At 41.4% G+C, this 128998-nt stretch overlaps 5 protein-coding genes and 3 long non-coding RNA genes across 9 annotated transcripts; 3 read left to right on the top strand and 5 right to left on the bottom strand.

The window, feature by feature from the left end:
* Positions 1–13152: 13152 nt before the first annotated feature.
* Positions 13153–16931, bottom strand: tmem18 (transmembrane protein 18). The gene is made up of 5 exons (XM_080745343.1): positions 16791–16931; positions 15909–16026; positions 14567–14621; positions 14298–14391; positions 13153–13705 (listed from the first exon to the last, which is right to left on the bottom strand). Exons 1-5 carry the CDS (start codon positions 16881–16883, stop codon positions 13607–13609), a joined length of 459 nt encoding a protein of 152 aa, XP_080601469.1. The 5' UTR covers positions 16884–16931; the 3' UTR covers positions 13153–13606.
* Positions 16932–18523: 1592 nt separating this feature from the next.
* Positions 18524–23305, bottom strand: LOC308300711 (uncharacterized protein). The gene is made up of 2 exons (XM_080744598.1): positions 23011–23305; positions 18524–20383 (listed from the first exon to the last, which is right to left on the bottom strand). The coding sequence occupies exons 1-2, from the start codon at positions 23296–23298 to the stop codon at positions 20246–20248; spliced, it is 426 nt and encodes a 141-aa protein (XP_080600724.1). The 5' UTR covers positions 23299–23305; the 3' UTR covers positions 18524–20245.
* Positions 23306–24429: 1124 nt separating this feature from the next.
* On the bottom strand, positions 24430–44216 carry LOC308300934 (structural maintenance of chromosomes protein 6-like; the record flags this gene model as incomplete). Its single annotated transcript, XM_080744831.1, has 26 exons — positions 24430–24532; positions 25218–25315; positions 25854–26006; positions 29050–29155; positions 29541–29666; positions 30075–30220; positions 30370–30507; positions 31842–32012; positions 32518–32598; positions 32718–32853; positions 33452–33612; positions 33732–33846; positions 35166–35367; positions 36509–36687; positions 37273–37437; positions 37719–37807; positions 37894–38040; positions 39175–39273; positions 39364–39483; positions 39911–40012; positions 40895–40975; positions 41431–41492; positions 41626–41762; positions 42204–42309; positions 42418–42532; positions 44088–44216. The coding sequence occupies 26 exons, from the start codon at positions 44214–44216 to the stop codon at positions 24430–24432; spliced, it is 3267 nt and encodes a 1088-aa protein (XP_080600957.1).
* Positions 44217–58725: 14509 nt separating this feature from the next.
* LOC308300173 lies at positions 58726–62454 on the top strand. The gene is made up of 3 exons (XR_013962810.1): positions 58726–58773; positions 60185–60394; positions 61799–62454. It is a non-coding gene; the product is annotated as an uncharacterized lncRNA (long non-coding RNA).
* Positions 62455–72830: 10376 nt separating this feature from the next.
* On the top strand, positions 72831–76559 carry LOC308300235. The gene is made up of 3 exons (XR_013962816.1): positions 72831–72878; positions 74290–74499; positions 75904–76559. It is a non-coding gene; the product is annotated as an uncharacterized lncRNA (long non-coding RNA).
* A 10378-nt stretch (positions 76560–86937) lies between these two features.
* Positions 86938–90190, top strand: LOC308300456. The gene is made up of 3 exons (XR_013962826.1): positions 86938–86985; positions 88381–88590; positions 89995–90190. It is a non-coding gene; the product is annotated as an uncharacterized lncRNA (long non-coding RNA).
* Positions 90191–92023: 1833 nt separating this feature from the next.
* Positions 92024–113604, bottom strand: LOC308301343 (structural maintenance of chromosomes protein 6-like). 2 transcript variants are annotated; one of them, XM_080745297.1, is made up of 27 exons: positions 113542–113604; positions 111977–112164; positions 110068–110182; positions 109854–109959; positions 109065–109201; positions 108057–108118; positions 107437–107517; positions 107204–107305; positions 106617–106736; positions 106431–106529; positions 105220–105366; positions 104959–105047; positions 104025–104189; positions 102879–103057; positions 101803–102004; positions 101319–101433; positions 100519–100679; positions 99721–99856; positions 99080–99160; positions 98163–98333; positions 97245–97382; positions 96498–96643; positions 96163–96288; positions 94520–94625; positions 93740–93892; positions 93481–93578; positions 92024–92336 (listed from the first exon to the last, which is right to left on the bottom strand). In XM_080745297.1, the coding sequence occupies exons 2-27, from the start codon at positions 112151–112153 to the stop codon at positions 92234–92236; spliced, it is 3315 nt and encodes a 1104-aa protein (XP_080601423.1). In that variant the 5' UTR covers positions 112154–112164; positions 113542–113604; the 3' UTR covers positions 92024–92233. The 2 variants fall into 2 exon arrangements, with proteins under 2 accessions (XP_080601423.1, XP_080601422.1); XM_080745296.1 differs by having other exon boundaries at positions 113511–113578.
* Positions 113605–115750: 2146 nt separating this feature from the next.
* uap1l1 (UDP-N-acetylglucosamine pyrophosphorylase 1 like 1) lies at positions 115751–125480 on the bottom strand. The gene is made up of 9 exons (XM_080744620.1): positions 125061–125480; positions 124736–124940; positions 124216–124391; positions 121118–121290; positions 120075–120268; positions 118266–118406; positions 117862–118047; positions 117381–117447; positions 115751–116202 (listed from the first exon to the last, which is right to left on the bottom strand). Exons 1-9 carry the CDS (start codon positions 125338–125340, stop codon positions 116098–116100), a joined length of 1527 nt encoding a protein of 508 aa, XP_080600746.1. The 5' UTR covers positions 125341–125480; the 3' UTR covers positions 115751–116097.
* Between the last annotated feature and the right edge of the window lie 3518 nt (positions 125481–128998).

The following is a 128998-nucleotide window of genomic DNA, read 5'->3' as shown; positions in this document are numbered from 1 at the left end:
GTAGTGGAGTAGAAGTAAGAGTATTGGAAACAAAACCGTTTATTCCTGAAGACCCCCCTTCCCTTTCTTCTGGCAACTTTAGTCAGAAAAAAATCCTATATGCCCCACATACTGGCAATAAAGTAAATGGTGAGAAGGAGTCCCGCACACTGTCTTCACGTCAGCAATGTTTCGGTCTCTTCAGACCTTCAACGTTGCTGAATAAAGTTATAAGTGAAGACAGTGTGCGGGACTCCTTCTCTCCTCTCAGTATCTATTACACTGTTCCAACGCACCTGTCCTAGTAGGTGTGCAATAGGACCTCTCTTCTAAATAAAGTAAATGGTAAAATGGTAAATGGCCCTTTATCAAAAGCGTTTTACATTCACCCATTCACCCATTCACACACACGGCACCAAACTGCTCATCGGAAATCGAAATTAGGGGTTCAGCGTCTTGCTTAAGGACACTTCGACACTAATTTTGGGGGAGCCCGGTATCGAACTGGGAACCTCGCGGTTCCCATCCGGACGCTCTAACCCTGAGCCACCGCCGCCCCAAAAAAGGTAGAACACCTCCCTGACAGGGCTGAACCATGATGATGATGATGATGATGTGCAGCTCTTGCTCCCCGCTGTACAGAGGTAACTACAGGCATACAGAAACATGAGGCACCTCACCCCAAGTGACAGGGTTCTATAATTCATTACAGTGGTGCGGTATGATTCATGCATTTCAGACACCGGCACCAAATTGGCATAAGTGACAATGGAGACACTGTCCCCGGAGTATACGCGTCGTCCAGACAGGAGATGTGTTAGAATGGACATTAACAAGCTGATTGCATTCAGTGGATCTATCCTGGCCCGTTTTCATGATTTCTGGCATTACACTCTTCTCCTCGTTTATTTTTTATAATCGAAGCAGGACCGGAACTTACGCTAACTCTGGCCTCTGAAGCGCTATCATGATTCTCCTGCAAATGAATGGGAGTTTTAACAAGTTGCTTCCATAAGATTCTGTATAGTTCATACTTCATGGTTTGAAATTGTGCGTGCCTGTGTGTGTGTGTGTGTGTGTGTGTGTGTGTGTGTGTGTGTGTGTGTGTGTGTGTGTGTGTGTGTGTGTGTGTGTGTGTGTGTGAGTGTGTGTGTGTGTGTGTGTGTGTGTGTGTGTGTGTGTGTGTGTGTGTGTGTGTGTGTGTGTGTCCATCCTTGGATTTATGGCCTTACATTGGAAATCTAATACATTAAAAAAAAAAAAAAATGCAGCAATACAGCAATCTGCATGATAGATTGAAGGGACTGAATGCGTTATGTGGTTCAACGAAAAGATTGGCCTTAAAGGAGTAGTTCACCCCCAAAATGACTTTTTGGAGCGGTGAAAGCGCTCCCAATAGACAGGTATGTCTGTGGGTGGGTGGGTGGCTATGTGGGTGGCTGGCTATGTCTGTAGCCTGGCAATACCTTGAGTGGCCACACACAACACACAAGTTAAAGGAGGGGCGCTGTTGTGCAGGCACACACACACACAGCTTCTATGGCACTATTGTGCAGACTAGACACACACACACACACACACACACACACACACACACACACACACACACACGGTATAGCTGCTCAGATTCACCGCTCCACTTCGAACCGAGGTTTGATTTTTTTCTATTGATTACCAACGCCATAGAGACTTGAGTTCAATAATACTTTTTTGTATTTGTCGCATTCCTAAGACAATAACTTGATTACAATAAATGTACCCCCATTGATTACGGATCAATGAGGGTAAATGTACTACTAGTAAGATGCCTCAGGGAAACAAGCGAGGTCACACCATGTCTTGGCCGTCTGGCCAGTGATGTAAATCGGACCAGTTACCCATGGAGACTCCTGGTACCCATATATGGAGATCCATGTACTGCATATGGAGATATGCTGTGAGACCCCAAACATGCTTATTCAGTTATTCGTTATGTGAAAGTCTATCACATCTGCCATCATACATACAATCCCTTTTATGCCCATACATGGAGATCCCTGTCTGAACCAGCAACACAGATATGAGCTGTCTTCCTCCATATAGGGGCATTCCCATATGAAGTCCTGTTAGATATTGGCTTAATATTGATGACATCAGGGATCTCCATTTATGGGAATAAAAGGGATCTGTTAGAGTGGTTCCCATGACATCACAACATATAATCCCTTTCATGCCCAAACATGGAGATCCCTGTCTGAACCACTTGTTTATGCCTGTATATGCATGGAGATCCCTGCTCTGAATATCTGACATCACTGTGATGTCACCTGTGATGTCACAGTGATGGGGAACCACAGTGTCAGGCATTATCCCTGCTCTGAGTATCTGACATCACCTGTGATGTCACATGTTACCTGTCCGGTCGGATACGGTCAAGATGTGACGGTTCTGACAGTAAACTGTGACTTACGGTCGCAATAATAAAAAGTTGTCTTAGGAATGTGACAAATACAACAAAATATTATTGAACTCAAGTCTCCATGGCGTAAGTAATCAATAGAAAAAAAGTCATTTTGGGGATGAACTACTCCTTTAGGTCATCTATTTTAACATCTTAAAATATTCTCCTTTTACCATGGCTTCTGGATCTCCCACCCACAAGCACCTTGGAGTTGGACTGTCCAGTGGAGTCATTTCATCACCACTTGTTTGAAGACATCTTCAGATCATCTTCAAACACACCCTTGCACTTACTCCCCAGCCCACCCATCAGAGCATGTTTATATCTCTGTTCGGCTCATGTTTCTGGCTCTTTTTCTGTGCTTTCCCTTTTTTATAGTTGCCTTTCTCTCTTCATCACATCACCCCTATATCTCCCATTTATCCCTCTTTCCCCCGCTGTTTTGGCTGAGTCATGCCTCCTTCTTTAGCACCTCTTTTGTGGAGGTCAATTGGCGAGGGATAGTTTGGGTTTGGAATAGTTGGTCCACCCATGAAACGAGCAGTTGTCCAGATAAAGCATTAGATAAATCTTTTGGCTGAAGAAAGTGAAATCTGGTTCCTGAAATTATAGATACTGTATTACAACCATGTGTTGACCAAAGGAAATGTAGGGTAAATATGTTGTACATTGGTGGTCAGTTATACTACTGTAGTTGTGTAACTTCTATTCATGTAACAGATGTGGGCTTACAATACTGTATTTCTGTTGTTGGCGTCAAATTTGGGAAACATTATTTCGAAAGAAAAACATAGCATTTGTTTGGGGTACAAGAAAAGGACAATTACATTAAACCATAATTATATGTCAATTCTTTTGGTAAAAGCTCATAACACTTTCCTGTGACTGTCTGTAGCGCTGTCACTCATCGTGATGTTATTATTTTATGTGCAAAAGACCTGAGGGAAACTCACTATATCCAAGTACTGCATATACATGCTGGGACACAGAAGCCCATTCTTTTATGCGCTGAAAAGAATTTGATGCCAACCTTTTTTCTAATGCCCTGATTTTGTCAATGCCCCGTTTTTTAAAGCCCTGAAAGTTAATGCCCCTCTTCCAATCTGAGAGTTTCTGAGCCAATATTTAACAGTCTATTCATAGACTTGGAGCATCAATCATTATAGTTTACCAGTGCGTTCTGGTGTGAAGTACATTCCCTGTAGGAGTCAGTAGTGCAGCAACAGAGTTGGACCTCGCCTGCCAGCTTCCCACCCTCGAACACGGCCAATTGTGATCACAAATGGTGCATTTATATAGCGCCTTTATCCAAAGCACTTTACAGTCACCCATTCACACACACATCACACTGGTCACACACTGACAGCGAAGGCAACCATGCAAGGCACCAACCTGCTCACTGGGAGCAGTTAGGGTTTCACAGTGTCTTGCTCAAGGACACTTCGACCATAAGACGGAGATTGAACTGGGAACCTTGAGATTCCCAAGAGGATGCTCTACCTCCTGAACCACTAGCACCGTGTCAGAGTGCCCAGCCAAGCTGGATGCAAGAGATAATTCAAACATCTATTCTACATGGATGTCTTTCCCCTGTGCCACCTGGACACCACCCTAGCCTCAACTTTACAAAATCTAAAAGACACTTTTTTTCTGGAGAAAACATTGATGAAACCTCTTAACAGGAAAAAGGTAAATTGTATCCCTGTGTATTGAGGTCCCTGGTGTCATCAATATGATGTCATTATGATATGACACCGTTATATTATTGACAGGCCTTCAAGTTATATGTATACAGGTCACTAGTAGGCAAATATGCCATATTGTATGAAATACAGAAATTGCAATAGAACAAGGGAACATTTGATAATTCTAACTGCAACCACTCAATCCTTTCACACTACTACAGTATGGCGTGTTGGCTTAAACAAGGTTGTTACATTAAGTTTCCCAAACAGATGAGTTATGAAATGGACAGAACACACGAGCAGGCTGGCGGGGGGGATTGAAACTGATACAGATTGAAAGATGAGTCACTGTAAATGATAAAACAGACTGACTCACCGGCTTATAAGACTTCTGCTGTGTCTTGTCAGTATGGATATTGTCTGGTGGACACTAATACGAAGTACTTTAAGTTCAACTAAAGTATTTGTATTTTTGGATACTTATGACTTTCACTCCACTACATTTCAAAGACAAAACATTTACCTTTGACTTCACTCCATTTCTAATAAGAGAAAAAAAAACCTACATACAGTAATCCCTACAGTAGGCCTACTTCAAATAGATCCTATAATACGTCTGTTGTTCACTTATCTTGAGAACCGTCCGTCCGTCCGTCCGTCCATCCAACCAACCGACTTCAAACTCTGATTATTCCTCTCTGGATTATTTCCCTGGAAAATGCCTACATTTCAATACAGCTTTTATTCAACATAGCATTCACCTAATAAATCTCATGTACACTGAGTTGTACTTTAGAATAGGCTACTTTAAGTATTTTTTAAAAACATGTGCACCAGTACTTTAGCTAAGTACAGAGCAACCAGGAGTATCTATACTTTGACTCACTCAAGTATGTTGTCCACCCAGGATATTGTACATTTAATGTTGCCTATATTACAGTAGTTCGCACATAATGTGATACAGCGATATCAGTGACGTCAGTCATCTCCAAATTTGGGCACTGTTTCAGCATGCGGCTGTTACCATGGCGGACACATGCGCAGTACAGGCGACAGTATCAGTGATGTCAGATATCCCCAAATGTGGGCACTGTTTAGTATCAGTGATGTCAGCAATAATGTATCGGACAGACATCGGACAGACAGACATTCAGTCATGTATTATGTAGGATAAGAAAATCTGTGTTTTCGACTGTTCTTACTGTTGCCAGATGGATTGATGGTAATAGATGAAATTGTTTTTATTGTGTTCTATGAAATGATCTAATACATTGATGCAATTTGGGATCAATTTTGTGCTGTGGGGTGGGGGCATAGAGACAACTACTGACCCAGACACAGTATGACTCAGCCAGGGGTGAGATGATGTTGCTGTTGTCATCTGACCTCACCCATAAGGTCATGGTGGACATTATGACAGGTGACGCCAAGGCCTGTCACTGTGTGCGACTTTCAGTGATTAAGTGCTTAAGTTAAATATACATTATATCAACATTAATCTGACAGTGTATACCAGTGGTTACCAAACTTTTCAGGTCGAAACCCATAAGAGAGATTAAAAATTTGCCCGGGACCCTAATCTACTTAATTATTATTATTATTTATATCACATTTTTGGACAGTACTTCTTCAGATTGAATCCACAAATCACGCAAATCAGTACACACTCAGCATCTCTATAGTCATGTGATCAAGGCGGATCTGTCCGATATTTCATATTTAATCCTAATTGGCTAACAGTGGCTCCCAAAGTTTGCAGGATTGGTCCGTCTTGAAACAAAATGCCTCAGATCATGAATGCAGCTTGTGATTGCCATGCAAGGCTGAAGAAGACATGGGACCCTTTTCACATTGGCCTATTACAGCACCACAATAACCTCTACCTGACCTGGCAGAGACATGTGCTCGAAGTGCACTGCTTCTAGTTTATACTGTACCTATAGCCTTATTTATTCACAGACATGAGGATTGCTTTATTTATTGCTTAAATAAATGAACACTAATACAACCATGGATTTCTTACACATTGAACAATATAATAAGAACATGAATCAACATAGTTTATCCTTAATCCTCAACTTCATTCTGTCAAAATCTGCAGTGCTGCTTAACCACTCACACTCATACTTAGTTGACTGGATTATTATATACAGTATATATAGTCTGGAACATATATTAAATGCTGAGTGCATGTTAGTTTTGGATCCAAGTGAAGTTATATCTCCTCTGTTTACAAAAGCATTATATTTCTTTGTGTCCAAGGTTTATGTTTACACAGTGACTCAGAGTGGTAGCGCTCATGGAGAGTTGGAGACGCACTCCTAAGTGTCATGTTTCTAAATATAAAAATGGTGTGGGATCACCAGTGAGGTCACATTACTACATCAACACAGACAGTGAGGTAATAATCACTGTTTGTTGACAGCTATATTCTATTACATGTTCTGATATTCCTTTTCAATGTCTCTCGATAAAGTATTGCATCGGATGAGCTACACGTGTTGGCTACTTTTACTGTATATTCTTTACTACAGTACAATTCAGTTAGCCCCACTAAAAAGGATATAGCACTCCTATAGTACTTGTTTACAACACATAAACCAATAGTTGATTCTACTTGCAGACACACCACACACAATCAAACATCCTCCATCAACAAAATGCGACGGTTAATCTTTCATTCGGTCTGGTTTTTGGGAGGATTTTAAAACAAAATTTGGCTTTCAATTCTTGTTACTTGTTCTTTCAAGGGAGATAGGCCAGGGTTTGTGAGCTGTGGGGATGGTTTGCAGATGCAGGACTGAAATCCATCGTGCAGCTTGGGTAATGTTTGGGAACAGTTCTAACAACTTCCTTGGCTCATGTTCTTTCCAGGCCATGTTCGACTAATACGGCTCTGTCTACAAAGTAATGTTTGGATCATTCATAAGGCTGTGTGGGATCTATGGGCCACAATGAGCTTACAGTATTTGGTAACTGTAATAGTGCTATAAGCCACAAGGTGGAGCAGTAGATGGAGCTGAAGAAAATAGCCAGGGCTCTCCCAGGTGATCTCCAGAAAAGAGAATCATATACATGTATGCCTCCTCATAAATTATACTGTTGCTGGAGGATTGGGATCCAGTCTTCTATAGGGAAAGTTGTTTATTGATGGACTAACTGAATCAATGGCAGGGTGGTCTAACTGGACAAGTCGTTATTTATCAAATTGCTCTGTGTACATGTGTGCGTAAACCAAGCTTCCAGTAATCTGTTCTACTGAGTGAAATTTATCAACTACACGTAAGTCAGAATGGGCATGTGTACAGCATTTGAGCTCAGCTCACTCAAGTTCACTATCAGCCCATTTTATTTTCTCTTTTTCATACCATACAGTGCATACACACAATAAATTGTGAAATGTATCAGCTACATGTCAGTCAGAATGGGCATGTGTACAGCATTTGAGTTAAGCTCACGGTTCACAATCAGACCATTTTGTCCAAACTCCTAGTCATTATTTAGGCAGTGGCTATTTCCATTTCTTTTCTCTGTTTTGCATACACACAATAACTGGTTCACCAAAAGGTCTCACAAAGCTGAGGGCTGCTGACTCTTACCTCACTGGAAACACTCTTCACGCCAACCGGAGTTTCTCACCTGCAGATGTGTGCCAGTGAGGTTGATTGGCTGATTGCTGAAAGCTGTAGTCGTTGCATAGGGAGGGATGTACAGTACTGTCCCTCACACTGTTCCCAGGAGCCTCCTGTTTGTCCCTGGGAAGTGAATATAACAGACCAACAGTGGTGGAAAAAGTACTCAAGGTCAGGAATACAGCTCTCCTCTGATCTCAAATGGGATGCACCAAGTTCAGTTCATGCTTAGTTTTTCAGAAAACTCTTAGGACGTTTTAGAATCAGCCTCCGGTTTAAATGGGTTAATAAGGCTCCACCAAGGGGTCCACTATTCTAAACGTCACCAAAATGAGCACGTACGGCTCCCCTCTGACCCTGATATAGCGTACGTGTGACCTACACCTACCTGTTTGGGCCGGCCTCCCCAAACACTTGGTCCAAGATTCTGGGAGTCTGTGGAGGAGGTGCTGCCAGGTCATTGGCACAATCCCCTTTGATTCCTTCCCTACCCTGGAGGCACGGAGAGAGGAGGCTACTCTAAGAGATTTTGATGGACTAGTGAGAGTAGGAGCCAAAACCTTTTTGTTTTTACCCACAAAAGTCCCTACAATCTGAGAAATGGAAGTTGACCCACTCTGCCTTGATGTGTAATGCAATGTTTTCTAATATATTTTAATACACATTCAAAACAATCCCAGTTTGGGCCTTTATAAGCCTGACATGAAAATATGCACCACATTCAGACGTGACAAACCTGTCTCTGTGAAGCTACCGTAGAAAAGGAGGCAATGTTTGTTTGAAAACTGATAGTTACAGCAACAAAAATGGAAGATTGATTTCTGTCTGATTTGGAGATTAAATATATTTCTTACCAAAAGAAAACATCTCTGTAGAAGTCCCCCCAGCTGGCATTTTGCTTGAACAACTGATTTCAAACATATACATACATGCATATATATGTATTTGTTTAAGAGCTTGAACATGCATGTAAATCTGGGCAGGTAATTACATCCAGCTGCTCCATCATCTATCCACCATACTGTACTTCCCGCTGTCTCCTATTTTTAACTTGCCCAAAATCCGTCCTCACCTTCTAGGTTTCACACTGTAGTGTATACCATAACGTATTGATTATGATTAGGCCTTTCACAATGCACGTCGATAGATGTAGATATGCGTCTCCATTTGGTCCACACACACATCCCATCTACTATACTTCTGCATTCCGCCTTACAGAAGTTTGATTTCACGTGTCTTCCTACTGCCAAGCCTTAGCCCATAGCCATACACTGTAGCCTGTATTCCAGGGGGTATGTAACACGGCACATGCAATGGGTGTCCACCAGGTACGTGCAGAGAATGTTAGAGAGGGAGGGGCTGACATTTCTTAAAAGGCCTTTTTTGTGAAAATAACGAAAATAGACTACCTCCAAGCTCACAACGCGCCGCGTTGCGACGCGGTGTGAGCTTGGAGGTCGGCTATTTTCCGTGCTTGATACTACACTGAACTAAGCATAATCAAGTCAATACTGGATTATGTGGTGTATGGCATGGATTTCTAGACATGGGGGGCAATTCTTTCAACATAAGATACTGCAAGTTCAGGAGAGTTTTCTCTTCTATGCTGCATTCAGGTATGGAAAGGAGGCATTTGCATTTCTTTCACCATAGTAAAAACTGCATTCATGGTCTGGAGAGTGCACTATTTACTGATGGATAAAAGGGCAGGGGCTCAAGCCCCCTTTTGTTGTCTATGTGTGCACATGCCTGGTGTCCACTCCAGTCATGTGAGCACCTGCCCATGGCCAGCATTGTTGGCCATGACGAGATCAGATTCGGGGCTTTTTCCTTTGGCAGTGGAATCACTTCACAACGTGGCCTTGCCAAAGTGCCCCACCCTCACATGCACACCTCGTACAGCACCCATCAACACCGCAACACCCCTCCTGTCCTCCTCAGATAACAAATGACATTCCATATTATTATTGCAACCGGCTGACCCGATCACTCATTGTCCGATGCTGGAACGTGACAGATCCGGACAGGAACAGCATACCGACACACATCAGATGCATCTGGTTAAACAAAAGTTATATAAATAAACATAAAACAGCAACACAGCGCAGAGGAGTCCTGTCCATCTCAACAGCGATAAAATAAGTGAGACATTGAGTGAGTGCAGCAAGCTTTAAGCTTTTATAATTGGCTGCTCTTTTAAAGGAGCTTTGGTACATCAAACAATTTTTTTCCGGTCAAAATAACTGCTGTGACTTTGACTAACATTTACTAATCAGCCTGGTGTGCAGATATTAGACTCCTTAGAATCAGTCTCTGCAAATCCATAGTATCTGCTATAGGCCTACAGTACTGCCTAATCTAAAGTACTGTAGTACCACCTGGTATGGATGCTTGTCTGCAGCCCTTAAGTCACAACTGCTGCAACAACTGAACATTTGTTCAAAGATAGTTTGACAACCACTTCAGAGGCTATATACAACTACGTATGATAACAGCATTCTAAGGTTGGCAAGAAATATTACCTCTAATAGTAGCCATGTGTTGCATAGAGAATATAGGTTGCTGCCTTCAGGAAGGAGATACGGTGTTCCAGCATACAATAAGGTCAGACTAAAAAGGTCCTTTGTCCATCCGTCGACATTAAGGCTTAATCAGGAGTTTGGCCATAGGTAGGCTTAGCGGTGGACACTGCTCTTGTCTATATTATCCTTATGTATGTAAACCTGTCTTGTTTTTGTTCCCTGTGTCAAATGTTTGTATATATGTTTCGCATACATGGCTGCTGTGTCGCAAGACAAATTTCAGTGTGAACTGACAATAAAGTACTATATCACTATATCAATCTCTTCTCTACCATCCAGTTCCATCAAGTCTCCAATATATAATGAGAACTTGTGCATGCAGGTGTAGAAACCCATACACAGTGACGACACTATGTACACCAGTAAGTAACTATAGTGGATGATGATGGTAACAAAGTATACTAACACATCACTTTAAAAAACAACTGATAACACATTAGTCTTCACCCATCCATCGGCTTATCTGGGAGTCAGGTTGGGGAGGCAGCAGTTTCAGCAGAGTATCCTCTCCATCTCTTTCCCTGGCCACATAAGCCAGTTCTTGAGACAGACACGTTGTTGGCTCCCACAATTTTCAAATGCTTCCAGCTATCAATCTGTGATTCAGACCTTCTGAAAATGTGTAGAAAATAAAGCGGATTTCCCACCTAGCGATGGGGCGATAATCGGTATCGTGAAAAAAATCAAACCTCGGTTCGAAGTGAAGCGGTGAATTTGAAGGAGCATAATAATATAAGGAGCAGCCAATAGAGGACTATTGTCTGGAGAGCCAAATTGTCATGTGAAGCTTGACCAATCCTCAATTCTTCATTCTGGACGGGACAGACAAACCCATACCTTGGAAGCGCTTTCACAGCTTCAAAAAACACTCACAATATTCGTATCGTGTAGGTTTAAATCTATCGTGAAATTATCCTTCATCATGCACTGGGATCAATTAACCTTTTATTAGCCAAACTGCATATTTGGTACCCTCTATAATTGGTAAAACATGCCTGGAAATAACGTACTTGATACAGTCTTTTTTCACACTCTACCATGCCACTTCTCGCTACCAATTCTCTTTGCCCAAAAATAGCATATCGGCTATTTTTTGGCAAATGTTCCGCCCCAGGATAATGGATGTTGGGGATATTTCGATTATCGCAATATCGTAAATCACAATTTCTTTGGTCACAATAATCGGGACATGAAATTTTCATATCGTCCCATCCCTAATCCCACCTCCGTTTTGCATGCACAGTTGTGTAAATAACTCCTACTTATATAGACCAGGATAGGCCATAGACTGAATTTGTTTTGATCTGCTCTGCAGCGGATTTGAACCGGAAACACACAACACATTGATGAGCCAATCACATGAAGCTATGAGAAACTGACCAAAGAGTCTCCTTTGTGTCTCCATCATAGGGTCTCCATAGGGAACTGCTGTCGGCCATCAAATTACTAGTTTAGGAATGCGCCTAAAACCAAAAAAGATCCATGAATTCAAGTCTCCGTGGAGTTAGTAATCGATAGAAAATAAGTCATTTTGGGAGTTAACTATCCTTTTAAAACTGTATTTTAATTATGTTATCAGACCACAACGATCCATCTAAAAATTAGAATATTGTGTAAAAGTTCATTTTCTTCTGTAATATAATTGCATTTAAACTTTCAGATATTCATTGTGCATCCAGTGAAATATTCTTTTTTGTTTTTATGCCATACAGCTCATGAAAATCCAAAATATTAGAATAGTTCACCAAAAGAAGATTTTAATACAGAAATATCAAAAAAAAAATGAAAGGTTATACTTTTTAACAAATGTCTTCATCAATGGGGTGTGGCATGAAGGTGGTCAGCCTGTGGTACTGCTGAGGTGTTATGGAAGCCCAGATTTGCTTTGATTAAGCTCATCTGTGGTTGAGTATGGTGTCTTTCATCTTCTGTGGGCAGGTGCCAAGTGCTTCTGGCTAAAGGAAATCTCTATAAAGCTTGTCAACCTATGGATGCACAAAGTTCTCTAAAATCTCCGGGTAGATGGCTGTGTTGCCTTTGAACACAGTATGCCATATATAAAAAATAAAAAAGGTTTTGAATATTTCACTGCATGCACAATGAATCTAGAATATAAGTTTATCATTTTTTATTATATTACCGAAAAAAATTAACTTCTTACACAATATTCTATTTTTTTAGATGGATCTAATCCAATAGTTATCTGACAGATTGAGAAATAGTCAAGATTCTACCTTGTCTGTCATAACACAATTTGCTGAAGCAATTTTTTTGTACGTTTTTCCTAACATTTTTTGGACAGTTTAGGAGAAATGGGACTTAAAATGTCATCTGAATTTCATACCTTTTGGCCACCTAAAATTCATTGAACAGCATTAGCATGAAAGAATCTTATTAGTTTCATCTGGCTAAAACTTAACACACTGACGGACAAGCATGTTTTCTCCCACACATCAGAAATATTCAATTACACTATACCATCAAAGTGCCAAACCCTCAAATGTTGGGCAACAGGGGATCACTAGCGTACCCACTACCATAGTCATCCTGTAAGGAGCACTACTGCCTTCAAGCTCTCTCAAATAGTTCCTTGTTTCTGTCACAGCCACGCCATACATACATCATTCTCACTGAATGAGCAGCTGCTCATTTGGGGCATACTGCCCTCTTATGGAAGAGAAGGAGAACTAAAGTGTTAGAGTACTAGGCTTTAAAAGATTGCAGCCATAATGACATCTATCATTAAATAACGTAATAATCACATAGGCCTAAATACTTTATTAACCATAAAATGTACATTATTGCAACATAAGACTTTAAAACATGTTCCCTAATATACACGATGTTAAAGTGTCCTTTGGTCCTCATAATTGTGTATGTTCATCCACCAGTAGCTACCATGAACAAGAAGCAGAAATACAAACAAGCTCACTGTTCCTCCTCGAGTCCTCGTTCCTGATAATACCATGACCTCATATCTGTTACAGTAACATGAGCTTGGGGATATCCAATTCAGATAAAAGATCACCTATCAACAGTGTTGGAAGAAAGCAAAGGACAGCCCAGAGCACACACATCACAGCTGCATAATAAAAAAAGTGTTAAGTCTGCCTCTGATCCATGAAGTCCTTGAGTATACTGTAGACATCCAGTGCCTACTGCGTACTGGCGTCCCTAGATGAGAGGCGAGGAGTGAATTCGAGGCGGGTTATTGTGAGATGAGAGACTTGCTGCAGTCTTAATGGCTTGCAAAGGATCCAGTTTAAAGCAGGAGGAGGAGAAGGATCATCAGTCGGCCTTGTTTCTGGTCTCTCTGCGGGCCCTTCTCTTCAGCTGGAGGGTCTTCAGCTCAGTCATGGTGGAAAAGGTCCTGTACACCCACACTGCCTGGGAAAGCACACATACATGCATGTACACCAGTGTTGATTTCGTTGACTAAAACTATGGCAATAAATGTGCGTCGACTATGTTTTTTCGCGGACAAAAACTAATTTAAAACTAAGCTATGACGACTAGTATAAGTATAATGACAATTTTGTCAACAAATAAAAACTTGACTACAATCTTAGGGGGGTACTAGTGGAGAAGAGATCCAGTAGAACTCAAAGATGAGTAATTTTATGTTTGGTTGCATTCTGAAAATAACAGATCTACAAGCGTTGCGATGCGTAGTGAGCTTGTAGACCAGCTATTCTCAGCATGCAACAAAGTGTGAAATCAGGCATTTCGACACAATCAAGGCCTGGCAAAATACATTTATGTCTACAAAATCATCTGTATATTTAGTCGACTAAAATCCTATGATATTTAGTCGACTAAAACTAAGACATTTCAGATGTCTAAAACATGACTAAAACTAAATTAAATGTTATTCAAAAGACTAAAAATAAACAGAATGTGCCGTCAAAATTAACACTGATGTACACACAAGCCCAGAAGAACAACATTTATGACTCAGTACTTGAACAGTAACACTTACCACGATGATAATTGTGTTGAAAAGAAGGGGAATGGAAAAGACCATGGATATGAACATGCCCTTGGAGTCAAAGTACTGGAACTTAGAAAACAACCTGTAACATATTATTACGTTAATTTAATCATGGCTCAGAATTGTAAACAGAGGTTTTATGAAAAATTGTATAACCTATTAGCCTAGACACCTGTCCAAACAAACACTTCAAAAGCACACTTTTCTACAAACATTGCCCATGTAACAAGTATTCATAAGTTGATGGATAGACTTACATCCAGTTACTTGCAGCCAGCTCATTAAGATATTCAGCACTATACACCATGCCAACTGAAAAATAGAGAACAAACTACAATGAGCAATGACAAACAGTCTTTCTTTTGTGAACGCACTCTGTGCAAGTGTGTTCACATGCACACCAATATTTTTCAATTATTGCATTTGTGTTGCCAAGCACAGGGACAACTGGGCACCTAAACAGAGTGGGAACAGGGGCTCGGAAGAGTGGGGACTAGGGGAAATCCAGGTACCAAAACGGTAGTAAAGTATGGCATCATGCTGTATTACTGAAATACACTTTTCCCCCATAGAAACTATTTTCAGACACATTTGTTTGAGGTTAAGGTTTAGGCAAAGTTCTGTGAGTATAAGGTTAGGTTTAGTTTAGGCATAGTTTTACTGAGGTTAGGGTTATGATTAAAGTTTGGGTTAGGCATAGTTGTAATTCCATGCCAAATGCCGATTTAACTAAATACAATATTTGTGTTGTTACCAGTGGTCCACAACAAGTGGTCCGGGGACCACCAGTGGTTGGTAAGTGGTAACTAAATGGACCCTTATTAGATCTTTAACTCTCAATAAATAATGGACCTTGATATGAAAAGGGTTGAAAACCACTGCTTGACACACTACTGCAGGTATTGGTCATGTAGGCCAGTGGTTCTCAACCTGTGGGTCGGGACCCCCAGGGGGGTCCCCAAATTATTCTGGGGGGTCCCCAGATGATTAACTTAACGTGCAACATTGTTTTCTCACTCAACAGCAAACAAACCAACATAAAAGTTTAAGTGTATAGAGGGTATCTGCACATTTCTAAAGTGACAATTTAAGGACCTTTTAATACCTCTAAAATAAAAAATTGAACATTGGCCAAATTGTCAAATATTAAAGGCAGAAATTGTGAAAATAGCCGACCTACATGCTCACAACGCCTCGCAAGTGAGCGTGTAGATCTGCTATTTTCACAATAGAACCGTGTTATACAAAATGTATAATGCCTCAACTCTTAGTGCTCGTCAGGGTGGGGGGGTCCCCAGTTAAAACGGGAGAGTGTTTTCTGCTGGTGTTTCAGCCCGAGTGTATCAAAGGGTGCGTTCGGAAATGCGCACCGGGTGTGTGCTCAGTGTAGTGAGTGCCTAAACCCAACCCTAATCCTAACCCTAACCTCAGTAAAACTATGCCTAAACCCAACCCTAACCCTAACCTCAGTAAAACTATGCCTAAAACTAACCATAACCCTAACCAGACCCGGTGCGCATTTCCGAACACACCCTTTGATACACTCGGACTGAAACACCAGCAGAAAACACTCTCCCCAGTTAAAACAGTACTACTCACCCATGAGCAGGAACTGACAGATCTGTACTCTGTAGAACCGACACGTCAGAAGAGTCAGGCAGAAACACAGAGCGTGGAACGCCAGGAGCCAAAGAAGCCACGGCTCCGACCACTGGATCTGAAGACACCACGAGACAAAACACAACCAAACACACCACCAGTGGTGTAGTAAGTAAAGTGTATCTGAAGACACCATGAGACAAAACACAACCAAACACACCACCAGTGGTGTAGTAAGTAAAGTGTACATTTACTCAAGTACTGTACGTAAGTACCATTTTGAGGTACTTTTACTTTACTTGAGCATTCCCAATTGTCAATAATTTTACTTCTACTCCACTACATCTCAGAGGCAAACCACTACAATTATTTGAAAACTGTAGTTACTAGTTGCTTTGTAGATTTTGATTATCATCACAAAACACTTCAGCCCTACATACATTTCTGTCGTTTCAGCCATTTCAAATTAGCAGATCTACAAGCTCACAAGTTTTTTTAATACATTTTTGAACATGTGAAATGGGACATTCTGCACTAAGAGTAATTTTACTTTTAGAACTTTAAGTATATTTTGATGATACTTAAGTAATTTTACTCAAGTCTATGTTTTATATGGGACTACTTGTAATTTGAGTATTTCTATATAGCAGTATTGACAATTATAAGTGTCAATACCTATAAGTTCAAGATGTGAGCCCTTTTTCCACCACTGAAAGACCCACATTAAAGGCTATTCATTTTACTGAATAGAATCTAAGGTGAATATGCGTTTAGGGGTTGTTGTCGTCATCAAAGTAGTTCAAGCCCTGAAAAGCTAATAGCTAACTGCTAAGCTATATACCAGCAGCTTCTTTCAAATCAAGAATAAAAACGCAAACTTACAGACATGAGAAATGTCCATATCGACGTGATTCTTAAATTACTGAAGCCATCGATGGGAATGGAAGTGGTGTTTTGAGCTTTCTGTTCTGTCATCTTTTTACCAGAGCTACATTTACTGTACGTTAGGTGTTATAATGTTCACCTCCTCCACATGTAAACAATAAACAAGGAAGCTAGGAAGGAAGGAAGCGTTCATTCTTCTTCTTTTGGCCCGTCGGCGTATTGCTGCCTCCCACTGTTTGTGTTAGGTACTGCACATATACTGCCAGTGTCCAAATGAAAATCTACACACCATCTAGGGAAGTGGTTCTTTGACATTTGAAGGTCTCCCCTTAACTTTGACTGTCAAAGTTACAGACTAGTAAGGGTCAATTTAGACCCCCATAAAGGAACATAGAGGGTCCCTGAAATCCACTTTGAGAAACACTGATCTTATCTAGATCAGTGGTTCCAAAGACCTTTTAGTTCAAGACCCAAAAGAGAAATCTAAGACGTTTGCCCTGGACCCAAACGAGTAAAAATAGCTCACAGACAAGCTCACAGCGTGTCGCTTGTAGATCAGCTATTTACTTCTTAAATTTGTTTTCTAATCTATGGAATTTCTTAGATTTTTATTTTATTATTGGAATTAATAATTAAAAACAAAATATGAGAAACCAAAAAACATTAAGGGACCCATACAAATGTGTCTGTGACCCACAAATGGTCCTGACCCAGTATTTGGGAACCAGTGACCCATAGGGATCCTAGACCACCCTATGAAGAACCATGGTGTAGCGCGTTTGGGGCTGTTAAGTATGACATCATTTTGTAGGCAGAGGAGAATTTCTGCCCCCAGTTTCCGTGAATCTTTTTACTATTTACACATTTTTCTTTTCTTTGTTGTTGAAAGGAAAGTGTTAGAATTATACTTTAGTCGTTATTTTTGTCTCGGGTCTGTTGAAATAGCGAGGGACAGAAAATGCTCTGGGGGCAGAGTTCTCCCCTGCCTACAAAATGATGTCACGGCTTAAAAGCCCCAATAATGGGTTGAGGGTAAACACAGGTAGCCCACACATTACAGCTTGTGTTCAACATCATGTTGGCTCACTGGAAGGCCCTGCTACACTAAACATAACAGAACCTTTATTAGCAGTAACCTGCAGGGGTGTCACAACGGGGGGAAAGTGGGACAGAGTTACTAGGGTCCAAGGTGGAGGGTCCATAATTATTTTATACTTTAGCTATTGAAAAATAGCAGATCTACAAGCTCACAGTGCAGCACTGAGTGCCACACTGTGGGCTTATAGATATGCTATTTTTAAAAACTCATGAAAATGTGTGCAAATATTTGAATATATGTATCTTTTAAGTGAACATTTGTAACTCAAATTTTGCTTCTGGGGGGTCCCTGGAAATAAATATTTTGAGATGGGAAACAGGTTTTTCAAAAAACCTGCTTTTTCAAAAATAGCAGATCTACAAGCTCGCAGCGCAGCACTTGGAGCCGTGCTGTAAGCTTGTATGTCTGCTATTTTTCAATAGTTAAAGCACAACATAATGCACAATAATGCGTTCCCATTCCCAATCAATGAATGTTGTACCCAGAGCCCAAGATTTGGTGCCCAGAATTTGGTGCGACACCCCTGGTAACCTGGTTGTCCCATTTCAGCATCAATACAATATGAGAGCCCTTTGGGACTTGGAACTCTAACAGACAAAGAAAACAATTGTTAATTTTGTGCTCAGTTTATTACCATATATTCAGTGCGCCTATAAATGTTACATGATGCAGATACCCTTTTCACAGAAAACAATTTGACTGGAAAACAGTATGACTTAAGATTAGCCCAGATTGCCCCTGCACTATTATGCTCGAGCCTCACCTACAGTACATAAATAGATGTGAGGCTGAACTGCACCTACTGTACATAAATATATATATACTGTGAAGTTTTTAAATAAACCAACCTGTTGGAGATAGAGCACACTGTGAAGTTGTTTACAAAAAGTAGCTACTACGGGGAAACAAATGCCATTGGTGTATACAATATACCAAACTTTATGCACACAACTGAGGATGCTTTTTCATTCTCTTTGCTCTTTTGCACTCTCTTTCTATCCTACTTTCCTATCCTTTCTATGTATTGTCTGAAGGAAGCCGAACAAAAATAATTTGTACTCTTATGTAATTGTACAAAAAACATAACAAAGTACAACCTTGAACCCTTGAGATGTTCTATGATGTGTCATGCTTTTATTGTTTTATCAAACTTGATTTACACCACTTTCCTGTTATGAATTGCTGATTGCTGCCTTTCCTGCCATAAATCCACTCAATCTGCCACTATACCGACTCCCCATCAAAAATATTACAATCTGCAATAGGTTAACACCTCACCCCTCACTCAGGCCCCTCTTCCACTGGGGTTGAACCGGTTCTGTTCTTTTTTCTTTTCTTTTTTAAAGTTTGAGAAACACTGTTCTACAGGTTGGTAGATGCAGACGTGATATATATAGCCTAATATAAACAATCATCATTAAAAAAAGAAACTGTAATTGAGGTTGCCATTGATGATTGACTTTCCCCTAGCTGTGAAATGGACACATTTCACCTGCTCCCCAGGTGGGCTCTCTAGTCTCCTAACCATTCAGCTAAGCCGCCCCAAATACAATGTTACTGCTTGAAAATGGTGGAAGCCGGTTCTTGAAAGCACCAAGAATCTAGAACAGAACCAGTTCTAGAACCAAAGTTATTTTGGTGGATAAGGGTTCCCGAGTGTTTCCTGTTAAGAGAGGGATCCTGGTTACTCAGTTTGAGAACCGTTGTGTAGTTGGAATCAAACCCGTCTTATCTTGTCTTCAATGTCTCACCCCTCTCACTCTACCTTTTAGTTACCCATCTCTCTACACAGTCACAGACCAATCTAAAGTAAAGCATACAAATGGCAAAAAAATACATCATAGGAGAAAAACATGTTTCCTGTTAGAAAACACTTGCAAACTGGTACTATCTGCAATACGTTAACACCTTGCCCCTCAGTGTTTATGATAATTCACAAAAGGGTAAAAGGCACACTGTTTTCATGAGGGCACAAGTTTAAGACATACTGTTTACTGTAGGGCTGAGTAGTACATTCAGAGTGCAAGCCAGGTTTATGAATTCGGCAGGTACTATTTCTGTCCCTAAAAAGTATACATTTACATAGCACCAGCAATTGCGCATCATGATTTAAAAAGTCATTATCAAAATAATGCATTTCACAAAGGCAAATTTTACTGTATTGCATCAATATATATATTTTTTTGCAATACTAAAGATAGAAAGATAGAGTTTCTGGTTTCGGTTGTTCAGGTTACAGCATACATTACCGTTTAGAAAAGACTAGAAAATATCTACAATAGCTGTTCTTTGGTCAGAAGGCCATGGATTGTTTTTGTTGATATATTAGAGGAGATGATTTATTATATTTTATTCAGTCCCTGGCTCCGTCTTGATGAAATAATGTGGACCAAGTGGTAACAGTAGCTGCTGGGGCAGAGTATCCCAGGGAAAAGCTGTACAGACCGAGCAGCAGACATTTCCAGCTGGAGTGAAATGCCTTGCCAACGTTCTGAAAGACAGAAACACACGCACCGCACACATCAATCATCCTGCAAAAGAATACTGTGGCTGTGTCCGAAATCCACCCTATTCACTAATGTAGTGTACTAAAATGGGGCTCCGCCATTTTGAACTAGTGTCCGAATGTATAGTGAGCATTTTTGTACCCTAATATAGTGTACTGAAGTATCCCACAATGCATTTGGATTTGTAGTGAGGATTCGATGGTCACTATTCAAGCGCTATTCAAGCCCTGCCGCCCCACAATGCACTGCGCTACGGCCGCTGTCTCGCGCTTTGAGCACGCACATGCGGTGTGCACGCGCACACGCACACTGCAGGTTCGTCTCTGCGTCTCTGCATGGCAGGAGGCGTAGCCACCTGTTGCTGAGCAAACGCAACAGAACCGCTCGTAGCAGAACCACCGGCTAAAGAAAACAACTGTCCACAGCATTGTCACCAGAGAACAAAATTTGCTTTTCATCATTTAATGATGATAACAGCTCTAAAGTTGTTTATGAAGAGAACATACGAGAATAGACGCTGGAGGCTTTTGTTTTTCGATCTTTTCTTCCCAACCTTCCACAGCTGATAATAATCATGATAAAATAATGTTATTTAAATTAGCAAGAATAACCTATTTTATCACAAACATGGGTGTATGTCTGCATGTGAGACAAATGAATGTGGCATAAACATTATTCATTCATTGATTCACCAATGAATGAATACAATTTAAAAAATATATATAGGCCTATACATTTTTTAACATTATTTTATTGAATTGTGATGAATAAAAACATAATTATATTTGGCCTATTTCTCATAATAACAACGCAACATGTTGGTATGTTATTTCCAATCCACATTGGGGAGTTGATGTACAAGCTCACAACGTGTCGCTTCGCCCCCTGTTGAGAGCTTGTAGATCGGCTATTAGGTGGGTTTAGGAATCACGCATTATTTATTGCTCCAAAAGCCAGCGCTAGAGTGTTTTAACTGTGCGACAGCGATGACGCAACCAGATGGCGACGGGGTAGTGTCCGAAATGCGCTGATTTGTTCACTACTGTAGTACACTACATCTGGATCCCTCATTTAGGGTTAGGGAGTAGGGAACGTGTTCCGCATTTCGGACACAGCCAGTGATTACAGTAATGTTTAGTTAAATGTCAATGTCCACCTATTTGGTAAATGTTCTTACTTCCTTTAGACCAACGGTTCTCAACCTTTGGGTCGGGACCCCCAGAGGGGTCCCCAAATTATTTTGGGGGGTCCCCAGATGTTTAGCTAAATGAGAATGAGAACATTGTTTTCTCACTCAACAGTAAACAGACCAACATACAGTATATAAGTGTATACGGCACATTTCTAAAATGACAATTTAAGGACTTTAAAGACCTTTTTAGTACCTCTGGTCAAACATTGGTCAAATTGTCAAATATTAGAGGCAGAAATTGTGAAAATAGCAGATCTACATGCTCAGAACGCCTCGCGTTGCAAGGCGTTGTGAGCATGTAGATCGGCTATTTTCACAATGGAATGGATCGAGTCAAACTAAATGTAATGCCAACTCCTACAATTCCTAGTTCTTGTGCAGGGTGGGGGGTCCCCAGTTAAAATATTATTATTTTGGGGGTCGCGGCCTGAAAAGGTTGAGGACCACTGCTTTAGACAGTGGGGAGGTACATGGTAAATGTTCTTACTTCCTTTAGACAGTGGGGAGGTACATGGTAGCCTAGGTTGGGCTCACACAGTTGAACTTGCAGACATTGGAACCGCCATCTGTTCAAGGTCAAAAATGTGCCAGGCTCAGAGTAATGAGTAAAACCCTCTATCAAACCTACTGTACGCTCAAATAGTTTTAGCTCCACACACAGACTTTACACAGGTATAAAATAGAAATACTTTTGAGCTCTGTCAACAAAGTTTCTGACAGACGTTAAAAGTCAAGGTAAAGGGATTCAAAACTCAAAACAGGACATGGGGTAGAAGCCATAAAAAAGAAAAGACAATAGCTTTTTAACAGCAGGAGGGAGTCAGTCACTCATGGTCTATTTTCCTTCATCTAGCTTAAATAATGAGGTCAGTTCAAACAATAGCTTTCCATGTTCCTTGAACAGGAAAGGACAGGCAAGCTGAAGCGGATACAGGAAGCCTGACATTCATAAGAATAGAGATAAAAATATTACACAAAAAACAAACTCCAGTCAACACCTTTGTCAGATAACTTTCTTATTTACTTGGAGTCAAGCCAATTAGGCCATTAGACCTCATTTTATGTTTAAAAAAGAGTGGAACTGCCATAATTGCAGTCATTTATTTGCTTCTTTTAAGTGCTAGGCATCCTGCATCAGATAATCCTATCCTTTGATATTTTTTTTTACTTGCAATATAATTGAGCCATAACCCATAGCATGATCTCTAGTATATCAGTGGTTAGTAAACCAAGCAGTCCAAGCTGGCCCAATGTTCTTAGAATCATAGCCCAATTCCTGATTCATTGCCCCTTTTTGCCATTATTTTAGTTTTAGCACTCATTTGTACTTTTTCTGTAAAGCAAACAAATAGAAATGTAGTAGGCCTGCACATTTTGGAATTAATTGAAGCAGAACGTGAATTTGTATTGAAAACCAACCTTCTTCATTTTGTTGTATTTTTCCTTCTTTTTCTTCTTCTTCTCTTCTCTGGCTAAAGACTCATCCTCCATCAAAGGCTTGTACTTCTCTGGCAGAAATGCGAAGTGAATTTCTCTGTGGCATTTCTCTTTTTGTGCGGCGTTCTGCTGTTGCTCACTGCCGTGGCATGTGGACTGTTGATCCGTGCAATCTACCTGCCGTTCATACTTAGTCCATAAGCCTGGTGTCTGTCCCGTTGCACCTGCATTTCTGTCAAACAACCTCGAGGCGAGAGCTTTGGGCTTCATGTCTGGGTTGGAGGAGTCTCAGGAATGGAATAAAAACACCACTCTGTAAGGGGTGGTCGAGGATGTTGTTCTCATACATTATGTGCATGAATGGGCGTGCATTCCATTGGACAGGCTCAAGTGGCTAATTGGCAAAGAGCCCTTAAAGGTGCAACTCTTAATCAATCAAATCCTGTTAATAATATTAAGGTAGACTCCCATATGAGTTTTTATCAGTATACTGTATGTTTATGGCTTAACTGGAGAAAACAGAAAATACACTTTAAATGTCCAGTGCAACTACTGTATTTATTTCTTCTTTTCGAAAGTACACAATCTTGAGGACTTTGCCACTTTTCAACTTATCTTCATATCTTCCGTAAGTACACAATCTTAAGGAGGACTTTGCCACTTTTCAGCCTATCTCCATTTCTTACGAAAGTACACAATCTTAAGGAGGACTTTGCCACTTTTCAGCCTATCTTCATATAATAGGTCCTCACTAATGTTCATAATAAAATTGCAAAAAAAGAAATATCTACTCTTAGGAGAGCTGTGGGAAGTTCAGAAATCCATAGTCTTGTGACATCGTTTGACAGATTTCTTTTTTAAACAAATCTTTGAAAAAAATATTTTTGAGAACAATAGCTTCCACTTTAACATTGCAACTTTTCAGGAATAGAAAGCCTGCATTTTCTATTGGCTTGGATTCCCCATTGATGATGTCACAAGACTAACTTCCCACACCTCTCCTAAGAGACTTGGACCGAGTGTTTTTTTTTTTTTTTGCAATTTTATTATGAACATTTAGCTTTTGACATTCTGAAACAAAAATCCCTCCATAGAGGACCCATTATATGAAGATAGGTTGAAAAGTGGTGAAATAATCCTTTAAGAAAACACAAACAAAAGCCTCTTCGGCTATTAATTAACATAAAAAAAGAAGAAAATTAAAAGAGCCTCCTAACCAATTATGTTTTTTTTTTCTCTTTGGTTTATATAAACAAAAACTGTCTTTTACCTAAACAAAAATAAATAAAAAAAGAGGCTTCACATTATCACTTTAAATTAACTTTAAATAAACTAAAATGGTATTGTTTTAAGACCTTGTAAAAAGCAAACAAAAAAATATATAAACAACAGGGTGGCACTCTAATCCATCTCCTCTTCGTCTCTCTCTCTGAGAGCCTGCAGTCCACGTCGGTCAGGGTCACGGAGCCGGAGGATACGGATTAGGTCACTAGTGGGCAGAGAGCTGAGAAAAAATAAAAAAAAATCACAATATTAACAGCAATTTAATGGATTACTGGACTGGTTGCTTTGGCATAAGTTATGTGACTGCTTGGCCAACACAATGCAACATTGACTACTCAGCCAACACATTTCCTTTAATATCAAACTATTGTTATTTGTTTCTCATAATAAACACATTTGAGATGGTATTGATTATACATCATCTGCATTTAATCCCATCATTCTGAGTGCGACACTTCCCTTGTCATTGTTTGTTAGGGTGGCAATGACATAAATCAAGTTGCGCTCATACAGGGATGTGATACATGTGATACATGGCAAGTCTTGCAAAGCCAGACAACTATTCCACCTTCTCCGAATGCTATATAGAGAAGCGCACTAGCACAGACAGTCATTCGCGCAGCATATTCTTGTTATGCGTGTATACTGTATTTTAAGAAAACATCTGAAAACATCATGGAAGTAAAACCAACAACACCAGAGAAACACCCCCAAAAATATTGAAACAAGTCCTAACGCTTTCAGTAGGACTTGTTATCACTACTGCACCAAGGGAGCGGGTGCGTCACATCCGCTTTATGGTATACTTATCATTAGAACTTCCGTCTTCCAGACTGTATGACGGGAGCATTTAGCAAATTGTGGGAGTCAACAGTCTGGCCACGTGAGACGACATGGTGGCTAACCTCATGCTCTGTGGGGTGAGGAAGATGAACTGCCTTTTCCGCTGGCTTTCAGCAACCTTCAGCATCATGTCCATGGCAATCCTCCTGTTGACCATGTCCTGATAGACAAGACACACAGGCTGTATTATAGTCTGAGAAATTAACCAACAGTTTGAGTAAAACAATATATATATATATATATATATATATATATATATATATATATACACACACAGTACATACCCTTGTCTAATAGCCAACATTACTTAGTGTGAAAGCCACCATAACCTGTCTGTCACTCAAAAAACCTCATTAATGTGTCACTCAAAATCTGTCATTAATTTGTCACTCTTCTGACTCCCCTGTAGAGAGCGCTGCCGCCATTGCCGTGATCTTAACAGCAGCCAGTTTGAGTAGAAGTAAAATGATTGAAAATGGGAAATACTCAAAATTTTACTTAGTTACTTTACACAACTGTTTACACTGCGGCAATGGCGGCGACACAGGAATTCCGTCTATAGGAGTCGCATCAGTAAGATAGGCTAAGTGTAGAGCTACTTCTTGCATCTGAGCTCAAGGAGTATTAAGGGTGTCTTACTGTAAGAAAAAAATACAACAATCGTAACTGTAAAATGGCTTTATGCTAAACAGTATTACCATGTAGACATCAAATTCGTCAAGGCAGCGGAATGGGGCCTCTGTGACTGCCCACAGAGACAGCACAAAGCAGACCGTGGAGAAAGAACGCTCTCCCCCCGACAACCCTGACATGTTGCTCAGATTAGCCTTGTCACCCTGACCGGGCTGGACCTGGGAGACATCAAGATGAGAAGAGAGAGAAGGACAATAGACAAAAGGTAGATTGAATGTAGTAGGGAAGGAAAAGCAGAGCAGAGAAGATGGTAAGGGCCAAGGGTTAGAGAAAACAGAGAGATGGGGAAATGGATAGAGATTAATTAGTTAAGTGTTGGTTGATAGATGGCAGAGTTGCCGTGGTCTTGGGTCGCGCGCCCCAGACGACCCATATCTTTTCTGAGCCGGGGTCTCGCACACCCCTTAGTTCACACCTCGACAACTGTTTTAACAAAGAAACGAGCCTATATGCATACCAATAGACCTGTATAGTAGGTGTTGAGCGACGTTCGCGACCCCCCAAACATTGAATCACCACTGCACCACTGATAGATGGTGCATGATTATTCAATACTGTATAATGCAGTGTAAATGTAAAAAACTAAAAAACTAAAAAAAAAGAGTGAGAAGACAGTGTACACATTTTTATACACTTTAGAGTGCACACCCCATGACATAAATGGACACTTTCCAGTAAATTGGTAAAAACTGTTTGAATACCTCTCCCATTCCTCCATTTTTGTGCCTCAAAATACATGCTACAATCTCATGCCCATTAGCAACCTGGCTTCAGGGTTCCCACACATTTTTACCAATTCATTTCCAAAACATTTCCAAAACTTTTCCAGAATATTTAACCCGATTTCCAGGACTATATAACAATAATTCAGCTCAATAACAGGTCGCTTACTCCTATGTGCAATGCCCAAAGACAGGTAGTATATGCCAGTGATTCTCAACCTTTTCAGGCTGTGACCCCCGAAATAATCATATTTTAACTGGGGAGTTAAAAAGAGTTGAGGAATTTTGTATAACACGTTTCTTTGTATAACGCGTTGCGAGGCGTTGTGAGCATGTAGATCAGCTATTTTCACAATTTCTGCCTCTAATATTTGACAATTTGGCCAATGTTTAATGTGTCATTTCAATATTAAACCAAAGACAATGCATAGATATTTTTTCCAGGACCTTCCAGGACCCTTGATAAATTCCAAAACTTTTCCAGTACTGGAAAAATATTTTTCTAATTTCAAAATATTTCCAGGAATTTCATGACTGTGGGAACCCTGTGGCTTCCACATGCTAAAGGACTTTGTATGGGTTGATATATCAGCTGAGCAGAGACTGGTTTTATGCATGAAGATGCATTAATGGCACCACACATTTTTTGTAACTATGGTCCAAGGTGTGTAGGGCAGGCCGTTTGGCTGGATAAGGGTATAGCGATGTAAAGAAGCACAACAAAGACATTTGTTTCACATTTTAAAATAATTGTGTTTGTAGTATTTAGCAAAATAATGTTATTGTACAGCCCCAACAGCTACACGATTCATCCAGCATTATAAGATATAAATTGGGTCACAAAGAGTTGTATTGCAAACAGTGTTGGGAAGTGTACTTGTAACGGCGTTACGTAACAAAACTACTTTTCTCGGTAACTAATAACGTAACTCGTTACCTTTCCCATTCAATAACGCCGTTCTAGTTACTGTGGTGTAAAGTGGCTAGTAACTTTCAGTGGTCCAAATGAACTGTTTCTCTCGGAGCCTCCCTGTCTGCTCCCAGCCCTGTCATAAACTGCCTCTGCCTGTGTCTGTGGTAACTCTCAGTCAAGTGAAAGACGTGCCTGGAGCAATGATTGGTTGACCTAGCTTAAAGCTTCAGGCTAAGCCAATCAGAGACGGCCTTGGGCGGGTCTTAAAAAATACACACAAACTGAAGCCAACGCACACACATTGTCACATAAACGGTGAAGAGAGTCGGAGCGGAGAGTCCTCGTGTCTCCAAATGCTGGCGAGATCTCGAGACAACAGCAGCTTTGCAACTTGGAAACATTATTTTAACTTTGTGGAGATAAATGGCGCTAAAATCTACTCCACCAAAATCGCCACAGCATGTCACCCAGAGTGAACCAAACAGATTGATTGCCAAGCCACGTAATGCAAGTGCTAGCTAGATTTGAAACATGCTTGATCAATTATGCTTTCCATCGCAACCTTTAAGTCTGTTACCTTCAGAGAACTAGTCAGTGTTGCACAGCACAACGATAAGTTCACAACTTGGTTTGAAAAAGGCTACAATGAATATATGCCTGTCAACATTTCTAAACATATCTTTAGCTTTATTGTTCCACTGCATTTCTATGCATAATAATTGCTACAATGACAGGGAGTTCTTTATAAGGTCATTATTGAAGCCCCCTAAAAAGAAAAAAAGAATGCTTCGTTTTGATTATATATATTTTTTAAAGTAAAGTAAGGTAACTAGTAACTAGTTACTTTTATAATTTAGTAACTAGTAACGTAACACGTTACTTTATCAGAGCAGTAACTAGTTAAGTAATAAGTTACTTTTTAACTCATCCAGAGCCCAGGACATTAACGGATTAGGGGGTCCAGAGTGCCCCCTCCCGGCCCCATTAACGGCCATTGTCTTATTTTGAAGGCCAGAAGTCTAGACCGGAAGTACTTCCGGTCTGACGTCATCGGATAGTGCGACGGAAACGATCATTGTTTACGTGGTGCCATGCTGGATTGCATAGGAGCGTTTATACATGTGTTTTATAAGCGAGCATCTGCCTCCATCTTCGCTTCTAAAGTGTTGTTTTGAGATAATGGACATTAAAGATGAGATCGGCCGTCCACCTCAATGTTATGGGATGACTATTGTGTGCTCGTGGAGCCGTGATGATGACAAATCAGCGCGGATTTCGTCTCCGGAGCGTCGGCCATTGTACTAGGTATTTTTACTCGCCGTTACAGTAATATATTACTTTTCGCGCGACATCACGCATTCGGCACTATACGTACTCTAGTACTTATCGCGTGACATCACGCGAAAGGCACTAGATGAGTTAAAAGTAACTTGCCCAACACCGATTGCAAATATAACAATTTACATAGTTCATGCAATTTTTTGTGAGGATATTGCAATAATTGTTTTCAATAATATGCGGCCATACAAAGAATAGCTTGGAGCATTACAGATAAAGAATTCTTACTGAGACTGTGAGAGTTTCGTTCCTGTGATCAAACACCATAGACCCGGAGTAGCCTCTCTGGTGCAGCATACTATTGAAATAGTACTGAGAACGAATCGCCAGCGTACTAGGAGGGAGGGAGGGGAGGGGGGGGGGGGGGGGGAGAGAGAGAGATGGAAGAGGGAGGCAAGGGAAAGGAGGAAGATGCAAAAGGTTTAGTAGGTCAAACACAAAATATATTTCATTAGTTAATTTAACTAATCAAATATATGTTTTATCCAATCAGCTATACCAAAACCAAACCAAGGTAAATACAATGCAACATGCAATGGTTTCAAATTAAAGTTAGAAAATGTGGCATTTGTGCCCCCTATTGATGAATCATGATACAGCAGTAAACGTTCCTTGAATGAACACTTGGTCAAGTTGAAACAGAGACAGTTGCTCTCTAAATAAAGATATCTAAGGTCTCACCTTTTAACTGATAATGACAGGTATTAGTTCCAACTAACCTCTTGAGCTCGTCATAAGCCTGAAGTCTCTGCGTGACAATTTGATCCATCTTTTGGACGAATTGGGTGAGGTTCTTCACTTGATCTCTCATGGTCTTATAGTTCTGATAGGCCTCATGGTACTGCCTGGGGAGACACACATGCACAGGTGAAATGAGAAGATATTTAGAGTGGGATGCAAGTAGAGATGCACTAGTTGAGACAACAGACGTTATGTAAATGTTTTAGGCGAATCATATGCTTATTTAACTTTAATCCAATTGTGTCCCTTGCCGAAAATAGACGATCAACAAGCTCACAACTGTTGGGATTCACTCGTGGGGAGGGTATTTCCCCAGTGTCAGACAGTGACAATTTGAAGGTGACAATTTGTGTCTAATGCGTCTTGAACTGTGGATTGCGAATTGTGCGTTTGAATATTAACCGAGAACTGTTGCATCCCTACCTAGAAGAGACAAAGCTTTACACAAGCAATGTCTACATTTATGCAATAATTTAACGCATGAGGTGGGAAGAAGTGGCATGGTGACCTACCTAACGATCTCCTCACGGTTGCCATGCTGGTCCTGATTGGAGGTGATCTTAACCCTGAGACGGTTTATCTCTGTGCACAGGCTCTGTAGAGTCCGATTCACCTCCAGTCTCTCAGGACACATCTCTGTGGCCTTGGCTACAGCTTCCTGCATCCAGGGGTTAAAGCAAAATAAAATCCCAAGACTGAAAATGTGTTTGTCCCAATATGACAAATGAATATGATAATTCATTTGTTGGTCTATATATGAACTGCTGCTACTAACATAACACTTCATCTTGTCCCCATCAAGAGTACCTGGAGCTCCTGCTCCTTGACCTTCAGGGACGCTTCGAGGTCCTGGATGCTTTCGATGTGGCCCTTGCGTTTATCCTCGTAATGCTTCAGGTGGTGCCTACACTTCCCCACCTCCTGGTCTCTCATACTTAGCTCCTCCTACATGGGGACACAGGCGAAAAAGAGGACAAACATGGCAATGTATAATTTGTGCCTTAGCACAGCAGAAAGACAAGACGATTTGATCTGAACATGCCAGAATACCTTTTATCAATGTTGATAAACTGAACACACCGGACGTGACATAGACATGACATGAATGACGAAGCAAAAAGTGATAGTTTATGTTTGGGGAAAATATTACTTCAAGATTAAGGGCCCTATTATGATCCAGGTCTTATGCCTTAACTTCTTTGCCTTTTTTTACTATAGTTTTTTAAATATTTCAAATAGCTGATCTGCAAGTTCACAACGTGCAGATGTAGATCAGCATTTGAAGTATTTAAAAATGTTTTTCAAAATAGTAAAAAAAAAGGTAAAGAAGTTAAGGCATAAGGCATAAGACCTGGATCATAATAGGGCCCCTAAGTGTCATATTCTGTGTAATGAGAGCACAACGCATTATTCGCGACTGTGAGACCATTTTATTGCATCCATTGTGAATGCACCTTGAAGACATTGACCCACATTCAAGCTGTATTCCATAAGTTCATAACACAGTCCATGAACCTGACAGGGAATGGATTTTGACAAAGGATTGTGCATATTTTATTTGATTCAGTTCAAATTCAGTACCTGTAGGATATCCCCACACACATTCAGTGACCAGATTTGGCTAAAAAAAGAAAAGAAAAGGTCAAATTCGTTCTCCTGCTATGCCGCAGAAATGTGGAAGGCCCTACCAAAGGCTTTAAAGGAGTGTAAATCCCTACCTTTAAAACAGCACTGAAAAGCCGTCTGCTACTCGAAACTGGTAAAAGACAAAAAGCCTATCCTAACCTCCCCCTGACCTTTCCATTGTAAATACTTTATTTTGTGTTTTATGACCGTTTTTAACAAGCCCAAAAGGTTTTTTGAGGTATCCTTTTAGTTGACCTTGTACCAGTGAACTGTATCATCAGGAAACTGTACCTTTTCCAAACTTCTTATAAAGTCTTCAATCAACAGTCAAATATATAACAAATAAATGGGACAGATGACTGTGTGCACTGCAGGTTCTCTAAAGGCTGACCTCAATCCTCTTGACCTTCACTTAGCGCCTCACTTGAAATAGTTCAACCAACCGATCCAAATCGACACACTGAGCTTGTAGATCGGCTATGCAAAAGATTTACACAATGACCCGCACACCATCTACACTTGCAAAATGAAATTATGCAACGTTTTAGTCACATAGACCTTCCTCAGGTATCACAATATAATAATGTAAAAATTGAATATTTGACAGATATTTTAGGACATGCCTAGTATCCACTTATGTGTAGTGTGCGTACCTTGATGTTTTCGACTTCCTCTGACACGCCATTGATCTGTTCCTTGAGCTGATTGTACTCCTGTTCTGCCTCCTCATACGAGGTCTTGAGCTGGGCCATCTGAGCCAGAGCTGCCTTCAACTCGCCATGAGTAGAGGATATTTTACCCTTAATCTCCTCCAGGTCTTCCTCCTGTGGGAGAGCGGTGGATGACATGAGGTGGTGTCCAAGATATGTTCAGCGTACCCTGAATGTGCATCGGATGTTGAGCTCCTCCTACATCTGTGGCAGGGTTCCCTCATTCCATGTACTAAAAGTCCCCTTAACCCCCCTGCACGACTAACTACAGTACACTCAGTAGGTGACTCCACTTAATGTCAGCTACTGAGTCTAGCAACTAAACTAGAGTAGGTGAAATTAGTACTTGAATAGTCCTGATTTGTATTTGAAGAGCAGGGGTTGCGTCTGTCATTTTAGTTGTTGCAATATCGCTGTTGTCAGGCAAAAAACTTTTATTTCCACGTCCTAGGTATGGTAAATATCGTTCTGTTGACCAAAATTGTGCACGAAACAGTGCTGTGGCATCACAGAAATTCTGTCCGAAACAATTATACAGGGAGGAAAGATTATAGAATAAAATAACAAAAAAACTTGGGTTGTTATTCCCGGAAACTAAAAGCAGTGTTGGCATACACACCAGGGGCTTGAGGTCTTCTGATTGTGGCTCCTCTACATTCTGCAGGTCATTCAGCTCAAACTGCACTCTCCTTGCTCTTTCCTGGAAAAAAGAAAATAGAATATGAATTCGACATACATAGTTCATAGAAAAACGTCAAGACAGAAAGGCGAGAATGTCAAGCAAAAAGGCAAGGTCAAAGGTGAAAAACAGATACGTACTTTAGTGTTTTTCTGCTCCTTTTGGGCTTGCCTCAGCAGAGTGTCGTTCTGCTTCAGATCTCCTTCTACCTTCGCCATCTGATTCTGGAAACGAGCAGCCTGGCCATTCTGGTTCTCTAGCTCTGACCTCAAGCGTCTGGGAAGGGACAAAACCGAGAGATAACAAAGGAAGACAGGCAAAGATAGATATGCATGAAAGGGAGCCGTGATTGATTGAACACTAAAGATTATTACAGTGCAGAATACAAATGCTCTATATGTATGTATGTATGGACAGTGTGTGTGTGTGTGTGTGTGTGTGTGTGTGTGTGTGTGTGTGTGTGTGTGTCTGTACACACACACACACACACACACACACACACACTTTTTACTCTTAGTAAATCACGCGGTAGAAAGTGCACGCAACTTTTTTTTCCCTTTCTTTTCAAGAAACATCCACATGATTTTATGAGAGCAGATGTAGTAAGTGTGTGTATGGATGTTACAGACCTGCCAACCCTTGAGGAAATGTTTAGCCTTGTGGCACGCCACTTTGCTTGAACATTTCTAGCTTCCATATTGTGCTTTTTATTCAGCATCATGCAGCTCTAGTGCACATCTATCCATATCGCAAACTCAATAGGTCAAAAGGTGTGCCTGGTACAGGTTGGCAGGTCTGATGTTAGAAAATGAAAACAAGGAAACCAAAATCAACGGGCGAGTGACTGCTTTCTTGAAATCATTTCCATGCTGACCTGATCTCCTCCTCCACGTCTCCACTGAGGTAATTGGCTCTGTTCTGATCAGCTGTGTAGGCGCGGTTATAGTAGATCTGGTCTCCCTCCTTACTGATGGCCATGGAACAATTCTGTGGTGACTGGCGGCCCTGCATCACTCGACGAGCCTCTGTTTTGTCCTTCCACAGGGAAATAAGCAGAGCCAAATATTAGGTCAATTGCTGTAACGAATATCTACTGCAACAATGTTAGATTAACTGAGGTAATTCCCTAAACACAGTGAGCTATTGCTTGTCACCTTGATGAGCAGGACACTCTCTATTCCCCTCTGGTCAATCAGACAGTTGGCCACAACCGGGTCTTCGATTTCAAGAGATTGCAGCACTGAGGGATAGTCACGATGGTTGACAGCCCTGGCAAATATATGCATTCAAGAACAAACAATCAGACAACCATTTAAATGTACACGTTTTACAATGGCAAAAGAAAAACAGATAAAGTATGACCAAACATATGAAGGTGGGACACCGACACGGAACAGCAAATGTTCATGACCCCTTCTGGATAAAGGAGCTAGAGTCATGCACAGTCTATTGCAGTGGTTCCCAAACCTTTCAGGTCGAGACCCAAAAGAGACAATAGATGTTTGCCCGGGACCCAAACTAGTGAAAACCGCAGATCTACAAGCTCAAAACACGGCGCGAGCTTGTAGATCGGCTATTTTCACTACTTCTTTAACTCTTTTAGTGCCACCCGTTCACCACTAGAGGGTGCCCCAGGTGCCATAGAAAATCCCATAGAGATATGCTGGTATATGCAGAAGCCCTGCAGCCATGACTTGCCTGAACACTTTCCTTTGTGCATGTACAGGAAGAGGATGAAGTTAGCTTGAAGTTAGCTATTGGCTACCAAGCATTTTAGAAGCCTTATTTTCGTCAACTTAGCCATGATTAAACCTTGCACACCTCATGCATGGGAAAAAAACAGAGAAGAATGAGCTCTAAAAAATCCAATGCAATCGAGTGGATTTGTGCAGTTTGTTCACAGCTTTCAAACAAAAAAAATCCGATTGGAAATCCGTTCAGGCATTCTTGAGATAATCGCCATTATGTTTTACATGTTATGTAAACAAACATGGCTGCCCTGTATGTTAGATGGGGTTGTATGGGGGTGGAACATGCAAAATCGCGATTGAAATCATGTTCACTAGATTTGATGGGGTCCAAAAAAAAAATTTTTTTTTTTTAAATCTTCAAAAAAAAAAAAGATTTTTTTTTTTTTTCAAAAACCGAATTTATTCGGTTTTGGCATTTCTTAATACGTTTTAAAAAACCGAACTTTTTCGGTTTTGGCACTGGATGAGTTAACATTTGTTTTTCTAATTTATTAATTAAATGATTTCGAAAAATCTTTGGATTTCTTTTATTTATAACGTACGATGATTTCAGTGCATTTAAAAGTTTCAATTCTTCTGATCATTGATATATTCCTGGTGCAATTCACTCAACTCTTTGAAGTGCTGACCAACGGTAAAGGAGGAAAACCAATGTTGAGTGAACAAGTTTGCAAACATGATTCTCAAGCTTTAGTCTGAATAAGATACCTAGATTTTTTACAACAGAATTTAAATGGTTGGATAAAGAATCACGGGATGAATGTATTTTTGGCACTTATTCTGACAGGACTAATTAAGACAATCCTCTTCAAATTGCTCCGTTATACCAGGCCTTACCTCCTTCTGGTGTCATGGACTTGCTGGATGAAGGGGCTTGTGATGATGGTAGGCCTGCGGCCACCAGGGAATACTCTGCCCATGAGGCCTTTCAGCACCTTCTCATCGTCATAGTTGTCACAGGCAAAGGCTTGCAGCTGTCCTTTCAGACAGATCTCCACAGCCAGGGCCATCTCTGGGTCCTTTAGGCCAATACAGTAACCTAAGGAAGGGAGAGAAAAAAGAGAAATAGGTCAAGAAATGGGGACAATAAGTCTCTGGGAGTGAGAAACAACTTTTTTTTAAAGAAGTGATACAGGTTGGGGAAAGGTATTTAAAGTACAGACTTAATTCAATTCTAATGAAGTATAGTGAAAGCAGAAACATCTTCTGATCGATGATGAAAACCACAAGATTATATCTTTAAACAATCCATTTGATCGCATTTGCAAGATCTTGACAGCTACCTGTACAGCCTAGTGCTGCTTATCCAGCACAGTGTATAGGAATCCCCCCCGACCAGGCAGTGTTCATTTTCACAAAGACTAACAAGTCTACGGTTTTTGATATTTAGTCCTAAGAATAAGACTTAATGCATTTGCCGTACTAAGATTAAAACTTAATATGTGTTATTCAAAGGACTAAATCAGAACTTGCTGTCAAAATTAACGTGACCAGGTGTGACGTCATCCCATGGACCAATGGTTCTCAAACTTGTTTGGTTGAAGTACCCCTTATACTGATTTCTGAAGCCAAGTACCCCCTTCATCTGAGTACAGCATTTTGCTTATAAAATTGACATGAAAAGTCCAGTTCCAACGCCAATATGTTTAAAATAAAACAGCATAATGGCACATAATCATTGCTTTCTATTCAATAATAGTTGTACTAGTCAAGGTATTGATGTAATTTAAACCATTTACAGATGAGCAGGTTCACACAAAGACTATCAATGTTTTGTCATTACCCTTACAGTAAAATAGAAATATCCCCATTTTCTCCTGTACCCCCTGCAGTACCCCTACGTACCCCATTTGAAAAACACTGCCATGGACAAGTTAAAAAAGGAGTTCAAAGGAGTTTGCAATTTATTTCTATGTGGACCCCAGCAAAAGTACCTGCTGCTATGCAGCTAAAATAAATATCAAAGGGAAAAGGACCGGCTTCCTGTGCGTAAACAAACCAACATAAGTGTATACAGGGTATCTGCACATCAATAAAGTGACAATTTAAGGATTTTCGGTGCAACGTAGGTGTCAGAACTCCAGATGTGGAACCTCTAGTATTCAAAATGTATGCTCATTAGTTATAGTTATGCACTTCAATAGTCGTTGCCCCTCTCCGACTAATAGAGAAAGTTTTACCCAGAGGTCCACGGGGTTTCTGTTGCAACTGGCCGTTTTTGTAGGCCTCCTCGATGACATTGAGGAACGCTGGCATGTGATCTCCAAAGCGCCGCAGGCGGTTGGACCGGCTGCCCTCCAGTGTCTGTAGATTCCTCCTGTTCATGTCCATGGCTCTGTGGAGGCTGTCCTGCTCTCGCCTGATGACAGGGAGGAGAAGAGACAAAAACAGTCAGACGATGGCAAAGCAGTATTCAAAGAAATTGTGGCTCCGGAACATGTAGGACGATTAAATATAACATTTCCCCATCAAAAGATCTAGTCTAGTCTGTGTATGTACCATACTAGAACCAAGCATTTATAGAATACAGTATTGCCATAGCCAGAGCAGAGGGAATAGGATATTTGGGGAATGGGAACGTTGCCAGTCTGATCCCCAGCTTGCCCAGTCCAAGTATCCCTGAACAATAAATTTGCCCCCTGAACTGCACCACAGGCGCCTGATTAATGGCTGCTGACCATGGCATCCACTGTAAGAATTCTTTTCCATTTTCTGTGATTCAGTCCTCAACAGATAATTAATTATTTTAATGTATGCCGACAATCGTATACCTGCGCCCAATTGCTTAACAATTCAGCCATCCCACTAGATCCTGTGTTGGGTAATAAGTGTCTTACTTACAGTCAGATACCGTCCGTCCGTCCGTCCGTCCGTCCGTCCGTCCGTCCCTCCCTCCCTCCTTCCAACCAGTCAGTTCTCCAATTTCCTACTACCCAGTACCCACCTCATCTTGCAGAGCTCCTCCTTAGTGAGGGTGATGACCTGTTGGTACTGGTTTATCTGTTGGTCCAGTGTGGAGTCCTTGTGTCTCAAACTCTCCCGCTGAGCCTCAAGCTGCTCTTTGTGTGTTGCCCTCGCCTGACTCTCCGCCCCATTGCTGTCACTGATGCTAGAGGCATGGAAAGATATATTTTTTTAAACATTCAGGCACCGACATAAAAAAATCACTGGCGTAATTGATCGAGAAGCAGATATTTACCAAACAATGACCAATGCTGCTCAGTAGGGGTGTAATAATATGCTTAACAGCGATACGATACATGGACGATATTTGTTCATTTACTGTATGCCGATATGGATTATATCTACAATGGCTCTATTACTTACTCTATTGTACTCTAATCAGTCTATCATATAGAGGATGGATGAAGAAGAGTGAGTGGTCGGTACCTCAACTTGAGCTCCTCTATCCTCTTAGAGAGCTGGGCCTTGTCCTTCTCCAGAGCGTTCATGGTGGTCCTGTATCTGTGCACAGTGACCTGAAAGAGACATTGTTCATGGCGTTAAACTGCTTCTTCTGCCTCAAATGCCTCAAAAAAGTTATGGTTTTGTTCTTAAGTCTGACCTCGCCAGATTTGAGTTCGTTATTTTTTTGCTGGGCTTTGGCCTTCAGCTCCACACATTGTGGCTGGAGATCCTTGTAGCCCTGTGTGATGCCATCCACCTGATCCTGGATCTGCTTGAACTTCTGCTCAGCCTCTGTCACCTTGTTCTGTACAGGGGGTAGACAGTAGGGAAATAGTATGTTTAAAACGTTACCATTCCCTAAATGACTTATGCCTATTAAAACGTACACAGCAGGGGCGTTTCAGCTCACTATGCCGATCTTTCTTGGTGAGAAAAAAAAAAAAGAAATCTAATTGTCAAAGCCTTTTGAGAAGAGCTGGACTGTGACATCAGTGGATAGAAAGGCTAGTATTTAAGTCTATGGAGTCTAAGAGTCTATGGTGGCTTTCACACCATGATATTTTACTGCGATTGCGATTAAAACGAATCCTGGAGCGTATTGTCGGAAAGTGCGATTCATTTGGGCTGGTGTGAATTCTGGTGCGGATCAAACAAATTATTTCTAATCCACAGAGTGCAGTTCACTGTTGGTGTGAATGCAATCCTCGTCAAATGCAGGAAATGAACCAAAACATGTGGCATTGTGAGTTGAAGAATTTGTAAACACATGGGGAGAAGCGCACAGTTGTTTCTCACGGATCTGAGCAGAGGAGGAGTGGAGGGGTCTCAACGTTAAACATTAGCCTAGCAATCTCTGCTCCTCGGGATAGTCCTAATCAGCGCACATTTAATTTATCTGCCTGTTTGCTAAGAACAGACGACAGCAGTAGTTCGTTAGGCAAAAAAACTATACCACGTCGGAGGTCGCGCTTGAACACTACTGTAGTCTGTTCTTTCCAAACGGGTAAAAAGTGTGATAAGTGGAAATCAATCCGGAGGTACTGGGATTGCTGGGCCGATGTTACATTAACATTAGTCTTGGAGGATTCGCCTCAAAACGTGGGCTGCAGAGGCGTTGCCACTGTGATTTTTTATTTATTTATTTAGATATAGGTAACCTCCGACAGCATCTTTGCCTTCAGTTACCCATACTCAGATTCTGTGCTGGGCTGACTTCCTGCCCAGAGATATAATGGTTTCTTCCCAGAAGTTCTTCTCGCCCCCCCTAGAGGCAAAAAATAAGAACTTCTGGGAACTCAGATTACATTAACACCATGGTGCCATCTGAAATATGAGGGGAATCTGTGGAGTTACTTACAGCGGTCCGCTCACATCCCCCCCCCTTAACTGGCCAATGGTACAAATATTTTAATCTTTTAGTGTATAAAGGGCAACTCACCTTCCATTCTTGAATCTTCTGATCATATTTGATGGAACAACTTTGATCGACCATTAGCTTGTCTCGCAGCGGCTGCATCTCCTGATCCAATTCGTTCACCTGCCATGTTTAACCCAGTCAGTGTTATCCTGACAATGCTGCAGAACATTGATTCTACATCTTAAAAGTACACAGATGTGCTGATCTCACCATAGCCCAGGCCATCATTTTCGACAGCTCATTCAGCTTATTGTTCATCTCATCCAGTGATTCCAAGCTCTTATATTGCTCCTGTTTTTCACGATACTTGTACTTCAGGTCCGCCAAGCACTGCAGTCACAGATACATATTAGCCATAGTCATCATCCAACAGCATGAATGAACAAGCTTTGATTTTGGACAGACTGGACAGTTAACACTGAGCCCATGGAGGAAAATCCAATCTAAATTTGACATTTTGTATCAGTCTTATTTACAATCCAGCATCAATATAGTTTAGGTGAGTGACATGATCTCTCTAAGGAGTTAAATGTGGTCCTGTAGAGCCCTTTGAGACTGTAACAGTGATTATCCCCCAGGGGTATATACTCAAGCCCTTGCTTTTGTCCGTATACACTAAATATCTTGAAAGATATGATCTACAAGCGCATACATCGTTGGAATGTGCAGACTGGCCATTTTCACTGAATGTTTGCCCCAGAATAGGGAACCCAGAACACAAATAAATATTCAATTGAATGAGCAGATGAGTTCTTACTTCAGCGTGTTGCTCTATTTTAGCCATAGTGAAGTCCTTGGTTTGTTTGATGTAACTGAAGTCCTCTTTCATCTGTTGCAGTTGGGTGGCCTTCAGAAAAAACTGCATGGGGGAGGGGGAGACATCGACTTCCATTTAACTGTGGATGGTGTAGAGCAGTAACCTGACTTTCGCCAGATGGTTTGCAGCATTGCGTATGCCTGCATAACGCTCTGCTTTACCATCTGGGCTCGTTCCAGCACAACCGATGTAAGGGGCGGGCCATTTTTTCAAATTCTAAAGCAGGTGATTGGATATGGCCGCCAACTCCAACCACTCATATTGGCCTGTCTGCATGACGTTGCACCCAGAATCCGCCTCCTGGGTTTCCACGTGGTCTGCAATCAGACTCTATTGGCTCAGAGCCGCTCAGAGCCCGCCCATAGCTGCCGCTGATTGGTCCGGCCCGGGACTTTACGAGTGTTATCAACTGTGCTGGAGCGAGCCCAGATGGTAAAGCAATGCATAAGCAATGCTGCCACCATCTGGCGAAAGTCAGGTTAGTAGAGCAGGGTTCCCCAATAATTTTCCCCCAAGGGCCGAATCATGTCTAGGGTACCAAGCCGAGGGCCACAACATTGCAGGGGGCGACGGTGGTGTTCCCGCTACTCCAGCGACAGTCCAGATATCTTCGTTATCGGGTGAAAATCTTGTATGTCCAAAACCGATTTAAACTAGTGAAAACAGCCGATCTACAAGCACACAATGCCTCGCGGGCTTGTAGATCTGCTGTTTTCACTACTTTTGTGCGACGGCCTTGTATGATTTGCGAAAGAACGTATCCACACGACAACAACGATATACTTGTGTTGTTGCTGCTCTTATACCACCATTATTACTGGGGTTGGTGTGGGCCACACAGTAGGCCTGCAGGCCGCCTATTGGGGAACCCTGGTGTAGAGTTACCTTTAAACAGTAAAGCTAAAACAATAAGGATAACCTCACCTTGTATTTATCACCCTCTCCTTTGGAATGAAGGAAGTGCTTGCTCATCTCTTGGGTCAAAATAGAAATAGGGTTGTCCACCTTTTGAATGAAATAAAATAAAAGATAAATACTGTACTTGAGTTGTTTATAGTTGTTTGAGTAACTCAAATTGAGAAGTCAACTGAATGTTTTATCAAGTACCAAAGGTTGTTCTAAAAGGAGGAAATATAGGAAACCCGGTGCTTTTCTGCTTTGCATTCCTATGGTGAACACAAGATGCCAGTGCAGTTGCTAGTGTTTGATACAGTGTGTTCAAAGCTGCTGACAATTTTATAATTTAAGAAAACTTGTCTGTCTTCAAGATGGAGAAATATTTTGTATAATGTATTTTTGTATATTTCAAAGTTATATTAAATCAAGCCAAGTAAAAACCATCACAGAGTTAGGTGACAAGATGTTAAACAAGATGTTGCTATTAAGTAGATCAAGATGGACTGTACATGTATAAAATAGCTGGAAAAGGAGTGCATGCACATATGGAGCAGAGATTATACCTGAATATTGAAGTTGTCCAGAACTGCCAGGAGCTCGTCTTTTTTGGATGAGATGTTGCGACCTATGAGACAGGAGATAACTTGTTAATAGAAAGATAAATAGACAAACACAGAGCTGAATGGATAAAGAATAAAGAGTGGAGTTCATGCTAGACTCCACCAAGTGAATGGGTATTTAATCTTAGAGGACTTCACCACATTGGCTTTTCAGTCTGTAGGTTCTTGCCCCCTCGCGCGTTATCTTCACTTCCACTTTGATGGACGAACCATAGTCTTCTGGCCTGTAGGCATCCTTCCCTCTGTTGCGCAAGGTGACTGCAACATCAGCTGAACTGTGAGAAGAGGAATGAAGAATGATAGATATACTGTATATATTCAATGATTTGCACACATTTTCAAGATTTATTAAATAGCAGATCTATAAGCGGCATGAAGTGACAAGCTATGAGTTTGCATATCTGCTATTTTTGAATAGCTTAAGTATAAAATAATGCTTTATAGCTTAAATCTAAAATGACAGATGCTTTCCCTGTTTAAATGGGTTAATGTGCTCTATGCAGCACTTTTGTTCAACCTTGGTTGTTGGAAATGTGCTATATAAATCATCATTCGAGTGCCCTCAAGATCTGCTACACAAAGCTGCTTCCACTGGGCTGTTGCTCATTGCCACACCAAGGTCATTCACAGTCAGTCCGGTGTTCCTATTCAGGTGAGAGGGATGCCTCCATAAATCTGAGCTACATAAATATGTACAGCAAATGTACAACCTTTACCTTTCTCCTTCTTTCACAAATCCCTTGAGGGAGGACCCTCTGTTTGTGGCCTGTGCATTCCCCCCTAGGGCCACTATGAGAGCAGTCAGAATAGCACTCTTCCCACCTGTAACATTGTGACACGGAGCACAGAAAGAAAGCACAGATCTAAGTGTACATACCGAGATAAACAGAAACAGGTTAAAAGGATGAAAAGAATAAACATCAAACTCACTTCCATTGTTGCCAATAACAAAGTTGACATTGGAACCAAAGTTGAAAGGTCCCAACAGTGAGTGACACATGAAATTCCTCAAGGTGATGCTCTCCACGATGCCCATGTCATCACTCTGCAGATGAACACACATCGGTGTTATTACACTTCAAAATACACACCATAATACCTCATATCAACCATCTGTGCATTCTCACAGCTCTTCTGCACTGACAACGAGAGGGCGTTCCGACGGCGATGTCGCGTGACCAATACATTAAAAACCAAATAAATTAAAAATAAAAAGTGGTTGGGGGCGGGACATGGACGCTAAACCACACTCAAATTAGTCTGGGATCACTTCACTTTTCGGGTTTGTAACCGGTCTGGAGCGGAAACCACAAAACGTCATGTTGTAGTACTAAAAGGACTACAATTTGCCGGAAAGATCAAACCGGATTCAGTTTTAACCTAAAATATTCCCCTGCGCTCAAGGACACACTTTTAGGACCTACCTAATAAACTCCTTGATGCGGAGTAGTTTTGCTTTTGAAAAATTCGTTTGGTATATGCATCTTTTAGTCCAACTTTTAGCGACTGGCAAGACTACATGAGGCTACTCGAGCATTTTAATAGGGATTGTGGAAACAAACGGAGGGAACCAAATCAAAGCGACGCCGCTTCTTCTAGTGGTTTCCGCGCTCTAGGCGGAAACCAAACGGCCTGTTGTGAACGAACACCAGGCTTTCTCTCAGAAAGCCTGGTAGGCGAGGTTACACTCAAATAGACTCTGCAAGCGAATAAAGGAGGGGTAGACGATGTCGCTGCACGATACGTTGTTGCTCGCGGTACATCAGGAGGACTCATTGAAACAATGTATTTTAATGAGATTTCATCGCTCGCGTTGCTGGCAGTGCGGATGAGCGATCATGTGTACACACTGCATCAACATATGCCTTCCAGTAGACCTCAAGGAGAGTTAGAATTTAGGCATTTAGCAGTCTCTTTATCCAGAGCGACTTAACAGTAAAATGTAAACACATACAGTACAACAAATGCAGAGACAGTGTAGTGCCTCATAATCTAGGACAATATAGGTAAGCCAAGAAACTAGCCTGAAAATTGTAACCAAGCAATTTAGTAGCCTACATATATTGAGTGAAGTGGATGTTTTTGAAAAGAATGTGTCTCTCTCTCTCACACACACACACACACACACACACACACACACTTTGGTGGAGAAGTGTCTGCCGGTTGGTGTAAATCCAGACCTTTTTACTGGCCTAGACCAAAGACAAATAATCTGGTTCAGAAACCAATTGCATATCGCCAGATTCACCACTGTAGGGCAGAGAAAGGCTGCGCACCCTCTCGTCTGTAGTAAAAATAAAAAAATACAGTTTAGTGAAACATTTGACTTGATGGCCGAAAAGTGTATTTTAGAGACGTGAAGTGGGGGGTTCCGAGTGTTCTCAGTTCCACTAAGGAAAGTAAGCTTTCAACATCCCAAACACGTCTTTGTTTTGGAGAGTAGCAAAAGTGTATTTTTTTTATTTTTTACTACAGACGAGGCTGAGCACTGAGCAGTCTGAGCTACCGCGGCTGTGAGCACATCGGTATCAAGGAGAACTCCTAACGCTACGGACCGGTATGGACCAGAGCTAAGTGTCAAGCAAAGTAAAGTATGATACCTCCTGTGATGAAGCCTCCTTTCTCAGAGGGAGGCTCGACTGACTGGGACCAGGAGCATCCTCTACTTCCATGTCTTCTTCCACAGGTGGGAGGTCTCCTGGCTCGTCCTCAGGTCGGCGTCTCGACATATTGACGATCGCTCACTAATTCCAAGTAAAATAAAATTGACCAATTAAGACCCGAGGCCGATTCTACAAATGCCTTCTCTACAAGTTCTCTTCTCACACTGTCAAGATCAAGCTCGCAGCACGGCACGAAGTGATGCGTTTGTTAGCTTATATATCTATGTTTTAATAGCCGTGGTAAAAATCTAAAACGACGGATTCTTTCCCAGTTTTAACGGGATAATGAAATACTATCATTTATTGCAGGGGTCTTCAACAGGGGGTCCTCAGAGTTACTACAGGGGGGCCGCCAATTCTTTGTGTGATATGATCATTTTTTAACATTAACCACTTGAACCCTAACATTGCTATTCTAAGTGGAACATTAGCCAAAAATAGCAGATCTACAAGCTCACGCCTCAAGCTGCAAGGCGTTGTGAACTTGTAGATCTGCTATTGCTGGCAAAGGGTTTGGTGTAGAGGAAAAAGAAGAGCAGATCAACAACTATTGATAGTTCAAGTGGTAAATGTCTGAAAATACACATTAATCCAACATACACTGATGACAGTACTGTCAAACAAGTCTACACTGACTAAGAAATCTATTAACATTTTTAATCTGCAACACAATTGTATACATTATAGGCTATAGTGGGGGTCCCTGCTTCATCTCTCTCTCTCAGCAAAGGGGTCCTTGGCCTGAAAACGTTGAAGATCCCTGATTTATTGGGACAGTGGTTCTCAAACATTTCATGTATTTTAGCCTCAGATCCTATTAGGCCTACAGGAGTTGTGTTCAAATATTCAAGATGTAACATGTTGTGAGCTTGCAACTTCCAATAGCTAATGTACCATAGGCCAAAGAAGTCCCCCCTCATACACACAGACATACTCCGGGCCCTGGGGGTCCCCAGACCCCACTTTGAGAACCACAGCATTAGTAGGCTATATCTGTCAAGAGATGCATGGACATGATGATCATATATAGCCCATGTCCCAGGGGTGCTTGTGGGGATGTGTAGTATCTGTCAATTACGTCAGTGGTTTTCAAACAGTGTGGCCGGGGACCACCAGTGTTCCTTGAGGGGTGGTCCCCTGCTAAATGATGGAGCCGTTAACCGAATGGACCCTTATTAGATCTTTAACCCTCGAGTGTAAAATTAACCCAAATGGACCCGTATAATGGGTCCATTTGGTTTCATTTTACACTCGCAAGAGTTAAATTATTGTTAAACATCTGCATTCAGTGCATTGCTTAATTTACCATGACGAGTTACACAATTAGAAAATGAGCAATTGTTATTTTTGATCAACGTTATGGCAGAACTAGGCCTGAACCACGGCGGTCTTCAGGCAGGGCTAAGGAGGACCCATTTTGTTATCATTTGAATTAAATGAAATCACTTAACATACCTTTAATAATGTTGACAATCTTATCGACCAAATATCTTAGGTTTTGGGTATGAGAGGTTTAATCTTTTCAAATGGTGGTCCGTGGCTGTGGCGCAGGAGCTGCGGCTGGGGCTCGAACCAGGCTTGAAAAATCACTGATTACGTTGATGCGCAACAGGTGTGTAGTGTTTGGCCAACCGGCTAAAACCGGACAAACACCACTAATTAGTGGTGGAAAAAGTACTCTACTCACATATTTTACTTAATACTTCAATATAGATAAGCCGGAATTAAAAATATACTTGAGTAAAAGTACTTAAGTATAGTATTTAGCATCAAAATGTAGTCTACTTAAAGTACTGAGAGTAAAAGTAGGCCTACTGGAAATTGGAAATACTCAAGGAAAGTAAACCATAGCCTACAAATTCCTCAAAAGAGTAACAGTATAGCCTACTTGGGTAAAATAACTTTACACCACTGCCGTGCCCACCAATACTATTCTATAAATAGGTACCCACTGAGCACGCCGTCTAAAAGTGGTCTAATAGACGTATAGATTTGGAAATGTATTAGTGGTCTAAACTTAGACTAGACGACTAATAGACTTCTAATAGTCGTCTAAATGTAGACCGTCTACATTTAGACGACTATTAGAAGTCTATTAGTGTCTAGTCTAAGTTTAGACCACTAATACATTTCCAAATCTATACGTCTATTAGACCACTTTTAGACGGCGTGCTCAGTGGGTATCTAAATGTTTAATCGAACAACTTGCATGCTGTCTGGACTCTACTGGCCTGGGTCTACTTACTACAAACACACGACCCCCGAAGTGTTTTAAAGTGAAATATACGGCATTTAAGCCGACTCTTAACAAATCCTACACAATATATCACCAATACTTACCGAGCAGTCAATATTATTTATGCAGTCAATAATATTAAGATGGCAGATGACAGCAGAAGTCAATACCAACGTCCAGACTCAGTGCACACACACGTGTATGGCAATGACAAGGGTGTGGCTAAACTCATACATGGGCAACTGGTGGCCCGGGGGCCACTTGCGACCCCCACCTTCACTTAATGCGGCCCAGAGGTTAATATCCGAATACTGATTGATATATTATTGATATCAGTTATTACAATTTCCAAAGATGCAAACATGACCCTTAAGGCCCATTCCCACTGGGCCAGATAAAACAGATACAAAAATACCTTTTTCCATTCCAGTGGATGCTAAGATACAGATAAAAAAATATCGGTCACAGATCTCTTTTTTATCAGTATCTTACCATCCACTTGAATATAGCCTATTACAATTTTATTGTCTTATGTTTATTGTCTTTATGTGGTAACATGTCCCCTTTAGGTATGTGTTTAAGTTCATAAAGTTAACATAAGTATAAATAAATGCATTTGAAATTAAATTAAAAAAATATATATACTTTTCTGGATTTTAATTGAAAAATAAAATTATTCAGGATTCCAGTTCGAACGTAGCAAAAATAGCAGATCTACAAGCGCAAAACGTGTCGCAGTGCAATGTGTTTTGAGCTTGTATATCTGCTATTTTGGGAAACAGAATGACGAAGTAGCGCATTCATTTATGAAAAAAGTTAAATTACAGAGATAAGAGTAAACAAAAACGAATGGCTTCCCAGTACATGCAATGTGGCCCTCTGGAGTGAATGTAAAAATATAGTGGCCCTCTCCATCAAAGTTGCCCACCCCCAACTTGATAAAACACAGTGGACCAACACCAGTTCAGAGTCAACAAAGCCATCTACTCTGGGATTTTAGAGCACTTTGTGCTTCCGTAGGTTGACAAGCTTTAATGAGATGATTTCCTTTAGCCAGAAGCATTTGGCACCTGCCCACAGAGCCAAAACTACTAGTAACTGGTGTACTAATCATGGTATTAGTGGGTTTAACTGACCAGCAAACTGGCCTGACCTGAACCCCATAGAGAATCTGTGTTGTGTTGTCAAGAGGAAGATGAGACACCAGACTCAACCACACAGATGAGCTTAAAGCCCTGTCCATACTTTGACCAAAACCGAAGATTTTGTCAAAAGGTCCTTTTCGACCATAAAATGATGTCCCTCGCACAGGGGTTAAAGCAAAAAGAAATCCCAGGACTGAAAATATGTCAGACCTGGGATAAGACATTTTGAAAGGGGAAATCCGAAACTCCAAAGCTTGCAATGGTCTTGCCCTGGCCCCTGTCCTAGACAAAGTCAGTGTAAGAGAAATATAGATAACATTGTGCGCCCAGCACACACCAATTAATGGGGTGATATGCTCTCAACTGCCTTCATTGTGAATGTCTACACTTCGTGCTTCATTTTAACAAAAACACCTGCTGAAATTGTAGTCTATTGCTAGTCTGGTCTATTTCAAATCTTAAAATGACTGTAGGACTTTAAAGCCAAAGTGCATTAGCAGCATGTAAAACGTAGTAGTCATTTGAACCAGTATGCACCTTGCATTAGGGGAGAGGAAAGGTTGCAAGTGAGAACACAAGTCAATTACAAAAGACATTTAAAACCCATTGGTTGGCAGCTCAAAAAAGATTAGCACCTTTAGTGGAGAACATTTGACCTTTTACTTTATGTTTAGGGTTCCCATTATGAATACTGTGCATTTAAAAATAAAAAATAAACAATGTCAAGAATTCAACAAGCTGTTTTATTCAGATTCTGTGAAACAAATACTATTCGTCTTTTCTTTTTTTTGCAACAAAAGCAAAAGCCTGAAGCTTGGCTACACCAGACAGTCTTTTCAGTGCTTTCCCCTCTGTCCGTGAGTGGGCTGGCATTGCTTGTAGGAGGCTTTGGCTGCAGGAGCTGGGCTTCTGACTGCAGAGGAGGAGGCTGCTTTGTTGGCTGCAGGAGCTGGGCTTCTGACTGCAGAGGAGGAGGCTGCTTTGTTGGCTGCAGGAGCTGGGGTTCTGACTGCAGAGGAGGAGGAGGAGGCTGCTTTGATGGCTGCAGGAGCTGGGGTTCTGACTGCAGAGGAGGAGGAGGAGGCTGCTTTGATGGCTGCAGGAGCTGGGGTTCTGACTGCAGAGGAGGAGGAGGAGGCTGCTTTGATGGCTGCAGGAGCTGGGCTTCTGACTGCAGAGGAGGAGGAGGCTGCTTTGTTGGCTGCAGGTGCTGTGCATGCATTGGTAGAAGAGGAGGTAGTGTTTGAAGAGATTGAGGTTTTCTTTGCTTGTTGTGTTATTTACCCACTCTGGGGCCCTGCAGCACAGTGTGTGTGTGTGTGTGTCTGTGTCTCCACTATTATTCATTGCCCTGGTTTACTTTTTTTCTCCCAATTACAAGACAGCCATGTGATTATGTTAAGACCATTTTGTATTTACAACTGGTCACATGGACCAATCCAGCTGCCAGCAAAAAAAAAAATAAATTAACATTGAAAACCTTGTGGCAGCTAAGGGATAAATGCATCTTTTAATAAAGTAGCAGTGTTAGTGTTAATGTTTGTAGTGCTAAAAAGTACTAACCATTTTTTAACCTTTAACAGAAAATTGAGGCCTGCCACCTGTCAGATTACCTCTGAATCTAAAGGTGATGAGAAGTCACTTTACCAGTAAGACTCCCTAAATCAGGAGATAACTTTAGAAGGCAATGGTAGCCAATCAGGAGGGAATATGGGAAATGGGACAGATCCATGTTGATGACATGACTTTAGAGAGTGTGTACCGCTTTGCGTGAAACAGCACTTGAGTAAATGTACTTAGTAACTTTAGACAACTGAGAGATCAAATGTAGGGTCATGCTTCTCAGTGCCACTATGTATGCAGTACTTATGCTAATAATAATAATATATCATAAAGTCTAATGAACAATCAAATTCAGAACAGTAGCTAAGCATTAAATGAAAAGGAAACTTTATATGCCTATACAAAATTACATTGACCCATGGACTGTCAGATTATAGAACCTTCAAAAGATCCAACCTGCCCTTTGAACCAAAAAAGAAAATAAATGTAAGACTGAACAGTCTTAATTCTCAGTCTTAAAAAAAAAAGGAGAATAGAATAACCCAAGTTGTCCATGTGTGCAGTGGGAGCAATGGTGAGTTCTAAGGCCGCACTCAGACTGGAACGTTCTGTGTTCAGTGCGAGTCTGTTCCGTTTGGAAAGTCTGTTCCAAAAAAGAATACATTTCCCACAATGCTTTGCGGACGTGGGCCGTCCAGCGAGAGGCGGAAGTGTAAGTGGATTTCGAGCGTGTAGTCTTTTTGGAGTTGGCGTCGGTGGACAGTACTGCTGCTGCTTGGTGACACCTGTTGGGCAAAATGTTGTTTAGAGGACGCAAAAGGGCGCTTGTATTGGCGGTGTTGGTGGCGAGGAGAAGGAGAAGGAGGGAGAAGCGGCTTGAAATGGCCAGGAGAACGAGGGAAGAGGAGAGACAGCGCGATGATCACTGCAGACCGAAGGCTCAACGCACTGTAGTGTAGTGGACTACAAGTGTGCTCTGCCCAGTTTCGCCGCAGAACGGTGGTTCTCTCCTATTGGTTGGCAGCTGAACCCTGCCTTCTGTCTCATCAAGTGCAGCTTGTCTGCTCCCCAGTGCTCGCCTACAACTGTCTCTGTGCGAGTCGTGAGCAAGTTGGACGCAACCACACAACACCACACGACTCGCACTCGACTTCAAACCACTCGACTTCCATCCGGAATGCATTGTGCTGTGCCTGCCCCCCGCCTCCCCCACACGACACGCACTCGTTTTTATGCCTTTAGGTCTGTAGCCGGCCTAAGGAAACAGAGGCAGGTTAAGCAGTGGGTTCTCCAGTCACGATGAGCAGTCCTCTTTCCTCACAGTGTCCACTTTAAACAGAAGAGACACACAGAAAAGTGATGTTAGATGAATGAATGCAGGACAACATGTCTCTCACAGAAAGGCAAAAACCATCTGAACCCATTTAGTCTTCTTTTACATCAATCACTTCATAAAAGAATAAGGGTGCCCGCTGGCCTACTGGTCCGGGTGCATACCACTTAGGCATTGCCAAAAAGGCATGGATGCCTGGTGGCGTCGCCGGTTCGATTCCTGATCCGGACGACCTCATGTCACTCTCCGTCTGTCTCTCCCCCCATTTCCTGTCAGTCTACTGTCCTATCAATAAGGGCATAAAAGCCCCAAAACAAATCTTTCAACAGATAAAAAATAAGAATAAAACAATATCTTGTGAAGCAGCACATTAAAAACAGCATAGACTGTTTGTTTATGTTTTGACCACAGAGGTACTGTGTACAACCATACTGGCAAAAGATTAATGATGACATTAATTTGGTTGTACAACATTACCATAAAGCAGATTAACAGATTACCATAGGACATACTGTTACACCTCACGTTCAGTGCACACATAGCAATGAAGTGTCACACAGAAAAGTGATTTGAGATGAATGAATGACACCATAGAACGACTATCAAACGGCCATAAATCACTACACATTGAATGAGACACACTTATTTAACAACTGGCTAATACTGAGTTACACGTGAGGGATGCATGCTGACCCCAAGTCTGTCACGATAATGACATTTTACATGACGATTAATTGCCACTCAAATAATTGCGATTAACGGACAGTTACATTTCTGTTTGGCTTTTAGACTTTAAACTGAAGTTGCACATGGTAGACATGACACATAACCTAAATAGACATTACTGACATATTTGACAACTTTATACTTAAAAATGAACATTGATAGTGGAAATAGCCGACCTACAAGCTCACAACGCGTCAATCGTCTATTTCCGATATATTTATTTATGTAATAATCGTGACAGCCCTAGCTGACCCCTGTCTGCTAGTAGGACTTCACAGAATGTACCCAGAGTGTGATGATGATGATGGTTGATGATCTCTGTCTGGTAGGTGTAAGCGTGGGATCTCTTCATCCAGATGAGATCTTAGCACTGCTCTTTCAGCCATCGCCTTGAGAGAACTGAGAGGATCTGGAGCACAACAGACAGAGAGGAAGGAAAGAATATGGTTAAGTGGATAGATGGATGGGGAGGCGAGGACATGAGTGAGTGAAAGGGGAGGGGGGGCTGAAAGGCAAAGGGTAAAAGCAATGCAACACAATCTAACAACACAAGATGAGGGTCATTTGACTCTACATCAGGGGTTCCCAAACCTTTTTGTCTCAGGGCACCCCATAAATATTGTTTTAATCCGAGGCACCCCTACATTATCATTTTCACTCCCATCACCTTATATTTATAGCATATCGTCGTTGTCGGGTGGAAACCTTTTGTATTTATAATCTATAGAATGCACAAAACTAGTAAAAACAGCCGATCTACAAGCACATAACGCCTCGCATGTAGATCGGCTGTTTTCACTAGTTTTGTGCGACAGTCTTGTATGATGAAGCAGGGCTTTGATTTACCAAAAGACATGCACATTTGAAACTTGAAGATACAAGGTTTCTGCCCGACAGTGACAATATTTTAGTCATTATGTTGCGAGGAAAACGTTGAGATAATTTTTGTTAGGACTGAAAATAACTTTGTACTTGTTTAAAATGATACCAAATATTAGTGTCAAATAAATTCCAAATGTTATCAAATTATCTTGCGGCACCCCTGGCCGTCACGGCACCCCAGGGTGACCCCTCACCCACTTTGAAGACCCCTGCTCTACATACTGTGTAGCCGCATGCTCAGTATGTTGAGCAAGGCACCAACAATGCCAGGCTTATGGGATGCATTACCAAGGGACTCCTATTGCAAGAAGGAAAAAAAACATGCATTTACCGTTGAGGTTGGATGAAAGCTTGAGAGATATGTTCAGGTCTCAGCTCCTCCATGGTTCAGACTGGTTGAAAGGGTTCATGTCTCTGTTCAGACCCTCAATCGTCTCCTTCATCTGACTCTTCCTCCCTCAGTGCAGTGATTCCTCCTTTCGTTGAGCATAGTAGGAGTGTCTGTGTGTATTGAAACATTTTGCCGCAGTCGGGTGGAAACCTTGTATGTCCAAAATGTAATATCTTAAACATTTTATCGACATCATACAATATTACAAGAGTGTCGCACAGACAAACGTACAAAATGTGATTATAGTAAATTTACCCCCATTGATTCCGGATGGATCCGGAGAGGATACATGTATTGTACAGTACATACATCAATGTGTTGTCTTAGGAATGCGACAAAAAACTAAAAATATTATTGAACTCAAGTCTCCACGTGTGAGTAATCAATAGGGGGTGAACTACTCCTTTAAGTGAGCATAGGGAGGCCAGGAAGGAGGGAGTTACATCAGTTTTGAGATGACGGAGGCCTGGATAAGCTAGTAAACTAGCCTCCTGCCTTCTCTGGCCGACTATTCTGCTGCTAGAGAAAAACACATCGATTGTCTTACTGCAAACTAAATAAAATCAGCTAAAATGCACTCTGATGTTCAATCCACAGAAACAAAAATATGAAGAAATCCATCATCTGAAAAGAAAGAATCACCCCTTTCTTCCTGCCCAGCTTAGCGTGGAGTCCTGACACATCACTGGTCCTGGCTATATTCAGCAGCTGGAGGGAACAAACAAACAACATCACATTAAGGTGGTGGAGTGTGGGTGTTCAGCTTCCTCACAGAGCAAAATGCATTATTTACAGCACAATAATGAATGAGTTATTGCTAATAAATCTACTTTGTGATTGATTGCACACCCACTCCTGTATGGTGCATTGACAGAAAAGTGTTGACTGGGATATCTTACTCGTTGCTGCGGTGTTGACGCACACAAAGTCAGAAACATGTATATCAGACAGTGTTTCTCCAATTTTTTAATTTCAAGGTCTCCCCTTAACTCTGACAGTGTACAAAAGGAACAACATGGACCCGTTTGGTCCATTTGGTTTTAGACCCCCCTAAAGGAACCCACAGAGTCCCTAGAATCCACTTTGATAATAAAGGTATCCATCTATCTACTTTGAGAACCACTGATGTATACAACTGCATCCTTTCACTTTCAACATGTCACAGTAGTAAACAAACAGTTTTCTTTATAGCGATTGAGATGGTTCTTATCAAGAGAAAAGAAAAGTTTGTATAAAGAAATCTGCTTTAATGGGCCTGCTGTTCCATTCCAAGACAGACAGAATCGCCAGAGTTCATAACATACTCCAACGCCTACTAATCTTTAGGATCATTTTACACTTGACTGCCCCTTTCTTCTCTGCAACCCAGTCAGTTAAATCTACAGTGCTAAAAGCCATAGGCGGCTGCCCACTCTCACCTGGTCTGCAGTGCGGTTGTAGGCTACAGCTTTTGCTGGGTGGAGGTCAGCTCAGTGAGACGTTTTCTTTTTGTCTCCTCCAGTTGGTCTCCTCTAGCCTGTGGTGTGAACAGAAAACCAGGACATTTACTCATTTTAGTTACCAATGAAAGTCTGAGCCTGATCTACATTTTGGACTGTAAGGTAGTGCAGACAATAAAGTGGTTTTCAAAGTGTTCTCCGGGGACCCCCAGGAATCCTTGAAAGGGCTCCCCAGCTACATTAGTTGATATTAGCATCACAAACAGTTTAAATAGCTTTAACCCTAAATACATTGGCTGTTTGAAAATAACCGATCTACAAGCTCACACCACAACGTATTGTGAGCATAGATCTGCCGTTTTGAGAAAAGGTTATTTTTTTTAATAAATAAGTAAGTAAATGTATGGGGGTCCTTGGCAGAAATCTTTTCAGATGAGAGTTCGCAGCCAAATGCATACCAATTTGGAGGTCCTTGAAATGAAAAATACAATGTGCTGTTCCACTAAGCTTATACGTTGTTATGCATAATTGTAAACATTTATAACCAGTTATTTAAATGAGTGCATTATAGACCTTTAAGTAAAGTGTTACCTCAGTTTCCTTCACAGCAGAGCCCTGGTGGTCTGCACACCATCAACAATACTAAGGGAATATTGGTATAATGAGTCATATAACAGTTTATATAATAGTCCTTACATACCAGGCTCCATCTCTAATGGATTCTTTTGGAGGGGATACAACCTTGCACAACAGTTGTTGTGGCTGGCATCTCCTTGGACGTCTGCTGGAGTGCTTTGGTTTCTTGTGGTGATTTCTGTAACATGTTAGTTTTATCAATGGATTGCTCTTGGTCTGATCCCTAATACCCTTTGAGCTGTCCGGCATGATGGTAGCACCTGCCAGAAGCTTGGGTCATTGGGTCATTAGCTTCTCCGCCACTACACGGCGGCAATCCATCGGAGAAGTCCCAATTTAGTCGTTGTCAATTCCCAACTGTCCCCAAGTGTCCTTTCAGTCCTTGTTGCTGCACTAACACCTCCACAGCTGGGGATGTATAAACTACTGTGTGCATCCTCCCATATACACTTGCCAGTAGCTTCTGCAGTGCAGCAAAAAGAACGGTCACTTGATCCAGCCAGCTTTCCACCCCAATTTTAAGTTGCTCTGGGTTAAGAGCGTCTGCTAAATGCTCAATTGTAAATTGTCTAAACACGGCCAATTGTGTTTAGATTGATGGTGCGCCAGGCCAAGCTGGAGGCATCGCAGTTACTGCTGCGGTGGTGGGAAGAGTGCTTTTATCTCTACCACACCCAGGTGCTCCATAGACAGACAGACAGGCTCAGGTGCAAGACGCTACCTAAAGCCTGGCCCCGCAAGACGCCAAGGCCAGTCACCATCACAGGGTTGAAGGGCGGCTCGAGCAAGCCCGCCAGGCCAACAGAGTGGTGATGACACATACTGCACGCAGGACAGACTCCCCAAAGGGAGAGGATGAAGCCACGTCAGTAGAAACCTGTGAAAATACATTAGATAGACAGACACTTTCTTTTGGTTAGTTTTAGTTTTGTGTTTTTTTAGTTTTAGTTTTGTACAACAACAACTAGTATACATATATTTCTAATACCTACAATTATTACTTGGAAGTTAAAAATCTAAACCCTATAAAGTGGTGAAATTCAGTGCTATAAAAATGATAATGAGATCTTAAACAATTATTTCTAATACCAAGTAGGCCTAGTCAGCCAACACAAAACATATTGTTAATATGACCATTACTACTTCATGTAAAACAAAACTATATAAGGTAACAGAAAACAGTAAATGTTCTTACCTCAGCTCAGGTTACACAAATAGCCTAGTGTTTTCTTGCAGCCACAGTACAGCCCATCTATGCCAACAGTCGTTCCCTTTCTGGATGCAAGTCCACACGCACCAGGAGCGATCAGGAGGGAGGCTCGACTGACCAACTTCAACTGGGGGGGACCTCCACCTCAAGTCCAGGGAAACTCCAGCACAGTCCACAACAAACAGACAGATTTTTGTTGATTTTTTCCCCTTATCTTCACAAAAACTATTTCTAATATATATGACAATTACTACTTCATGTTAAACTTTAAAAACCATATAAGGTAACATAAAAAAGTAAATGTTCTTACCTCAGCTAAGGTTACACAAATAGCCTGTGTTAGTCGTTCCCCTTCCTGGAAGCGCGTCCACACGCAACAGTAGCGATCAGGAGATAGGCTCGACTGACCAACTTTGACTGGGGGGACCCGACCTCCAGTCCGGGGAACCTCCTGTGTGGTACACGACTGACAAGACAGACAGATGCATTTATGTATGTGGTTTCTTACCCGTTCGCCACACACCGACCTCTGACCCTACATGGACATCAAGGAGGAAACTCCAGCAAGCCTCAACTCCACTAACCCGGTCTCAGCAGCTCCCGCTATCCAGACTCGGCTCCCCGCCGAGTCCTACACTCTTCAAAGACTTTGTATTTAAGCTCTGCCTTCACCCACATCCTGAGGGATCTTTCCCACAAACTAGCTGCATATTAAGAAATAGGATCTCCCTGGCGAGCCCAGAGCTGTCACCGGCTGGGTCTGCGTACGCAGCTGGTCAGCCATTTCCACTGCATTGGACGTGGACCTGGACGGCTGGACTGCAGCGAGGCCTGAGGCTGCAGGTGAAGAGGCTCCTTCAGGGGTGTCATTCTCTCCTGGATGTTCTTAACCCACTCCTGTTTGGCCTTCAAGCTGGATGCCGTAAGTACAGTATGGTTGTGAGAGGCGGGGGTCCTTCCTGCCCACAGAGCAAACTTACAGGGGTCCCCTCGAATGTGCTCTGTCACCCCCAACTCGGATGTCAGTACTTTATTCACATACCTGTACTTAGTTCTGCCAGCTGAGTCCCTGATCTCCTTGCTGAAGACCAGCGAGTTCTGGAACAGGAACACGTGGTGGTTGCGAACCTTCCGGATTAGAGTCTTGGGGTTCCACACCTGGAAACTGCCATGAACAATCAAGTCCCCCTGGACATCCATGTTGTCATCAAAACCGTCCAACATGGCGATGTTCATGGCATCATTCGCCTTCTTAGGCACACTCAGCATCAACTCAAGAGCATCCGCAAGCTCTCCTCCCTCTCCATCCTCACAGCAAGACAGCAAGTCCTTGAGCAGTAGCTGGTACTTGGTGATTCTCTGCACAGGCTTGATGAGGTAGGAGTCGATGGAACTAGCGAAGCCCAGGCCATGTTTCTGCCGGATGTCATCAAAGAAGGTTCCAGCGTGTTCCAGTAAGAGTTGACTGGAGTCAACTTTGTTCTTACAGTAGTTCACATACATGTGGAACCCATCAGCCCAGGTAGCAAAGCAGTGTCCCACATCCTCTGGTAGCTCACAGTTGGTCAACTCACTCAGGAAAATATTGCTATGAAAGTCATATATCTCCTGGATGTTACCAAAGATGATGTGTTGCTTGTTGCGGATGCCTGCAGGTACCTCCTCCTCAAGCCCACTGGCCATCTCCCACCAGTATGTCTCCAGACCACGCAGATCTCTCACGTAGGCCTTCTCTGACTGCAACAACTCGGCCATGATGAACTTCATCTTCCGGGCTGCCTTCCCCTTCCTCTCGTTGACCTCCATGTTGCAGTTGCGGTTGCGCAGCTCGACTTTCTGGTCGTCTGTCAGAAGAGGCTGGCATGGATGTTGTTCATGGAGCCTTGAGTAGGCGGCGACTGCGTCCTGTGGCTGGGTGTTCTTCATTGTCAAGTACTTCTTCAAAGTGCTTCTTCAAACCACAACAGTGTACTCAAACCAAAATATGGTTGAAAATGACCCACAACTGTTGCAAACAGGCCTCTGTGTAAATTAACGACAAACAAGCCCCTGTGTGTGTGTGTGTGTGTGTGTGTGTGTGTGTGTGTGTGTGTGTGTGTGTGTGTGTGTGTGTGTGTGTGTGTGTGTCGTTAACAAGAGCAAACTTACTTACCTGAGTTCAGTTGGTCAAGCTGAAGACTAGGGATCCAAAAAGAAGTGTTATCAAATGTTTGAAAATATCAAATTAAAAGTTGAAATGACCGGTGAAACAACAGCAACAGATGGACGACAGGCGTCGATGTAAACAAGCAGTCAGCAGTAGTAGTTCGTCAGTAACGTCTCTGGTGGAGCCGCTAAGATGCACGTCTGTTCTCAATGAAGTCCAGATGAGCACTGACGTTCTAACGTTATCATCCGAAGAACACCTGTTTGAAACAGGAAGGATGCTCGAGCGCTGTCCCTATTGGTCCGCTGCCGAGCGCAGCGGACCAATAGGAACGCTGCGCGACGCTGAGGCATTTTCATTTGTAAACAACTCATCCTCGCGAGAAAGCCTGGTATCGCGAGGTTATATCCAAACGTGCAAGAGCGTACTTATTATTATTGTTATTATTTGTTCACAAAATGTCCTAGTAGATCTATACTATTTTCCAAAAACGTAACAATTATAATTAATAATTAATAATATATTTTTGTAGGATTCTGCGCCAATCATTTGCTTCTTCCAGAGTAGTGACCACCGGTCAACAGTAGAGGGCGCTAGAAGCTTGAATGGTGAATGCTTTGTATAAGGTATTTTCCCCCCTTCATAACAACAGGTAGGTCGCGAATAACTTTTGGCGGATAAGTTTGATAATATATAGGAATGGTCCTAGAATATTGGGCTTCTAGTCAGAAATGCATAAAAATGCATTATGTTGAGATGGTTATGTTAGTTTTATTAGGGTTAAGAGAGGATTTGTTTAAGCCAGGTCTTGTGTACTATGGGAAAAGAGCACCTTATGTCCACAGAACAGTCAGTCAGCCTCTGTGACTGGACTCGCAATGGACATAAGGTTGCCTACTGGAAAATAACCATGAATGTAAGCAATCTATGACTTTCTGAAGAAACTTTCAGTGAATTAATTGAGTTTGGAAGTCGTTTTTGCGTGCCATGCACATATTACACACAATCACCACCATCAAGAACAGGGACGTGTGTGTTTAGTAGCCTAGTGTTTGTGTCGCATCATGTTTCCATCATGTGTAGGCTACATCACCTGACAACATTTTTAGGTAAAAACACGTAGGACTGCAATGTTTTTTTATGCACGTGTATTTATCACTGTGCGAGGAAGTTGAATTTATTGTTATTTGTTCACCTCTCTCTCTCATCTGCAGTGCTGCAGAGTATTTTAGATGTATACTAGACATCTGTTGGATCAAACAAGATCAACAGCAGTAAGCTGGTCTTCAAAAGGAGGTAGACTATTATTTACTGTATAGTGTAGCCTATAGAAACCCTTTTACTGTTTTCCTTGGAGTAGCCTAATTCTAATTTAAGGATTTCTCCTACACATTTGGAAGCAGGACAAGCAGAACAAAAAATTACATCACATTTCAAATGGCTATAGTGGATTCACAACACAGCATATATGCAGCCATCATTCACATTCTTATATAGAGGCGACACAGGCTGATCTGATGACCTCTCTCTTTTGTACACACATACCCTCTCTAATTCTTGTTCTCAGGCAGAAACCTTGTATTCAACGTGCTATGTTTTCATAAATGAATGCCCTACTTCAGTGGTTCTCAATCTTTTTTGGCTGGAGTAATCCCTTATACTGATTTCTGAAGCCATGTACCCCCTTCCCCTGACTACTGCAAAATTGACATCAAAAGTCCAGTTCCGATGCCAATATGTTCAAAATAAAACAGCATAATGGCAAATAAATGGCAAATAAATACTGCTTTCTATTAAATAACTGTTACTACTAGTAAAGGTATTGATGTTATTTGGTTTAGAAATGTACAGATGAGCAGGTTCACACAAACTCTGTCAATGTTTTATCATTAACCATAATAGTAAAGTACTAATTCCCATTTTCTAGTTTTTCTGACGTACTCCCTGCGGGGGTCCAACCTATGTTCCCCAGGTTCTATGTTCCCCAGGTTCTATGTTCCCCACCTAACAGCATTAGTTTAGTGAGGTTAGGGTTAGGTGGTAAGAAAGTGGGGAACATAGAACCTGGGGAACATAGAACCTGGGGAACATAGGTACGGTCCCGCCCTGCGTACCCCTAGGGGTACACGTACCCCCATTTGAGAAACACTGCCCTACTTCATCATACAAGTGTTGCACAAAAGTAGTGAAAATAGCCTATCTACAAACTCACAATAAGGCACATTGTGAGCTTGTAGATAGGCTACTTTCTCTGTATTTTATATATATTTTTAAAGGTAATCAACAGACTGATTGCTCACTGCATTGTTCCCTGTCTCCCCCCACAGCCTTCCAGGGATGCACAGCGGCTGATGACAAGACTGCAGCAGTGGAGGGTTTTCTGCACTACCTGTATGGTGCCATGGTCCGTGATGCCATCTGGCAGTATACTAGCAAGGACCAGTTGCAAGATGTCCAGATGCCTATCGAACGCAGCATTATGAACCACATCTTCAAACTGGCCTTTTACCCCAACCAGGATGGGGATATTCTCAGAGGTAAGTCTAGACCAGCAGTGCCATGCTGATTCAGTCTGTCTCAATTAACAGTGATTCAGTTCCCTCTGCAACTCTTCCTGGCAGAAATGTGTAAAGGTAGCCACTTAAACCCACTAGACCAGGGGTAGGCAACCTTAGGCACAACAATGGCACAGGGGAGGGTGATCACTGGCACACTGGCAGAAGTGTGAGAGAGAGGGTTTTTATTTTAAAATCACATGTTTTTTTTTATGTGGTCAATTAAATTAAGTCACATAATTTGCACAAATTACATCCTGCACATAATTCTACATTCACTAAAACCCTGAACTCTCGAGATAGATGGGTTATTGCTTGAGTCTATAATGATCATTATAACAATTTCCTGACACTCAAAATGTGTCTGAATTTTTGATGGCGTGTCATTAAACATGTTGACATGGCACACTGACTATCTAGAAAATAAAAACATGGCACTTCATTTCAAAAAGATTGCTGACCCCTGCTCTAGACTTCCCTACATGGGCCGCTTTCTTCCATCTACACCAACTTTCTTTGCCTAAAATAGCACATATAAGTTCTCAACTTGTTGCATTGCAGCTCACTGTGAGCTTGTAGATCTGCCATTTTTAGTAATGTTCCCCCCAGAATAGGTGTGTTCAAGTGGTTTAGGCCATGGCTACACAGAGCTGGATATTTCTGAAGCTAGACATTTTTTGTGCTGTTGGGGCTGCAGCCACATTAAGCTGGATATTTCGGCCGCAAAGCTGGATATTCTCTGGATCTGTGTAGACACGGTACCCGGATATCTCTTAAGACTTAACTGTGTGTGTGCTTGTCCCCCAGTGGAGGTCTGGGGACTCAGATTATTTTAGACCTAGATATCTTTCTCGTGTGGACCTAGATATTTTTCTATCTGGATATCTGAAAAACCGGGATATATGAAAAATCCAGCTCCGTATAGCCATGGCCTAAATAGCAGGAGCTGTGTCCTGCATTATGTGCGAGAAAAAAAAATATTTTCAATACAGCTGCTTTTCTGTTTGAATGAATGGCTGTCAAGGGTTAGATATTAAAAATAGGATCTAAGAGTTGCACATTTACACATTTTATAGCTACACCTCTTTTAAGTTGAAATGTGAGAAAGATATTTTTTCCACGTTCATTAGAGGTATTGCCATTCTTTATTTTTGCATTAAATGTGTACTGATAATTCGATATATTATCACTGTAATAACTATTGAGTTTATTATATTATATTGTTGCTGTCGGGTGGAAGCATTTTAACTCCAGAATACTTACTTTTTAGGAAAGGAAAGAACCTGTGTTACAATGGATCCGGTGTACTTATTATTTAGTGTAGCGATGTTTTAAACTTGGAGATGTCAGTTAACAAGTATGCATGTCTTTTTTTAATGTCTTCAGACACACATGGAAAACCCCAGTGGTGACAGAGGAGAAGATCATCCATACTGTACGCCCCCAGAGAGCACACAGCCCTACAGATGATATGTCCCACTCCCAGAGACCTTACTAATTTCCTTCACAGGTCTTACCACGTACAGTACACTAATTAACCATTAAAACTGGTAAAGCATCTATGGGTGGAAACCTCATGTCCAAAACTTTTCAGGATTATAATTCTAAAGTAGCAGATCTAAAAGCTTGCAATCTGCTAATTTTATGGAAAACAAAACATAATATGGAGGTAAGGTTTCTGCCTAACAACGATACATAGCAACATAGGTTTTTTCTGAAAACCGTTTTATTAGGCTTTTGTAGAATCAACCTCACGTCTTAATAGAGTACTGACGTCACTGGTTCATCTCCTGGGTCACGGAAGTTCATTTTCTATGAGAATAACATTGGGTCATCTTAGAATCGTCTCATATAAGAATTGTGGTCCCATCGTTATTGTCAGGGAGGTGGCCCCACAAAACACCCACCAAACTGTGAAAAGATGATGACTCATCACTAAACCATCGTTTTGTGGGGCCATTTGTAGCCCAAGGAATGTTTTTTTTTGTGCAAAACAAAGGCTTGCAATGGATTCAGAATCATGACAAACCTCTAGTTAGAACCCTCACATCCTACTTAAAGCAGATTTTTTCTGGGTATTTTCCTCCTGTATAGAAAGTCGATAGGAGCCCAACTTGATTTGGCCACTGTGGTGACCCCAAAGGTTGCAAACTCGGGCGCCCTAGCTAAATCATGAGCATGTACTACTGGGCTACATCTGTGCAAAATTGGGCACTTTTAGACTGATTTGCAGGAAATGTATATTTTCTCCCCTTAAGGCCCCCGACTATCTCAGGTTCTGTTCCATTTAGTGGTTCTCAAACATTTTAATTTCAAGGACCCCCATAACTCTTGAGTGTACCAATGGAACCAATTGTACCTGAGTTACACACCCGTAAGGGTAAGGGCCATATTTGAAACCTCCTAAAGGAACCATTAGTGTCCCTGAACTGAAGCCCTTTTCTTTCCAATATGGCTGCTGTGCATAGAGAATATTGTATTGTGCTTAAACAGCTGTTGCCTTGCGTGTTGATGGTTTGGAGAGAGACTGTCGTTTAAGCACACTTTCACTCTGCAAAGGTTTTTCCATTAGATTTTCTGTAGTACTTTCTTTCTATTTTTATCAACATTATTACATCATTTGGTTATCACATTTTAGTCCATGTCAGACATTTGTGGTGTCATTCTGTTGGGTTTTATATTCAGTCCATTTCTCCCTTTTCTCAAGGAACAGTTCTTCTTGTATCCTGAGTTTGTGTGTAAATCTCTCCATCACATATATTTCCTCCACAATGCACAGCCACTGCTCACAAGTTGGAGGGTCACTTTTATACCACAATCTTGTTGCTTTTTTGCTGGCTACCAGCAGCACTTTGGAAGGAAGTGTATCTGACTGTAGAACTATATCTTTACAGTATTAGCCCATATACATTTATACCAATACACACACATTATGAATGTCATGTCAATGTATATGGAACTGGAACTTTAACTTTACATTACAGGGTAAAAAAAGGTAAAAAAATAATCAGTATTATCCCCTGGTCTACATGGGGTTACTATAGCCCCTATGGAATCCTCAAGACTGAAATCAGTCCCCAGGACTGAGAACTTTAACCCCTGTACTATACAGCAAGGGGCAACTGTTGACTTCAGTCAAGACACGTGCATGATGAATTTAAGGTCCAGAGCTGTTGCATCATTTTGGATATGTCAATCCATTTATTTAACATATTACCTCTATGGAGGGCACACATTCTTAGGAGATACATCAAAGAGAGCATGTTGTAACAAACTCTTACCTTTGTCTCCTGCTGTGATTTAAAATAAAAAGTTGAACCGTTTCATAAACAAAGAATGTGTCAAGATGATTAGAGTGTAATAATGACAGCATACTTTCTGTACAAAACATGACTATACTGTTGAAATGCATTTAAAACAAAAGAGGAAAGCATTACTTACATTACTGTAAAATAAAGGGTGACTGGTTGTCTAAGACTAAGACCCATCTCGCAGTGGTGTCCGATAAGAACTTAACAAAAATATCTAAACCTTGTAGTGAAGTAAATAGGCTACTAATATTCTACTAAGTACCGGTATTCAAAAGTACAAATTACAAAGTACATTATCTTTTAAGACCAATGCATACCAAAACATTTAAAGAATCAAACTATATAAATAGTACATTTTCAGTCCCTTCCTAGAACTGTAAAAGTAAAACATTTCAGTTTAAATAGTGGAGTGAAAGAAGAGTGCAGGCAAAAAAAAAATAATAATACTTGAGTACACAAGTAAGCATCCTTGGTTACTGTTCATCAATGCCAGTGTGGCTCAAAACAAAAGTGTGGCTCAAATCGAAGTCCCGAGGTAGTTGGAGATTCTGGAGAGGCTGAGCGATGATTGAAGGAAGGCGCTTGGCAGACGACCTTCATCGTTGGCAGGGTCAAGGTCTCTTGGTGGCGAATGCGATGCAGGCAGAAGGTGGTCTCTGTGCCTGGAGAAGAAACACAGGTGTTAGTATCAATGTCCAGCCCTGTCTACACTACAATACATACATATCTTGCTAATTAAAAAAAACACATGAATAAAGCATACATAGAGTAAGTTATGTCTCGCCACAACTAAGATAGTTACATACTACGTATTCAAACAAAATAATTATTCATTTTATAACTACAACTCAACATTTAAGCTATTGTATACTTATTACATTATTATTTATTTTAATTTGATCAAGATGTGCAGATACAATACATAACAATAATACTTATGGCTATCACATCATGTTTTTTCTAGTGCCTGTATACTTCGGTAAGCTCTCTCCTTAATGAAATAAAAACAGAAAAAAATATCAATGATAATATTTAATTTTGAATTGTAGTTATAAAATGAATAACAAATTAGACTATTTGGTGGTTTACACATTGTTGGAATACACCATTTGAGTACAATGTAACTATTAACTATGTTACTTATAGTGAACCCACATATCGTCACTGTCAAGCAGAAACCTCGTATCTCGAAGTTTAAAATGTGTTCATTTTTTCACAAAGTAAAGCCCTACTTCATCATACAAGGCCGTCGCACAAAAGTAGTGAAAACAGTGAACTGTGAACAACGCCTCACACCGTGAGGCTGTGTGCTTGTAGATCTGCTATTTTCACTAGTTTAGTTCATTTTTAAAACGATAAATACAAAACAAAAGGTCTTGGACATACTGTACAAGGTTTCCACTCGACAACGATATGCACATGGAGGTTGGTGGTGGTAAATGTAGGCTACACACATATACCATATCACTGGTCAATCAGTTCACTTCAACAGACAACACCATTTTTGTGCGGTACTAACCGCTCCTATGTCTGGCTTTGTGTGGATGAATGAGTGTCCGTATTGAGTGTCCTGATGAGCACGGGGCAAGCTTTCGGGAAAAATAGAAATTATGCATGCTCACAACGCGTCACGTTGGGAACTTGTAGATTGGCTAATTTTGATGAAGAGATTTAATGCAGAGGGGGGAAAAAAGAGATCTGGACCTGTAATAAATGTGTACTTACCAGAAAGTGGTGTTTGGCTGTTGGTGGCCTTTCCTGTTGGCAGGCATTCTCCTTTGCAGGTTTTTAGTTTTGGCCTCCCGTGCTCGCCCAACGCCGTACTTTGGCAGATGTATTGGAGGAAGCCTTGCATACTCCTGCAAGAAAGTGTGAGATGGGAATAAGCAAACTAAAGTTAAATAGTCACATAAATACAGTACAGAGAGAACAATGTAGTGCCTCAAAGAAATTCCAGGTAAAAACAACGAACCTAGGTTTGTTGTTTTGTCATCTATTTATACAACATGCTATCATATCTAATAAAACATTCTTAAACATTTGTGGTCAACAAAAATGTACTATGTATTAAAATAACAAACCCATGAGAACCATGAGAACAAGTGACAAGTGAGATGTATGTACATACTTCCACCACTCCATCATGGGTCCTCGCTCCTTCTTGGTGACGGTAACCTTCTTCTTGGTGGTGACCTGCACTGGGGAAGGCGAAAGAGAGGAGTCAGTTTGAATCGTCGGTCAAACACGGAAACCAACTCACCTGTGGCTGTTGGGATGCTTCTCCCGGTGAGGCATCCTTCACTGGCAGTCTGGCACCCTCCCCATGTCCCCAGTATCACCCAGGGATTCTGGGGGTCGTCGACCACGGTGCACGTCCAGTTTTCTTGAGTGTCCTGTGTAAGGAAATGTAGATTTCTAACTTGAGCTAATTTCCTTCAATAAATGAAACTGCAGGAAATTGAAGAATCACAGCAGTCACATTATTATTATACTCATTGATTAATTGATGCTGATTGATATTTTGATTTGTTGTTTGTTTAATAATAAAACTATTTTGTCAAAATTACACCGTAGCCGAAATATATCACAAAGTATTAGTATTGTGACCAACAAGTTTCAAATAATAAGTTTGAGTGAATTCAATAAGTGAATGAGAAATAATCTAATAAGTGGAAGATACTGTACCATCAAATATGGTACCTATTACACCACTACAATTACTTGACAGACAGCTTTACTAGTTGCTCTGCAGATTTAAATTATAATTAAAAAACATACCCAATTAAGGCCTATATTATACTTTGGCTATTCAAAAATAGCTGATCTACAAGCTCACAGCGCCTTGCATTGTGATGTTGTGAGCTTGATTACAGGACTTTTACTTGTAATAAGTATAATTGTACCTCCACATTATGGTATTACTACTTTTACTCCAGTAAAGAATCAGAATACTTCTTCCACTACTGCACTACAGAAATTATAATCCATGTGCTTTAGCTATACATGTACTGTACAGGACCCTCTGGGTCGTACAGGTGCAAATGTACCCCTATGGGTGGAGTTCAATTAAGATTCAGGGTTTTAATGTGTAGTCTGGCAAGTTCACTGAACTTGGTTTATTTACTGCCATCACCACAACTATATACAACAATAATTACTATAAATAATGACATTAATAAACAATAATACAATGAAAACAATATTAATCACTGGTAATAAGACAACAAAGAATGCATAATACAATACAACAATCAAATGTAATTATATACAGTATATACAAGTGTTTCAGTCAATTATTTGCTAATTCCGCCTGCTACTGCGGCTGGTCAGCCATTTCCACAGTGATCCATACAATCTCTGACCTGGTTGGCTGGAGTGTCGGGAGAAGAGCCAGGCCTGAGGCTGTAGATTGGCTATCTGTCCTGTCCTGTTCCTGGGAGGTTTGGACAGTGCTGGTGTGTCGTCCAGGTGAAGAGGTGACTTCATTCTGTCCTGGCTCACCTCCCAGATGTTACTCATCCACTTCTGTTTCTCTTTCACACTGGAGGCTTTAAGTAGAGTCTTGTGAAAGGGTGGAGTCCTTCCTGATCCTGCCCACAGAATGAACGTACCGGGGTCCCCTTCATTGTGCTCAGTCACCCATAAGTCACCAGTCAGTACTTTATTGCTGTACTGGTATCTGGTTCTGTCAGTGGAGTCTTTGATCTCCTTGCAGAAGATCAGTGACCTCTCAAAGAGGAACAGGTGGCGGTAGTGACTATTCCGCTTGAGAGACTTGCGGACGTTATGGAGGACAGAGTTGGGGTTCCACACCTGAAAACGGCCATGAAGCATCAAGTCCCCCTGGACATCCACATCATCACAACCCTCCAGCAAGGCGATGGTCATGGCATCATTTGCTTTCTTGAGAAAGCGCAACATCACCTCCAGGCCAGCCTTAATGTCTCCTCCCTCTCCCTCATCACAGCAACACAGTAGGTCCTTTAGGAGGAGCTGGTACTTGGTGAGCCTCTGTACTGGCTTGATGAGGAAGGTGTCAATAGAACTGGCCCGGCCCAGACCATGTTTCTGCTGGATGAGGTCAAAGTAGCTTCCAGCGTGTTCCCGAATAAGTTCACTGGAGTGAGGTTTGTTCATGAAGTAACTCACATACATGTTGAACTTGTCAGCCCAGGTCACAAAGCACTGTCCCACATCTTCCGGTAGCTGACAGTTGACCAACTCCTCCATGAAAATGTTGCTGTGGAAGTAACAGATATCCTGGATGTTGCCAAAGACAACCTGTTCCTTGTTGAGGATGCCAACAGGTATGTCCTCCAGCACTCCACTGGTCATCTCCCAAAAGTATGTATCCAGGCACTCCTGCAGGTCTCGGGTGTAGGCTTTCTCAGTTTCTAACAGTTCAGCCATGATGCTGTTCCATTCCAAGACAGACAGAATCGCCAGAGTTCATAACATACTCCAACGCCTACTAATCTTTAGGATCATTTTACACTTGACTGCCCCTTTCTTCTCTGCAACCCAGTCAGTTAAATCTACAGTGCTAAAAGCCATAGGCGGCTGCCCACTCTCACCTGGTCTGCAGTGCGGTTGTAGGCTACAGCTTTTGCTGGGTGGAGGTCAGCTCAGTGAGACGTTTTCTTTTTGTAATAAATAAGTAAGTAAATGTATGGCGGTCCTTGGCAGAAATCTTTTCAGATGAGAGTTCGCAGCCAAATGCATACCAATTTGGAGGTCCTTGAAATGAAAAATACAATGTGCTGTTCCACTAAGCTTATACGTTGTTATGCATAATTGTAAACATTTATAACCAGTTATTTAAATGAGTGCATTATAGACCTTTAAGTAAAGTGTTACCTCAGTTTCCTTCACAGCAGAGCCCTGGTGGTCTGCACACCATCAACAATACTAAGGGAATATTGGTATAATGAGTCATATAACAGTTTATATAATAGTCCTTACATACCAGGCTCCATCTCTAATGGATTCTTTTGGAGGGGATACAACCTTGCACAACAGTTGTTGTGGCTGGCATCTCCTTGGACGTCTGCTGGAGTGCTTTGGTTTCTTGTGGTGATTTCTGTAACATGTTAGTTTTATCAATGGATTGCTCTTGGTCTGATCCCTAATACCCTTTGAGCTGTCCGGCATGATGGTAGCACCTGCCAGAAGCTTGGGTCATTGGGTCATTAGCTTCTCCGCCACTACACGGCGGCAATCCATCAGAGAAGTCCCAATTTAGTCGTTGTCAATTCCCAACTGTCCCCAAGTGTCCTTTCAGTCCTTGTTGCTGCACTAACACCTCCACAGCTGGGGATGTATAAACTACTGTGTGCATCCTCCCATATACACTTGCCAGTAGCTTCTGCAGTGCAGCAAAAAGAACGGTCACTTGATCCAGCCAGCTTTCCACCCCAATTTTAAGTTGCTCTGGGTTAAGAGCGTCTGCTAAATGCTCAATTGTAAATTGTCTAAACACGGCCAATTGTGTTTAGATTGATGGTGCGCCAGGCCAAGCTGGAGGCATCGCAGTTACTGCTGCGGTGGTGGGAAGAGTGCTTTTATCTCTACCACACCCAGGTGCTCCATAGACAGACAGACAGGCTCAGGTGCAAGACGCTACCTAAAGCCTGGCCCCGCAAGACGCCAAGGCCAGTCACCATCACAGGGTTGAAGGGCGGCTCGAGCAAGCCCGCCAGGCCAACAGAGTGGTGATGACACATACTGCACGCAGGACAGACTCCCCAAAGGGAGAGGATGAAGCCACGTCAGTAGAAACCTGTGAAAATACATTAGATAGACAGACACTTTTTTTTGGTTAGTTTTAGTTTTGTGTTTTTTTTTGTTTTAGTTTTGTACAACAACAACTAGTATACATATATTTCTAATACCTACAATTATTACTTGGAAGTTAAAAATCTAAACCCTATAAAGTGGTGAAATTCAGTGCTATAAAAATGATAATGAGATCTTAAACAATTATTTCTAATACCAAGTAGGCCTAGTCAGCCAACACAAAACATATTGTTAATATGACCATTACTACTTCATGTAAAACAAAACTATATAAGGTAACAGAAAACAGTAAATGTTCTTACCTCAGCTCAGGTTACACAAATAGCCTAGTGTTTTCTTGCAGCCACAGTACAGCCCATCTATGCCAACAGTCGTTCCCTTTCTGGATGCAAGTCCACACGCACCAGGAGCGATCAGGAGGGAGGCTCGACTGACCAACTTCAACTGGGGGGGACCTCCACCTCAAGTCCAGGGAAACTCCAGCACAGTCCACAACAAACAGACAGATTTTTGTTGATTTTTTCCCCTTATCTTCACAAAAACTATTTCTAATATATATGACAATTACTACTTCATGTTAAACTTTAAAAACCATATAAGGTAACATAAAAAAGTAAATGTTCTTACCTCAGCTAAGGTTACACAAATAGCCTGTGTTAGTCGTTCCCCTTCCTGGAAGCGCGTCCACACGCAACAGTAGCGATCAGGAGATAGGCTCGACTGACCAACTTTGACTGGGGGGACCCGACCTCCAGTCCGGGGAACCTCCTGTGTGGTACACGACTGACAAGACAGACAGATGCATTTATGTATGTGGTTTCTTACCCGTTCGCCACACACCGACCTCTGACCCTACATGGACATCAAGGAGGAAACTCCAGCAAGCCTCAACTCCACTAACCCGGTCTCAGCAGCTCCCGCTATCCAGACTCGGCTCCCCGCCGAGTCCTACACTCTTCAAAGACTTTGTATTTAAGCTCTGCCTTCACCCACATCCTGAGGGATCTTTCCCACAAACTAGCTGCATATTAAGAAATAGGATCTCCCTGGCGAGCCCAGAGCTGTCACCGGCTGGGTCTGCGTACGCAGCTGGTCAGCCATTTCCACAGCATCGGACGTGGACCTGGACGGCTGGACTGCAGCGAGGCCTGAGGCTGCAGGTGAAGAGGCTCCTTCAGGGGTGTCATTCTCTCCTGGATGTTCTTAACCCACTCCTGTTTGGCCTTCAAGCTGGATGCCGTAAGTACAGTATGGTTGTGAGAGGCGGGGGTCCTTCCTGCCCACAGAGCAAACTTACAGGGGTCCCCTCGAATGTGCTCTGTCACCCCCAACTCGGATGTCAGTACTTTATTCACATACCTGTACTTAGTTCTGCCAGCTGAGTCCCTGATCTCCTTGCTGAAGACCAGCGAGTTCTGGAACAGGAACACGTGGTGGTTGCGAACCTTCCGGATTAGAGTCTTGGGGTTCCACACCTGGAAACTGCCATGAACAATCAAGTCCCCCTGGACATCCATGTTGTCATCAAAACCGTCCAACATGGCGATGTTCATGGCATCATTCGCCTTCTTAGGCACACTCAGCATCAACTCAAGAGCATCCGCAAGCTCTCCTCCCTCTCCATCCTCACAGCAAGACAGCAAGTCCTTGAGCAGTAGCTGGTACTTGGTGATTCTCTGCACAGGCTTGATGAGGTAGGAGTCGATGGAACTAGCGAAGCCCAGGCCATGTTTCTGCCGGATGTCATCAAAGAAGGTTCCAGCGTGTTCCAGTAAGAGTTGACTGGAGTCAACTTTGTTCTTACAGTAGTTCACATACATGTGGAACCCATCAGCCCAGGTAGCAAAGCAGTGTCCCACATCCTCTGGTAGCTCACAGTTGGTCAACTCACTCAGGAAAATATTGCTATGAAAGTCATATATCTCCTGGATGTTACCAAAGATGATGTGTTGCTTGTTGCGGATGCCTGCAGGTACCTCCTCCTCAAGCCCACTGGCCATCTCCCACCAGTATGTCTCCAGACCACGCAGATCTCTCACGTAGGCCTTCTCTGACTGCAACAACTCGGCCATGATGAACTTCATCTTCCGGGCTGCCTTCCCCTTCCTCTCGTTGACCTCCATGTTGCAGTTGCGGTTGCGCAGCTCGACTTTCTGGTCGTCTGTCAGAAGAGGCTGGCATGGATGTTGTTCATGGAGCCTTGAGTAGGCGGCGACTGCTTCCTGTGGCTGGGTGTTCTTCATTGTCAAGTACTTCTTCAAAGTGCTTCTTCAAACCACAACAGTGTACTCAAACCAAAATATGGTTGAAAATGACCCACAACTGTTGCAAACAGGCCTCTGTGTAAATTAACGACAAACAAGCCCCTGTGTGTGTGTGTGTGTGTGTGTGTGTGTGTGTGTGTGTGTGTGTGTGTGTGTGTGTCGTTAACAAGAGCAAACTTACTTACCTGAGTTCAGTTGGTCAAGCTGAAGACTAGGGATCCAAAAAGAAGTGTTATCAAATGTTTGAAAATATCAAATTAAAAGTTGAAATGACCGGTGAAACAACAGCAACAGATGGACGACAGGCGTCGATGTAAACAAGCAGTCAGCAGTAGTAGTTCGTCAGTAACGTCTCTGGTGGAGCCGCTAAGATGCACGTCTGTTCTCAATGAAGTCCAGATGAGCACTGACGTTCTAACGTTATCATCCGAAGAACACCTGTTTGAAACAGGAAGGATGCTCGAGCGCTGTCCCTATTGGTCCGCTGCCGAGCGCAGCGGACCAATAGGAACGCTGCGCGACGCTGAGGCATTTTCATTTGTAAACAACTCATCCTCGCGAGAAAGCCTGGTATCGCGAGGTTATATCCAAACGTGCAAGAGCGTACTTATTATTATTGTTATTATTTGTTCACAAAATGTCCTAGTAGATCTATACTATTTTCCAAAAACGTAACAATTATAATTAATAATTAATAATGTATTTTTGTAGGATTCTGCGCCAATCAATTGCTTCTTCCAGAGTAGTGACCACCGGTCAACAGTAGAGGGCGCTAGAAGCTTGAATGGTGAATGCTTTGTATAAGGTATTTTCCCCCCTTCATAACAACAGGTAGGTCGCGAATAACTTTTGGCGGATAAGTTTGATAATATATAGGAATGGTCCTAGAATATTGGGCTTCTAGTCAGAAATGCATAAAAATGCATTATGTTGAGATGGTTATGTTAGTTTTATTAGGGTTAAGAGAGGATTTGTTTAAGCCAGGTCTTGTGTACTATGGGAAAAGAGCACCTTATGTCCACAGAACAGTCAGTCAGCCTCTGTGACTGGACTCGCAATGGACATAAGGTTGCCTACTGGAAAATAACCATGAATGTAAGCAATCTATGACTTTCTGAAGAAACTTTCAGTGAATTAATTGAGTTTGGAAGTCGTTTTTGCGTGCCATGCACATATTACACACAATCACCACCATCAAGAACAGGGACGTGTGTGTTTAGTAGCCTAGTGTTTGTGTCGCATCATGTTTCCATCATGTGTAGGCTACATCACCTGACAACATTTTTAGGTAAAAACACGTAGGACTGCAATGTTTTTTTATGCACGTGTATTTATCACTGTGCGAGGAAGTTGAATTTATTGTTATTTGTTCACCTCTCTCTCTCATCTGCAGTGCTGCAGAGTATTTTAGATGTATACTAGACATCTGTTGGATCAAACAAGATCAACAGCAGTAAGCTGGTCTTCAAAAGGAGGTAGACTATTATTTACTGTATAGTGTAGCCTATAGAAACCCTTTTACTGTTTTCCTTGGAGTAGCCTAATTCTAATTTAAGGATTTCTCCTACACATTTGGAAGCAGGACAAGCAGAACAAAAAATTACATCACATTTCAAATGGCTATAGTGGATTCACAACACAGCATATATGCAGCCATCATTCACATTCTTATATAGAGGCGACACAGGCTGATCTGATGACCTCTCTCTTTTGTACACACATACCCTCTCTAATTCTTGTTCTCAGGCAGAAACCTTGTATTCAACGTGCTATGTTTTCATAAATGAATGCCCTACTTCAGTGGTTCTCAATCTTTTTTGGCTGGAGTAATCCCTTATACTGATTTCTGAAGCCATGTACCCCCTTCCCCTGACTACTGCAAAATTGACATCAAAAGTCCAGTTCCGATGCCAATATGTTCAAAATAAAACAGCATAATGGCAAATAAATGGCAAATAAATACTGCTTTCTATTAAATAACTGTTACTACTAGTAAAGGTATTGATGTTATTTGGTTTAGAAATGTACAGATGAGCAGGTTCACACAAACTCTGTCAATGTTTTATCATTAACCATAATAGTAAAGTACTAATTCCCATTTTCTAGTTTTTCTGACGTACTCCCTGCGGGGGTCCAACCTATGTTCCCCAGGTTCTATGTTCCCCAGGTTCTATGTTCCCCACCTAACAGCATTAGTTTAGTGAGGTTAGGGTTAGGTGGTAAGAAAGTGGGGAACATAGAACCTGGGGAACATAGAACCTGGGGAACATAGGTACGGTCCCGCCCTGCGTACCCCTAGGGGTACACGTACCCCCATTTGAGAAACACTGCCCTACTTCATCATACAAGTGTTGCACAAAAGTAGTGAAAATAGCCTATCTACAAACTCACAATAAGGCACATTGTGAGCTTGTAGATAGGCTACTTTCTCTGTATTTTATATATATTTTTAAAGGTAATCAACAGACTGATTGCTCACTGCATTGTTCCCTGTCTCCCCCCACAGCCTTCCAGGGATGCACAGCGGCTGATGACAAGACTGCAGCAGTGGAGGGTTTTCTGCACTACCTGTATGGTGCCATGGTCCGTGATGCCATCTGGCAGTATACTAGCAAGGACCAGTTGCAAGATGTCCAGATGCCTATCGAACGCAGCATTATGAACCACATCTTCAAACTGGCCTTTTACCCCAACCAGGATGGGGATATTCTCAGAGGTAAGTCTAGACCAGCAGTGCCATGCTGATTCAGTCTGTCTCAATTAACAGTGATTCAGTTCCCTCTGCAACTCTTCCTGGCAGAAATGTGTAAAGGTAGCCACTTAAACCCACTAGACCAGGGGTAGGCAACCTTAGGCACAACAATGGCACAGGGGAGGGTGATCACTGGCACACTGGCAGAAGTGTGAGAGAGAGGGTTTTTATTTTAAAATCACATGTTTTTTTTTATGTGGTCAATTAAATTAAGTCACATAATTTGCACAAATTACATCCTGCACATAATTCTACATTCACTAAAACCCTGAACTCTCGAGATAGATGGGTTATTGCTTGAGTCTATAATGATCATTATAACAATTTCCTGACACTCAAAATGTGTCTGAATTTTTGATGGCGTGTCATTAAACATGTTGACATGGCACACTGACTATCTAGAAAATAAAAACATGGCACTTCATTTCAAAAAGATTGCTGACCCCTGCTCTAGACTTCCCTACATGGGCCGCTTTCTTCCATCTACACCAACTTTCTTTGCCTAAAATAGCACATATAAGTTCTCAACTTGTTGCATTGCAGCTCACTGTGAGCTTGTAGATCTGCCATTTTTAGTAATGTTCCCCCCAGAATAGGTGTGTTCAAGTGGTTTAGGCCATGGCTACACAGAGCTGGATATTTCTGAAGCTAGACATTTTTTGTGCTGTTGGGGCTGCAGCCACATTAAGCTGGATATTTCGGCCGCAAAGCTGGATATTCTCTGGATCTGTGTAGACACGGTACCCGGATATCTCTTAAGACTTAACTGTGTGTGTGCTTGTCCCCCAGTGGAGGTCTGGGGACTCAGATTATTTTAGACCTAGATATCTTTCTCGTGTGGACCTAGATATTTTTCTATCTGGATATCTGAAAAACCGGGATATATGAAAAATCCAGCTCCGTATAGCCATGGCCTAAATAGCAGGAGCTGTGTCCTGCATTATGTGCGAGAAAAAAAAATATTTTCAATACAGCTGCTTTTCTGTTTGAATGAATGGCTGTCAAGGGTTAGATATTAAAAATAGGATCTAAGAGTTGCACATTTACACATTTTATAGCTACACCTCTTTTAAGTTGAAATGTGAGAAAGATATTTTTTCCACGTTCATTAGAGGTATTGCCATTCTTTATTTTTGCATTAAATGTGTACTGATAATTCGATATATTATCACTGTAATAACTATTGAGTTTATTATATTATATTGTTGCTGTCGGGTGGAAGCATTTTAACTCCAGAATACTTACTTTTTAGGAAAGGAAAGAACCTGTGTTACAATGGATCCGGTGTACTTATTATTTAGTGTAGCGATGTTTTAAACTTGGAGATGTCAGTTAACAAGTATGCATGTCTTTTTTTAATGTCTTCAGACACACATGGAAAACCCCAGTGGTGACAGAGGAGAAGATCATCCATACTGTACGCCCCCAGAGAGCACACAGCCCTACAGATGATATGTCCCACTCCCAGAGACCTTACTAATTTCCTTCACAGGTCTTACCACGTACAGTACACTAATTAACCATTAAAACTGGTAAAGCATCTATGGGTGGAAACCTCATGTCCAAAACTTTTCAGGATTATAATTCTAAAGTAGCAGATCTAAAAGCTTGCAATCTGCTAATTTTATGGAAAACAAAACATAATATGGAGGTAAGGTTTCTGCCTAACAACGATACATAGCAACATAGGTTTTTTCTGAAAACCGTTTTATTAGGCTTTTGTAGAATCAACCTCACGTCTTAATAGAGTACTGACGTCACTGGTTCATCTCCTGGGTCACGGAAGTTCATTTTCTATGAGAATAACATTGGGTCATCTTAGAATCGTCTCATATAAGAATTGTGGTCCCATCGTTATTGTCAGGGAGGTGGCCCCACAAAACACCCACCAAACTGTGAAAAGATGATGACTCATCACTAAACCATCGTTTTGTGGGGCCATTTGTAGCCCAAGGAATGTTTTTTTTTGTGCAAAACAAAGGCTTGCAATGGATTCAGAATCATGACAAACCTCTAGTTAGAACCCTCACATCCTACTTAAAGCAGATTTTTTCTGGGTATTTTCCTCCTGTATAGAAAGTCGATAGGAGCCCAACTTGATTTGGCCACTGTGGTGACCCCAAAGGTTGCAAACTCGGGCGCCCTAGCTAAATCATGAGCATGTACTACTGGGCTACATCTGTGCAAAATTGGGCACTTTTAGACTGATTTGCAGGAAATTTATATTTTCTCCCCTTAAGGCCCCCGACTATCTCAGGTTCTGTTCCATTTAGTGGTTCTCAAACATTTTAATTTCAAGGACCCCCATAACTCTTGAGTGTACCAATGGAACCAATTGTACCTGAGTTACACACCCGTAAGGGTAAGGGCCATATTTGAAACCTCCTAAAGGAACCATTAGTGTCCCTGAACTGAAGCCCTTTTCTTTCCAATATGGCTGCTGTGCATAGAGAATATTGTATTGTGCTTAAACAGCTGTTGCCTTGCGTGTTGATGGTTTGGAGAGAGACTGTCGTTTAAGCACACTTTCACTCTGCAAAGGTTTTTCCATTAGATTTTCTGTAGTACTTTCTTTCTATTTTTATCAACATTATTACATCATTTGGTTATCACATTTTAGTCCATGTCAGACATTTGTGGTGTCATTCTGTTGGGTTTTATATTCAGTCCATTTCTCCCTTTTCTCAAGGAACAGTTCTTCTTGTATCCTGAGTTTGTGTGTAAATCTCTCCATCACATATATTTCCTCCACAATGCACAGCCACTGCTCACAAGTTGGAGGGTCACTTTTATACCACAATCTTGTTGCTTTTTTGCTGGCTACCAGCAGCACTTTGGAAGGAAGTGTATCTGACTGTAGAACTATATCTTTACAGTATTAGCCCATATACATTTATACCAATACACACACATTATGAATGTCATGTCAATGTATATGGAACTGGAACTTTAACTTTACATTACAGGGTAAAAAAAGGTAAAAAAATAATCAGTATTATCCCCTGGTCTACATGGGGTTACTATAGCCCCTATGGAATCCTCAAGACTGAAATCAGTCCCCAGGACTGAGAACTTTAACCCCTGTACTATACAGCAAGGGGCAACTGTTGACTTCAGTCAAGACACGTGCATGATGAATTTAAGGTCCAGAGCTGTTGCATCATTTTGGATATGTCAATCCATTTATTTAACATATTACCTCTATGGAGGGCACACATTCTTAGGAGATACATCAAAGAGAGCATGTTGTAACAAACTCTTACCTTTGTCTCCTGCTGTGATTTAAAATAAAAAGTTGAACCGTTTCATAAACAAAGAATGTGTCAAGATGATTAGAGTGTAATAATGACAGCATACTTTCTGTACAAAACATGACTATACTGTTGAAATGCATTTAAAACAAAAGAGGAAAGCATTACTTACATTACTGTAAAATAAAGGGTGACTGGTTGTCTAAGACTAAGACCCATCTCGCAGTGGTGTCCGATAAGAACTTAACAAAAATATCTAAACCTTGTAGTGAAGTAAATAGGCTACTAATATTCTACTAAGTACCGGTATTCAAAAGTACAAATTACAAAGTACATTATCTTTTAAGACCAATGCATACCAAAACATTTAAAGAATCAAACTATATAAATAGTACATTTTCAGTCCCTTCCTAGAACTGTAAAAGTAAAACATTTCAGTTTAAATAGTGGAGTGAAAGAAGAGTGCAGGCAAAAAAAAATAATAATACTTGAGTACACAAGTAAGCATCCTTGGTTACTGTTCATCAATGCCAGTGTGGCTCAAAACAAAAGTGTGGCTCAAATCGAAGTCCCGAGGTAGTTGGAGATTCTGGAGAGGCTGAGCGATGATTGAAGGAAGGCGCTTGGCAGACGACCTTCATCGTTGGCAGGGTCAAGGTCTCTTGGTGGCGAATGCGATGCAGGCAGAAGGTGGTCTCTGTGCCTGGAGAAGAAACACAGGTGTTAGTATCAATGTCCAGCCCTGTCTACACTACAATACATACATATCTTGCTAATTAAAAAAAACACATGAATAAAGCATACATAGAGTAAGTTATGTCTCGCCACAACTAAGATAGTTACATACTACGTATTCAAACAAAATAATTATTCATTTTATAACTACAACTCAACATTTAAGCTATTGTATACTTATTACATTATTATTTATTTTAATTTGATCAAGATGTGCAGATACAATACATAACAATAATACTTATGGCTATCACATCATGTTTTTTCTGGTGCCTGTATACTTCGGTAAGCTCTCTCCTTAATGAAATAAAAACAGAAAAAAATATCAAGGATAATATTTAATTTTGAATTGTAGTTATAAAATGAATAACAAATTAGACTATTTGGTGGTTTACACATTGTTGGAATACACCATTTGAGTACAATGTAACTATTAACTATGTTACTTATAGTGAACCCACATATCGTCACTGTCAAGCAGAAACCTCGTATCTCGAAGTTTAAAATGTGTTCATTTTTTCGCAAAGTAAAGCCCTACTTCATCATACAAGGCCGTCGCACAAAAGTAGTGAAAACAGTGAACTGTGAACAACAGTGAACTGTGAACAACGCCTCACACCGTGAGGCTGTGTGCTTGTAGATCTGCTATTTTCACTAGTTTAGTTCATTTTTAAAACGATAAATACAAAACAAAAGGTCTTGGACATACTGTACAAGGTTTCCACTCGACAACGATATGCACATGGAGGTTGGTGGTGGTAAATGTAGGCTACACACATATACCATATCACTGGTCAATCAGTTCACTTCAACAGACAACACCATTTTTGTGCGGTACTAACCGCTCCTATGTCTGGCTTTGTGTGGATGAATGAGTGTCCGTATTGAGTGTCCTGATGAGCACGGGGCAAGCTTTCGGGAAAAATAGAAATTATGCATGCTCACAACGCGTCACGTTGGGAACTTGTAGATTGGCTAATTTTGATGAAGAGATTTAATGCAGAGGGGGGAAAAAAAGAGATCTGGACCTGTAATAAATGTGTACTTACCAGAAAGTGGTGTTTGGCTGTTGGTGGCCTTTCCTGTTGGCAGGCATTCTCCTTTGCAGGTTTTTAGTTTTGGCCTCCCGTGCTCGCCCAACGCCGTACTTTGGCAGATGTATTGGAGGAAGCCTTGCATACTCCTGCAAGAAAGTGTGAGATGGGAATAAGCAAACTAAAGTTAAATAGTCACATAAATACAGTACAGAGAGAACAATGTAGTGCCTCAAAGAAATTCCAGGTAAAAACAACGAACCTAGGTTTGTTGTTTTGTCATCTATTTATACAACATGCTATCATATCTAATAAAACATTCTTAAACATTTGTGGTCAACAAAAATGTACTATGTATTAAAATAACAAACCCATGAGAACCATGAGAACAAGTGACAAGTGAGATGTATGTACATACTTCCACCACTCCATCATGGGTCCTCGCTCCTTCTTGGTGACGGTAACCTTCTTCTTGGTGGTGACCTGCACTGGGGAAGGCGAAAGAGAGGAGTCAGTTTGAATCGTCGGTCAAACACGGAAACCAACTCACCTGTGGCTGTTGGGATGCTTCTCCCGGTGAGGCATCCTTCACTGGCAGTCTGGCACCCTCCCCATGTCCCCAGTATCACCCAGGGATTCTGGGGGTCGTCGACCACGGTGCACGTCCAGTTTTCTTGAGTGTCCTGTGTAAGGAAATGTAGATTTCTAACTTGAGCTAATTTCCTTCAATAAATGAAACTGCAGGAAATTGAAGAATCACAGCAGTCACATTATTATTATACTCATTGATTAATTGATGCTGATTGATATTTTGATTTGTTGTTTGTTTAATAATAAAACTATTTTGTCAAAATTACACCGTAGCCGAAATATATCACAAAGTATTAGTATTGTGACCAACAAGTTTCAAATAATAAGTTTGAGTGAATTCAATAAGTGAATGAGAAATAATCTAATAAGTGGAAGATACTGTACCATCAAATATGGTACCTATTACACCACTACAATTACTTGACAGACAGCTTTACTAGTTGCTCTGCAGATTTAAATTATAATTAAAAAACATACCCAATTAAGGCCTATATTATACTTTGGCTATTCAAAAATAGCTGATCTACAAGCTCACAGCGCCTTGCATTGTGATGTTGTGAGCTTGATTACAGGACTTTTACTTGTAATAAGTATAATTGTACCTCCACATTATGGTATTACTACTTTTACTCCAGTAAAGAATCAGAGTACTTCTTCCACTACTGCACTACAGAAATTATAATCCATGTGCTTTAGCTATACATGTACTGTACAGGACCCTCTGGGTCGTACAGGTGCAAATGTACCCCTATGGGTGGAGTTCAATTAAGATTCAGGGTTTTAATGTGTAGTCTGGCAAGTTCACTGAACTTGGTTTATTTACTGCCATCACCACAACTATATACAACAATAATTACTATAAATAATGACATTAATAAACAATAATACAATGAAAACAATATTAATCACTGGTAATAAGACAACAAAGAATGCATAATACAATACAACAATCAAATGTAATTATATACAGTATATACAAGTGTTTCAGTCAATTATTTGCTAATTCCGCCTGCTACTGCGGCTGGTCAGCCATTTCCACAGTGATCCATACAATCTCTGACCTGGTTGGCTGGAGTGTCGGGAGAAGAGCCAGGCCTGAGGCTGTAGATTGGCTATCTGTCCTGTCCTGTTCCTGGGAGGTTTGGACAGTGCTGGTGTGTCGTCCAGGTGAAGAGGTGACTTCATTCTGTCCTGGCTCACCTCCCAGATGTTACTCATCCACTTCTGTTTCTCTTTCACACTGGAGGCTTTAAGTAGAGTCTTGTGAAAGGGTGGAGTCCTTCCTGATCCTGCCCACAGAATGAACGTACCGGGGTCCCCTTCATTGTGCTCAGTCACCCATAAGTCACCAGTCAGTACTTTATTGCTGTACTGGTATCTGGTTCTGTCAGTGGAGTCTTTGATCTCCTTGCAGAAGATCAGTGACCTCTCAAAGAGGAACAGGTGGCGGTAGTGACTATTCCGCTTGAGAGACTTGCGGACGTTATGGAGGACAGAGTTGGGGTTCCACACCTGAAAACGGCCATGAAGCATCAAGTCCCCCTGGACATCCACATCATCACAACCCTCCAGCAAGGCGATGGTCATGGCATCATTTGCTTTCTTGAGAAAGCGCAACATCACCTCCAGGCCAGCCTTAATGTCTCCTCCCTCTCCCTCATCACAGCAACACAGTAGGTCCTTTAGGAGGAGCTGGTACTTGGTGAGCCTCTGTACTGGCTTGATGAGGAAGGTGTCAATAGAACTGGCCCGGCCCAGACCATGTTTCTGCTGGATGAGGTCAAAGTAGCTTCCAGCGTGTTCCCGAATAAGTTCACTGGAGTGAGGTTTGTTCATGAAGTAACTCACATACATGTTGAACTTGTCAGCCCAGGTCACAAAGCACTGTCCCACATCTTCCGGTAGCTGACAGTTGACCAACTCCTCCATGAAAATGTTGCTGTGGAAGTAACAGATATCCTGGATGTTGCCAAAGACAACCTGTTCCTTGTTGAGGATGCCAACAGGTATGTCCTCCAGCACTCCACTGGTCATCTCCCAAAAGTATGTATCCAGGCACTCCTGCAGGTCTCGGGTGTAGGCTTTCTCAGTTTCTAACAGTTCAGCCATGATGCTGTTCCATTCCAAGACAGACAGAATCGCCAGAGTTCATAACATACTCCAACGCCTACTAATCTTTAGGATCATTTTACACTTGACTGCCCCTTTCTTCTCTGCAACCCAGTCAGTTAAATCTACAGTGCTAAAAGCCATAGGCGGCTGCCCACTCTCACCTGGTCTGCAGTGCGGTTGTAGGCTACAGCTTTTGCTGGGTGGAGGTCAGCTCAGTGAGACGTTTTCTTTTTGTAATAAATAAGTAAGTAAATGTATGGCGGTCCTTGGCAGAAATCTTTTCAGATGAGAGTTCGCAGCCAAATGCATACCAATTTGGAGGTCCTTGAAATGAAAAATACAATGTGCTGTTCCACTAAGCTTATACGTTGTTATGCATAATTGTAAACATTTATAACCAGTTATTTAAATGAGTGCATTATAGACCTTTAAGTAAAGTGTTACCTCAGTTTCCTTCACAGCAGAGCCCTGGTGGTCTGCACACCATCAACAATACTAAGGGAATATTGGTATAATGAGTCATATAACAGTTTATATAATAGTCCTTACATACCAGGCTCCATCTCTAATGGATTCTTTTGGAGGGGATACAACCTTGCACAACAGTTGTTGTGGCTGGCATCTCCTTGGACGTCTGCTGGAGTGCTTTGGTTTCTTGTGGTGATTTCTGTAACATGTTAGTTTTATCAATGGATTGCTCTTGGTCTGATCCCTAATACCCTTTGAGCTGTCCGGCATGATGGTAGCACCTGCCAGAAGCTTGGGTCATTGGGTCATTAGCTTCTCCGCCACTACACGGCGGCAATCCATCGGAGAAGTCCCAATTTAGTCGTTGTCAATTCCCAACTGTCCCCAAGTGTCCTTTCAGTCCTTGTTGCTGCACTAACACCTCCACAGCTGGGGATGTATAAACTACTGTGTGCATCCTCCCATATACACTTGCCAGTAGCTTCTGCAGTGCAGCAAAAAGAACGGTCACTTGATCCAGCCAGCTTTCCACCCCAATTTTAAGTTGCTCTGGGTTAAGAGCGTCTGCTAAATGCTCAATTGTAAATTGTCTAAACACGGCCAATTGTGTTTAGATTGATGGTGCGCCAGGCCAAGCTGGAGGCATCGCAGTTACTGCTGCGGTGGTGGGAAGAGTGCTTTTATCTCTACCACACCCAGGTGCTCCATAGACAGACAGACAGGCTCAGGTGCAAGACGCTACCTAAAGCCTGGCCCCGCAAGACGCCAAGGCCAGTCACCATCACAGGGTTGAAGGGCGGCTCGAGCAAGCCCGCCAGGCCAACAGAGTGGTGATGACACATACTGCACGCAGGACAGACTCCCCAAAGGGAGAGGATGAAGCCACGTCAGTAGAAACCTGTGAAAATACATTAGATAGACAGACACTTTTTTTTGGTTAGTTTTAGTTTTGTGTTTTTTTTAGTTTTAGTTTTGTACAACAACAACTAGTATACATATATTTCTAATACCTACAATTATTACTTGGAAGTTAAAAATCTAAACCCTATAAAGTGGTGAAATTCAGTGCTATAAAAATGATAATGAGATCTTAAACAATTATTTCTAATACCAAGTAGGCCTAGTCAGCCAACACAAAACATATTGTTAATATGACCATTACTACTTCATGTAAAACAAAACTATATAAGGTAACAGAAAACAGTAAATGTTCTTACCTCAGCTCAGGTTACACAAATAGCCTAGTGTTTTCTTGCAGCCACAGTACAGCCCATCTATGCCAACAGTCGTTCCCTTTCTGGATGCAAGTCCACACGCACCAGGAGCGATCAGGAGGGAGGCTCGACTGACCAACTTCAACTGGGGGGGACCTCCACCTCAAATCCAGGGAAACTCCAGCACAGTCCACAACAAACAGACAGATTTTTGTTGATTTTTTCCCCTTATCTTCACAAAAACTATTTCTAATATATATGACAATTACTACTTCATGTTAAACTTTAAAAACCATATAAGGTAACATAAAAAAGTAAATGTTCTTACCTCAGCTAAGGTTACACAAATAGCCTGTGTTAGTCGTTCCCCTTCCTGGAAGCGCGTCCACACGCAACAGTAGCGATCAGGAGATAGGCTCGACTGACCAACTTTGACTGGGGGGACCCGACCTCCAGTCCGGGGAACCTCCTGTGTGGTACACGACTGACAAGACAGACAGATGCATTTATGTATGTGGTTTCTTACCCGTTCGCCACACACCGACCTCTGACCCTACATGGACATCAAGGAGGAAACTCCAGCAAGCCTCAACTCCACTAACCCGGTCTCAGCAGCTCCCGCTATCCAGACTCGGCTCCCCGCCGAGTCCTACACTCTTCAAAGACTTTGTATTTAAGCTCTGCCTTCACCCACATCCTGAGGGATCTTTCCCACAAACTAGCTGCATATTAAGAAATAGGATCTCCCTGGCGAGCCCAGAGCTGTCACCGGCTGGGTCTGCGTACGCAGCTGGTCAGCCATTTCCACAGCATCGGACGTGGACCTGGACGGCTGGACTGCAGCGAGGCCTGAGGCTGCAGGTGAAGAGGCTCCTTCAGGGGTGTCATTCTCTCCTGGATGTTCTTAACCCACTCCTGTTTGGCCTTCAAGCTGGATGCCGTAAGTACAGTATGGTTGTGAGAGGCGGGGGTCCTTCCTGCCCACAGAGCAAACTTACAGGGGTCCCCTCGAATGTGCTCTGTCACCCCCAACTCGGATGTCAGTACTTTATTCACATACCTGTACTTAGTTCTGCCAGCTGAGTCCCTGATCTCCTTGCTGAAGACCAGCGAGTTCTGGAACAGGAACACGTGGTGGTTGCGAACCTTCCGGATTAGAGTCTTGGGGTTCCACACCTGGAAACTGCCATGAACAATCAAGTCCCCCTGGACATCCATGTTGTCATCAAAACCGTCCAACATGGCGATGTTCATGGCATCATTCGCCTTCTTAGGCACACTCAGCATCAACTCAAGAGCATCCGCAAGCTCTCCTCCCTCTCCATCCTCACAGCAAGACAGCAAGTCCTTGAGCAGTAGCTGGTACTTGGTGATTCTCTGCACAGGCTTGATGAGGTAGGAGTCGATGGAACTAGCGAAGCCCAGGCCATGTTTCTGCCGGATGTCATCAAAGAAGGTTCCAGCGTGTTCCAGTAAGAGTTGACTGGAGTCAACTTTGTTCTTACAGTAGTTCACATACATGTGGAACCCATCAGCCCAGGTAGCAAAGCAGTGTCCCACATCCTCTGGTAGCTCACAGTTGGTCAACTCACTCAGGAAAATATTGCTATGAAAGTCATATATCTCCTGGATGTTACCAAAGATGATGTGTTGCTTGTTGCGGATGCCTGCAGGTACCTCCTCCTCAAGCCCACTGGCCATCTCCCACCAGTATGTCTCCAGACCACGCAGATCTCTCACATAGGCCTTCTCTGACTGCAACAACTCGGCCATGATGAACTTCATCTTCCGGGCTGCCTTCCCCTTCCTCTCGTTGACCTCCATGTTGCAGTTGCGGTTGCGCAGCTCGACTTTCTGGTCGTCTGTCAGAAGAGGCTGGCATGGATGTTGTTCATGGAGCCTTGAGTAGGCGGCGACTGCTTCCTGTGGCTGGGTGTTCTTCATTGTCAAGTACTTCTTCAAAGTGCTTCTTCAAACCACAACAGTGTACTCAAACCAAAATATGGTTGAAAATGACCCACAACTGTTGCAAACAGGCCTCTGTGTAAATTAACGACAAACAAGCCCCTGTGTGTGTGTGTGTGTGTGTGTGTGTGTGTGTGTGTGTGTGTGTGTGTGTGTGTGTGTGTGTGTGTCGTTAACAAGAGCAAACTTACTTACCTGAGTTCAGTTGGTCAAGCTGAAGACTAGGGATCCAAAAAGAAGTGTTATCAAATGTTTGAAAATATCAAATTAAAAGTTGAAATGACCGGTGAAACAACAGCAACAGATGGACGACAGGCGTCGATGTAAACAAGCAGTCAGCAGTAGTAGTTCGTCAGTAACGTCTCTGGTGGAGCCGCTAAGATGCACGTCTGTTCTCAATGAAGTCCAGATGAGCACTGACGTTCTAACGTTATCATCCGAAGAACACCTGTTTGAAACAGGAAGGATGCTCGAGCGCTGTCCCTATTGGTAGGAACGCTGCGCGACGCTGAGGCATTTTCATTTGTAAACAACTCATCCTCGCGAGAAAGCCTGGTATCGCGAGGTTATATCCAAACGTGCAAGAGCGTACTTATTATTATTGTTATTATTTGTTCACAAAATGTCCTAGTAGATCTATACTATTTTCCAAAAACGTAACAATTATAATTAATAATTAATAATGTATTTTTGTAGGATTCTGCGCCAATCAATTGCTTCTTCCAGAGTAGTGACCACCGGTCAACAGTAGAGGGCGCTAGAAGCTTGAATGGTGAATGCTTTGTATAAGGTATTTTCCCCCCTTCATAACAACAGGTAGGTCGCGAATAACTTTTGGCGGATAAGTTTGATAATATATAGGAATGGTCCTAGAATATTGGGCTTCTAGTCAGAAATGCATAAAAATGCATTATGTTGAGATGGTTATGTTAGTTTTATTAGGGTTAAGAGAGGATTTGTTTAAGCCAGGTCTTGTGTACTATGGGAAAAGAGCACCTTATGTCCACAGAACAGTCAGTCAGCCTCTGTGACTGGACTCGCAATGGACATAAGGTTGCCTACTGGAAAATAACCATGAATGTAAGCAATCTATGACTTTCTGAAGAAACTTTCAGTGAATTAATTGAGTTTGGAAGTCGTTTTTGCGTGCCATGCACATATTACACACAATCACCACCATCAAGAACAGGGACGTGTGTGTTTAGTAGCCTAGTGTTTGTGTCGCATCATGTTTCCATCATGTGTAGGCTACATCACCTGACAACATTTTTAGGTAAAAACACGTAGGACTGCAATGTTTTTTTATGCACGTGTATTTATCACTGTGCGAGGAAGTTGAATTTATTGTTATTTGTTCACCTCTCTCTCTCATCTGCAGTGCTGCAGAGTATTTTAGATGTATACTAGACATCTGTTGGATCAAACAAGATCAACAGCAGTAAGCTGGTCTTCAAAAGGAGGTAGACTATTATTTACTGTATAGTGTAGCCTATAGAAACCCTTTTACTGTTTTCCTTGGAGTAGCCTAATTCTAATTTAAGGATTTCTCCTACACATTTGGAAGCAGGACAAGCAGAACAAAAAATTACATCACATTTCAAATGGCTATAGTGGATTCACAACACAGCATATATGCAGCCATCATTCACATTCTTATATAGAGGCGACACAGGCTGATCTGATGACCTCTCTCTTTTGTACACACATACCCTCTCTAATTCTTGTTCTCAGGCAGAAACCTTGTATTCAACGTGCTATGTTTTCATAAATGAATGCCCTACTTCAGTGGTTCTCAATCTTTTTTGGCTGGAGTAATCCCTTATACTGATTTCTGAAGCCATGTACCCCCTTCCCCTGACTACTGCAAAATTGACATCAAAAGTCCAGTTCCGATGCCAATATGTTCAAAATAAAACAGCATAATGGCAAATAAATGGCAAATAAATACTGCTTTCTATTAAATAACTGTTACTACTAGTAAAGGTATTGATGTTATTTGGTTTAGAAATGTACAGATGAGCAGGTTCACACAAACTCTGTCAATGTTTTATCATTAACCATAATAGTAAAGTACTAATTCCCATTTTCTAGTTTTTCTGACGTACTCCCTGCGGGGGTCCAACCTATGTTCCCCAGGTTCTATGTTCCCCAGGTTCTATGTTCCCCACCTAACAGCATTAGTTTAGTGAGGTTAGGGTTAGGTGGTAAGAAAGTGGGGAACATAGAACCTGGGGAACATAGGTACGGTCCCGCCCTGCGTACCCCTAGGGGTACACGTACCCCCATTTGAGAAACACTGCCCTACTTCATCATACAAGTGTTGCACAAAAGTAGTGAAAATAGCCTATCTACAAACTCACAATAAGGCACATTGTGAGCTTGTAGATAGGCTACTTTCTCTGTATTTTATATATATTTTTAAAGGTAATCAACAGACTGATTGCTCACTGCATTGTTCCCTGTCTCCCCCCACAGCCTTCCAGGGATGCACAGCGGCTGATGACAAGACTGCAGCAGTGGAGGGTTTTCTGCACTACCTGTATGGTGCCATGGTCCGTGATGCCATCTGGCAGTATACTAGCAAGGACCAGTTGCAAGATGTCCAGATGCCTATCGAACGCAGCATTATGAACCACATCTTCAAACTGGCCTTTTACCCCAACCAGGATGGGGATATTCTCAGAGGTAAGTCTAGACCAGCAGTGCCATGCTGATTCAGTCTGTCTCAATTAACAGTGATTCAGTTCCCTCTGCAACTCTTCCTGGCAGAAATGTGTAAAGGTAGCCACTTAAACCCACTAGACCAGGGGTAGGCAACCTTAGGCACAACAATGGCACAGGGGAGGGTGATCACTGGCACACTGGCAGAAGTGTGAGAGAGAGGGTTTTTATTTTAAAATCACATGTTTTTTTTTATGTGGTCAATTAAATTAAGTCACATAATTTGCACAAATTACATCCTGCACATAATTCTACATTCACTAAAACCCTGAACTCTCGAGATAGATGGGTTATTGCTTGAGTCTATAATGATCATTATAACAATTTCCTGACACTCAAAATGTGTCTGAATTTTTGATGGCGTGTCATTAAACATGTTGACATGGCACACTGACTATCTAGAAAATAAAAACATGGCACTTCATTTCAAAAAGATTGCTGACCCCTGCTCTAGACTTCCCTACATGGGCCGCTTTCTTCCATCTACACCAACTTTCTTTGCCTAAAATAGCACATATAAGTTCTCAACTTGTTGCATTGCAGCTCACTGTGAGCTTGTAGATCTGCCATTTTTAGTAATGTTCCCCCCAGAATAGGTGTGTTCAAGTGGTTTAGGCCATGGCTACACAGAGCTGGATATTTCTGAAGCTAGACATTTTTTGTGCTGTTGGGGCTGCAGCCACATTAAGCTGGATATTTCGGCCGCAAAGCTGGATATTCTCTGGATCTGTGTAGACACGGTACCCGGATATCTCTTAAGACTTAACTGTGTGTGTGCTTGTCCCCCAGTGGAGGTCTGGGGACTCAGATTATTTTAGACCTAGATATCTTTCTCGTGTGGACCTAGATATTTTTCTATCTGGATATCTGAAAAACCGGGATATATGAAAAATCCAGCTCCGTATAGCCATGGCCTAAATAGCAGGAGCTGTGTCCTGCATTATGTGCGAGAAAAAAAAATATTTTCAATACAGCTGCTTTTCTGTTTGAATGAATGGCTGTCAAGGGTTAGATATTAAAAATAGGATCTAAGAGTTGCACATTTACACATTTTATAGCTACACCTCTTTTAAGTTGAAATGTGAGAAAGATATTTTTTCCACGTTCATTAGAGGTATTGCCATTCTTTATTTTTGCATTAAATGTGTACTGATAATTCGATATATTATCACTGTAATAACTATTGAGTTTATTATATTATATTGTTGCTGTCGGGTGGAAGCATTTTAACTCCAGAATACTTACTTTTTAGGAAAGGAAAGAACCTGTGTTACAATGGATCCGGTGTACTTATTATTTAGTGTAGCGATGTTTTAAACTTGGAGATGTCAGTTAACAAGTATGCATGTCTTTTTTTAATGTCTTCAGACACACATGGAAAACCCCAGTGGTGACAGAGGAGAAGATCATCCATACTGTACGCCCCCAGAGAGCACACAGCCCTACAGATGATATGTCCCACTCCCAGAGACCTTACTAATTTCCTTCACAGGTCTTACCACGTACAGTACACTAATTAACCATTAAAACTGGTAAAGCATCTATGGGTGGAAACCTCATGTCCAAAACTTTTCAGGATTATAATTCTAAAGTAGCAGATCTAAACGCTTGCAATCTGCTAATTTTATGGAAAACAAAACATAATATGGAGGTAAGGTTTCTGCCTAACAACGATACATAGCAACATAGGTTTTTTCTGAAAACCGTTTTATTAGGCTTTTGTAGAATCAACCTCACGTCTTAATAGAGTACTGACGTCACTGGTTCATCTCCTGGGTCACGGAAGTTCATTTTCTATGAGAATAACATTGGGTCATCTTAGAATCGTCTCATATAAGAATTGTGGTCCCATCGTTATTGTCAGGGAGGTGGCCCCACAAAACACCCACCAAACTGTGAAAAGATGATGACTCATCACTAAACCATCGTTTTGTGGGGCCATTTGTAGCCCAAGGAATGTTTTTTTTTGTGCAAAACAAAGGCTTGCAATGGATTCAGAATCATGACAAACCTCTAGTTAGAACCCTCACATCCTACTTAAAGCAGATTTTTTTCTGGGTATTTTCCTCCTGTATAGAAAGTCGATAGGAGCCCAACTTGATTTGGCCACTGTGGTGACCCCAAAGGTTGCAAACTCGGGCGCCCTAGCTAAATCATGAGCATGTACTACTGGGCTACATCTGTGCAAAATTGGGCACTTTTAGACTGATTTGCAGGAAATGTATATTTTCTCCCCTTAAGGCCCCCGACTATCTCAGGTTCTGTTCCATTTAGTGGTTCTCAAACATTTTAATTTCAAGGACCCCCATAACTCTTGAGTGTACCAATGGAACCAATTGTACCTGAGTTACACACCCGTAAGGGTAAGGGCCATATTTGAAACCTCCTAAAGGAACCATTAGTGTCCCTGAACTGAAGCCCTTTTCTTTCCAATATGGCTGCTGTGCATAGAGAATATTGTATTGTGCTTAAACAGCTGTTGCCTTGCGTGTTGATGGTTTGGAGAGAGACTGTCGTTTAAGCACACTTTCACTCTGCAAAGGTTTTTCCATTAGATTTTCTGTAGTACTTTCTTTCTATTTTTATCAACATTATTACATCATTTGGTTATCACATTTTAGTCCATGTCAGACATTTGTGGTGTCATTCTGTTGGGTTTTATATTCAGTCCATTTCTCGTATCCTGAGTTTGTGTGTAAATCTCTCCATCACATATATTTCCTCCACAATGCACAGCCACTGCTCACAAGTTGGAGGGTCACTTTTATACCACAATCTTGTTGCTTTTTTGCTGGCTACCAGCAGCACTTTGGAAGGAAGTGTATCTGACTGTAGAACTATATCTTTACAGTATTAGCCCATATACATTTATACCAATACACACACATTATGAATGTCATGTCAATGTATATGGAACTGGAACTTTAACTTTACATTACAGGGTAAAAAAAGGTAAAAAAATAATCAGTATTATCCCCTGGTCTACATGGAATCCTCAAGACTGAAATCAGTCCCCAGGACTGAGAACTTTAACCCCTGCCCTCGCAACTTCTGAAAAGCATTAGACTGAATCGGAAATTTGACCAACATTTCGGAGATACTATGGACAGGCATTTAGGCCTCTGTCAAAGCAAACCTGGGCTTCCATAACACCTCAGCATGAGCTGTATGCCATAAAAATCTAAATTAAAACAAAAAATGCTTTTGAATATTTCACTGCATGCACAATGAAAATTGTGAAAGTTTAAAAAAATATAAAATATAAAATATGAAAGTTTAAAAATAATAATATTACAGAAGAAAATGTTTGTTTTAAAGCTGGTTTACCCTTACTACTTGGTGATAAGGTGAAAAAGTAACATGGAAAGACATTTATTTTCAAAACTTTAATCCTTTATTGAAAAACAGTAAAAAACAAGAAAGCGTCTTAGTTAATTTTCTTTTAAATTAAATGACCTTTAAATAAACTTATGTGAGGTCTTACAACTTCTGGAAGAAAAATATCCACAGGAAAAAAAGAAAAGTAAGAGGTTTTACATTTTCTTTCAATAAACTAAAGTGAATCAAGAGAATTAAAAACAACTATAAACACAATCGCGGGACGGTCTTAATCCATCTCCTCGTCTTCGCCTCTCTGTCCACGGGACTGAGGTCCACGGTCAGGGTCATTGAGCCGGAGGATACGGATCAGTTTGTTGGAGGGAATGGAGCTGAGAAGATAAAAAAAAGACCAATAGCAACAGCAATTAAATGGTTGACTGGACTGTTGTTGTTCCGGCATAAAATGTTATACGAGTAATTTATGAATAAGCTAAAATATGGGCAGGCAATATGTAGAGATAATCACGTGGGCATGATTTGTCATTGACATAGTTTGATTAGTGAGGGCCACAACCAATTCCCAGCAATAATTCCCATACAAAGCCTCCTTTAGACAGCAAGAAAATAGCATTTGATAATGCAGCATCCGAGTTCCACACGGCTCCAGGCTGGCCTCTATACAGAACTAGTGCAGTACTGTAACATTAAATTAAGAGTATAAAAACATACAAAAAAAAAAACTTTAAATATGCCGAATTTATACAGCAGATTAAGATAACAAAAATCCAAATTTGCCATAAAAACAATTTGGGCAATAAGCTCCTAAGCCACTTATTATCCTAGCCACTCCCAGCCTGAATTTTCATTTTGTTTCACTCCATTATTCAGTCTGAACGCCCTCTCAATGCATCCGTTTTCTGAGACTGGCCAAAGTGGGACTCTTTGTGATTGGTTCATACTGGATTATCCAGATCGGGCCGGGCCACCATTTAGATTTTCGACGAGAAAACATGCGACCTGGTGGTCGCTTATCTCCCGATTTAGGGAGTCTTACTGGTTTAAGTTGACATCATATGCTCATACAGGGATGTGATCAGGGATTCACTCACATTTTGTGCTTTAACTATTGAAAAACAGCAGATATACAAGCTCATAACGCGGCACCGAGTGCCGTGCTGCGACCTTTAGATCTGCTATATTTGAATCGTGAAAAGTCTTTGAATATTTCAAATCCTTCTAAGGTTTTTTGAAAAACCTATGTTTCTATGTCAGTGGTGCTCAAACATTTTCATGTGAAGGACCCCCAAAATGATGTATTTGGCCATACATATATTCAAAGATTTGCACAAATATTCACAACTTTTCAAAAAATAGCAGATCTACAAGCTCGCAGCGCGCCACTCTGTGTAGATCTGCTATTTTCAATAGCTAAAGTATAAAATAATTAAGGCCCCTCCACCTTGGGCCTTGGTAACTCAGTCCCACTCCCCCCCCCCCTTGTGACGCCCTTGGATGTGATACATGGTGGCTTACCTCATGCTCTGTGGGGTGAGGAAGATGAACTGCCTGTTAAACTGGTTTGAGGCAACCTTCAGCATCATGTCCATAGAAATCCTTCTGTTCACCATGTCCTGATAGACAAGACACACAGGCTGTATTATTGTCTAAGAACAGATTGAGAGCAGTACTGTACATACACATTTCTATAGCCAACATTAGTATCATAGAACAAATTAAAACACAATAATATTAACAGTAAAATTGCTTGCCAATGAGTCTAACAAGACAGTACCATGTAGACATCAAACTCGTCAAGGCAGCGGAATGGGGCCTCTGTGATTGCCCACAGAGACAGCACGAAGCAGACCGTGGAGAAAGAACGCTCTCCCCCTGACAAGGAACGCATGTCGCTCAGATTAGCCTTGCCACCCTGACCGGGCTGGACCTGGAAGACATCAAGATAAGACAATAGATTGAATGTAGTAGGGTAGAGAACACGGTAAGGGCCAATTTGAGAAAACGGATGGAAATGGATTAATTAAGTGACAGTTGATAGAGGGTGCATGATTATAAAATATATGCAGTGTAAATATGTGTGTAAACACTGAACCTCTCTGAATACAACTCTATTTTTTATGCTTCAACAAACATTAATCAGGCCATACAATGCTAAAATCTCATGCCCATTTGCGACATGGCTTCCAAATGCAAAAAAAGCTTGTGTGCACGGGTTGATAGGCTGGTTTTATGCATGAAGACGCATTAATGTTAGGTAACTATGGTCCAAGGTGTATATGGCAGGCTGTTAGGCCGTATAAAGGGCATAGAGATGCAAAGAAGCACAACAAAGACATTAGCTTTAGCCTTGACTTGCTTCACATATTAAGATAATTGTGTTCATGCCATTTAGCAAAAATAATCATTTGTATGCAAATAGAATGCTGTTAATAAAATACATTGAAATATTGCTAATTTTGTTTTGATCATACTGTCCTATAAAGAATGCATGTTTGGTTTTCATTGGAAAAGGCTGACAGGGAAGCCACGTTACAGACAATTAACAGATTCTTACTGAGACTGTGAGAGTTTCCTTCTTATGATCAAATGCCATAGTTCCGGTGTAGCCTCTCTGGCCCAACATACTGTCAAAATAGTATTTACAACGAAGGGCCATCAAGCTAGGAGAGAGCAAGGAAGACAGGTTAGGTATAGAAGAGGAAAGAAAGGTAAATGAGGTAAAATGTCAAGGTTTAGTTAATAAACAATTATTAAAACTGTTCATACAGTCAGACATACACCCTCAAATTGATGATTAAAACAGTGAAAACACAACATGCAATGGTTCTGGAGTTCTCTATACTCATTTAAAAACAGTGAAAACACAACGTGCAATGGTTCTGGAGTTCTCTATACTCATTTAAAAACAGTGAAAACACAACATGCAATGTTCTGGAGTTCCCTGTATCCTCATTTAAAAACAGTGAAAACACAACATGCAATGTTCTGGAGTTCTCTGTATCCTCATTTAAAAACAGTGAAAACACAACATGCAATGTTCTGGAGTTCCCTGTATCCTCATTTAAAAACAGTGAAAACACGACATGCAATGGTTCTGGAGTTCTCTGTATACTCAATGCCATACTTAAAAGAGCAACTTAGCACTAAAATGATTTTGATTGTAATCAAGTGTTGAAAACCACAAATTCAGCACCCTATTGGTGTAAACTTTACTGTAAGGGTTGGAAACTATCTCATGTTGTACTCAAGTTGCGAATTCACACTGCAGTCCCGGGTGTGCACTCGAGACCACTTGGCAGATGTGATAGTGTGAAGGCTGCGTACCGTTCCCGGAAACACATCACCGCACCGTACCCGAGACCGCCTCGGGAGGTGGTCTGGAATCAGTTTGGCGCTTCCTTGGGAACGGTAAGCTGTAATGTGAAGCCATCGTTCTAAAAACAAGCAGTGGACTACGGTAGCGACGCTGCTGCTAGAATGAAAATGACAAGGATTGGTCCATGACGTCACTATTAAGATATCAAGGATGCACCAGTGACGTTACGGTTATAGGATGATTACAGACAATGTTACATTGTGATGTTTTAAAGACAGTCAGCAAACGCTGCTTTGGTTGTGCATTGTTGTTCGGTTATTATTACAACTCAAGACAATGTCAGGAACACAGTCAAACTTTAATATTCGCTGACTCTGACAAGACTCTTCTTCTGTGACATGACGTTCTCCATCTACCAAAGGCCCATAGTCAACAGCGCCCCAAGGAGGCACATAAATACCATTACAGATGAAGTGTACTCAGGCACAGAAGAATCTTGGCCAATGTGAAAGCTGGCCAGCGGGGACCAGGCAATCGTTTTGGGAAAGTTCGAATGAATCTGCACTAAATGCTATCGATTTAAACCAGGCTCTCCTGGCGGCAGATGATCCGAATGTGCAGCAAGAAGCTGCTGAAGCTATTAAAACAAGACGGAGTACCAGTCACATGTGGGTGGGTCCCTTTTTCCACCATCACACTATTTACACTCACTTGTTTGTTGGGAGGGTTCCCTGGTTATCGTTAAACAAGGCACACAATGGGAGTCGGATCGAAAAATCTAGGGTTCCTCAATAGAACTATTTTAAGACTTATTCAGGCTGAAACAAATTCAATAAGTCATTCTTTAAATACTGTACTGACAGGTATTAGTTCCAACTAACCTCCTGAGCTCGTCATAGGCCTTGATTCTCTGTGTGACAATTCCATCCAGGGTTTGGATGAATTTGTTGAGGGACTTCACTTGCTGGCTCACATTCTTATAGTTCTTAGAGGCCTCGTGGTACTGCCTGGGGAGTCACATGCAAAGGTGAAATAAGATATTTTGAGTGGAAAACAAGTAAAGATGCACTAAAGATGAACCGTACAGTTCCAATATTAAACCTAGAGCTATTGCATCCCTATAAGCAAGGCTTTACAGCAGTCCAAGCAATGTCTACCTTTATGCAAACATATTGACAGAAGACATGAGGTGGGAAGTGGCGGCATGGTGACCTACCTAATAATCTCTTCACGGTTGCCTTGCTGGTCCTGCTTGGAGGTGATCTTAACCCGGAGACGGCTTATCTCTGTGTCCAGGCTCTTAAGAGTCCGAGTCACCTCCTGTCGCTCAGGACACATCTCTGTGGCATTGGCTACAGCTTCCTGCATCACATCACAGAGATATGAAAGTAAGACATTCATAATACTGTAAATGAATCGCATTAAAGCAACAATGTACAGTATTTGAGCTCTTCAACTGTAACACTCCTCCAATTTTGAAATTCTACCAATTCCCCTTGAATGCCACACTAGGCATTCCGTTACTAACCCCACAAGTTCACATTTTGTTGTTTCAACTAATTGTGTTTCTCCATGCAGGGACAGGTCAGCTCAACTCGATTATAGAAAGCGGTCTGAGGGGGTTCTGGGTGCAGATTCAGAGTATAATCAAGTAGCAAGTTATAATCCGCACTCACAATGTCAGGTATAACAGTCTTTTTTAATGAAATTTCAGCAGCAGGCAAACAGACGCGTTTCGGCTAGGCCGTCATCAGTGTAACATTATGTCATCATGTTAGACTGATGACGGCCTAGCCGAAACGCGTCTGTTTGCCTGCTGCTGCTGCTGCTGCTGACATTTCATTAAAAAAGACTCTTATACCTGACATTGTGAGTGCGGATTATAACATTTTACTCAACTAATTGTGCACCTGCTTACATTAGGACAAGAAGAAACACTTTATCTTGTCCCTATAAAGAGTACCTGGAGCTCCTGTTCCTGGACCTTCAGGGAGTCTTTGAGGGCCTGGATGCTTTTGATGTGGCCCTTGAGTTTATCCTCGTAATGCTTCAGGTGGTGCTTACATTTGTTCACCTCCTGGTCACACACACTTAGCTCCTCCTATAGTGGAACAAAGGAGAAAAAGGAGTCAACCACGGCAATGTATAATTTGTGCACAAATTAAGATATGACAAACACAAGCCGATTTGATCCAATACCTTCTATCTAATGTGGCTAAACTGAACATGCATGACGTGGCGCAATTCTTTGGAGCGATATCATTCAAATAATGTGGGGAAAACATTGTTTCAATAGTAAGTGTGATGTCTTGTGTGATGACAGAGCGATGCATTTGATTATACACGATTAATCTATACGATTACTTTTATTGCGTCCAGTGTGAATGCACATTGAAGACTAAGTAAGTATGGCCCATGTTGTGACCTTGTGGAATTCAGCTTTAATGTGACTCAGACTGAGACTGCGAGAATTGTGCATATTTTAATTGATTCCTGCAAAGTCAGCACTTATGTGGGATATTCCCAAGCGTTTACATTGACTTTAATATAATCAGATAAATGGCAGAAGACTGTCTGCAGACCTACTGCCAACTGAGCATGCACTGGTTCACTCGGGAGACAGAACTATATGACGAATGCGCTGGTTTACTCGAAGACAGAAGTTGCCAGAGAGCTTTGGCTAATCAGGTACGATATCTGTTATCATTTTAGATTTTGCCACATATATATCAACATACATTTTTCAGAAAAACATTTTGGAATTGGCCTCAGGTGTCAGAGTTCATCGATTGAGGTCTCAACAATGTCTCCATTTTATAATGTGCAAATAGATTTGACAAATATTTTAGGACATCCCTAGTGTAGTGTGTAGTCTGTGTACCTTGATGTTTTCGACTTCCTCTGACACGCCATTGATCTGTTCCTTGAGCTGATTGTACTCCTGCTCCGACTCATCGTAGGAGGCCTTGAGTTGGGCCATCTGAGTCTGCGATGTCTCCAACTCGCCACGAATAGAAGAGATCCTACCCATAATCTCCTCTAGGTCCTCCTCCTGTTGGAGAGCAGTGGATTACATGAGGTGATGAGGTGTGTCCAAGATGTGTTTAGCATACCCTGAATGTGTATCAGATGTTGAGCTCCTACATCTGTGGCAGGGTTCCCTCATTCCATGATCTCAGGTACTAAAAGTCCCCTTAACCCCCCTTCAGGACTAACTAGAATCAGAAAGGGGAACACTATAAGTGATGATAATTTCCCCTGGATTCAACAAGTCAGTATTTGAATTTAAAAAGCAGGGGCTTAAAAAAAGAAAAGCAGGGGCTTAAAAAAAGAATAACCAGAAAACAGGAAATTACATCTACCATGTTCAAAATGTTCTGGGGGAGGACCCCCAGCTTAAGGGTTGTGGGCAGTGCATGTAATCATAGTGAGATATTCACTTACAGTAAGTAGTGAATACTAGTAGAGAATGGTTCTTACATTGCTTCAGTTATCAAATCAAATTCTGTACACCTACTTTTTGTGTTTTAATTGCTTAAATTGTACCCATCATTTTCCAATGAGAGTAAAGCAAGCCTAATAAAATGATCAAAATCTGAGTTCTACGCCCCCCCAAACTACCCCCCAAAAATATCCTGAATTCTGACTGTCCAATGTTGGCAACCCTGCCCTTAAAGTGCTGTGGCAGAAAAGAAACGGCTGGAAGAACATGCTGGTATAGGAGAGAGAAACGAACGACTAAAACGTATGTAGGTTGTTCAGATTTCTGGAAACCGAGAGCAATCTTGGGATACGCACCAGGGGCTTGAGGTCCTCGGACTGTGGCTCCTCTACATTCTGCAGCTCATTCACCTCAACCTGCAGTTTCCTTGCTTTTTCCTGGAACAACATTATGTAGAATTATATTTTCTATAAACCAGGGGTCTTCAATGTTTTCAGGCCAAGGACCCCTTAGTTGAGACTAAGAGAGAGAGGAAGCAGGGACCACCACAACCTTTTCATAGATTCCATATAGTTTCATTGTTTGACAGCACAATCATCAGTGTATTTTGGATTCATGTCAATTTGTGTTTTCAGATATTTAACCACTTGAACCGTCAATACTTTATAAACTTGACCTTTCACTCTGTACTTAGTCTGCTCTTTTTCCCCTCTACACCAAAGCTATTTGCCAAAAATAGCTGATCTACTGCGAGGCGTTGTGAGCTTGTAGATCTGCTATTTTTGGTTAAAGTTCTCCGAATATGGACGCTAGGGTTCAAGTGGTTAATATAAAAAAGGAAGAAAAAAAATATTATATCACACAAAGATTTGGAGGACCCCCTGTAGTAACTCTGGGGGTCCCGGACCCCCTGTTGAAGACCCCTGCTATAAACTATGTATGTGCAAATGATAGACAATAAAGGCAAGAATGTCAAGTGCGAAAAGCAGAAACGTACCTTGGTGTTTCTCTGCTCCATTTGGGCTCGCCTCAGCAGAGTCTCGTTCTGCTTGATGCCTTCATCCACCTTCGCCATCTGATTCTGGAAACGAGCAGCCTGGCCCTTCTGGTTCTCTAGCTCGGACCTCAAGTGTCTGGGAAGGGTCAGAACAGGAAGTCAAATACAGGGTTCCCACGGTCATGAAATTCCTGGAAATATTTTGAAATTAGAAAAATATTTTTCCAGTACTGGAAAAGTTTTGAAATGTATCAAGGGTCCCCAGTTAAAACATGATTATTTCGGGGGCCACGGCCTGAAAAGGTTGAGAACCACTGGCATACACTACCTGTCTTTGGGCATTGCGCATAGGAGTAAGTGACCTGTTATCGAGCTAAATTATTGTTATATAGTCCTGGAAATTGGGTTAAATATTCTGGAAAAGTTTTGGAAATGAATTGGTAAAAATGTGTGGGAACCCTGTAAATACTATGCGACATCTCCCTTTCCTTTCTTTGCCCTTCTTTTCAATTAAATTAACACAAGATAGTAAAATACAAGATTTTAGCAAAATAAAAATGCAGTGTTTTTTCTTTACTCTTTGCACTGTTCAATGTATAGGCCATCACACAGTAGAAATTGCAAATAATTCAAAATGTATATTGACAAACATTCACTTTGATAATGCAAGCAGAGCACATGTAGTTGGTGTGTGCATCAACACAATGCTTACAGGTTGGCAGGTCTGTTGTAGAAAACACAAGGAAACCAACATCAATGGGCAAGTAACAGCTTTCTTGAAATAACTTTCATGCTGACCTGATCTCCTCCTCCACGTCTCCACTGAGGTAATTGGCTCTGTTGTGTTCAGCGGTGTAGGCGCGGTTAGAGAAGATCTGGTCTCCCTCCTTAGTGATGGCCATGGAGCAATTCTCTGGCGGCTGGCGGCCCTGCATCACCCGACGAGCCTCTGTTTTGTCCTTCCTCAGAGAAATGAGCAGAGCCCAAAAATTAAGTCAATTTACTGTGACAAATATCTACAGCAGCAATGTTCAGGGTTCCCACACATCTTTACCAATTCATTTCCAAAACTTTTCCAGAATATTTAACCCGATTTCCAGGACTATATAACAATAATTCAGCTCAATAACGAGTCGCTTACTCCTATGCGCAATGCCCAAAGACAAGTAGTGTATGCCAGTGGTTCTCAACCTTTTCAGGCCGTGATCCCCGAAATAATCATATCTGAACTGGGGACCCGGCACCCTGACTAAGAATTTTATTGTGAAAATAGCCGATCTACATGCTCACAACGCCTCGCGTTGCGAGGCGTTGTGAGCATGTAGCTATTTTCACAATTTCTGCCTCTAATATTTGACAATTTGGCCAATGTTTAATTTGTCATTTCAGAGGTATCAACAAAATCAATAACCAAAGACAATGCATAGCTATTTTTTCCAGGACCTTCCAGGACCCTTGATCAATTCCAAAACTTTTCCAGTACTGGAAAAATATTTTTCAAATTTCAAAATATTTCCAGGACTTTCATGACCGTGGGAACCCTGAATGTTAGATTAACTGAGGTATTTCCCTAAACACAGTGAGCTATTGCTTGTCACCTTGATGAGCAGGACGCTTTCTATTCCCCTCTGGTCAATCAGACAGTTGGCCACAACCGGGTCTTCAATATCTAGAGATTGCAGCACTGAGGGATAGTCACGATGGTTGACAGCCCTGGCACAAACAGTCAGACAACCATTTAAATTTAAACATGTTACAATGGCAAAGGAATAAAGTACAGCCAAGTAAAGTTCAAAAAATAAAAGTAAACTGAACAGAATACAAAATAAAACGGTGCGTTTCCCAAATGGGGAAATGTGTACCTCTAGAGGTGAAAAGTGGTACTGCATGCAAAGTGGTCAGTTATCTCAGGATGCACCAATTGCAGCTCTTTGACTACATTCATTTGCAATGTTATCTAGATTTCTCCAGGCAGGATCAAAGTTACTGAACAGTACAAATGTCAGGCGCAATTTACGAGGGCTCGATCAAACTGGTTAATGCCCACTCCTCTAACAATAGTTCCATTATACCAGCCCTTACCTCCTTTTGGTGTCGTGGACTTTCGTGAGGAAGGCGCTTGTGATGATGTTAGGCCTGCGGCCCCCGGGGAACGTCTTGACCATGAGGCCTTTCAGCACCTTCTCATCCTCATAGTTGTCACAGGCAAAGGCTTGCAGCTGGCCTTTCAGACAGATCTCCACAGCCAGGGCCATCTCTGGGTCCTTTAGGCCAATACAGTAACCTAGGGTAAAGAGATAACAATGGATATAAAGAAATGGGGGCAATTCCCTGGTGCCAAGTATATGGTCTCACTGGCAGCTTCAGGCATGTCTGGAATGAAAAAACACTTTTTTCCCCCCTCTTTATTTTTCCTGAAGTGATACAGGACCGGGAAGAGCATTTAAGCTACAGAATTATTACATTCTAATGAAGTATAGTGAAAGCGGAATCATCTTCTGACAATGATATTGAATATTAGAGCTTTAAATTATAAATTTAAACATATTCCAGATATCTTGGCAGGTTCCTGCCACCACTGTGCATCTATCTGTACAGTCAAGTGCCGCTTATTGAGTAGTACTTGCACTATGGCTTCCCACTGCAATTTTCAAAATGAATTTTGCACTGGATTTTGGATGAATTAAGAAAATAAGCTCTGCAGCAAACAAAGGTTCATGATATTAATTGCACTGCAATGTACTGTTTTAACTCTTATTTTACACTACACCAGCTTGCAGTAATTCACAATGCCTGCATTCTGTTAACTCACAACACTGATCATTTAGAAAGCAAGTGGCAGCACACAACCAAACCAAAACCTTGAACAGCAGTGGAGGTCCAGACAACCAAGAAGAAGGATGGGAATAATTAAAAGGTTGTTGCACACTAATTCTAGATGTTAGATGATTTATTAAATTATGGTAAATGATGGCACCGTATCATGAATCATGATTGATATGCTTTAGTAAATTATGGGCAAGCATACCGACAAGCATTAACACAATTCTAATCTACAATATTTTTGAATTACATATCTATAAGATTTTAAATTTAAGCTCATTAGTTATGTACGTCAATATTCGTTGCCCTCCTCCACCAAATATAGAGTGTTTTACCCAGAGGTCCACGGGGTTTCTGCTTGAACTGGCCTTTCTTGAAGGCTTCCTGGATGGTGTTGAGGAACGCTGGCATGTGCTCGCCAAAGCGCCGCAGGCGGTTGGACCGGCTGCCCTCCATTGTCTGCAGATTCCTCCTGTTCACTTCTATGGCCCTCTGGAGGGTGTCCTGCTCTCGCCTGATGACAGGGTGGAGAAGAGTCAATCACAGACACAAGAAGGCAAAGGAATACTAAATTCAGGGTTCCCACACATCTTAACCAATTCATTTCCAAAACTTTTCCAAAACGTTTCCAGAATTTTTAACCCGATTTCCAGGACTATATAACAATAATTCATCTCAATAACGAGTCGCTTACTCCTATGCACAATGCCCAAAGACAGGCAGTGTATGCCAGTGGTTCTCAACCTTTTCAGGCCGTGACGCCCAAAATAATCATATTTGAACTGGGGACCCGGGCACCCTGACGAGCACTAAGAGTAGAGGAATTGTATTATGAAAATAGCATGTAGATCTGCTATTTTCACTACTTCTGCATCTAATATTTGACAATTTGGCCAATGTTTAATTTGTCATTTCAGAGGTATTAACAAAATCAATAACCAAAGACAATGCATAGCTATTTTTTCCAGGACCTTCCAGGACCCTTGATCAATTCCAAAACCTTTCCAGTACTGGAAAAATATTTTTCAAATTTCAAAATATTTCCAGGAATTTCATGACCGTGTGAACCCTGTAAATTGAATTAAATCATAAGTTGGGATAATTTGTAAAGAAATTGTGGTTCTGGAACATGTTATATAATACACCCCCCCCCATGGAAAGAGTTAAAGCCTGGTCCATTTGCCTTGCAGGGCTATCACTATTGGTACACAAACATTACCTCACTAGACAAATCTGTCTGTCCCATATTGGAATCAAGCACTTCTAGAATAAAGCATTGTATGAGGAACAGATTATAACGTGTCAGCTAAAGTGTGTCTGTAGCCAAGAGGGTAGAAAGGCTGTCTTGAGGGGCATTCCCACCGGGCAAGATAAAGATAAGTGGATGGTAGTGTCCACACTAGAACGCTACAATCCACTCCCAGTCAAGTTCCTTCGTCCCCACTGCCAACCAGTCAATTCTCCAGTCTCCTACTACCCACCTCATCTTGCCGAGCTCGTCCTTAGTGGCAGTGATGGCCTGTTGGTACTGGTCCATCTGCTGGGCCAGTGTGGAGTCCTTGTGGCTCAAACTCTCCAGCTGAGCCTCGTGCTTCTCTATAAGCCTTGCCCTCGCCTCGCTCTCCTCCTCATTGCTCTTACTGATGCTAGATGGGGATACAAATATGATAGACAGATAGATAAAATAATTAAACATTCAGGTATCAATAGATACTGGGGTAATTGATAGAAGCAGGAATGGACAAAGATTAAACAATGCTGCTCATCATGCTCTCCTAATAGCTGTGAACAGTTAAACTAATCGATTAATACAAATAAATATGTATGCATGCATGCATAGAGCAATAATAATCCAATCCAAAATAATCCATAAAAAAATGCCCTCTATTTAGGGCATGTCTTTACAGGCGACATATTTATAGTGAAAATAGCATATCTACAAGCTCACAACTCTTTGCGGTGCAATGCGTTGAGCTGGTATATCTGCCATTTTCACCTTTGGCACGAAACCGCAAAGTATAAAATGATGCTGAAGTCGTTAATCCAAGAATATAAATAAAAAACCCATATCTTATTCAATTAATCAAAAGTAATCGATTGAATTATCACAACACAAATTATCAATACATTCAGGCTGCAGCAGTGACAAGCTTTTTGTCCTCCGCTCTTCCCTGAAAGGCGCGGTACAGGTGTAGAACTACCAATTCTACTGGAATAAATTGTTGAGATCACATTTTAATTTTTTTAATTAAACAGATTTATGCCAATTTCATTTCAGATGATCTTTTAACTCATCTACTGTGTATTCTGTGGCTTCCCATTACGTATTGCTCTAATGACTGATGATGACCTTTGTGGGTCAGTACAAGCAGACGGGGGACATAGATGATGGATGAAGACAGCGAGTGGTTGTACCTCAACTTGAGCTCATCTATCCTCTTAGAGAGCTGGGCCTTGTCCTTCTCCAGCGCTTTTAGTTTGGCCTTGTTTCTGTGTACACTGACCTGAAAGGGACACGTTGTTCATTAAGTAAAAATGTTTCTGCCACTAATCCACTATGGGTGGACTTTGTGATAAAGGAGTGAACGCGCTTACAAAACATTTTATTCTGCATAGGTTTTGCAGGAGTGAACAGGCTTTTGTTCAGTATTGTGGAAATTGTGGTTGAAGTCTGACCTCGCCAGATTTGAGTTCATTATTTTTTTGCTGGGCTTTGGCCTTCAGCTCCGAACTTTGTGGCTGGAGATCCTTGTAGCGCTGTGTGATGCCCTCCACCTGATCCTGGATCTGCTTGAACTTCTGCTCAGCCTCTGTCACCTTGTTCTGTACAGGGGGTAGACAGCCAATAGGGAAATAGTATGTTTAATACAAAATGAAATTAAGTTTAAAAAGAATATTGTGGTGCGCCAGCTGGCCAACCAGTCTAGGCGCAAACCACAAAGGATCAGTGTAGCCCGACAGTGTGCCGCTGGTTCGATTCCCGATTCAGACCAACCTTTGCTGCATGTCACGCTGACGTCGAAATCCTACATTATTTATGGACTCTAGTCTAAGCGTGTATAGTGGAGTTGAAACTCTCAAAAGAACAGCAAACCCTCAAAATAACAGCAAACCTGGACTTGGATACGATGTTAAAAGATAATAAAAAACATTATTTACAGCGCTGTAACAATCACACACAGAACATACGTTCTACCCCAAGACACAGACAAGACAGACTGACCCCCTCTTCCTGACTGCTCGCTTATAATTGGCTAAAACATTTGATATCCTCTAATAAGTTATGTGAATCATAAAACAAAGGCCCACTCTTCTGCTGGCAGCCGTGTGACCTTCAACCTGTCGCTACTCCCTAAATTCTAACCTTATCTACAACTGGTGTTTACGTCCAAGTTCTTAGCGTTCAAGCCATCTAGCAACACATGGTATTCACTGCTACGTAATATCATTTCACCTCATCAACGCCCCATCTCTCTCCCCATTTCCTGTCAGTCTACTATCCTATCAATAAAGGCATAAAAGCCCCAAAAACATATCTTGACTGAGCCACCAACTATATGAAGTTTTGATGTGAAATACTTGTCTTTGTATCATTTATTCGTCACACAAACAGTGTAAAGAAAGATCCCAAAGACAAAAACAGTACTTTTTCAATTAATAAATACAAATGTTGACATGAGTTACATTGACACTGCTCATGTTAACCTCATAAAGTTATGAAAAGAATAGTGCACGCACATCCGTTGCCCAGGTGCTAGACAAGCAGAATCATGAAGGACAAGTAGAGTCTGCACACTGGCTAACCAGTGTGCAGACTCTACTTGTCCTTCAACCTCATAAAGTTAACCTTAAAAAAAAAGGTTAAAATGACTGAAGTTGGACCCCACCTTCCATTCTTGAACCTTGTCGTCATATTTTGTCGTAGAACTTTGATCGGCCTGTAGTTTATTTTGCACCGGCTGTAGCTGTTGCTCCAATTCGCACACCTGCAATGTTTAAGCCATGTCAGTGTTATCCTGAAAATACTGCATGATATTCTACAAATTAAAATGACACAGATGTGATGATCTCACCATAGCCCAGGCCATCTTTTTTGCCAGCTCATTCAGCTTATTGTTCATCTCATCCAACGATGCCAAGCTCTTATATTGCTCCTCTTTTTCTTGATAATTGCGCTTTAGGTCCGCCAAGCACTGCAGAAAAGTCACAGATATATCAGCCAGTTATAATCCAACAGGATGAATGAAAAAGCTTTGATTTTCTGAGGCTAGACAGTAAACACTGAGCCTATACAGGAAAAGCCAATCATTATGTTTAAGAAATTTGACATTCATCAATCCAGCTTCAGAATGTACATTATAAAGAGGTGTGGGAAATCTCTCAAAGGAATTAATGTTGTCCTGTAAAGCCCTTAGAGACTATAACAGTGATTACCCACTAATCTCATCCTATACTGTATACTTAGTTGACCAGTCCCACAGAGGTCTAATCAGGCCCCTGGCTTTTGTATCTATGGAATAAATATCTTTGACAAAAATAGATGATCTACAAGGTCACAACACATCACAATGTGACACCTCTTGAGCTTGTAAATCTGCCAATTTCACTGAATGTTTCATCAGAAAATACATTTTAATTGAGTGAGCAGATCAGGTCTTACTTCCCCATGTTGTTCTATTTTAGACTCAGTGATTTGCTTGGTTTGTTTGATGTAAACGAAGTCCGCTTTCATCTGTTCCAGTTGGGTGGCCTTCATAAAAAACTAGACAGGGGGAAATATAAATAATGAATCCAACTGTACAGTTTGATAGCTCAAGTATTTAGGCAATATAGATCACATTTGACACAAAGTAATAACATGAATGTATTGCTCTAAGAGGACATTAAACTCACCTTGTATTTATCACCCTCTCCTTTGGAATGAAGGAAATGCTTGCTCATCTCTTGCGTAAGGATCGAAACTGGATTGTTCACCTAAAAAAGAAAAACACTGATGACATAATGCTGACCTGCTGTGACATGAAAGGCAAATGCTGGTCAGTAAATACAGAATTAATAGACAGTAGAGGACTGGAGTCACATTCTAACAATTACTTGTCGTTAATGTCCCTTTGAGAAAGAAGCCAGTTTTATCTGATTGAGAAGGACGCCTGTTAAGTATCAAAAGTTGTTCAAAGAGGAATACTTTTAAGAAAACATGGTAGTTTAGAGGCAGTATCTATGAAAAGCAATCATTTAAATTTGCGATTTGACATAGTATGTAAGTATGTTGCATCGCAGCTGCTAATGTCCGACCCTCCCCTGCTAACCGACTACGTTCTTACACTAACTTTCAGAAAGTCAGAGGCATCAAAATAGTGAAATATTTTGTATATGAAGATTATTGTAAATGAAGATTAAATATCTCTTGAACATTCGAGAGTGAAAACACGTGACCTTAACAAGACATTGCTATCAAGTATATCAACATGGACTGTGTGTTGCTGGAGATGGAGATCTAGGAACGTATTTACCTGAATATTGAAATTATCCAGGACTGACAGGAGTTCTTCTTTTTTGGTTGATATAGTGTGACCTTATGAGACAGGAGAGAACTTGTTAAGAGACAAAATAAATAGACAAAAACAGATCTCAGCTAATTAAGGCGCCGGCTACACGGAGCTGGATATTTCTGAAGCTAGACATTTTTTAATGCGCTTGCAGCCACACAAAGCTGGATATTTCAGCTGCGAAGCTGGATATTTTTTAAACTAGGGGTGCAGGAAAAAATCGATTTGAATTCGAATCGTGTTTCTAACATGCTAAGATTAGAATCGATTCTCATTTTCCAAAAAAGATAATTTATTAGATAGTATGTTGTGTTTGTACAAGTTAAAAGAATGTGTGCAAGCATGAATAGATCAGAAATGTTTTTACATTATTGCAATAAGTTGATAACACCTTTACAATTATAAAAGCTACGTAAATGTACTCTGCTTTCATGCCACAGACTGTAGTAGATCCTGATATATGAATTGAATAGAGAATCGTTTTGAATCGAGAATCGTTTTTAAATCGGAAAATAATCGTTTCTGAATTCGAATAGTTTGGATTTGAAAGAATTGAAAAGAAAATCGTGAATCGTGACCCCAAGAATCGATTCTGAATCGAATCGTGGGATACCCAAAGATTCGCAGCCCTATTTGAAACCGGATAAATAAGTGGAGAGATTGAAAAATATCCGATTCACTGGATCCGTATAGACAGGGAACCCGGATATCTCTGAAGACTTTACTGTGTGTGTGCTTGTTAGACCTAGATATCTTTGTCGTGTGGACCTAGATATTTTTCTATGTGGATATCTGAAAAACCAGGATATATGAAATATCCAGCTCTGTGTGGACCTAGATATTTTTCTATGTGGATATCTGAAAAACTGGGATATATGAAACATCCAGCTCCGTGTAGCCTATGCCTAAGAATGAAGAGTGAAGTCTATGCTAATGAATGGGTATTAATCTATAGCTCTTCATGGACTTTACCAGATTGGCTCTTCACTTTGTAGATTCTTGCACCCTCACGCGTGATCCTCAGATCTACTGTGATGGACGAACCATATACTTCTGGCCTGTAAGCATCCCTCCCTCTGTTTCGCAAGGTGATTGAAACATCAGCTGAACTGTGAGAAAAGAGAAACAGAACAGATCTATTTGGTGGCATGGGAGGCAAGTTAAAACAAAGGCAGGGATTGACACTAACGGTTGCCCGACTGCCCGGGGAAAGTAAAAAAAGAGGTCGGGCAGGTGAAGTTATTTTGAGTAACAATAATGAGATCTGTGCCTACTTGAACGGGGCAAGTGGCAAAGACCTGAGGGCAAGTAGAACATGACCTGTACTTGCCCGACGGGCAAGTGCCTCTGAGACCTTATAGTGTCAACCCCTGAAAGGGCATCACATCATGTCATTTGAGTTGTGCCCAGAAAAGAAACTGTTACTGGAAAAGATGCAGTGCAACTTCCTGCATTTTCTATTGACCAAAATGGGAGATAAAAAATAAAATAAAGAAAAAAGGGTTGAGGTTGTTCTTTACCGTTGCACACACACACACATTAAGGAGCAAAGAACAACAGGGAACAGAGACGTTTCCCTTAGGTGGTCGTTCCTTGTTTTAAAGTTCCTCATTTGTTGGACTTAACTTTTCTGTGTACTCATGGTATACTATACTACAAAACTAATAAATAAAGCAATTTGAAATGCTTCAAATTGGCACTCTTGAGTCTTGACAATCCTCTTTTTGTCAAATCAGTAAATACTGTATGTACAGTCTTTACCTTTCTCCTTCTTTCACAAATCCCTTGAGGGAGGACCCTCTGTTTGTGGCCTGTGCATTCCCCCCTAGGGCCACTATGAGAGCTGTCAGAACAGCACTCTTTCCACCTGTAACATTATGACACGGAGCACAGAAAGAAAGCACAGATGTAAGTATACATACGGAGGTAAACAAAAACAAGTTAAATGGATGAAAAGAATAAACATTAAACTCACTTCCATTGTTGCCAACAACAAAGTTGACATTGTTACCAAAAGTGAAAGGTCCCAACAGTGAGTGACACATGAAATTCTTCAAGGTGATGCTCTCCACGATGCCCACCTGAAGAACCTGTAGATGATCACACACATTTATTATTATTACACGTCAAGAAATATATCAATTCAACCATCTCCGAGTCCTGTGCCACTTTCTATAAGAGAGCAAAAGTTAAACACTAAAGTAACGCAAATCAATTTCTTTATGTAGCCGAGGACATTGTGAACATGATCACACAATTAAATTAAATCTCAAGTTCTTCCTGGACTACAATGGACCCAACCAGGAATTCTGTCATTTTAGGGGCAAGTCCACTTGGCCTTTGGTTTTGTAAATTTTTTAAGGGCACAAAGGGAATAAAACAAGATTTTAGTCCATTGAAAGAATTTGTTGAATTTAAGGGTTAGGGATGATAACCTAATCTGCAGTAAAATAGATAAATGATAGTATTCACAATCTGATCATGCTCAGTCGTGCACCAATCAAATGGGTACTCTGGGGAGTTAAGATTTCAGAATCTCAACAAAAGACACTGGTGTCTACATGACAAGAGACACCGGCGTCTACTGTCTACATATTGACAAGGAAGAGAGAGGAGAAAGTGTTACAGTCAGCTGGGGCATTAAGGCCACTGTGGCCTTAGGTCATGCCATCGGTTTGAGGGGCACAAGGCAACATCAGCCATGGCCTTCCTGAAATTCCTGCCCTGGACCCAACACTGGGGGATCCGCAAAACGTGTGATGTGATGGCTCGCGGTGAAGAGCCACGCTGTGTTGGTGATTGTAAACAAACAGCTTTGATAGGAAGTAGAATGGAAGCCATTGTGACTGGTCTATCTGGCAATGCGTCACCGCCACCTAGCATTTACACAAAGCGGTTTTGTTCAATAAAAGGCAGCAATATTTGTAAGTTGGCAACAGACAGTGCTGTGAATTAACTACGTACATTTACTTACTGTAGTACTGTACTTAAATATAATTTTGAGGTATTTGTACTTTACTGGAGTATTTCCAATACTTCCACTCCACTACATCTCAAGGCAAATATTGTACTTTTACTCCACTACATTTATTTTAAAACGTTATAGTTACTAGTTAGTTACTTGTACATTTTGATTGATACCAATACTTTTGTAATTTCACTCAAGTGACATTTTAAAGTCTGGACTTTTACTTGTAACAGAGTATTTCTGTATTGCACAGTATTGATACTTTTACTTAAAGCTAAACTACAGTATGTAACTTTTTCAATGAAACAAATCTTAAATTTGATCTAACTATTAAATCACTAAAGTTTTAGAAGACTTACTCTGTGAATTTCAGCCCCTAAAGCCTTCTGTAAATATGTTTTCTATGATCCTGGCCGGGGACCGGATTTCGCGGCAAGGTTACGTCATCTGCATCCTTCCGTATACGTTGTCTCCCGGATCATACACTACCGGCCAATCACAGCGCGGATCATACACTACCGGCCAATCACAGCGCGTCTTGACGTCTTCTCAGGAAGTAGCTTGCCTCAACGGTAGTGTTTACTCTGGTGTAGGAGTCGTAGCCTGTACAGTAACTCCAGAACACCTGGTCGTAGACTCTACGACCAGACGTAGGGGGACGTGAGACCCCTCTACGGATGCGTCTCGGCGAGGCACAGGCGGACGCGGTGGTCCACGGCCCCGCTCGGTGGTCCGCGGCGGCTCCGGATGAAAAACGACCGAAGAAAGCAGACACGACCGGTTTTCTGTAAAATACCTGCAATACCGCTACTGACCAGTTGTTGAGCAACTTACACAGTATAACTTTAAGTAAGAAATGCGAGTCCTTTTTCCACCACTGGTTAGCAGCAGAAGTATACCATGATTAAAACAATACCTCCTGTGATGCACCTGGCCCCAGTCTCAGAGACGGACTGGGACTAGGACAAATCATATCATCCTCCACTTCCTCGTCGTCATCTTCAACAGGTGGAAAGTCTCCCGTCTCGTGATCCACGGGTCGGAGTTGCTTTCTGGGTGAGCAGGGGACAGCGCGGCTCCTTCTCTTCGACATTATCGATCACTCTAATTACAAGCACAGTGAAATACCTCATCAATATTAAGGTCTCCTTGTTCATTAGGACAGTGGTTCTCAACATGTGGGTTGGGATTTTGGGGGAGTTCCCAGCCCCCAGATGACAGTGAGGTGACAATTTAGGGACTTTTCAGACTTTAATGGCTCGAGGGGTTCTGAGCTAGATCTGCCATTTTCACATTATTTATCTATGGAACTGAGTCAAAATAAATATAATGCCTCAACCCCTACATCCCAAGTTCAAATATGATTATGTTGGGGGGGGGGGGGGGGGGGGGGGGTTGAGAAGGTTGAGAACCCCTGCATTACAACTACATCTGTGTCTAGAGATGCAAGGATGGACCTCACATGTTTTTAGGAGTAAAGTTGAAATGGACTTGAATGGGAATGGGCACTTCCTCTGATGAATATTTTAAAAGTCTAGGTCAAAATATCTCCCATTTCCATGCAGCAAGCTACACACCGCAACCTCTATGAATGGAGTACAAAAGGACCCCGATGTAAACAAGCCATTGTGCTTTCTTGGGTTTAAATCCTATTTAGTTGATCTTGTATCAGTGAAATGTATTGCCTGAGCTTTTCCTGTGCGACCCTTTAATAAAGTATTCAATCAATCAGCTTTCCATGCCTTTGGTGTATATTGTGACACAAGAAAACAAACAGGGGAGAGCAGATATATCATCCTGTGTGTGCATCTATTACCTTAATGCACATTTCACGCCTAGCAGAGTCAGGTGTATCATGTGACTGCTTAAATCTGTCAATCCCACACACATATAAATATTGAATCAATCTTACATACAACTTACAAGCTATCTGGGGTACCGTACACAAAAGCCAGAGAACACATTGTGTTTTCCCCTAAACTCTATGATTTCCTCCCAGGAGTGTTCTAAAGTGAAATACTAGCACTTTGGTGTGTACATCGTCGTACTACGGTGTCGCGCACCGGAAACAGCAGATCTCAAAGCTCTCAACGATTCACCGAAGCTACGCGCTGTGAACTTGTAAATCAGCGCACAGAATGGCGCGGCCGAGCAACAAAAAAAAAGTACATGGATACGGATTCAAAGTGTCTTTCTTCTACATAAAAAGACAAGTGAAGTGTTGTGTCAGTTTAGCTCGAACTAGCCGAAGAATTTGTTCCATGTCAAAACTAAAGTAAACAATACCAAACTGTGTGGAACCGACAGTTGCAGCTGTGTAGCACCCAGGAAGCGGTCTCGTGACAAACCAAAAACAAACCAAACGGACGTCAATAACACGTCTTTGACGTCAGAATAAACAGAAACGAAAAGTTGCCTTTTATGTGAGAACAGTTGATAAATGAAGGTACCTGACAGCGGCTGTCTAGAAGTGAAACTCACAGACGAGAGTACCGTCCACTTGGCGCGCGCACGCAAGCGTATGTTATGGTATGTGTGTTGCGCTTCCTCTTCTTGAACGCAACACCGCTTGTTCTAATCTTTTTTTTTGTTTTTGTTACAAATATCGCTGTGGTGCATTACTGCCCCCTTCTGGACTGGAGTGTTGTGTGGGGCCAGTTAACATTGGTTCTCAAACTGTGGGTCGGGAGTTGGACTCAGGACCACCACCCCAGGGCACTGAGGCAGGGCCGCAGGGGTCATAACCATGCTGGCTTGTGGTGGACATTATTTTGTCAAATTAATTTACAAAATGTTATTTTTTTTTGCCACGGACATACAAAATGAGCGTACTATAATATGTATAAATAGCTAGCCCTGAAGGACCATATAAACAGGTCTGTAACTCAGAGAGTGTACAAAAGGAACCAAATGGACCCCTTTTGTACACTCTGAGTTATGGGGGTCCTTGCAAATAACACATTTGAGAACCACTAGTATTGGTAGACTTATGTTCCAGTGTCGTAGTAAATCAGTGTCATACTCTGAAGGGGAGGCTCTCTCCATTCCGACATGTCGCCACTCCGAAATGGACTTCTTATTGTCGGAGTGACGACACTCCCCATGGGCCTAAGGTTTAGGGTAGGGGTAGAGATAGGGTTAGTGTCGGAATGGAGACATGTCGGAAAGGAGACATGTCGGAGTGGAGAGATGCACCCACTCTGAAGAAACGTGGCCTGAAACTTTTTTTTTTTTTTTTTTTTTGCCACTGACATACAAAATGAACATACTATAATATTACCAGAAACACATAAATAGCTAGCCCTGAAGGACCATATAAAGAGGTTTGTAACTCTGAGAGTGTACACATACAAATACAATAACGACAACAAGACTAGTCTCATTGGAAGTACATTCTAGGTAAACAGACTCACTAGTTCATACTCCGGTCTTGACGAATGCACAGAGCTCATACGTATCATTTCAGTACTGTAGCTTCTAGGCCAGTCGAACTGAAACTGTTTGATATCATCAAGGACCGCAAATCAATGTGTAGTAATTAAATTAAAAGTGTTAATTAAAAGTGAAATTAAAAAAGTTGAGAATCACTGTTCTAGTGTCAGTGGTTCTCAAACGTTTCAGGCCACGTTTCTTCAGAGTATGACACAGAGTATGTACAAAAGGAACAAAATGGGGTCCATTTGGTTCCTTTTGTACACTGTCTAAGTTATGGGGGTCCTTGCAAATAACACATTTGAGAACCACAAGTATTAGTAGACTTGTGTGCCAGTGTCGTAGTAAATCAGTGTCATACATGGCCTGAAACGTTTGAGAACCACTGACACTAGAACAGTGATCCTCAACCTTTTTGATTTCACTTTTAATTAACACTTTTAAGTAATTTAATTACTACATATTGATTTGAGGCTCCTTGGTGATATCAAACTGTTTCAGTATGACTGGCCTAGAAGCTACAGTACTGAAATGATACATATGAGCTCTGTGCATTCGTCAAGACCGGAGAGTGAACCAGTGAGTCTGTTTAGAGCATACATGGGCAACTGGCGGCCCGGGGGCCACATGCGGCCCCCATCTTCACTTAATGCGGCCCTCAGCAGGTTAATATCAAAACCATCATATATTATTGATTTCAGCTGTTACAATTCCAAACATGAATTGAATGTACTTAAGTCTATAGCTTGATGACTAGTATAGTAGTATTAAAATGTTAGTCTTTTTTATGTCCAACGTATTTGTATTTTTTTCATAATGCATTTGAAATAATGTTACATTTCAGGATTCCAATTAAAAAATAACAAAAACAGCCGATCTACAAACTCAAAACCAGTGCGACTCGTTTCGAGCTTGTAGATCGGCTATTTCTTCTTCTTTTGTATCGTATACTGGAATGACAAAGTAGGACATGGCAATATGCAATGTGGCCCTCTGGAGTGAAGTTAAAATATAGTGGCCCTCTCTATCATCAAAGTTGCCCACCCCTGGTTTAGAGTGTATACTTCCGCTGAGACTAGTCTTGTTGTCGTTATTGTATGTGTACGTGTAAGCATAGTACCAATCCAATCCATAATTCTGAATCTATTACATTTCAGAAACATTTTGTGTGTGTGCCAGTGATGGCCCATAATTATTTTTCAAATCAAATTAAAATATTATCAAAACTTTTGTTTTATTGGCTTACACGATAGCGTGACAATGCCTTATCCTGAAACAATACAATTGAATGTATTTTAAAACAAGTTCATTTAAAATGATTAACAATTTAATACATTTTACATGTTAAGGCATAACATGTTGTACAGGGATGCAGGATGCTGTTTTGCATTCATATTTTATTCCCTTTGTTTTAAGTATTTTAAGATATTTTTAAGTATCTTATTGTTTTCTTAAAAGTGGACACTAGGGTTCACGTGGTTAAAGTCCTGGCTCTTCCGGGGCTGGCATGGCGTTGGAAGTGTGAGCCCCCCTACTACTCACGCATCATTGTGAATGTGTGAATATGAGGCCTAGGCAACATTACAGAGCATTATAGTCCATTTATCATTCATTAGAAAGTGCTACAGAAGACTGAAGTTCCTTTGCCCTCTTTTCATCCAGAATGAAGGGAGTTGTCAGCGTCTTCCCTTTCAGCAGCTGCTCCAGGCCCTGAAAAAGGTAGAAAGGCACGTGGGTTCAAATCAGAGCAAGAGATTAGGCCTGACCTAAGTTTTCTGAAAAACGTTAAATATTATTCAAAAAGGTTGCTACAGTACTGTACATGTACTGTACTAGGGATGTCCCGATACCACTTTTTTGCTGACCGAGTACAAGTACGAGTATTTCATTTTGAGTACTCGCCGATACCGAGTACCGATACGAGTACAATTAATAATACAAAATGTCTTTATATTACGTTTAAAGATTTTTTTTTTTTTTATCAGATGTTCCTCACTTTCTGGCTGTATACAACACATTAAATTGCATTGCTTTCCCAGAACATGGCACAACTGCCACACATTTCACTTTTTTTTTCAGGTTTAGCCCATGGCAATTCCTGTACTGTGCAATGTGCATGATCTTCTAGATCTGCTATGCTCAAACATTTTGTATTTTTACTTTTGATACTTTAAGAGAGAGAGAGAGAAAGGCGAAGTGGCGGAACACACAGGGTACTCGGGCGCTTTGTGAGCAGTATCGGACGAGTACCGATACCGCAAAATAGGCCGGTATCGGGGCGAGTACCGATACCACGAGTACTGATACCACATCCCTATACTGTACTACACAAAAATGTGTTCCCGGCCTGAATGGGTTAACTTAACTGCCTGTCTGAAGTCAGAGGCAGCCGGAACGGTTAAACTTTGAAGCAATTTAGAGCTTATTTATTTATTTATATATATTGATGCATTTATATTAGAATATACTGTATGTCAAAGTTACAAGAACTTGGAACATTGAACTATGCACTTTAGAGATTTGTTATATTTTTGTAATTATTTACGATATGTCATTATACATTTTTTTCATGGTGCTGCAAATTATGAGAAGTACCAGAACTAACATTTTAATCTTTTAACTCTGAAGGGTGTAATAATAAAGAAAACATTGAACCTTTCCCACAAAACTTTTGAATCTGATACTCTCTGGACTAGAGCTCCCTCTTGTGGAATAACTGAGCTATTTTTACCATACACATTTTAATAGTTTCTCCTCCACTTTAAGCCACTTGAGGGAGCTGTAAAAATTCTGATGACAATCCATTTATAAGTACAGTTATAAGTCCAGCAAGAACAGAATCTCCCTTTCCCTTATGGACCTGTAACTGTGCAGTTTCATTTTCTCACCTCTCCAAAATAGGAGACCAGTGGGGAGATCTCACATTTTACTGGAGCGTTGTCCTCTGCTGTCTCCCTGTCACACAGACAAACACTTTGTAAAAATAAGAAAGAAACTTGCATTGCATTTTGTCTACCATGATCTAAACAGGACTGCAATGCCATCAAGACTCATTCCCAGCCAAATCATATTTTCTAGGTAGTCCCAATCAGCCAGATCATATTCCAGATCATCTAGTGGTGTGTTAAAATCAGTGCAGTCACATCTCTGTACATATTAGAGATGTGACTGCACTGATTTTAACACACCAACAGATGATCTGGAATATGATGGAATATGATCTGGATGATTGGGACTACCTAGAAAATATGATCAAATATGATTTGGCTGGGAATGAGGTTTTACTCCTCTAAACCTTCAAATTAAAACATTTCCTGGAACCCAGTGAAGACAATGTATTTTCATTTTACAGCAGGGAGTTGCTACAACCTGGATGCAGTGGGATGGACATTTCCATGATCATCCAACAAGGTGGCTCCTGCAGCCTGGGCCCAGCGGCAGTGCTGTGTTAGTAAAGAGTGTCTGGCTGTTGTCGGGGTATCCAAGGCTGCCCCATCTGCGTTTTTTAGGGGAGAAAACTCCTCCTCCCTCAAGACCTCAAACGCCACAAAGTTCCTTCGAAGAAAAAATTACAAATGCTCGTAATAATTGGATGTCAACATCTAGATGACCAATCTAATTTATGGTTACGAAAATGCATAACATTTTCAGTAGTGAACATCTATGAAGTCTTTTAGTTTTCGCATAATATACTTTGATTGGTGGTACAGTAATGGTTACTCAAGAACAAGCAGGATGACAAGATGCAGATACAGTATTGGGATAACTAATACCTTGAGAACTGAAAAGCATCAAACACAAACTTCTCCATCTTAATGCCATTAGGCTTGGTGGGTTTAATCTGATTGCCGTCGCTGTCCACAAAAGGCACTTTCTTGATTGCAGCATGCTGCGTTAGTTCTCCTTCAAATTTCCTGTATGGCAAAGATAATTTGTTGAAAACAAAAAGCAGTCCATGCATCAATCTTGCATTTGATATTGGATTGGACTGTACTGAAGACATTGAGGAAAAATCCCCCATAAAGCATTTTTATTCAAAGCAACTATAGGTAGAGAATCCAGGTGAGGTGTAGGGAACGGTTGAATGAGTTACCATCCTAACATTAGGAGGACTACTGTCACAACATGGGAAAGGGGATCATTACTGGATGCACCATTTCAGTGATGTTTGCCCTTGTGATACAAGTCAAATCAGCAGAAGAGAAATCCTAAGGCCCCCTGAGCCTCCCCTTTAACAACTTGAACCCCATCTATATTCTGAGGGGTAACGTTCGCCCCAAATAGCATGATCTATTTTTGGCGAAGAGATTTGGTTAGGAGTGAATAAATGTACAGCAGCAACTCAGGTCAGTTTCACTGAGAATAGAGGATTTAAGTAGTTCACTTACAATAATACATGAGCGGTTGTGGTATATATCTTTATTATATCACGGCTATGGGTGTTGTTGACACAACACAAAGCCCGTAGTCATGGTATAATACGATACATCATGTGTATTACAGACAGATTGCTGCTTTTATAACATGTCACAGTAATTAGCAGCAAGATTCACCCACAATTTTAACCAAAATGTGTAGCCATAATTTACATCATTATGCTACGGAAACCTTCCACGCATTCCAATTTGACAATTTTGGTTGACAACAACCACACCACATCCACAAACTGACAACATCCACACCACAGATGCGTAATCCAAGGGATCTTGGGAATCTAATAATGTGTGCATAGATGTGTTTTTAGAGGCATCACTCCAGGTTCCTGTTGTTAAAAAGGAAGGTGCAGATAAAATGAGGTTCTACCAAGGGCACACAGATTCATCATATACAGTAAAACCCCTCCAGAAGTCTAGGCAAGACCTCAACCTTGCAGCTCTGAATGTTTAATCTTTTTCTTTTGTATTTTCATTCATTTAGAATCATATTGTCGATCATATGTAAAATCTTGGAGGGAATGTACAGCAGTCACCGTAAAGTATGACAAACATGGCAAGATTCGAGTATAAATGGTTTCTTGTAAACAAAACGTGAGAAAACTAATGTGAGGTTTAATTTTAGGTCAAAATCAAATATGAGAATTTGCCATTCTTAAAATAACAGGATGTTTGAAGGCTAACCAGTGCCTTTACTAAAGAAATATGGTTCTACCACAATGCAGTACTATAGACTTCCAAACAAATTCTAAATGCAGCAGCATTTACCATTTGATTGAAGGGGGGACAAAGTTCTGCCTTATTATGGTCATTAAATATGAACAGTCCCAGGATGTTCCAAATAAAAACATATTTCACTTTGTAGTTGCAATCTCATGTGTTTTTTCTACTTCACTTCTAAATTTGTGTTCTGCCTGGTGCAGTATTTAACGCCATTCTTAAATTCTAAGTTAGATTTGTAAAATTATGACTCCTGACACAATCAACTCAACAAAAGAGCCACTTGAAAATGTTTCTAAACCACCATGATTGTGGTTAGAGTCTAGTGTTTACCTTCTAGACAAAACATGAATTTTATCTGACAAGATTGACATTTTCTCTCCTATGATTGTGTCATGAGATAAAAGCAAACATGAGGAAGGTCCTTACTGTGCCACCTCTTGCAGGAAAGTCCTGGTGAAAAAGTGGTTGCAGATGTTTCCAGCACTGTAGATCAAGTCGCCTCCAGGGCCTCTGAGCGCAGCCGTTTCAGGCTGGATCTCACTGTACTCAACTACCTGGTAGACTCCTCCCACTCTGCACACCACTCCGACCGGCTCTTCGGGGTACGCCTTCTGCACAACCTGACAGAAATGACGTAGGGGGCATAATTTAAATGTAAATGTTCAATGAATGTACGGGTATATTTAATACGCATCTTACAACATCATAATCCTGACATGGGTAAATTTACGTCACACATTCGGCAAAACAGAATCTGACAACAATAGGACAATCTTAAAGCCAATGAGTGAGCAACTTATACATAAATAAATGGCAAACCCTGTGTGCAGCTCCTTGTGTGTAATATATATCTTATAACATTATAATCCTGACATGGATCAATTTAGATCACACATGTTCGGCAAAACAGAATTTGACATCAACAGGAAAAGCTTACCTTTAGGCCTAGAATTATTGAATGCTTTAACCAGTGAAAAATAGCAGATATACAAGCTCACAGCGAGTGCCGCGCTGCGAGCTTGTAGATTTGCTATTTTTTTTAAAGTCGTGAAAATGTGTACAAATCTTTGAATATGTGTATTTTCAAAGCAAACGTTTGTAACTCAAATTTTGCTTCTGGGGGGTCCCTGGAACTAAATATTTTGAGATGGGGGTCCGTAGCCAAATAAATATCAGTTTGGGGGTCCTTCACATGAAAAGGTTTGAGAACCACTGACATAGTAGTCTCTCAAGAACAGACTAACAAGCTTGTATATCTGCTATTTTTCAATAGTTAAAGAATTCAATAATCCTAGGCCTAAAAGGGTTAAAGCCAAGGAATCTTGAGCAATTTATACATAATCAGAAATTGTAAACTATGTGTGCAGCTCTGTGGGTGTAAACAACATTATTGTTGCCCTCAACAGGCGCTACATGAAAGCACCATGGTCAAAGTGGATTTGCAAGAATTCCATTGTGTCTGTCTATACCTTCGCTCCACAGTCTGCCCCTTTGCTGACGCAGAATCCTATGAAGATGGGATCAGCTATTTTGACCAGGATGTTGTCCACACAGTAGACATGGATATATTCCACTCCTCTCTTTGCCATATCCTCTAGTACCTTGTTGTCCACGACTGCCCGGTACAGGCCACCATTACCATCTGACAACAAGTGAATGAATAAGGTCAACTTCCAACAAGACAGAACAATGGATTAACAATGATGTTAGTGTACAAGTGCTTCTAGATATGACCAAATGAGGCATTATAATAAATGGCAAATTATTTTGCATTGTTAAGTCCATGCTGTTAGTAACATTCAGACAAAATTCAATACACATCCTTTATCTACACATTTACCAGGACACCCAAGGACTGGCAAAATAGATTTTGCATACAGTATGCAAGACATCTTTCTGAAGGCTTTTACTGTTTTCAGTTAATCATACCGTACATAGCCATGAAACAGTAAGCTAGCTACCATCAACTAATACACTTGACAATGTGTATGTGTAACCTGTGAAATCTTCGGCAAATACATTTGGTGTACAAGGAAAAAGGGAAGGGACCAAGTACAGACCCCTGGCTGGGGTTTAAGTGGTTTTGGAAGAGCGATTATTTTACACCAGAGTCATTCCAAGATAAAACCAATGCTTTTATTTTGAAATCGGGCACCCGATAGACTTTGGGGCACATATCAATGCCTTAATACTCAGTGAGTCATCATCGGTTCAATTCCCAGCCTGCAGGAGTAGGACCAGACCATTTTGCTGAATGTCATTCCCCTACTCTTTCAGTCTCTCTCTCCGCTACTTTCCAAAATAAAGGCTTAAAAATACCCCCCAATAAACAAAATTGCAGCTGGCAAAGAGAAATAATGTATTTTTGACATTTTATGCTTTTATTTTAGATAGAGTAGGTCTGTGTAGAGAGACCAACGGCAGAGAGGGAGGGGAGATGGGGGTTACGTTATAAACCACATCCTAAGGTCCACTAGGATCATCTATGCACCAACTGGCTGTGACACCAGGCAGTGAGTGGCACACGCCACACAACCACTTGGAGGCGAGCTATAGTGCTATTTTTGCTGCGGTGCAATACATATTTGGACAAGCTTACAAACACAGTTTCATGAAAGAGGCACACAAGATATTTCAAGCAGCCGGACACAATGGCCACATTCAAATGATGGAAATATCCCCGTCTTGAGTGATATGGCCATGTTACATATTATATTTAATTATGTATTTGGTTCCATTTTGTGCACTCTTGGAGTTAAATTAACATGTTTGTTACTGTGTAACCAAGTTTCCACATGAAGCTAAAGTAGACCATTTTGGACCCTTCTTCCAGAGAATGTCTCCCCATTTCCATGCCATGCATATCACTGTCAGTATATGAGGCTCTCAATGTCAAGTAACCTCAGTGTGCTGTAGAGAGGAAGTTTGACCACAGTTAAAGGAGCATTTCACACATTTTCAACCATTTATTTTTTTATAATTGGTTCTCATAAAAGACTCACTCTGCATCTCAGAGGCGAGTTGTGGACAGTTCAGAACCCTACCTACCAATGACATCAGCAGTAGGAAATGTAAACTACATCCCTTCTCTTCCTGGAAAGTTAGCATGCTGAAATGAAAGCCAGGTTTCTTAACTGTTCACAACCCACCTCTAAGATGACGAGTAGACGGAAATGGGGCCACCTAAATGCTACTGAGTGAGCGTGTCTAAATGAAAGTACAGGAAGAACCAATGAAGGAAGTTGCATTGACAATGTGCCGATCTGTTTACATTTCCCGGACATGAAAACTGTTGTGATTGGTCCAAAACTGTGGTTTTCAACCCTTTTCATATCAAGGTCCATTTGAGCCACGGACCACCATTTGATGAGATTTAGCCTCTCAAACAGCCCTCAAGACTTAATATTTTGTTGTTGTTAGATACGATTTTTTGAGAGCATAAAATGAAACCAAATGGACCCATAAGGGTCCATTTGATTTCATTTTACGCTCTCAAGAGTTAAAGATCTATAAGGGTCCATTTGGTTACCAACTCTTCCATCATTTAGTTGGGGACCACATGGAACCTCCACAAGGACCACTGGTGGTCCCCAGACCACTGGTCAAAAGACCATCCTGTGAAATGAGCAAAGCCTGGGAACAATTGAGCATTTGTGAGCACCAAAGATATGAACATAATGTTGAGAATGGTTGAAGTGCTCCTTAAATAGTGGGTTTGGTCGTCATAAATAATTCACTGTCACGCCTGCAGATGTTGTAGCCAGGTCTAATTAAAGAAAACATCTTGTGAGGAGGGGTGCTCAAATTATATTTCCAAACTTAATATAACTAGCCCTTACCCGTTCAAAGATATGAGCTCCGAAATGATGTGCAGTGTGTGGGTTATGGGATGTGCACTGTGCACACAGTATATGAGGGATGGAAAGTAACTTTAACTGGTGCTTGCATGCTAATATGTAGGAGCATCAATGTAAGAAATACCCGTTCCATGTAACGGCTACAGAGATACTGTGTACCGATCTGCATGATTTTTGGACAACATCTGTAACAGGGCCAGAACCCCCCACCCCCCAACCCGCCTGCACCCCCCCCCCCCCCCCCCGTGTGTGTGTGTGTGTGTGGGTTTGTGTGTGATTGTGCATGGCCTGAACAACAGCGCCCCTCCCTTAACATGTGTGGTCACAAACGGTACTGTAGGCTAAATAGATATAGATACACCATAAAAATGCTAATATACAGCATACGATTTGTGAAAGTGACAAACGGGCTTCACAGTTATGTCAGGTGTGTTCATATGCTGATGGTGATGCGATTTCAGATCAATTGCTCCAGCCACTGAGGAGAAACGCTGAGACAGACAGACAGACACTCACTCACTCAGACATTCGCAAAATTATAGTATAGATGGTATTTGCATCTAGTGACTGACATAACTCATAAAATGGAATGTTTATTGGGCCATTATCCATTAATAACATGTTACCTATAGTTATCATTACCGTATTTTCATGTTTGGGATTGAATAATTACAAATATCTGTCACAAATTTCAGCAGTAGATCACCTACCTGGGGCCATGGCTACCTTCCCTTTACTCTGCAGGATCATCTTCCCATCAAACGTCACTGCTGGTATCATTCTCTGCTCAAACATAACTACATGTGATGGCTCCAATCCAAAGTAGTGATTTTCCTTGAAGAAATTCTCAGTTGGTTTCAGCGTGAATTCACTGGTCATTATGTACCTGGTGGCATAAGTTACAACATAACAGAAATCAAAGGCTATTTAGCCACTCCATTGTGTGAATATCACAGGTTTTATTTGGAGAGAAATTACACTAGGCTACAGTAGACTATAATGGAGAGATATGTGTGTGTAATGTCTCCCTCTCTCTCTATATCTGTTCCATTGTACACATTGTACACAATGTACAAAATAATAATAGATTTTGTGAATTTAGGCTACTTTAGCTGTTATTTATGTACGTACAGTTGAACATCTGACAGGAAATGTTAAGTTTTATAGTGAAAACCTTCAGTAAACATGGACGATTTAGGGAGACAGACAGACAGGGCCACACAATCTTACCAAGGAACGGTGCATTTCGAACCATGTTTTAAAGTTGCCAATTGCTGTATTTTGCGAATGCGCTCTGCCTGGAGTTGGTACAGGGTTTTGCTGCTTGGGAGACCAACATTATACATCCCTTTAGGATAGGACACCCCGAGGCGAGTCCCTTGACCGCCAGCCAGAAGCAGAACTGCAACTCGATTTTCTGAGATTTGCAAAAGTCCTGCAGAGTACACGAATAGAAAATGTATTTTTTTAAATCACAATCACTATGGATGTTTATTACTTTACTTCAGTATGTTTATTGGGCTATGATGCACAATAAAGACGGCAAATATATCACCTTCATTTTCCCAATCTGCCAGAGTGCTTTCCTCACTTCTCTGAATGCTGCCGACAAACTCCTCAGGTAGCGGTTCTATGTGTTGTTCTACTCTCACGGGCGGACCAGTTGCTGCTTTTGCGGCTCCCTCACAGTGGGCTTTTAATTCACCGAGATCTAACAGAGACAGTTCACTGAGAAAAGTGTCCCTGCCTTCTTCAGTGAGCTCGGACCAGAATCCCAGGACGTGAGATTGACCTGCATTGTCTAAATGTAGCTTGAGCTCCTTAAAGGATGGCATTACTCCGTAGGCTATATGCCCTTGTCAAAACCGAAAAGTTGTCAAAAACGAATGATTATCAGAATATCACACTGAATTGTACACATGATATGTCACTGCCTCTGCGAGTTGTTGTTCCACTATTCGGTCAGGTATTTATTCTTAAGAGGAAGCGACGGCCCCCTTTTCATGACGAACTCGTGACTTGAGGGAGGCAGGATCAGGACAAGGATGTCTTGTGATACTGCAGACAGACAGTGCTGACATGATGGCAAATATTCCGCCGATAAACAATGTCATAAACATAAAGTGCATTTTAGTACTAGCAAAGAACGCTACAGTGTACACTATGTGTAGCCTGTGTGTGTGTCCTACTCATAGAGTATATATAAAAGGTCCTACTCGTCCTACTTCCTGTTGTGGCTATCCAGTTGGCAGAAAAACTGTCAGCTGATTGGCCCACAAAAGTCTACATCATGTTTTAGTTTTTTTCGTTTCCCTATAGTTTAAAGAAATAAATGTAAATAGCATGACCCATAATAACATACAATGGCCAGCCCGAGCACAGAAACACAACATATAAACGTGTTTTTGTTTTAACCTGTACAGCACTGTGGTTGACTTGTCATGTAAATGTGCTATATAAATAAAGTTGAGTTGAGTTGAGTATAAACGTGTAGCCTGCCTAATATAAAGGATTTATAAACCAAATATAGGCTACTTGGCTACAGCAGAGAGCAAATAGGCCCAGCCCCCAGACTGAGCAACACAGTTCACTTGTCCTCCATTCAACTCATCAGTCTGGAGCTGGACCAGAAAAAGAAAGAAAACACCAGCTACCAGCATAAAACTTTATTTATTTTTAAGTAAAAAAAAAAAGCCTCTCCCGTTTTTAAAGTAATTTGCTGTCCCAATGTATAACAACCCTTTTTGAGGGATGGGTGGATTACCTGTATCTGGATTCACTGGTTCTCCAGGGGTTTTCCGTACTAAACTCTCCCGTTTCTTTTCTCTGAGGTACTTAGGCCTACTAGTCTCCCCCCTATGGCGAAAGAAGGGTGGGAACTCAGATTAAGACTAGAAGCAGTGCTCTTCCGAGCACAGGTCTCCACCAGGCTGTGCGTCCTGGTGGTGCTACTGTATAATAGGCCAATGTAAAAAGGGTGGCATATGTTCTTCACCTTAGACCTTTCATGGCAATCGGACGCTGCATGCATGATTTGAAGTAGCCATAAATTATAACTCCGGAGAGGATGCTAATATGCGGAGGTTATGTCTCTCCTGGAGTTATAAGCCAGAGTCATATGGCTCTCGCTGGTTGAGCTCCAATGTCCATACTACGCTCAAAACATGTCAATAAGTTGCTCACCGATCCGTCGAAACAGCTTTATATCTACCGGATCGCACACTCGTTGGCATGTGTTAGTCCATATGTTTCTAACAAATTAATGTTTACTAAAACTTCTCCGAGACTCACGTTTCCTCGTCGCCTTCAGAACGCTTCAGAACTACAGAACGTTGGAATACTTCCGCATACAAAAATGTCATGTCCTAGTATGAGCGAATCGCAACGGCGATCAACGTCACGTGATATGTAGCCTCGCGTAGCCAGGCTTTTACTCATCTCGCGTGATATGTTCGGCCATTTTTACCCAAGCAGTTCAAAAACAAGGAAAGCGATGAGACTCGGTGAAGTTTTAGTAAACATTAATTTATTAGAAACATATGGACTAACACATGCCAACGAGTGTGCGATCCGGTAGATATAAAGCTGTTTCGACGGATCGGTGAGCAACTTATTGATATGTACATGTTTTGAGCGTAGTATGGACGTTGGGGCTCAACCAGCGAGAGCCATATGACTCTGGCTTATAACTCCAGGAGAGACATAACCTCCGCATATTAGCATCCTCTCCGGAGTTATAATTTATGGCTAGATTTGAAGCATTGTGTTCCAAAAATGTGTTTTGCTAAAGTCTACCTGCTGGTGGCGCTATAACAGGCCAATGTGAAAAGGGTAGCATTTGTTCCTTGACATAGTGGGAATATGTGTGGCAAATTTCACGGTAATCGCAAGCTGCGTTGATGATTTGAGGCATTTTGTTCAAAAACTGAGCAATCCTGCAAACTTTGGAAGCTAATATTAGCCAATCAGGATGGAATATGAAATATCAGACTGATCAGACTTGATCACATGACTATAGAGATACTGTGTACCGATTTGTGTTATTTTTTGAGAAAATCTGATGGAGTAATATCCAAAAATGTGTTTTACATAAGTCGGCCCAAAGGTGGCGCTATAAAAGGCTGATGTGAAAAATGCAGGGAAAGGGTTTTTCCTTGGCCTCTAGGGAGTGCGCTTACAAAGTTTGAAACTGATTGGTGTAGTTATAGGTAAAACCACAAATCGGCCTGTTATAGCGCCACCATGAGGCTGATTTCAAAAAATTTAAGTGGCATGTCTTCCTCGACCTGGTGGGAACGTGTGTGCGCGATTTCATGATAATTGCACTTTGCGTTTGTGATTTGAGGCATTTTGTTCAAAACGGCTCAATCCTACAAACTTTGGAAGCCAATCTTAGCCAATCAGGATGGAAAATGCTAAATCGGACAGATCCGTGTCGATCACATGACTGTCGAGATACTGCCTACCGATTTGTAGGATTTTTGGACGAAATCTGTAAGAGTAGTGCACAGAAATGTGTTTCGCGAATATCGGCCACTAGGTGGCGCTAGAAAAGGCCCATTTGAAAAATTTAGGGCAGAGGTTCTAGATTGGCATCCAGGGAATGTGTGTGCTCACTTTGGCAGCGACCGGGCCAACGGCGACTGAGATTAGCTGCACACAAACTGCGAGGACACACGGACGCACGCACGCACGCACGGACGGACGGACGGACATACGGACGGACGAAGGGGAAAACATACTCTCCCCCATGCCTTCGGCTGGTGGAGACAATAACCAGGAGGCTTTTCAGACCCCTCTCACTCTCACATCAACCACTACCAGGTTCTACAGTCTACACCTGGGGTCGGCAAAATTGGCCCCCCTGAAATTATTTCTGGCCCCTCAGATTTTTTTTTTTTACGTTATCATAGCTATAATGTCCAAATAGATAACATATTCCCACCTGAAAGATGCTTATTCAACTTGTATTCATGCTGAGAGTGAATAACACTATTGTTGAAACTGATATGTAACTTTACAGATTGCAGAGGCTTTGTCTGATTACTTTATTAGAGGTTTCTAACATTACAGATAAAACACTGTAGATGCAAAAAAACATATTCATGATAGTCCCCTCCCTGCCCTAGCTTGCCTTTATAGTTAATTGTCCCCTAGTTTTAAGTTATGGTTTTGTACTTTTGTGTGTTTGATTTATTACTTGCACAAGCAGAGTGCGCAAGTACTGCAATCGCCTGGGTATATGTATACATGTATTATATGTCGGTGTCTCCTCTTGTTGAAGATCGTAACCCAATCAGCACCAGCATCTCTGGAAACGTCAATATTAACAGGCAATGAGGGACCAGTATTCCTGGTGATGCCAGTGGTGATGTCATTGGTAGAATACCAGAAGAGTCACTGGAAAGAAACTCGCCTGGGCTGATGGTTTATGCCTTTTGATTGTTTGAGGTATTTATTCTAAGTTTTGGATAGGAAAAGGTACAGTTTCAT

Source organism: Nannobrachium achirus (assembly GCF_963921795.1).
Source record: "Nannobrachium achirus genome assembly, chromosome: 16".
In the NCBI taxonomy this organism is placed as follows: Eukaryota; Metazoa; Chordata; class Actinopteri; order Myctophiformes; family Myctophidae; genus Nannobrachium; species Nannobrachium achirus.
Note: the sequence above shows the minus strand (reverse complement) of the source record. Positions and strands in the feature narration are given on the sequence as shown.

Excerpts from the sequence above, each read along its gene's own strand:
- LOC308300711 (XM_080744598.1), bottom strand. The coding sequence starts at position 23,298 with ATGAAGCCCAAAGCTCTCGCCTCGAGGTTGTTTGACAGAAATGCAGGT. Across the intron at positions 20,384-23,010 it reads AATACAACAAAATGAAGAAG|AACGTTGGCAAGGCATTTCA; the intron begins GTTGGTTTTCAA and ends TCTGTCTTTCAG.
- uap1l1 (XM_080744620.1), bottom strand. The coding sequence starts at position 125,340 with ATGCCATCCTTTAAGGAGCTCAAGCTACATTTAGACAATGCAGGTCAA. Across the intron at positions 124,941-125,060 it reads GGCAGATTGGGAAAATGAAG|GACTTTTGCAAATCTCAGAA; the intron begins GTGATATATTTG and ends TGTACTCTGCAG. Across the intron at positions 120,269-121,117 it reads GGGCAGACTGTGGAGCGAAG|GTTGTGCAGAAGGCGTACCC; the intron begins GTATAGACAGAC and ends CATTTCTGTCAG.
- tmem18 (XM_080745343.1), bottom strand. The coding sequence starts at position 16,883 with ATGACAGAACAGAAAGCTCAAAACACCACTTCCATTCCCATCGATGGC. Across the intron at positions 14,622-15,908 it reads CTGTCAGTTCCTGCTCATGG|TTGGCATGGTGTATAGTGCT; the intron begins GTGAGTAGTACT and ends TCTATTTTTCAG. Across the intron at positions 13,706-14,297 it reads TCAACACAATTATCATCGTG|GCAGTGTGGGTGTACAGGAC; the intron begins GTAAGTGTTACT and ends GTGCTTTCCCAG.
- LOC308301343 (XM_080745297.1), bottom strand. The coding sequence starts at position 112,153 with ATGTCGAAGAGAAGGAGCCGCGCTGTCCCCTGCTCACCCAGAAAGCAA. Across the intron at positions 99,857-100,518 it reads GACGTGGAGGAGGAGATCAG|ACACTTGAGGTCCGAGCTAG; the intron begins GTCAGCATGAAA and ends GACCCTTCCCAG. Across the intron at positions 93,893-94,519 it reads AGGAAACTCTCACAGTCTCA|GTCCAGCCCGGTCAGGGTGG; the intron begins GTAAGAATCTGT and ends GATGTCTTCCAG.